At 45.9% G+C, this 129,104-nt stretch overlaps 6 protein-coding genes, 1 long non-coding RNA gene and 1 pseudogene across 24 annotated transcripts in view; 7 read left to right on the forward strand and 1 right to left on the reverse strand.

The window, feature by feature from the left end:
* The window catches only part of PIGM (phosphatidylinositol glycan anchor biosynthesis class M), a 5,018-nt gene extending 2,910 nt beyond the window's left edge, over nucleotides 1-2,108 (forward strand). Inside the window, exon 1 of the mRNA XM_039839987.1 lies at nucleotides 1-2,108. This exon is cut by the window's left edge and continues 2,910 nt beyond it. The gene's annotated coding sequence lies outside the window, so the exon portion shown is untranslated.
* Nucleotides 2,109-7,430: 5,322 nt separating this feature from the next.
* On the forward strand, nucleotides 7,431-7,549 carry LOC120584325 (uncharacterized; annotated as a pseudogene).
* Nucleotides 7,550-35,535: 27,986 nt separating this feature from the next.
* Nucleotides 35,536-41,043, forward strand: FCRL6 (Fc receptor like 6). Its single transcript, XM_039839932.1, has 3 exons — nucleotides 35,536-35,611; nucleotides 40,206-40,484; nucleotides 40,625-41,043. Exons 1-3 carry the CDS (start codon nucleotides 35,536-35,538, stop codon nucleotides 41,041-41,043), a joined length of 774 nt encoding a protein of 257 aa, XP_039695866.1.
* Nucleotides 41,044-52,873: 11,830 nt separating this feature from the next.
* On the forward strand, nucleotides 52,874-55,750 carry SLAMF9 (SLAM family member 9). The gene is made up of 4 exons (XM_039840006.1): nucleotides 52,874-53,186; nucleotides 53,626-53,967; nucleotides 54,758-55,030; nucleotides 55,377-55,750. Exons 1-4 carry the CDS (start codon nucleotides 53,141-53,143, stop codon nucleotides 55,580-55,582), a joined length of 867 nt encoding a protein of 288 aa, XP_039695940.1. The 5' UTR covers nucleotides 52,874-53,140; the 3' UTR covers nucleotides 55,583-55,750.
* A 4,344-nt stretch (nucleotides 55,751-60,094) lies between these two features.
* IGSF9 (immunoglobulin superfamily member 9) lies at nucleotides 60,095-77,882 on the forward strand. Of its 7 annotated transcripts, none has more exons than XM_039839990.1 (22): nucleotides 60,095-60,507; nucleotides 60,773-60,777; nucleotides 62,443-62,693; nucleotides 62,897-63,085; nucleotides 67,760-67,912; nucleotides 68,681-68,835; nucleotides 69,073-69,190; nucleotides 70,616-70,757; nucleotides 70,860-71,005; nucleotides 71,107-71,249; nucleotides 72,510-72,650; nucleotides 73,098-73,214; nucleotides 73,423-73,573; nucleotides 73,743-73,854; nucleotides 74,096-74,271; nucleotides 74,521-74,771; nucleotides 74,971-75,055; nucleotides 75,149-75,328; nucleotides 75,544-75,586; nucleotides 75,912-76,772; nucleotides 77,041-77,168; nucleotides 77,370-77,882. In XM_039839990.1, the coding sequence occupies exons 3-22, from the start codon at nucleotides 62,636-62,638 to the stop codon at nucleotides 77,549-77,551; spliced, it is 3,531 nt and encodes a 1,176-aa protein (XP_039695924.1). In that variant the 5' UTR covers nucleotides 60,095-60,507; nucleotides 60,773-60,777; nucleotides 62,443-62,635; the 3' UTR covers nucleotides 77,552-77,882. The 7 variants fall into 7 exon arrangements, with proteins under 7 accessions (XP_039695924.1, XP_039695926.1, XP_039695925.1 ...); XM_039839989.1 differs by having other exon boundaries at nucleotides 60,097-60,507; nucleotides 62,395-62,693; nucleotides 73,743-73,866; XM_039839988.1 differs by having other exon boundaries at nucleotides 60,097-60,507; nucleotides 73,743-73,866.
* A 1,401-nt stretch (nucleotides 77,883-79,283) lies between these two features.
* TAGLN2 (transgelin 2) lies at nucleotides 79,284-85,893 on the forward strand. Of its 2 annotated transcripts, XM_039840007.1 has the most exons (5): nucleotides 79,285-79,439; nucleotides 84,040-84,247; nucleotides 84,674-84,848; nucleotides 85,115-85,217; nucleotides 85,510-85,893. In XM_039840007.1, exons 2-5 carry the CDS (start codon nucleotides 84,068-84,070, stop codon nucleotides 85,649-85,651), a joined length of 600 nt encoding a protein of 199 aa, XP_039695941.1. In that variant the 5' UTR covers nucleotides 79,285-79,439; nucleotides 84,040-84,067; the 3' UTR covers nucleotides 85,652-85,893. The 2 variants fall into 2 exon arrangements, with proteins under 2 accessions (XP_039695943.1, XP_039695941.1); XM_039840009.1 differs by lacking the exon at nucleotides 85,510-85,893 and having other exon boundaries at nucleotides 79,284-79,439; nucleotides 84,674-84,951; nucleotides 85,115-85,223.
* On the reverse strand, nucleotides 80,364-82,656 carry LOC120584300 (uncharacterized). The gene is made up of 2 exons (XR_005648004.1): nucleotides 81,075-82,656; nucleotides 80,364-80,553 (listed from the first exon to the last, which is right to left on the reverse strand). It is a non-coding gene; the product is annotated as an uncharacterized LOC120584300 (long non-coding RNA).
* A 426-nt stretch (nucleotides 85,894-86,319) lies between the features above and the next one.
* CFAP45 (cilia and flagella associated protein 45) lies at nucleotides 86,320-121,595 on the forward strand. 11 transcript variants are annotated; one of them, XM_039840001.1, is made up of 13 exons: nucleotides 86,320-91,775; nucleotides 93,407-93,575; nucleotides 102,870-102,995; nucleotides 104,886-105,022; nucleotides 106,947-107,091; nucleotides 107,424-107,594; nucleotides 108,764-108,942; nucleotides 110,694-110,823; nucleotides 114,317-114,463; nucleotides 116,858-116,971; nucleotides 117,565-117,758; nucleotides 120,818-121,042; nucleotides 121,395-121,595. In XM_039840001.1, exons 4-13 carry the CDS (start codon nucleotides 105,006-105,008, stop codon nucleotides 121,471-121,473), a joined length of 1,401 nt encoding a protein of 466 aa, XP_039695935.1. In that variant the 5' UTR covers nucleotides 86,320-91,775; nucleotides 93,407-93,575; nucleotides 102,870-102,995; nucleotides 104,886-105,005; the 3' UTR covers nucleotides 121,474-121,595. The 11 variants fall into 11 exon arrangements, with proteins under 11 accessions (XP_039695935.1, XP_039695938.1, XP_039695932.1 ...); XM_039839998.1 differs by lacking the exons at nucleotides 86,320-91,775; nucleotides 93,407-93,575 and adding an exon at nucleotides 97,701-97,767; XM_039839999.1 differs by lacking the exons at nucleotides 86,320-91,775; nucleotides 93,407-93,575 and adding an exon at nucleotides 97,701-97,767 and having other exon boundaries at nucleotides 102,870-102,965.
* The last annotated feature ends 7,509 nt before the right edge of the window (nucleotides 121,596-129,104 follow it).

Below are 129,104 nucleotides of genomic sequence, written 5' to 3' on the forward strand. Positions count from 1 at the left end.
ACATCTAGTCTCATATTCCACATTAGGTTTTATCTTGAGGGCTCTTTGTATATGACTTCACTAATTGCCTTCCAGCCATGGAATTCTTACCTTTTTTTTTTTTCATAATAACGAAAAAATTTTGGGAGCAGAACTGGTGGGGCAAAGGATGGGAAACAGAAGTAGAATTCCAATTTCTCAATATAATTGTCTTTTTGATATTCCCAACTTTTAAAAAATAGTTATAAGTTTATTTACTTATTCATTTACTTATTTTTTTACTTTAACATTTTTTGTTGTGGCTCACTCTTCATACTTGCATTGAAATTGCCAAATAATATTTCATCACATAGATGTTTACCTTGTAAATGCATCATTCTTCCACTCATCATTAAGATTGATTCTAATTTTTAATATTCTAAATAAGATTTAAAAATTTTCCATGTTTTAGATCATTCCCTTAAACATTCTTAAAAGTCAATTGAGTTTTGTTGGGGTCTCTGGAGGGAATTTCAACTCCAGATCCTGCCTTGAAGGAAATTCTCTACCAAAAAACTGCAGGCATTTCTTAAAAGATGCAGAGTATTTTGCAAAAAGTTTAGTAAATTAACTCAAATTATTTTCTTTGGTCTCAAGTTTGTTTGTTTGTTTTTTTTGGTTTTCTAGTTTTATAAAATCTCTTCATTTGCTATTTTTTTTTGTTTATTGGTTCTTTAATCACACCTTAAAATTGTATAGCACTTTGACTTATTTCCTACATAATTCTTTTTGTTCTTATACCACACCTTAAGATCAATATACCCATTTACAGATAAGCATTAATTATTAACATGAGGATTGGTTCTCAAGATAGTCTGTGTTCTAAACAGAGGGGACTACATAACTTACTTTCTTCTGTAGTTGCCTTAAGGTTTTCCAAATGTGGTCCCTAAATATCCCTAAATAAATTCCCTGGATTAGGGCCATTGTAAAGGCTAATATATCCCCTACCTCCACACAAAAGAATCTCTTTCTTAAAACCATAGATTTTAGTTACTGACTTCTTACCATCTGTCTGAATGACTCTGTAAGTGACATAGTTTCAAAAGTTTTGTGGGACTTGAAGTTAACTGACTTATGGCTTAATATAGAATATATTTCCTCAGCTGTTTCTGCACTACCACTCCCACCTCAAACAATCTGTACCATGAGTGGAAAAGGAAAAGATGAAAAATTTCACAGGGGATAGTCCCTAAATGCAACCTCTTTCCCCCCAATACTTTATTATCAACACTTTTAAACATTACCCATCTGCCTTCCATCTAAGTTCATATTTGCTTTGTTTATATTATTTTGTTTATATAATTTTTTTCTGAACCATGGGAAGTTGCACACATCACTGAACTTCACCACAAAATACTTGAGTGTGCATCTCCTAGAAATATTGTCTTAAAAATCTATAATGTTATTGAATACAATTTAACATCCTGTCCATTTTCAAATTCTCCAATTTCGTGTTTAATCTTAAAGAACAGATAGATACTCTTGGATCTTAAAGATACCCTAAAAGATACCATGATAGATAATCCATAATTAAGAAGTTTGGATCTTTTCCTGGTCTTTAAAACAGACAAAAGGGATTTACTTCCCATCAAGTTGAACAAATAATTTTTTTGTGTAAGTCTGCCTCCTAAGAAAACATAGGGTAGTAATCATCCCTAAGAAGTTTTCCAGATAAAAGACTGTATGTGTTTGGATTCCTAATGTCCACCCCCTGCCAAAAAAAACAAAAACAAAAAAACACCTGATTAGCTGATTTTACATCTTGATGATGGTAAGTTCTGGCTTTTCATGATTAACTGATTTGGAGTACCTATTCTGCGTTATGTGGTTTCATGCAATTTTCACAGCACCACCTTAGAGATGGTATTCACCTTCTACATTTTATAGATGAACAAAGAAGCTCAAAGATTAAATGACTTACTGATAAGTGACAGAGCTAGAATTTGAAGTGAGTTTCCCTGACTAAATGTCATACCCTTTCCACTGTATTATGTTTTGGATTTTTCCAAAGTGTCCAGACCCTACAGATGAAGATTGCTATTGGAATATAAATGGAATTCAACACTAATAAATGTTTTGCCAACCAATATGTTCCTCCTAATCTTTTAGATAGGCAGTTCTCTTGCAGTTGTGCAAACGTTTCTTTCATTCCCAAACTTTCTCTTCAGTAATTCCAGAACTTCGATAACCGGCTCCCACATCGAAACTCTCACTAAATTGTATAATTTCTTTGTTGCTGCTTCCATAGCCTGGTCTAAGAAGTTGATTTGCTAAACCACACGGTAGCCCAACTATTTGTAAATCAAACTATAGAAATATTGTGGCCATTTTAGTATGTAAATGATCATTGCTAAATTTCTCCTGCTGTCAGTGTACATTTTGCAGTGTGTATCTATGCAGGTCAAATTCATGATTTAGACTGATAGCATAGCATGAGAGCTCTGATTCAGATAGCTTAGGTTCAAACCCCAGTGTGTGACTTTAGGCAAGATTCTTTTTAACTAGATAAATTAGTTTTCATTCTATGAAATAGGGATGATAATATAATCCTCATAGAATTGTTCGTAAGGGTTAAGTGAGTTAATATACCCAAAGAGCTTATGTTGGTACAGAGCAAGCTATTCCGCATCGCCTGCCCAGCTTTTAACATCTGTACACAAGTCATTAAAGCAGGAACTCCTTTTGGAGTTTAGACTTAACTTAAACCTTTCCCCACAAGTCTAATGGATATAGGAAAAGAACCTGGATTTATACTAAATAATTGTTTTAACTATAAACTCTTTCTTCTAATCTTGATCTGGTTCTTTGAAAAGATAGCAGTTTTATATGTAAATATATGTACAGATTTTTCAAATGTCTAGTTCCAGCCTGACAACTTTATATTTGTGTATTCCTGTCATACATTAGCTAACTCTAAACAGTGCAGATTTGGTTCATGACCCTAAATTACATAGCACTTCTCTCCATTGTATTGAGGGGTCATTCAAGGGTTTGTGCTCTGTCAAAGGAAGTACATGCCTACTGCCTGGGTCAGAATTCTCAGAGTAGTACAATCATATATTCAGCACTGAGAACCAGGAGAACCATTCATTTAGTCTAAGCAAGCATTCATGTTCATTATTCTGAACAAAATCCAGACTAAATGAAAATATTTCTAGCTGCCCAGACCCTTTGCTAATTGTTATGACTTGTATAAAAAAAGGAAATGACACTAATAGTGACTTTAAAAATAATTTAGAGTATGAATATTTGAAGCTCAGTTTATGAATATTTGAAGCTCATTTCATTCCATAAGGAAATTTCCAACTTTCTCTGCTTTCCAGTCTTTCAGCAATTATAGATCCAGGACCTGTGCCAGTCTTATAATAGTTGAGTAAGACAAGATCTGTGTTCTTGAGGAGTTAACAATAAAGACAGAAACGTACCTTATTAATGAAATGCTACATGATATAATAAATGATATGATGGCACAACCATTCTGTGATTTATAAAATGGAGAAGTAGAGGATAATACTGTTCCTAGTTTACAGATTAGAAAGTTGAAGCTCAGAAATGCTTGCTTAGACTAAATGAAGCTCAGAAATAAGTGACTTTCCAAGGCCAAACACTTCGTTAATAGCAAGACTAGGTCTAATTCTGTATTTTGCAAGTCCTTAACTCCATATGATGGCAGGTGATTACAGTGAAAAAGTTCACTTATTTACCAAGTGTCATTTATTTAGGAAACTACCTAGCAAAAGGTTGTGTCTTCTAAGTGCCAGGCATTGTTCTAGGCATTGTGGATACAGCTGTGAGTGTGGCACTTTTTCCTCATGGAGCTTACCTTTTCATGGGAGACAAAGGATCAGCAAGTACATGATTGTGATGATTGTCATAAAGAAAAAGTAGGGCAAGCTATGGAAGAAGCAAGTGATGGCAGTGAAGAGAGGAGTAGGTGGTGTTTTAGATAAAGTACTAAGAGAAGGCATCTTGAGGTGACATTTGAACAGAGACCTGAAGTGAAGACATGACATTCATGCAACTATCTGGGGAAAGAATATATCTTGCTGAATGAGTAGCAGTGTAGACACTCTGAGATGGAAATGAGTTAGGCATATTTAAAGTCCAGCAAGAAGGTGAATATAACTGATTGGCGTGAACAAGGAGCAAACAATGTAATTTGCAGTATCCAGTAGAACAACATGAATGCTAGTTGAAAAATACAATCTACATTAGCATTTTTAGTGGCCTATAATACAGTAACTGGGTTCTACCTATTTTTTCCTAACATTTGAGCACAAGTTAATTTGTAAGGAAGATGAAACATATTTAAATAGCTTATATCAGAGCAGGGCCACAAAGTACTTTCATACATTGTTTTGAGATGTGAGGATTTTAAAAAATGCCATTTTACAGATGAGAACCCTAAGGCTCCAAATATATGCAGTTTGCCTAAGAGACAGGACCAGAATCCAGATCTTCAGGAGCCTAACTTACTACTCCTTTCTCTGTACTCCCCTTATTTAAATATGGTGAGAAGACTACCCAGTGGACCCTAGAAGGCAAGAAATTCAGGAAAAAATTGTTCACCAGATCATTTATTCATTCATTTAGTAAACACTTATTAAGAGCCTACTTTGTGCCAGGCACTCTGCTAGGCTGGGAGGATAAGGATAATTATGACAATAGTCCTAGTTTCAAGGAACTTACAATACCTAATAGAGGATACAAATAGAAAGATGATAACTCAATGTGACAATGGCTAGAGTAAAGTACATATGAAGTAGTTGGGAGCACTTCACTAATCCATCAGTTGGACAAGGCTAGCACAGACCTAAGTACACGCTAGTGTTAATTAAACAAGGAAGCCGTTAGACCGAGGTGGTTCTAATGCCTTAGCAGTCTATGTAAGCAAACCAAAACTAAGCCCGTAAATGCCTCAAGATTAAGAAATTAAAACCTGAGAACAACCCAAACATCAACAGCCAAGGTAACTTTCCCAAATAACACAACAGATTAAGCTACAGCCAATCAAATAATTTCCCTGCTTTGCTTCTGCCTTCTCTCTATGCAAGTCTTTCCCTTAGCTCCTGTCAGTGAAGCACTCCTGGATACTTCTAGTTTGACTTCCTCAATTCAAATCAATTTTTGCTCAAACAAACTCTTAAAAAATTTAATATGCCTCACTAGGTACTGAAAATTTTGTTATCTTACCTGTTTTTCTTTAATACTAGTTAAGTTTGGGGTGTGGGGGGCTATTCTTTGAAACTCCCTTGCTGAAAAATCACTTAGTGATTAATTATACTTTTGCTAATCCTTAGCTCACAAGACCTTTTATGAACTGGCTCCACATCTCAAGCTTCATCTTCCACCTCACCCCACTCTACAGTTATACCAAATTATACCACCTCTTTGCCTTTGCATCTGCTGTTCCTTTGGCTAAAACATTCTTCTCATTCCCTCATCTCTCTGACTAGCTCCTGTTCAGTTTAAGAATGACCTTCACAAAACATTCTCTGATTCAGTACCTCTATTATATAGCGCAGATCACATTGTACTGTGTATCCCATTTGTGCGTCTTGCCATCTAGACTGTGAGCTCCCTAAATACAGTGATTATTTCTTATTCAATGATGATATTTTCCTGGGGCTTTCCCAGAAGCAAGCAAGGCCAGACAGGAGTAACAATGTCATTGAGCTGCTGGATGTGCCCCATACTCTCCTAGGTTCGTTGAACTGAGTTGTACTTGAATCAGTCAAGTGAGAGCTGGAGATGGTGGGCTCCTTTGCATGGTTAATGGTGGCGGCTATGAAAAGAACAGGACCAGTTTCTGGGTGCCTGTCATTTCTAAATGCCATCAGTATCCACCAAATTTTCTAAGCTAGAATCTTATAATCACTTCCTATTCCTTCTTCTTCACTGGCTACATTCCTCCCCATCTAATCAGTCACTAAATCCTGTCAGTTCTGCCTTTTAATGTCCGTGGAGCTGACTGGCATCTTGCCATTGTCATTGCAAAGTCTGCAGTTCAGGCCCTCATTATCTGGATTGAATAGCTTCTGACAGGTTGGTTGTCTTGTTTCCTGTCTCTCTCGCCCTTCATTCCACCTCTCATTTATTTTCCCCACTGCTGCCAGAGCATGCTTTCTAAAGCAGATCTGATCCTGTCACCATCCTGATAAAAGCATCCTCGAAGTTTCCGTGACCTGCAAGAAAAAGTCCAAATTTCTTCCTTCCTCCGTCTTGCACTGATTTCTCCTATTCAGCTCACCCTAGACCACTGGATAACAGTTTCCCGAAATTACCAGACTATTAAGCTTTTGCTCATGCTGTTTCTCTGTCTAGTGTGCTTCTGTTTTTCAGATGAGCTGCTACTAATTTTTCAAGACCCAACTCACAGGACCCTTTCTCTATCAGAAGGCATGCAAGGTGAATTTCTGGAAAGAGGTTAACTTTTAAAAAAATTAAAGAAAAATAGGGCCAGAATTGTGTAAGATTTGGTAAATAACCTTTAGTAATGCATTTTGTCTATTATAGTTGTTTGTCTCTTTCTCTCAGAGTCAGGTAGCTCCTGGAGAACTAGAATTGTTTTTGTGTTTATATCCTTAGCATTCAACATAAATACTCAATAAATATATGTTAAATAAAGCTGGAATGGGGAAGGAACAAATGTTTACTGAGCACTTATTGTGAACTTATATGCTTTTCACACATTTCATTTCACTTCATTCTCAAAACAACTTTTTGAGATAAATATTATTTGCTGACAAAAAACAGACTCAGATAAATAGTATTTTTCAAGGTCATAAGCTTATAGGGATGGAGCTAGAGTTGGAAGCTAAATCTGGCTGACTCTGAACCCTTCCTCTAGAATGATTCTCAGCCAGGAGCAATTTTGCCCCCCACTCCGGGGACATTTTTGGTTGTCACAACTGGGAGATGTTATTGGCATCTAGTGGATGGAGGCCAGGAGTGCTGCTAAACATTTTCCAATGCACAGGAAAGCCACCTACAACAAAGACTTTTCTGGCCCCAAATGCCATAGGATCAAGATTGAGAAACCCTGCTCTAGACCATGCTGACTCTATTGAAAAGTAAATAATCAAACAAAATAAATGAATCCACCTGGAAGCCAAATGGACTAAAGTAAAGCCTTAGGGCCTTGGGGCCAGTCTTGAACCACTGGCACTGGGAGGAAAAAGAGACTTTTTCGTGCAGTCTCTGACCTGCCGCCAATCTTATGATTCTCTCACTACGGCATCCACTCTTTCTTCTTTCCATCTTCTCTTCTCCACTTATCTTTTTCCTCAGCAGACTATTTTAGCTTGGAGAAGGCAATTCAAGATGTGATTCCATAGTGTAGCAGTCAGCATGTCTGCTTTACATGCAGAAGATCCTGAGTTTGCTCCCCAGTGGGGCCACAGTCCATGGTCTACGACCATGCCACCCTGAACAAGCCCGACCCCGTCTGATCTCTGAAGCTACGCAGGGTCAGGCCTGGTTAGTACTTGAATGGGAGACCACATAGGAAGGCCAGGTGCTATAGGCAAAAAAAAAAAAGGCAACCCAGAAAACTCCAATGTTTTCAGACCTCTTTTCTAAATTAGAAGATAGAGTTAGTATATTAGAAGCTGCAGGTTTCAAAACTGACAAGATCTCTAGAACCTGGGAACTTGGCCAATTATATCACCTTCTGAAATTGACAACAAAAAATATGGATGAGATTAATCACTGTGATAATCTTCCCAGGAAATAACCCACCTAAAAAATTCTTGATAAGTGTGCTGCTGTTAAGACTTGGCTGTCTCCTAATTTCAGCCAGGGTCCATGAAGGGAAGCATTTAAAATGTAACCTGTGTGAAATAAACCATAATCTAGATTGTTTTTAAATATATCTCCTGAGGAAGTGTTCTAAATGACTCCTAAGTGTAACTATCTGTAATTGTTAAGGAAGCTTGGCTTTTTAAATTTTTCTCAGCCTAATAAACTCTAAGAGGGATGAACTGGGTTTATTTTATCAGTATCTCTGGCATCAGAGGTGTGGATGAATCATCATTAGAGAAGGGTGAGAATTAATGGAAGTGTGTGTATAGTGGTGGAGGGAAGTCATAGAAATACTATTCCTAATGAAGTGATTCTTAATCAAGAATCCAAGAACTTTTGTCGTATGCAAAATTGTGTGTGTGTGTGTGTGTGTGTGTGTGTGTGTGAAATTTTTTTTATGGAAATGTCTCAGCCTTCATCAAAGGGGTCCCTGATCTCTAAAAAGTGAGGCCCATTGCCCTGCTGATGAAACATAGTTAATGGGGACAATGAAATAGAGAAGACTACTCAGGAAAGGCAAGGGAAGTAGTTTCTTCTAGAAAAGAGAGGTTTCCCTTTCAGAGTTAGATTTACTGATGTGCATGCATGAGGCTCCTTCATGTGCATGTAGCAGCATGCAGTGGAGAGATGAGCTGTGAGCAAACATCAAGGGAGAGTAGAATCTAGCCTCACAGGTGCTGGAGAAAAGGCACAACGGATGATGAGAGGATCTGGAGTGTGCGTGTATATGTGTATGTGCTCACATGCGTGCACACATATGCATGTGTGTGTGAAGAGAGAGGATGAATATTAAATTGTTCTACATATACCAACATTAGTGCTGATTTTGGATTCCACAGATGCCTTGAGGTAGCCGATAGTCACCAGTATAAGAAGGATTCTGTGAGACTGAGTTGTAGGAAGCAAACTAGGTAATTAAGATGGAATCCTTCATTGTTTTAGTCAAGATCATTTCAATTGTTAGTTACAGAAACCAACATTAGCTAAAGGACTTAGTTAAAAAATACTAGGCATTTCATAATCCAAGGGAAGAACCCGAACAAGGAAGTCTGGGAATGCAAGAAATTGGGCATTTTGAGGACTTGCACACAAGGCGACCAGCTTCAGTTACCTGCAGTCTCTGGATATTGATGTCTAGGCTCTAAATTCCCAAGAGAGAAGTTTGCTGTTGAGACTCATCCTAGAGAAGAGGAAACCACGAGCCAAGGAACCACCTTAGTTGCTGTTGACAGCAATTGTGATCATTCTTGGTTGGGTGTAGGTGTCACATCTTAAAAAGAGTGGGAGATGAATACCTGTCTTCTGATTGCCAATTTCACACTGCGTACCTTCAATACACATTCTGAATTCCTTACTGTTTTAAAAACTAGTTAATGTGGATGGGGTGAGAGTGGCATGGAGGTACTTTCAGGCAAAGGAAACAAAAAGTGCAGTGGCCCTGAGGTAGGAAAACTGGGGATCCCAGAACTACAAGGAAGGCCCTTGTGGCTTGAGAACAAGTTGCAGAGAGTGAGGAGCAGAGGAAGGACATTCATAGACCTGTAGACTATACAAGGTGAAAAGGTCAGGGTTTTTTCCTATGTTCAAGAGAAAGTCACTGGAGGGCTCTAGGCACATATAAATTAAATTTAAACAATCACTCTGGCCACTCAATGTGGAATGGGTTCTGGAAAAAGCAAGTAGGAAGTTATTGCAATAATCTAGATGAGGGATGATGGTGTCTTAAATCAGGTGGTAGTACTAGAGAAGGGGGTGGATTTGGCACGTATTTTTGTGTTTTGGAGAGAGAATTGACAGAACTTGCATGGGCAGCTAGGAGGACAGTAATGCCCTTTACTGAACCGTGAAGACTGAGGGAAGGAGTATATTTAGGGAGGAAGACAGAATTTGGAACAGACCTGTCAAGTCTGAGATGTTACCGGGGCAGCCGAATATTCTTCTGGGAGTCAGTCACCAAATTACAGATGTTACTTAAAAGAAGCCCGGGTGCTCCCACAGTAGGAGCTGGGCAGCAATGGGCAAAAGAAACAGGGAGTGGTCAATTAGGTCAGAGAGTGCCTTTTTGTTTTTAAAGCATGGGTTCTTAATTTGTAGGTTCTACATGTACCACTTTGTTAATTTGGACACTTGCATTATTGTTTATGAATACACTCTCAGATTCATCTAGTAAATGCCACACTGTTCACAGCTCCACTCTTTTCCTTGCCTATACCATTGGCAAATTTTTTCTAGCTTCTCTTTCTGTGTGTTGTAGGGGCTGGCAGGACTTTACTGTTAACTGGGCCTGGAAGGAAGGCCAAGTCTGCCAATAAATCTCTCTCTGGGCCTGTAAATATTTGTATAAGGTCCATTAACTGTATTAAGTTGCTGTGGATAAATCAGGTACATAAGCAACTCTAATAAACTACACGCAGAAAATCCACTTTGTGGCTTATTTGCAATAAACTTTTATTTTTTCAGAATGTTAAATTAAAGCCTGCTAAAGCTCTCTTCTAGCATTTTGTATTTCTGGGGTGGCTGTCTTTACCATCATTTAGCATATGACTTTATTTTAAAATCCAAGGCTGCTGATTATACATAGTATATATATTTATACACAGAGAAAGCAAACTAAGCCATATGAACTATATTTAGGACCCTAGATTTCTTTATTTTAAAATTAAAAATAAAATATTCCTCCTTGTTATCTAAATAATACATTCATGATAGAAAAACAAAACCACAGTGGTAAAAAACGAAATTTGGAACACAATAATCATAACTCCACAATCCAGAGGTAACCACTTGGGGTGTATCCTTTCTCATCTCTGTATATACTGTGTAGTTTGAAGTTACACGAATTTAAAAATAAAATAACCAATATCACCATAAAAAATGAATTAATTAAAAAATATAAGTAAAGAAAAAATATTTTTTAAATAAATAAAAATAAAATAAACTTAATTTTATTTAAGTTTTAATTTAAAATAAATTAAAAATAAATGCTAAAAAACACTTAATAATGTATTGTGAATATCTTTCAATAATAATAAATATTTTTCAAGACTTCTTCAGACTAGTAACTGCCAAGTATTTCACAGTATGAGTGTATTAATTTAGCTATTTTTCAATCAGTGTTTGCATTGTTTTGTTTTTGTTTTATATGGTCTGTTATTATATCAGTAATGACACCCTTGCAACTATATCCTTGTATATAGTCTTATTTCTTTAAACTAAAGTTCCAGAAATAAGAAGCTCAGTCAAAAGATTCTGGCAAATTGTTCTACAAGTTGTATTCATGTAAACTTCTACCAACATAAATGCCTTTGTCAACACTGGACCTCAAAAGTAATTTTAAAAAATCTTTGTCAAGTCAATAGGGAAAAATAGCATTGCATTATTGGTTTAATTTCTATTTGTCTGGTTACTAGTAAGATTGAATATTTACCATATATTCATTGGCCACTGGGATTTCTCATTTTGTGACTTGTTTTTCCAGATCTTGTGCTTGATTTTTTCTGGAGGTGCTTGTTTTTGATTTGTAAGACCAGTCTCTATATAAGGGATATTGATCATATGTGTTTTAAATATTTTTCCTACTCTGCCACTGGCCTTTTATGATTTCTGTATTTGTTGTTATTCTTAGAAAGCATTCCCTAGCTCAACTATATATATATATATATATACACACACACATATATGTATATATGTATATATATACATATATACATATATATATACATATACACACATATATACACATATATATGTATATGTATATTTTAAATGCTTGTTTAGTTTCATTTTTTAATTTTAAATCTTTGCTCTGTGGTCTTTATTTTGTGTGACATAAGAAATAGAAATTTAATTTTGTTTCAAATAGCTAATCAAAAATTAATCAGTTTTTGGCCCATTTCACATTTCCCCCCATTATATTTGCAGATTAGTTATATAGAAAAGCACTGATCAAAGATGCACACTGGAGGCCCATGGTCATGTCTAGCCTATGGATAATTTAGTTTAGATAATTTTGAATTATCAGTAATCTACATATAAAAATCAGGAAGTTTTATACAAAAATCTTGTTTTACAAATCCTCTTGACAAATCAGAATATCTAGCAACTCTGGGTTCACTTGCCTATGGAAAAAAATGTGTAGAAGCTGGGAAGCTATAAAGCTGTTGCTTCCTGTAGTCACAGAATGTTCCTGCCAGTCTGATCCATTAATTTTTCTTGTCCTCCTGAAAGTATTTAAAATTGTGACCACTACTCTTAAGTTTTGTATATTAATTTTATAACTGGACACATTACAAGAAATCTCTAATTAATACTTTTTTCAGTTAATTTTCTTCATTTTTCAAGTAATTATATTATTATGCAAAAATTTTAATTTTATATTTTATTCCAGTATGTATACTTTCATTTTTTCTCACTTTATTACACTTGCCCAAAACTTCCTAATAATTTTGTATGACAGTCATGATAGCTGACCTCTTTGTATTACACCAGATTTTAATGGGAATGCCCCTGGTGTTTGACTTCTAAGTATGAAGTAAACATTTTTTCATTCTTGCAAAGAGGTATGCTTTTATAGTTCACTGATGTTTTAATTTGTAATAATATCAGTAACGTGTTGAATTTGATCAAATGACTCTTCAGCACCTACTGATATCCTGGGACTTTTCTCTGAATCTAATACATTATAATAGGAGATTTTCTAATGTCAAATCACATGTGTATTTTTATTATAAACTCTAACAATACTTAACAATACCTAATAAGTCCTAATAATGCACCTTTTAGTGTAATTTCCTATTTTTAAAGAATTAGGAATTTGCATCTATTTTCATAAATGAGATTAATTCATTAATCTTCTCTTTCTTTCTATTTTTGGTGTTTTGTTGTTTTTTTCTTCATATCCTGACCATGCTTAATTTTTTATACTGCATTAACTGGTACATTCTGTAAATCTTTAAAAAGTTACTTTTTTGTTCATATATTTTATTTTTTGATTGAGAATTATTTTTTATAATTTTATGTGAAAATCATATATACAGAATAGTGTATAACATGTATTTTATGATAATTTTAATAAATTGTTTAGTAAAATAACATATTTTTATAACAGTTTTAAACAATTGTATAAACAGAATAGCGTATAACATGTACAATTTAAAGGATAATAATAATAATAAAACAAACACCTACGTAATCACCACTGGCCTGAGAAATAGAAACTCACCAAAACCAAGACGTTGTTTTCAAGAGCATCCCTCTACTTCTTCCCCAGATAAAACCACCATCTTGATTTCTGAGTTAATGTACCTTCGCTTTTACTTATACTTTAACCTACTTGGCAGATATTCTTAAACAACACATTGTTTAGTTTGGTTGTATTTGGTCTTTCCATATATAGAGTCACACTGTATTTTTATAATACTCTTTTGTCCAATACTATGAGTGTGTGATTCATCCGCACTAAAGTGTGTAGCAGCAGCATACTCATCTTCACTGTCATATCATTTTCCATTACAAAAATGTATCACCTGTTCTGCTAGTGAATGACATTTTTGCATTTAAGTTTGCAAAGAAATCTGTGATTTCTCAGTATAAATAGCCTGTTGGTTTTGTTTTCTACATGGATGGCTATCGGGCTTTTTTCTTTATTTTTGACATTCAATCATTGCTAGAATATAGCCAGATGAAACTTTTTTTTTTTTTTTTGAATTTGCCTGGCGCTCCTCATATTGGTCCCATTATTTTTATATCTGGTATTTTTCTCCATGTTCTCTTTACAGAGGAGAATCGTGCTTGTCCAGCATAGTAAATGATAGTGTTGTGGCGCGAATGATTCTGAGACCCACGGAGCCAATTGAGATGAATTATGAGCCTTTATTAGCCGGCCGGTGACCGACTCTCTACCACGCAGGGTTAGAGGAGATCAGCCCCGAGCTTCCAGAGGAGGAAGCTTATAAAGCCTCCTACTACATCCTTGAATAAGCAGATTACAAGAAGCAGAAGTTAGTCATTAACGTTTTGTACAAAGATAAATGTATCCGGGGAACTCTCAGATCAAACAGGGCCTAGTAGACAGTTTTATTATTTTTACCTTGGAATGTTACACTTCTCCTGGGGCTGGCGCCTGGAGATATCACCTCCCTGTGACTGAGTTACTGTTTGCACCTGGAGATACTGCCTCCCTGAAACTGGAGAATTTCCACTTTTATAATAGATGTTTTTTTAGAGGTGATATGTCCCTCTTGAAGTCTTTCAGTCTCAGCCTAGGAAACAATTTATATTTTCTAGACTTTAATCACCTTAGAAATCTCTTGGTGTGTGAAGGGTAAGAAGAGAGGTGGCCAATGTGTGCAGGCAGTTTCACCTCTGCTTGAAGGGCTCCCTTTGTGATTGTTGTGGCAGCTGAAGCCCGCAGGGCAGCCGCACCCCTCCAACCACCATTGCAGCCCTTACCAAGAGCAAATCTCACAGCACTTCTGCTCCATTCTCATGCTTTCTATGCTATGAATGAGCCTTGGGCATGCCATCGGCCACCTGTCCCTCCTTGAGATCTCCAGCACCTGTCCCCTTCTCAAGGCAGTGAACAAGTTCAAATTTGGCACCACCCTTTACAAAATGATAGTCCTATGAGGCTCAGTCTTCTCTGGTCCATGTTACAATGAGGCATGAAGTATTTGTCCTCTTCTGACGTAGAAATCATTTCCTCCGGGAATTACAAAGAGAGAATTTTAAATGCATTGACTCAGATGATTGTCTGGACTGGAAACATTACCTATTTCATGTGTATTGACTTTCAAATAGAAAAGTGGGACTTTCAAATAGAAAAGTGGGCATTTGTGAGGTCTCTCAGAGCCTGGTGCAGAGGGCAGAGATTGATAGACATCTTCTGTTTTCCAATCCACACCTTGAGAAAATTGTAGCCCATTCAACAGGTTACAAGGGAAACTGCCTGAAGGCTGCCTGGAATTTATAGTCAGAGTTAGGGGAGGGTAGGGAAGGTGGTCTTAAAGTTCTCAGATATTTGAAAAGGAAACTTCATCTCCAGCCAAGATCTGGAAACTACACATATTATGATCAACAGTTTCTTGGATAGAGAAAGAGTAAAGTAAAATAACTCTTTGATTCTTTTATGCCTGTTGTTGTCTTGAAACTCTCATCTCTTTGCCTTTAACATCATCCAAGTGGGCCCAGTGTGAGAAGGATGAGATAATCTTCTTTTAGTTAATCTAAAAGAGGGTTAAATTACATTAATCTTATCAAATTTGTTTATACAGGATGCTAAGATAGAGAGACAGGCCAAAACGACTTGACTCTCTCTTTTTCAATTTCCTTTTTCTTATCGAACACAGTGCTAAGCAATATTCAGGCATAGCCCATGCCACTTCTGGCCCTGTACAAAAGGTGAAATTCTTCCAGTGTCCAAATAATCCCAGAGCACAGAGCTGGGCACAGGTGGTGCCCACAGCAAAGCCTCAATGAATAATCCGTGGGCTATGGGAGAGGGTGGAGCTGATCTAATCCTCTTTTATAATTTTCCCCAGGACAGAAAGTCTGGATCAGAGGTGTCAGCCAATTGTAATTTCCTTAGTTATTTAATGACTGACTCTGTGCCTCAGTTTCCTCTCCTATAACATGCTGATAAAAATAGAATGTACTTTTTAGGGATGTTGTGAGGATTAAATGAGTTAGTGCTCTTAGAACAGTTTCTGGGTCAGAATAAGCACTAATCAGTACTAATTATTCATGATGTTATTACCTGATTTGGATCACTGAAGAGTAAATTTTTCCCTAATCTTTAATAGAAGTGTTTAAAAAATCAAACAACTTGGGGGAGGGGCAACAGAGATTAACTGCTAAATGGATATGGAGTTTTATTTTAGGGTAATGAAATGTTTTGGAACTAGACAGAAGTGGCGGCTATACAACATTTTAAATATAGTAAATGTTGACTTGTTCACTCTAAAATGTTAGTTTTATGTTGAGCAAAATTCACTTCACTAAAAAGATAAATAAAAAAATCAAAAAATAAAACAACTTGATTTCTAAATAAAGATAAATTTTTAATGGGAAATTGAAGCTATCTTCCACGTCTTCCCTTGTTGCAGATATATAGCTTGTTTTCTAGATTGGAACACACAGAACCTTATATACTTTGCTTAAGAACAATAGATAATATTCATAAAGTCTCGTAACCTGATTCACTTCTTGTGAGAAAGAACACTATTACATAGTGATGACAGTGAATCTCAACTCCATCATGGGTTCTTCCTGAGAGACTCTTGAAGCACTTATTTTATAGCAAAGAGGCCTTCCAGCAACATTAACTATAAAAAGAATTCTCTCTCCCATTGACTTACTTGTATTATAAAATCAGGGATGATCACATGGAAAAATATTTCAGTCGATTTGACAAAAATGCTTAGTTAAGGCAGGAGTAATGATGCGCTTGTTTCATTCCACAATCAAATTGTAAGTTCTCTAAAGAGAAAGGGGCTGGGATTCCTATTTCATAGCTCATAAAGAGTTAGTACAGTGCATGAAGGTTCTCCTTTCTTCACATCCTTGCCAGCACTTGTTATTTGTTGATTTATTGATAGTAGCTCGTATACTGCTGGTGGGATTGTAAATTGGTGCAGCCACTATGGAAAAAAGTATGGAGATTCCTCAAAAAATTAAAAATTAAAGATAGAATTACCATATGATCCAGCAATCTCTCTTCTGGATATTTAATCCAAGGAAAACAAAACCACCAATTCGAAAAGATATATGCAACCCTGAAATGTTCATTGCAGCTGTCGGTGCCTAGCTGATCAAGAAGGGAAGAATGCACAAAAGGCTGACATGAAAGTGAAACGGCAGGCACCAACTTTAGTGTGGGGAGCACACTTCTGTTGGGGGGGGGAGCACGGTACTGCACACACTTCTGCTCCCCTTCTTGTACTCCCCTTCTGCTCTCCGTGGGACCGCATGGCTCCACACATATCAGAGTATGATAGTGGCATTCAGCCACACATGCGTGATACAATAAACTGAAGCATGTTTACATATTTTATGTGCAGGCACCCTACTACACTAATGTAACATTCTAAATCCAGAGTCCTAGTCCTAGCCGTGAGCCTGGATCACAGCCAGTCCTGGGACCAGCCAGGCCTGGGTCCCACAGCAGCATTATTTTTAATAGCCAAGATATGAAGGAAAACTTGGCTATTTTTAATTGCCAAGATATGTCCATCAATAGGTGAATGGATAAGGAAGAGGTAGTACATATATAATGGAATATTACTCAGCCATAAAAAGAATGAAATCTTGCCATCTGCAACAACAAGGATGGACCTAGAAGATATGACACTGAGTGAAATAAGTCAGACAGAGAAAGACAAATACCATATAATTTCACTTATATGTGGAATCTAAAAAAAACCCAAATGAATAAACAAGATATCACAAAACAGAAACGGACTGATAGATATAGAGAACTAATTGATGGTTGCCAAAGGGGTGGGATTGGGGTTGGGTATGAAAAAAGAAGAGTTAGTGCAGGATCTTCAAATGTGGAGGCACAGTGAATGCTGACATTTTTGTAGAAACAAAAATTTTGGAAAATTTTAAAACAAGCTGTGGAATTCTTTTTGAAAACAATATTATTTTAAAAATTAATACATGAAGAGATAAAAAGAGAAATGCATAGTTTACAGGGGAAGAGAGGAGCCTCACTCTCCTGGCTCTGCCTCTCTGGCATGGCTCTGAGAGTGCCTTCAGTGCTTTGGGGTACAATGATAAAGCCTCTGAGACCACGTGGCCCAGATCTTCTATGACTCAAGATGAAGCTCCTACAGCTAGGACGCCGAGTGAGTTGACTTCAGCTAATGATGGCAAAGACAGGACGAGAACTCAGGATTTTAACTGTACTGAGAGATTCCAAGATTTTTCTTCTGCTTTTTCTGTATAACAGGAATTTCTTCTATTTTGATTTACACTGCAAGATTAGAATTTAGCCTCAACCAGCTTCTTTTATTTCCTATAAAAAGAAATTGGCTATAATACCAATATTTACCCAGTAGATGTCACTAGTCAGCCTGAATTGCTCCTAAATTTTTAAATTCTGGGTCTGCAGACCCCTGGGAATCCCTGGACCAAATGGAGGAAGAGAGGGAGGGACAAGAGAGCTATGAGAATTTTAAAAACTGTGTTTTAATCATGATGAAAAAATTTAAAAAAAGTTATTTGATCAGCTATCATGGTAAAACTCTTAGTTGAGATACATTTTTATAGGAAAAAAACGGTGTTTCTCGAACTGAATTCCCAGGTTGAAAAGTAGTGGGGCTTGTGGAGCCCCACCTTCTCTGGTTAAAGAGCATGGAATTCAAAGGCAGACAGAAGTGAGTCTGGCTCTGTGGTTAACTGTGTGATCTTGAGTACGTTACTTAACGTCTTCTAGCCTGGATTTCTTCACCTGCCACATAACGACACTGATTATATGGTGTTGTGAGGATGAAATGAGGAGATATATGAAAACACAAAGATTAACTGTCATTATTAGCTACTATTATTTCACTCGATGAAAGTGTTTTTGTAGCTAATATCGTTTGAAAACTGCTGATTATTCCATGCTCTCATCTCGAAGATATGGGAACTGAGACTTAAGAGGCTAAGTGATTTGGTTCTTTGATTAAGTTTCTCAGTTTCATAACACAATATAATTACTAATGTAAAACAAGACACGTTCATGCTAATCTTTTCCAGGTGTGTCCCTCTCCACTTGAGGATGCTTGGTATGTCACCATTTAAATTTATGAAACTGATAAAGTACAAAACAATTCTTCACCTAATGATTTAACATGCTAAATTAATTTTGTTTATTTAAAGTTTTTAATTTTATCTTTATTTGTTCTGTTTACAAAAGTAATCCAGAACAAATTTGTTAACTTTCAACAAATGACATGCTTAAGTAGTGATTCCAATGATGAAAACATCCTTTAATAAATAAATGTAAATGATTTCATAACTTCTCAGCCACAGATTTAATGCTTTAATTGATTAATTGAGTAGGCAAATGTTTTGGTTGGGAACTATCACATTTGTTGTCAGTGAGCTGCCAAGAGGAAACATTAGTAAAATGGGGATTCATGGATCAGTGGTCTTCCGAGGTAGGTTGTTTTGAAAATTAACTGGAATAATTCAGTGATATGGGTCTCTCCTTCCTCATTTGTAATGTAAATTTAGTTTTACCTTTCAATGAAAATCCACCTATACACTACCACTTAACTTCTGTTTTCCTGAATTCCTAAAGTTTCCAAATAGTTATTTTTAAGGAAATGTAATTTTATTGTGATAAAATCCCATTGCTCTAATATCCAGAGCCAGAGAAATCCCTTGATCATAGAACCAACAGTTCAAAGACTGGTTTGATTAGACTCATGATGTTTGGCTATTTTGAGGGTTGTCCGTGGTGATCAGGGTAAGACAGAGAGCACATTAGGATCACTGGCTTTGGTCCCTTAAAAAAAAAGTGACTCGGGCTTCTCTGCTGCCGCTGCCATTCCCGACAGAGGGCACAGGTGGTCGCGCCCAGGTAAAAAGGCTGGTCTCATACCTGTGCATCAAAGGGTTCAGTGACACCAGCCAACTTAACCGGTGTTAAGAGAGTCAGTGTCTAGGTGCCATGACACTTGGGGCTCATGAAAATATTTTAATTTCTTCTGAAATCAAAACAAAAAATGAATATAAGAATGAGTCCAGCTTAGAGTACATTTGTCTTTATACTAATGATCATGAATATAATTAAACTTTTTATTTTTTTATGGCAGAAAGGGCCCATAAAGGCCAAAGTGCCTAGGGCCCATGAAAGATAATGTAACTCTGAGTTCTATTTCTAAATTCTAAGTCCTAAATTTACATAAGGGGAGAGGGAGGAAGAGGATGCCTGCCTTGACAGCAAACATCAGCCTGGAGCTGGGAGGCCATTGGGTGAAGGAGTTTGGGTTCTTCTGTGCTGGGGCTGGCTATACAGGATGTGGACGGAGTGTGTAGACTACTCTAAATGACAGAACTGGTGGTACAGACTGTCCTAACCTCACTGCCTGGAGCAACTAGCCTCTCACTTGTCTCCAAAATATTCATAAATGTATCATTTTACTCCCCTTGCTGTGGCCTACAGAATGTCTTCCAGTCTGTGCACAGTCACAGGTCTGGACTGATAAACACAGGGTGGGCTGCTGGACACTTCGTCTCACCCAGGCCTCGGGGACCATACATCAGGCAAGCTAGTAGCTTGTGTCCTCTTTTCCTTCCTCAGGAGGTTACCCCTGGAGGTGCTCAGAGATGTCCTTGCAGGTATCTCCACCCGGGCGGGCATCAGGGAATACAGAAGACCACTCCTGGGGAAACAGCAGGCCCTGTTGGTTATCTCTGAGGAACTCTTCCCGCAGGTGAGAGGGGAAGATTTGCTTCCAGCCTGTGGCTTTTCTCTTCAGACAGTGACACTGTGGTCTGATGCCCAGGACCCTACTGCCTGGCCTCCTGGGGGTGGCTCCTGTATCCTCTGGGCAACAGATCCACACCCCGGGGCCTTTGATGGCTTTCTTCCAGGAGCAGGGGAGAGTGGAGCTGAGGCGAGTTCAGAGAAGCTTGCCTGCAGCTGGGGGATTGACCACTAGGAGACACTGAGGGTCACCAGTGGCCCCTCCCAGCCTGGAAAACACTAGGACTCCTGTGGCAGGGCTAACTGGCTCCCTCCATCCTGTCAGGGTCTGAGGATCAGGTAAGGGTTTTGGTTATTTGCTGCTGGGATGCCTCACACCCCGAGGGCACCAAGGCCGGTCTTACCCTCTGGCCTCCCGTTGATCCCTTCACTGGGCTGACTGAAGCAAGGGAAGGTGTCCCTATCTTCATTGATGGTTTCATCTTTTAGCCTTTATGGAGCCAGGCCTGGGGACATAGGTGAGTGATATATGGTTCCTGATGGAGGAAAAAAAAAATGGCATAGATGATAAAGGCTCTGTTCATCCCTCTGGTGACCAAATCAAAGTTGTGACAAAAACAAGGAACAAGCAGCAAGGAAAAATCACCTGAGATCTAGATGAACAAGCCATACAAGTAGGGAGAAATCACCCTGAAATGATAGAAGATAGGACAGGGTGAGGACGTGGACTGCCCGGTCTCCAGTGGCTTAGATAGAGGCTGTGGCAGCAGCAGATGCCTCTTGAAGGGGCCATGTCTATGAGCGGACTTTCACAGTGACAGACCTGCTCCCTCTGAGCACCAGTGCCCATTTGGCTGTGTGCAGGGGGCACCAGGGATTTACAGGGAGACATTGTCAGAGTGAGGGCCGAGGCAAGACTTGCTCTGTGCAGAAGTGCGGTGGAATCCACTGTTCCCTATCAAGCCCTCCTCGCTACCAGTGTGCAGGACACAGCGCCGCCATAGCCGAGACATCATCAAACTGGATAATGGAGGTCGCTTCACCCAGAGGATTCCCTGAAACCCCACCTCCCCCACCTCACGGCCCCACACAAGCCACATTCAGGTGTATCCTCAGTGAGTCAGGTGCTCCTTGCTGAGCAGCGCCTAGACTCACACTGGAGGCAGCTGGCCTAGGTTTCTGGTGTGGTCTTTTGAGGCAACTATAAGCACAGCATCTGTGGATTGCTTGCTGAATCTTAACAAGTGGCCCTGGAGGGGTAGAGGCTTGGGCTAAATTTGGCCTGCAGCTGAACCCCTCTCAGGACTGTGCCACTGGACACCTACTTCACAAATCCACACTAACAAGATGGAGAAACTGAGGAACTTTGCTTAGTACATAGAAACAGACATAAAAAGGCAGCCAAAATGAGAAGACAAAGAAGTAGAAACCATACGAGAGAACAGAACAGAGATCCCGATATGATGGAGTCAAGTAATCTGACAGAAGCAGAGTTCAAAACACTGGTTATAAAGATTCTCAATAATCTTTTGGGAAGTGTAGACAAATTCAGTGATAACTTCAACAAAGAGATAAAATATAAAATGAAAATGGAAATTATAAAAGGGAACCAGTCTGAAATTAGAACACATTATCTGAGATGAGAAGTATATTAAATGGAATAAACAAAGGAATAAACAAAGTGAATAAAGAAAATCATCAAATGCCCTATCTAGAGGACAGGAAAGCCAAGGACATTCAATCAGAATGGCAAGAGATAAGATGCCAAGATTATAAAAATAATTTAAGGAGCATATGGGACACTGTTGAGGGTTTAAATATCTGTCTGATTGGCGTAACTGAAAAAAATCAAGAGTCGAAGAGCTGTTTGAAGAAATAATGATGAAAAACTTCCCTAACTTGGTGAGGGAAATGGACATAAAACCCCAGGAAGCTCAGAGAATCCTCAAAATCAGAGATCTAAAGAGGCCCACACCAAGACACATCATAATTAAAATGCCAAAGTTAAATACAAAGAAAGAATATTAAAAGCAGCAAGAGATAAACAGAGAGTTACCTATAAGGGAACACCCATACGACTGGCAGCTGATTACTCAGAAGAAACTATGCAAGACAGAAGGATTTGGCAAAAAATATTCGAAATGATGAAGACCCAGGATCTACAACCAAGAATACTTTATCTAACAAAGCTATCATTTAGAGTTGAAGCACAGATAAAGAGCTTCCCAGAAAAAAATAAGATAAAGAAATTCATCAACACCAAGCCAGTATTACAGGAAATGTCAGAGGGACTTTTTTAAGAAGAAAGAACATGTATCAAAAAGAGGAATAGTGAGTTTGGAGAAACATGGAGGAGTGAGAGATGTCTCTAGATATCTCCCCTTGAAGCAACAATAAGCTGAACATCTAAAACTCAACAAAAAACACCCAAACTGCACACCAGCACATCTGAGTGTGAGATCTGCGTATAAGAACTACCACAATTCAGAATACCAAGTGTCGGGGGGTGGACTGGGAGAAATAAAGAAGTTGCCTCTTGCAGTTGCTGGAGCTCCTTGTAGGAGTAGGGGGAGGGGAAAAGCTGTGGCAAATCCCTGAACAGCCTTGTCTGGGAGTGCTGTGAGCTCCACGTGGCTGGCAGCAGGGCCCAGTCAGCAGGGCAGAAAGCAGAGAAGTGGACGGCAGAGAAACAACAGTTAATTTTTACCAGCTGCGGTTGCAAAACTGAGGCTGAGCTGCAGCCCCCAACTCTCAATGCAAAGGGACCCTCCCCCCATACCCTCCGAGACCGATCACTGCGGAGCCCAGGGGAATCTGAGCAAACACTACCAAAACTGTCGCTAACACTGACAGGGACTGAGACTGAGGGTAGCGAGTGTGGTTAAATATCTACAAGAAAATAAAAAGGCATTATTAAGACTTTATATAAAGCAGGGATCCAAGAGACTTAGACGCCATCTAATGGAAACCAAAAGAAAAATGCATTCTTTGCAACAGGCTAAAGAGAGACCTTTATATAATAAATCTTTCTGGAAAAGAAGCAGAATACACTTCCATAATGCCAGGCAGAGAAATAGTCCATTAAACACCACGAACAACCAAAGTGACAAGGCATCTCAGAAAGAAAGAGAAAAATTTCTAGAAAATAAGCTTATAGACATAGAAATATATATCCTAAATGACAGAGAATTCAGGATAGTACTTTTGAAAAAACTCAGTGAGTTCCAAAATGAGTCATATCGACAATTTCAGAAACTGAAAAAACAACTAGATGAGCAGAGCGAGAATATTGAAATCCTCCAAAAGAACAGAAAAGATCTTCTGGAGATTAAAAAAAAAAAAATCACACTGCAAGAGTTGAAAAATGAAATAGCAAGATTGGGAAATAGAGTCAACCACATAGAAGAAAGGATTGGTGATATCGAAGACAGAAATCTAGAAATAAATCAGAAGGAAGAAGAGAAAAACTGAAGAATGAAAAATAATGAAAGAGAAATACAAGAACTGGATGATACCATCAAGAGAGGAAACATAACAATAATGGGCATTATCAAAGGTGAGGAAAAGGAGCAGGGACTAGAAAGCATTTTCAGACAAATAGTGGATGAGAATTTCCCAAATCTAAGGAATGAGCTGGAGCTTGGAAATCAAGAAGTCGACAGAACACCCAATTATCTTAACCCAAAAAAGCCTTAACCAAGACATATTGTATTAAAATTATCAAAAATCAATGACAAAGAATTCTCAGGGAAGCTAGGGAGAAGAAAACAGTAAATTATAAAGGAAAATTTATTAGATTATCCTCGGACTTCTCAGCACAAACCTTACAAGCCAGAAAAGAATGGAATAAAATATTCAACATATTAAGTGAAAGGAGCTACCAGCCTAGAATAATGTTTCCAGCTAAGCTCTCCTTTAGATATGAAGGAGAAATTAAGACCTTTCCAGACATACAAAAATTGAGGGAATTCTCCACTACAAGGCCTGCACTACAGAAAATGCTGAAAGGGGTCTACTCACCTAAAACAAAATGACAAAAAAAAAAAAAATTAGGAGTAAGGTGACTATTAGGCAAAGAGAAGCAGAGGAGTGCAACCCTTACTAAGAACAGGGCATTATAAGCTTAAACAATAAGAGGAGAATTGCTATAGCAAGATAGTAATGAACGTTCAGCAGACATAGGGACCTATTGAGACAATGACTGAAAAGAGGAGGATTCAAAGATCCAAATTCTCAAAGGGGAGTGGAGATAAGGCATGTGCAGGAGAAAATGGGTGACTTTATATACATAACTATCCTTTACATATTCATAATGGTAACCACACACCAAAGATTCAGAACTGAAGTATATAACATAAAACAAGAAGAACCAGAATGAAAAGCCACAAAAGCCAACCAAAATAAAGAAAACAGAAACACAAGGACAAGGAAGCAATGGAAACACTGACCTACCAGAAAGCAAAAGATAATATGACTATAAGAAGACATCATATTTCAATAATTACCCTAAATGTAAATGGACTGAACCCACCAATAAAAAGGCACACAGTTGCAGAATGGATCAAAAAACAAAATCTAAACATATGCTGCCCCTAGGAGACACATCTCTGCTCCAAAGACAAATATAGACTCAAAGTGAAAGGGTGGAAAATGATATTTCCAGCAAATGGCATTCAGAGAAAAGTGGAGTAGTGGTACTAATATCGGACAAAATAGACTTCGAAATAAAAAATGTGAAGAAAGATACTGAGGGATACTTCATAATGATAAAGGGAGTCATGCATCAAGAAGACATAACATTTATTAATATCTACGCGCCCAATCAGGGAGCCCCAAAATATGTAAAGCAATTACTAACAGAACTAAAGGGAGAAACAGACCAAAATGCTATCATAGTAGGAGACCTAAATACTCCACTGTCAGATATGGACAGATCATCCAAACAGAAAATCAATAAGGAAATAACATCCTTAAATGATACATTAGACCAACTGGACATAATTGACATTTACAGAGACTTTTGTGCCAAAACAGCTGCTTATACATTCTTCTCTAGTGCACATGGAACATTCTCAAGGATTGACCATATACTGGGACACAGAGATAACCTCAAAAAATAGAAGAGGGTTGAAATCATACCAACCATATTCTCTGATCATAATGCTTTGAAACTAGAGATCAACTGCAAAAAGAAAGCAGGGAGAACCACGAACATGGAGATTAAACAACATGCTACTGAAGAATAACTGGTCAGAGAAGAAATAAAAAGAGAGATCAAGAGATACATAGAAATGAATGATAATGATAGTACAACATATCAAAACTTTTGGGACATGGAAAAAGGGGTCATAAGAGGAAAGTTCATATCATTACCGGCCTATTTCCAAAAACAAGAATGAGCCCAAATAAACAACCTAACGTTTCATCTTAAAAAACTAGCAAAGGAAGAACAAATGAAGCCTAAAGTCAGCAGAAGAAAAGAAATAATCAAAATTAGAGCAGAAATAAATGAAATGAAAACAACAACAACAACAACAACAACAAAACAATAAAAAAGTAAAGGCAACAAAGAGGTGGTTCTTTGAGAAGGTTAATAAAATTGACAGATCTCTGGCTAGACCCACTAAAGAAAAAAGAGAAAGGACACAAATACACAAAATCAGGGGTGAAAGAAGGGAAATTAAGGCAGACACTGCAGAAATACAAAGGATCATACAAGAATACTATGAAAAGTATATAACACCAAATTCAATAACCTAGAAGAAGTGGACCAGTACTTAGAAAAATACAATCTTCCTAGACTGAATCAAGAAAAACTGGAAAATCTAAATAGACTGATCAGCAGTATGAAAATTGAAACAATCATCAAAAACCTACCCAAAAGTAAAAGTCCAGAACCAGATGGCTTCACCAGTGAATTCTACCAAACATTCAAAGAAGATGTAATACCTATTCTCCTCAAACTCTTCCAAAAAATCGAAGAGGAGGCAATACTTCTTAACTCATTTTATGAGGTCAATATTACTTTGATACCAAAACCTGGTAAAGATAACACACAAAAAAGAAAACTACAGACTAATATATCTCATGAACACAGATGCAAAAATCCTAAATAAGATACTAGTAAACCAAATACAGCAGCATATTTAAAAGATTATACACCAAGATCAAGTGAGCTTCATCCCAGGGGCACAGGGATGGTTCAACATATGGAAATCAATTAATGTGATACACCACATAAACAAATTAAAAATTGAGAATCATATAATCATATCAATAGATGCAGAAAAAGCCTTCGACAAGATACAGTACCCATTTATGATCAAAACACTTAATAAAATTGATATAGAAGGGAAATACCTTAACATAATAAAGGCCATATATGACAAACCCTCATCCAACATTATACTTAATGGTGGAAACTAAAAACCTTCCCTCTGTGATCAGGAACAAGGCAAAGCTGTCCACTATCACCACTGTTATTCAATATAACATTGGAGGTCCTAGCCAGTGCAATTAGGCAAGAGAAAGATATAAAAGGCATCCAAATAGGAAAGGAAGAAGTCAAACTGTCACTATTTGCAGATGACATAATTCTCTACATAGAAAACCCTAAAGACTCCATAAGAACACTGCTAGAAACAATAAGCAACTTCAGTAAAGTTTCTGGATACAAAATCAACATTCAAAAATCCATAGCATTCCTATACTCTAATAATAAAGTGTGAGAAAAAGAAGTGGAAAAAATAATTCCTTTTACAATTGCAACAAAAAGAATAAAATACCTTGGAATAAATTTAATTAAACATGTGAAGGACCTATATAATGAAAACTATAAGACCCTATTAAAAGAAATCGAAGAAGATACAAAGAAATGGAAAGATATTCCGTACTCTTGGATTAGAAGAACCAACATAGTTAAAATGACCTTATTACCAAAAGCATTATACAGATCTAATACAATCTCCATCAAAATCCCATCTGCATTTTTTAAAGAAATAGAACAAAAAATCATCAGACTTCTAATGAAGTACAAAAGACTCCGAATCGCCAAAGCCATCCTGAGAAAAAAGAATGAGGCTAGAAGCATCACTCTGCATGACTTCAAATTATACTACAAAGTGACAATAATCAAATTGGCATGATATTGGCAGAAATACAGACACACAGACCAGTGGAACAGAACTGACAGTCCAGAAGAAGACCCATGTTTATACTGGCAAATAATTTTTGACAAAAAGCCAAAAACATACAGTGGTGAAAGGCAAGCCACTTCAATAAATGGTTCTGGAAAGTCACATGCAAGAGAATGAAACTGGACACCAAAGTTAACTCAAAATAGATTAAGGATATAAGACCCGAAACAATAAATTGCATAAAAGAAAACACAGGAACTAAACTCAAGGACCTTGGACTTAAAGAAGATATTATGAATTTGACCTCAAAGATGAGGGAAGTAAGAGCAAAAATAAATGAATGAAACGACATCAAACTAAAAAACTTCTGCAAAGCAAAAGAAACCATCAACAAGGTAAAGAGACAACCATTTGAATGGGAAAATTTATTTGCAAGCAACGCCTCCGATAAGGGCCTAATATCCAAAATATACAAAGAACTCATATGACTCAATAACAACAACCACAAAAAATAACAATCCAATCAAAAAAATGGGCAGAGGATCTGAACAGACACTTCTCCCTAGAGGACATACAAATGGTCAACAAATAAATGAAAAGGTGTTCAACATCGCTAGCTATTAGGGAAATGCAAATCAAAACCACAATGAGATACCATCTCACACCTGTTAGAATAACCATTATCGACAGGACAAGTAATAACAAGTGTTGGAAAGGATGTAGAGAAAAAAGAACCCTCATACACTGCTGGTGGGACTGCAAATTGGTACAGCCACTGTAGCAAACAGTATGGTGGTTCCTTAAAAAACTAAGAATTGATCTATCATATGATCCAGCAATCTCTCTACTAGATATTTACCCCAAAGACTTGAAAATTCATATCCCAAAATATATTTGCAGACTGAAATTTATAGCAGCATCATTCATGGTGGTCAGGACATGGAAGCAACCAAAGTGTCCTACAATAGGTGATTGGCTAAAGAAGCTGTGGTACATATATACAATGGAATATTACTCAGCCATAAGAAGAGATGAAGTATTGCTATTTGCGACGACATGGATGGACCTCGAGATAATCATGCTAAGCAAAATAAGCCATACAGAAAAAGTTGAAAATCACATGATTTCACTTATATGTGCAATATAAACCTAAAAGCAACAAACGAACAGGACAAACAAACAGAGATTCATGTACATGGACTATAGACTAGTGGTTACTAGAGGGTGGGGGGGGGGAGGAGGGAGGTAGATGAGGTAAAAGGGGTCAAATATGTGGTGACAAAAATAAATCTAACTGTGGGAGGTGAACCCACAATGCAATATATATATGCCTTACTGTTAAATTGTACACCTGAAACTTACTGGATTTCATTAACCAATGTCACCATAAAAAAAAAAAAATTAAAAAAAAAAAGCCAGTGATAGAGCATCTTCTGTCTGATTCTGCTTCCTTCTTCTTCTGTCATCACCTGACATTCTTCCGATGCTGACTTCTGAATCCTTTTTGTAAGAATACTAGTGATTACATTAGGCCCATCTGGATAACCCAGGATAATTTCTCCATCTCAAAATCCTTAATTTAATTACATCTCCAAAGTCTCTTTTGCTATATAATGTAATATTCACAGGTTCTGAGATTAGAGTGTGGACATCTTGTGGGGACAGTATTCAGCTTACACAGTGGGTGACTTTATTTTCACAATCACGTAAGGAAAATGCTGAGCTGAGACCATGGTTTTTCCACTTTCTCTTCTCACTGTCTCACTCCTGGAAGAGAACATTTTTTTTTTTTGCTCCATCTGAGGTGCTGGTTGCTGCTGGGAGAAGTGTGGTATCCCTGTGGTAGCTCCTCCTGGTTTCTCTGTCCTTCCTCTGCCCTGGTCTCTTGCTTCTGTGAATGACTCTGCTGGGGTTCACATGTGTCTCTTCCTCTCAGGAAGCTGGAGATTTGTGAGGAGCCATTATTCTTGCTTTTTGCTTCTCATTTTGTGAAAGAATGTCCAGAACCACTGACCAGAGGAAGTACCTCTGATCTCTTAGAAGGGACCTGAAAGGTTATCTAACCCGCCACCCACTCCTGCCCTACCACTACCCTGCTCCACTGTGTTAAGCCAACATTGACTTTCAATCAGAGCTTGACCTCTGAAGTCAGTATTTTCCTTCCTTACAATGATCTTACAAGTGAATTTATTAAAATCCTCTAATTGCAGGTAATAAAAACTGAGTTGAATGAACTTGTGGAAAAAAAAAAAAGATAGCCAGAAAACTCTCTTAGAGAGATCATATCTCTTGCTTTTCTTGGCAACCTGAGGACTCCTTCCCTAGGAAAGGGAGACATTTCCTGTCTACCTCTGACTTCCATATTCAGTGGTTGTGATACTTCAGTCCATGGCTCCTCAAATATACACCTGCCATCTGTAGCTCACTCCACCTAAGGGATGAAGAATCACAGACCTGTGATGGCACGTGGGGAGGGGGGCAGATGCTTGGAAGGAGGGGAAGTCAGTAAGTGAAAAGCCTGGCCAGAGTGCTAATGACTGACCATGACATTGGGATATGAACTGGAACTTTAATGTTGTTATATTTAATTCGCGTGTGTGCGTGTGCACGCATATGTACACATGCAGATATCCTTAACAGCACACAAAGTTTGCTGTTATGTGATAGAAATCGTGCTGGTGATGAAGATACAGAGATGACTTCATGTCTGTCTTAAAGTTTCCTCTAAGAGACAAAAGATTTAGAAAGTTTGATAACTGCCATAAGAGATGTTAGTACTGGGGATAGAAGTAGCACAAAAAGTGCTTGGTTCTGTTCAAGTTTTACAGAGAAGTAGACATTCAAAGCAAGTCTTAACAGAAATTCAAAAACCACTAGGAAAGTGTGTGTGTGTGTGTGTGTGTGTGTGTGTGTGTGTGTGTGTGTGTGTGTTTGGGGTGGTGGGGGCTGCTGGGCAATGGAGAAGGGTGTTACAGGAGAAAGAAATGATAGGGCCACAGACCTTGATATGATGTAATAGCACTGGGGTTTAGAGAAGTACAGATAGTTCTGCATGGTTATCAGGAGGGAATGGGAGTAAAGGGGGTGATGAGAATCACAGCCCAGCTCAGGCTGAATCAGAAGAGACTTTAAGCCTTTTAATTTTATCTTGTAAGAGATCAGACATCTTGGAAAGGATAAAAGCAAAAGTGTGACAAGATTTGAATTTGAGAAAGATTCCAGCAGGGTGGAGGATGGATCAAGGGCAGGGAGGCTAGGGACAGTGAGATCAGATAAGAGAAGCAGAGACCAAGACAAAGCTGACATGTAAGAGTCAATGAGGAAACATTGTATTTGTGATGGATAAAGAAGAGGAGCAGGAGTAGGCTGGGAGAGCCTTCAGACCTTACGTAATATAGGTGTGACACCTGAGAAAGAAGAGCGGGAGTGAGAAAGGGATGGGTAGGAGGAGCCTCTGACCACAAAACAGCTCTGAGAAATCTCAGTCAGGCTGATGCCCATTAGCAATGTTCCATGTCAGGCACAAATGGCCTGTCTCTAGTACGCCCTGTGCTAGTCACTGGCTGGGAGCCATCTAGGGATGTGGCCTCAGTGTGAACACTACACATCTAGAGATGCAGCGGCTAAAGCCTGTCAGCCAATTAGGCTCCTTACATAGTCTCCCAGCCAGCACGGAGATAACTATAGCAGTCCAGTAAGAACTGGAGAATGGAAAAGAGACACGAAAGAGGAGTTATCTTATTAGGACCCCTAGTCTGGGCAGGCTGCTTTCAGCCAGCCTCCTGGAAGGGCTGAAGCTGTTCTCCCTATGGGTGTGGTTGCGGCCTCCTCCCCTTTTCGAGTGGGGCTGGAAGTCTTCCTTCATTCTTGAGCACACCACAGTCTTAGTTAGATCGAGCTGCCATAACCAATACCAGAGACTGAGGACTTAAACAATAGACACTTATTTTCTCATGATTCCGGAGGCTGGAAGTCCAAGATCAAGGATTAATTTCTTCTGAGGCCTCTCTTTGTTTTTAGATGACCACCTTCCTGCTTTGTCCTCACAGGATCTTCCCCTCTGTGTGTCTGTATCCTAATATCTTCTTATACGGACACCAGTCACATTGGATTAGGACCCACTTGATGACTTCATTTTAACTTAATTACCTCTTTAAAGATCCCATCACCAAATACAGTCACATTCTGAGGTACCAGGGTTAGGACTTCAACATATAGATTTGGGAGACACAGTTCAGCCCACGATAATATAAGGAGTCTATTGGATAGTTATCTTGCCTCCGATTGTGCTGGGGCCATTTTACTAGAGTTTTTCCATTTTTCTTTCTATTCCTCAGGACTTTTCTACATGTTCAGTTTCTGTCCAGTTTCTGGTTTTCTGGTTTTCTTTTCCATACTCTTTTCATACTCTTGATCAGCTTCTGCTTTTAATTTTATTCTTTCCACCTACTCAAGGGTCCTGTCCTATCAATTATTAAGCACCTCCCATTCCTCCCCTGTTCACCAATGTGCTCCAGGAAAAGATTTCACCAAAATGGAGACAAGCAATATACCAGTTGCAGAGTTCAAAATACTGGTTATAAGGATGCTCAAGGAACTTATGAGAAGAGTAGATGAACTCAGTGAGAACTTTAACTAAGAGATAAAAAACAAAAATGAAGAGAAATTATAAAAGGGAACAAGTCGGAAATGAAGAATAAAATATCTGAGATGAAGAGAATATTAGGAGGAATCAACAGAGTTGAGGAAGCAGAGGATTGAATCACTGATATAGAGGATGGAGTAGTGAAGGACACTCGATCAGAATGGCGACAAGAAAAAAGAATCCAAAATAATGAAGATAATATAAGGAGTCTATGGAATATTATCAAATGTAACAACATTCGTATTATAGGGGTACCAGAAGGAGAAGAAGAGCAAAAAGTTGAGAACCTACTTGAAGAAATAATGATGGAAAACTTCCCTAACTTGGTGAGGGAAATAGACATATAACCCCAGGAAGCTCAGAGAGTTCCCCCACCAAAAAAAAGCAGGAGGCTCACACCATGAGACATTATAATTAAAATGCCAAGGGTTAAATACAAAGAGAGAATCTTAAAAGCAGCAAGAGAAAAGCCATTAGTTAAATACAAGAGAGCTCCCATAAGACTGGCAGCTGATTTCCCAAAAGAAACTTTACAGAACGGAAGGATTTTGGCACAAAATATTCAAAGTGATGAAAATCCAGAATCTACGACCAAGATTACTTTATCCAGCAAAGCTATCACTTAGAGTCAAAAGACAGATAATGAGCTTCCCAGACAAGAAAAAGCTACAGGAGTTCATCATCACCAAGCCAGTATTACAGGAAATGTTGGAGCGACTTCTTTAAGAAGAAAAAATATGTAGCAAAAATATGAATAAAGAATGGCAATACTACATATCTATTAACGAGTACTTCAAATGGAAAAAGAATTAAGTGCTCCAATTGATAGAGAGGGTGGCTGAATGGGTAAGAAAACAAGACCCTTACATAGGCTGCCTACAAGAGACTCACTTCAGATTAAAAGACACTCACAGACAAAAAGTAAGGGAATGGGAAAAGATATTGCATAATGGACCAAGAGGGTAGTGTGCTGAGTGGAGTGAGTCAGATAGAGGAAGACAAATGCCATATGATCATGTGTATATGCGGAATCTAAAGAACAAAATAAATAAACAGAAACAAACTCATAGATACAAAGAACATTTTGTGGGTTACCAGATGGGAGGTGGGTTGAGGGAGTGGGCGAATAAGGGGGAAGGGATTAAGAAGTACAAATTTGTAGTTACAAATAGTCATTGAGATAGAAAGTATAGCATAAAGAATATAGCCAATAATATTGTAATAACTATGTATGTTGTTAGAGGGGCACTAGATTTATTGGGGTGATCACTTTGTGAGTTATATAGATGTCTGATCACTATGTTGTACACCTGAAACTAATATAGTATTGTATACCAACTATAACTGAAAAATATTTTTTAAAAATTTCTTTCGAACTTACTGTCGCTCCTCACCTTTCTCTTCCTATTACATACTAACTGAGATGTCATGCTCTTCTTTTCTGTTTTCTGATCATCTGGTTTATTTTCTGTGCAGTTATATTATTTTATGTACATGTATAAAATATATAGATTTGTTATTAAGCATAAATATGTTTATGCTGGACAGATTGTTTTCTAGCTTGGTTTTTCACTTAATAAATGTCCTTGAGATATTTTTATATCAATATGCAGATCTATCATACTTTAATTCATGCTAGTGAGTTGGAGGTTGGTGGAGACATCAGTGTTCTTTCCCCGAAGAGCTGTAACATCAGGTCACAGGCCAGGTTGTTGGTGAGCAGGGCCATCACCCCAGAATGGCAGCTAATCTGGGGGAATGTCAAGTGAGAAAACCTACCTGGCTGGGAGGAAGCCTGCTGGGAAATGTCTTGGTTTTGTCTGGATATGAACATATATATTATAGGCTGAATTGTGCCCACTCACCCCAAATTTATATATTGAAATCTTAACCCCTAGCACCTCAGAATGTGACTATATTGAATATGGGATCTTTAAAGAGGTAATTACATTAAAATGGGGTCATTAGAGTGGGTCTTAATCCAATATGACTGGTGTTCTTATAAGACAAGGAAATTTGGACACAGACACGTACAGAAGGAAGACACAGGAAGAAGACGGCCATCTACAAGCCAGAGAGAGACCTGGAATAGATCCTTTCCTCATGGCCCTCAGAGGAACCAGCTCAGCTGACATCTTCATCATGTACTTCTAGTCTCTAGAACTGTGAGAAAAAGAGAACCTGTTGTTTAAGCCCCCAATCTGTGGTACTTGGTTACAGCAGCCTTAGAAAATGAGCACACTATTGTAGTAGGTAGGTTCTTTCAGATTGCAAGAAAAAGAGATAGTCTCAGGCTTAGAAGACTTGAGTGATGAGGATTTATTTTAAGGATACAAGAACAAGTAAGGGAACTGTTCCAACTATCTGGCAGCCAGGCCTCACAGAAGAGGAGTTACTTGACAGTGACCCTGGTTGCCCAGGCAGTGGTGGTCCCCTTGAAGTGGGTGTCTACACCAGGTGTAGCTGCTTTAGTTCTTCAGCTTCACTTTCTCTTCTGTCTTTACTTCTTCTACTTCTGTTTCTGTCCTTCTGAATTCACTGCTCTTTTACTGTTTGTTTTATATTCAAAACTTCCCAGGAGAGAATCTAACTGGGAGGCTCTCCTGTAAATCTTTTGGTCTAGCAGTCCTCAATCCTTGGTCCAGTCAGCTGTGTCCAAGGTAGCAGGGTCATAAAACTGAAGGAATGGCAAATTTTGCTGGAGTATCAAGGCAAAACTTATTTCTTCTGAAGGAGCCACCTGGTAGGCATTTATAATATCCAAAATGTCTCTCCAAGTCCATGTTTTCCAGCATGGCCTTGAGAGAGGATGTATTAGTCTGCCATAGCTGCCATAACAAAATACCACAGACTGGGTGGCTTAAACAACAGACATCTATTTTCTTATAGTTCTGGAGGCTAGGAGTCTAAGATCAAGGTGGTGGCAGAGCTGGTTTCCACTGAGCCTTCCCTCTTTGACTTGTAGAAGGCTACCTTCTTGCTTCTTCTTCACAGGGTTTTCTGTGCACAAACACCCCATACTGTCCTAATCTCCTCTACTTATAAGGACACCAGTCATACTGGATTAGGGCCCACCCAACAGCCTCATTTTAACTTAATTACCACTTTACTTGTCCTGTCTCCAAATACAGTCACATTCTGAGGTACTGGGATTCAGAGTTCAATGTATGAATTGGAGGAGAGGGCACAACTCAGCTCATAACTGAGGATAAGCATTATCCTGCCTCTACTAACTCTGTTATACACCAAGAGGCCCTAGTCCTTTGGCGTATGTGTTGGTGCTCCTTCCTGTGATTCTTGCTTCTGCCATCTGACAAGGAAAAGGAAAATCAGATGGGTTCAAGAGACACAGATACAGAGTGATGGAGGAAGACATGAGAAGAGTTGGAGAGTGACAAATGGACGTATTAAAATAGGGCTGAGCTCTCAAATAAGGCTCATCTGAGGGTTAGAACATAATCCTCAGGAGTCTCTACTGTCCATCAAGGAGGAAGCAGGCAGACACTTGGGCAATGCTGTTGGCTACCTTCCTACTGCTCATCACCTTCGAGAGGGAACAAAAGTGGCCATGGGGTGAAAGACAGGAGGGTAAGAGATACCATAGCTGCTGGAGGGAGTTAGGAATATGGTAAAAGGGGAGAGGCTGGGAAGAGTGGCCAAAGGAAGAAGAACACTGAGCCAGCTGGGAAGGCAAGTCTTTCTAAGAGTAAAACCAAGTACTCAGCTCATTGTAGGAAGATGTCTGTGCTCCAGAAGCCCATCTAGAAGTGTGTCTAGGAAAAACTGCTCTAGTGGGCGGTTGTGGATGAGCTCTCAGCAACAGAAGAAATGGGAAACAACAGAAGACATACGCTGCTGATTATCCCTAAATTTCCTTTGCCTTGGCCTTGCTCAGAGGGTCCCAATCTTCTCTCTCACACTATTTTCCACTGACCTTCCACTCTTACTTTATGTTTCATCCAGACTCGACTATCTGATGTTTCCTAAAATATCCTGTGATTTCCTAACTCTGTAACTTTCTTTATGCCACTTCTCTCATATGCAATTTATTTCACTTATAACTGTCTACAAATCCCTTCTCAATGCCAGATGAGCCCTCCAACTGAGTGGGCTATCTCCCTTCTTTGAACTGTCCTGGTACTCTGATTTTTTGCTTTGCATCTCCATAAATATTTTTACTGCGTAACTAGACTGCCTGGGAATAACAACTGCTGTATGCAATTTTGTGTCCCCGGTTTCACCTAGCACAGTGCCTTACATATAGTAGCACAGAGCTTTGTTGAGTTGAATTAAAGTGGAAAAATATTGCCTTATATTATTTTCTCTAGGTCATTCGTGGTAGAGTCCTAGGAGAGTCCCTTGCAGTCTTAAAAATACTTTTTGGCTGCCACACTTTGATTCTTAACTCCTGCCCTTTGAAGCTTAGATTGCATGCTTAAGCTTGCATTTACCAAAATGAGCTCATAGCTTCATCTAAGGCTGCTTTACCCAAAGAGATTTACATTTTTTTCTGAACATTTACAAATATCTTAGAACAGTTTCTAAACAGAAATATGCTATGGGTTCCTCTTCTCTTCCTAGCAGTATTTGCATATTAAAAGAAGAACTTGAAGGTAATAACAACTAAAAAGAAATCAGTAGAATTTCATGTAAGGAGCTGGGGATGGGTCCTAGAGAGACGTGATCAGGAGGGGCTTCTCAAAGTATACTGCCTATGTAGCCTTCTACTTCTGGTTCGTACCAATATTACAACTTCCCCCTACCCACACCAGGTTTGCAAGATATTCTACTAATGGCCATGCTAAGTGAGCCTCAGACTCGAGAAACTGAACATGACCAAATGGAAGTTAAAAGGAAATAATACCAACAACACTGATGAGACACATTTAATCACGTACAGAGTTCATGTAGCTCTTGATGATAAATAAGCATAAACTAAACCCCTATCACTCAAAACCAGAAGCAATCTGTATTTTCACATAAATGAAGTATTTTCTGGGGGTGGCTCAGGGAAAAAGATGGTGTGGAATGGAGAAGCCCCTTCCTGTAAGAAGAGAGAGCCAGCTACTGCTCAATTATATTTTTGGAAGAAAATATTTTCTTCTTTAATAGTAACAAAATTCAGAGTCATCAGATTGATCACGGAACAAGGATCTCCTGATGCAGAGGCCAATTGGATCACATAAACCTGAAGTTCTCTCTGCTCTTGAGGTTCACCTTCTTTGGGGGCTCTCCTTGATTGCCGCTGCTGATGTCCATCATGCTGAGCTTTGGGGGCCTCCTTATCTCCTTCAACATGCAGTTAAAAGAGGTTGAAATCTTTAGACAAGACTTTATACTAAAGACTGGAGAAAGCAAAAGGGAATCTGTCTTATAAGATACAGTTGAGACATCTTTAGCTGCCTCTCTTCTTAGTTACTGGCTTCTCTGAATGCTAGCCTAGTATCTGTCAACAGATGACTATAATTGTCCATTTACCTCCTTCATGTTAGAGCCAGGCTCTTGAGAGATTAGGAGTCCTTCCGACCTACTGAGATCCTCCTCTTCGAACTTGGTATCCTGTATGAAGATCCACTTTTCCCTTAATAATTGACACCAAAGTCAAGTTTCCTTTACAAAATCCCCCACTCCCACCCCTGCTCTCCTCCTGCCTGCTTCTTCTTAGAGGACAAGGTGGTTGTTGTTTAAGTCCCATCTGGCCTCCTTTCCTTGTTCTTCTTGAAGCAGAGAGGACAGGGAATTGAGAGAGGTATGCCTTGGGAGACTCTAAAACCAGGATGGCCAGATGCTGCACAGAAAATTTCCAGGTGGATCTGGGGAAGTGGGGGTGGGCTGGCACTTTCTAAATTTGTGTAGGAAGAGGGAGTAAGGGAGCTTACCCTCGTGTATCCACAATCCCCACTTTTAACTACACTATCTGTCAAGAAGTCCTTATATGGAATGTAATTCCCATCACTTTGCTTGATTGCAGATCCTGTGATGGAAAGTTTAGTGCCTCTTTCATTCCATGTTCCTATTGTTCCTGTGTGTATGTCTGTGTTCATGTCCCATTTTGACCACTCAGGCTGTTGGGAACTATCTGTCTGAGGGGACAGTTGTCGACGGCTAAGGTCACTATAGCCCTTGACTCTAATCAGTCAGTAAGGCTAGCTTCGCTCTACTAAGCTCAGGTTTTTGTGCCCATCTTTGCGGTGGTTTATTTCAGATCTGAAGATAAGAGAGGTCTCTGGGTCTCTTCCCTCCTTTGAATGGCCTTGAACTTCCCCGTTCTCCTCAGGGCTCATTGACAAAACATCTGTGTTCGGACGCATTCTGCTTTGCCTTCTCAGCCATTTCTCTCATTCATTCCAGGCCTTTCCACCAACTGAAGTCCTGGCTCTGCCAGCAGTAGCTGAAGGATGCTGTGACTGGCTCTACTGGGAGCTTATCATTCAGAGACCCAGTGAACCATTTCATAACTGGAGAGAGAGAAAACAATGCCAAAACCAACTTCCAACTGAAAATCCTTCTTTTTTTCCTCTGAGTTAAGGTGGCATCTGCTAACCTCACATGTCTTCCAATACTACCTGAGACCTTGGCATGTAACTCCAAAGACATAGGCTCAGCCACAATTTCTGTCTCTCTTATTTTCTGCCATCAAGAAAATTCAAGCCATTCTTGGTTGTCAATCTTCTCACCTACTCATCCTCCTCTGCTTGAGCTAGTTTCCTGGACTCTCAATGCCAGAGTCTATTCCTTACCTTTGATTTCACTGCGCACTGAGGCATTATTTCTTACTTAGACCTTCAGTTGCCAGAAATAATTCCATACTCAGGTAATTTAGAGGAGTTTATTAAAGGATGTATGGGGGAATAAAGAAAGTTAGAATCTTTTTTAAATTTTATTATTAGTTTCAAGTATACAGTACATTGGTTAGACATTTATATAGTTTATAAAACGATTTCCCTAATGGCTCTTTCTCTCCTCTGGCTCTCCACCTAGCTATTACATTATGCTAATTGCATCCCCTATGCCATGCTCTCCTATTCCATCTATCAACTACTAATTTATACTTCTATAACCCTTCACCCTTTTCTCCCAGCCCCCAAACCCCATACCCTCTGGCCATCACCAAAGTGTCCACTATATTTGTGAGCTTGTTTTTGATTAGTTTATTCTTTTTGTTCCTTAGATTCCTTATACAGGTGAAATCACATATTTATCTTTGTCTGACTTATTTCACTCAGTATAATAACCTCTAGGTCTATACATGTTATTGCAAATGGTAGGATTTTATTTTTTTTAATGGCTGAATAATATTCAATTGTATGTATGAACCATAACTTCTTTATCCATTTGTCTGTTAATAGGGTAGACTCTTTTATTTTATCTAGCTTTTTTTATTGAAAAATACATGAGAACATGGTAAAAATGTTAGATTTTTTAAAAGAACAAAGGAGCACATTGTGAAAACTATTTATTTCCAATCCTAGCCCATGAGTTAAACAGTCTATATTTAAAAAATTTTAGATGTATGTATATACATGTGTGTGAATAGGTACATGTACATCTTTTACACTCAAATGAAGGTGCACTGTTCACATGGTTCCATGTGTTGCCTTAAATTTTCTTTCACTAATGCTTTATCTTGGGGCTAATTCCATATAGGTACTTATGAACCTACCTCTTTCTTTCTCTTGGCTACACTATATTTTCTTATATGGTTAGACCATAATTATTTAACCAGTTCTTCATTAACATTTAGTTGTTTTCAGTCTTTTGTCATTATAAAGAATATATATAGAGTCTTATAGATGCGATTTTCTCAGCATCACTCATGCCCCGCTGGAGATGGAGACTGGCATGGGGCAGTGATGGAGTTTGGGCCTGGGAGAGACTCTAAGGAAGGAGGGAGAAGAAAATCAGCTGAGGTTTCCCCATCCCTGATTCTCACAGGGCAAGAGGAGCCCTGAATCAGCCCTGCTGCTCACCCCTCCTTGAGGCCCTGGGCCGGACCCTCTCCTCTGGGGATGAGATGGCCTCTAACGCTCTCTGGCTCTGGCCTTCTGGGAATCCAGTGGCTGGGACTGTGTGGGTAGGATGAGAGGCTAGGTCCTGGGGGATAATGACAGTGTCTCCCTCAGCCTTCTGGGGCCTCACTGTCCAGGATATCCCTCCTGAACCCTAGACCTGCCTCTCCCAGAGTTGTTCCTGCCTCCTGTGCTGAGTGTCGTCCCCTCTTCCAAGCCCTGTGAGGGGAGCCCGCTGACCCTGAGATGCCAGATGAAGCTGCATCCTCAGAAGCCTGCCTCGCGGTTCCTCTTCTCCTTCCACAAGGAGGGCCACGCCCTGCAGGACAGGGGGCTCCACCCAGGGTTCTCCATCTCAGTAGCTGGGGAGGGAGACTCTGGGCTTTACTGGTGTGAGGCGGTCCCTGAGGGTGGCAGGGTCCAGAAACAGAGCCCCCAGCTGGAGATCAGGTGTGGGGTAAGTGGGGGAGGGAAGGGAGGTCTGAGCATCAGGCAGTGGGTCCCTCTGGGAGTATGGGGAGGGGTCCTTAAGGGAAAAGGAGCCAAGAGCCTGGGTGCTCCAGCTGACTTCTGACCCCGGGTGCTGCCCTAGCTCCTGTGTCCCATCCTCTGCTGATCGTGAGCCCCAGGCCCACCAGGCTCGCTGTGCGGAACATAGTGGAGCTCCTCTGTGAGGCCCAGAGGGGCTCCCCTCCCATCCTGTACTCATTCTACCTCAAAGAGAAGATCCTGGGGAACTGCTTGGTCCCCCATGGTGGAGCCACCTCCTTCCTCTTCCTGGTGACACCGGAGCAGGATGCTGGGAACTACTCTTGTGAAGCTGAGAACAGGGTCTCCAGAGAGAAAACTCAGCACAAGACACTCTCCCTGAATGGTACATCTTGTTCCCCAATTGGCTCAGAGTCCCACACACTGGCCAGGGTCAGACTTCCCTCTTCCCTGTACCTCCCACCACTCAGCACAGAGCATGGGAGCTTGGAAGAGGTAGATGTGTATGTGGAGAGAGAATAATCTCAAGTCACATGCAAATAAGCAGTTAGATGAGCCCCTTCTTATAATCATAATTACTGGACCCTCTAGAGAACCACTTTTCTGGGGTCTCACTAAATCTGAGCCATCTGGATTTTGGCCTGAGACACAGGCAACTTTTCTCTTGCAGACAGGCCATAAGGTTGTGTGTCATAGACTGAATGTTGTGTCCTCCCACCATCAAATTCATATGTTGAGCCCTACCCCTTAATGTGATGGTATTTGGAGGTAGGGTCTTTGAAAAGTAATTAGGGTTAGATGAGGTCATGAAAGTTGTTCTCTAGAACAAGATTAGTCCCCTTATAAGAAGAGATACCAGAGAGCTCCATAGACCATGCTCCTTCTCTAGGCTTGAAAAAGAAAAGGTTACATGGGCACACATGGAGTTGGCAGATGCCTACAAGCCAAGAGAAGAGGCGTCAGGACTAAATCTACCTTGCTGGTATTTGGTCTCCAACTTAGCCTCCAGAACTATGAAAAAATAAATTTCTATTGTTTAAGTCACCCAATCTGTGTTCATTATGGCAGTCGAAGCTAATTCCAGCATGTGTTAGAGAAATTGCTGGGAAGGGGAGAGCCCAACAGAGGTGCACACAGGGACATAAACAGAGAAAGCCTAGAGCTGGAGCGTTGTGTGCAGGTGCACTGGGGAGACCCGCAGGAAGCCCTGCATCCTTACCTTGGTTCCCATTTCTCACCAGGATCTGCAGGCACCCTCTCCTCAGCTGGCTGCATTTCCTTCTCCCCTAGTTGCTGGGGTAGGCCATCACATCATCTGTATACCTCTCTGCAGAGGGGCCTCTGCAACCTCATAGACAGGAGGTATTTTGGGAACCATAGGTGGCCTCTTCCCAGGACTCGTTGAGGTGCCAAGGGAGAAACGGCAGCTGTTTTGCTCAGGTGCTACCTGAAGACTTGTGAGAGTGGCTCTTAGGCTGTAGACCTTGGGTGCCAGCTATGACCTCGACTCAGCATCTGTCCCAAATGGTTCTGCAAAGCTGCCAGGACTCCCACTTCCTACCACACACATGACCATCTTAATCTGCTCAGCCTAGGAATCCCTTACCTAATAATAGGAGAAGGTGGAATGAGTCCAAATCTGTCTCAACCTCGGCAGCATCTCCATGCCTTCCCTGATCTCAGAGGCACACGAGATTTCTCTCCTCCCCTTGCTCAGGTCTTCTCTTCCAACTCAGGGACCATGAGCAGCACAGCCAACTAACAGGGGGCTCAGTGGTGGAGTCCCCCCACCTGATTTCTCCCCCTGTGGCATTATCATCAATGAGGAGCAATAGTCAGGAGCCTGGTCAGTCTGGACTGATTCAATTCGACTGATTGGTTCATTCCTTCTTTCCTTCTTCTCATCTTGTTAGAAAGATAAATTTAACATATTGTGTAGTGAAAAATTAACTTTACCCAAAGAGAGGTCTGGCCTTTGGCTTCTGGGAGGTGATCCCCAGGACTTTGGAATGTCACGTCTGATAGGAGTGTCTTTGCTTTGGAAGCTTGGCCACAAGTCTAACAATGTGATTTATGATAAGGACTTTGGGCCATACAGTATCTTTTCTGCCTCCAGAAGGACTGAAGACTAAAAGTATCAGCCCAACCTTTGGAAGGGCTGGAGACTAAAGGTCATTCGTGCAGGCTATATGTAATCAAATGCCAATAAAAACTGGGCCAAAGCTTGGGTGAGCTTTTCTGTATGTATTTTCACACATTGATGCCAGGAATGTAACACTGACCTAGGATTCCACAGGGAGAGGATGTGTTTGTACTTTTCCTGGGCTGATTCACTCTCCCTGTAGCTCATTTTAATCTGTATCCTTTCCCTGTGATAAACCATAGCTGTAAATATGAAAACTTTCAGTGTGTTGTGTGAGTCCTTCTACCAAGTTATTGAAACTAAGGGTGGTTTGGGGAACACCTGGAACTTGGAATTGGTGTCAGTAGTGAGGGTGGTCTTGTGGAGACTGTATTCTTTCTAACTGTAAGCGTGGCCAAACTCTTCCAGGTGTCTTACCGAATGCATACAATGTGGCAGGATGAGACACCAATCAGTTAGGAAAATGAGATCTGAAGAAGACAGGATAGGAAGATAAGCTGGAGCAGGGAACAAGGTCAGTATCCAAAATACATGTTTAGCGTTCTCTCCTGGCTATGGGAGGACTACACATGCTGCTCTCTGTTTGACAGCAGCAACTCTGAGGGCAGTGAGGTCTGTGATGGCATCATAGGACTGCTCAGGGAAACAGCCACTGGGAGGCATTTTTTCTCAAGAGGTCACTGTGTGATGCTTGGGAACAGTTTCTTTAGCTACATCTTTTCCAAAGCCCCATTGAATATTTCTACTTTGTAACTCCCACATGGGATCTAGGCATCACAGCAAAGGACTTTGGTAAGGCAAATCTGCACAGTCCTTATGATGTGGCCTGGGTTTCAGCTCTCTGAGTGTCTGGCTTAACTGGGGCTAATGATTCCCCAGTGGGGGCAAACTTCCCACCCCAGCTTTGGGGACTGTTGCCAGATCAAGCCTTAGTTATTTATTGGAGCATATAGTAGTATTCTCTTGTGTTTTTAAGGGTAAAAAAAAATCAGTAATAAACACTGTTTTAAAGGATTTTTGAGCAGAGTAGGGGACAGGTTTTTTAAGGGAAGTTTTTCCCACAGGAAATCTTTTTATAGGCCCAATATGTAAATAGAAGAAATTCCAGCCTTTCTGTTGGAAATGGGAGTAGAAGTCCTGAAATTCTACCTGCTTCTACTGGTTCAATTCTTTGCCATCTGCAACCCCTGAGGAGGGGAGCTCCACAGAACCCTTAGGGCTCCAAGGATTCATCATGGAGTTTAAGCTGAGAGGGACTGAACCCTCTAGCTTCTTCCAGAAAAGTCCATTTTTATCCGTTTCACATATTGGGTTTCCTATAATATTTCCTTTGAGGAAAGGGCTGTGTGGATATTCTTGAAAATTCAGAAACCATTGTTCTAATGGAAGGACTCAACTGCAGAACCTTTAACTAATATCTCATCAGGTGAGCTTGTGAAAAGTACCCAGTTAGGAACTATACCCCTTGCCCCTCATCCAGCCCCTCCCAATGCAGTGATTCACAGCCAGTCAAACTGCCTAACCCTTGTGCCAGGAATGGTTAATCCTAGGGAAGTTCTCCTTTCCACCCTTTCTCCTCCTGCCCACAGAGTGGTTGTGGTAGCTACTCCTAGATCTTCGACTTCCTCTTCTGTCCCTCCATTTCCTCTTCTAGTATACTGCAGGATCCCCCAAGGACTTCCCCACTCCTTAGCCATTTCCATAGATGGGAGAAAAATGTCTCTATTGTTGGTGATCTGTCACCAGGCTCCTCTCTTCTCAGAGAGGGAACACCTCTCAGTTCCAGGAGATCCTGTCCCACCATCCCATGGCTGAAACTACAAGTCACCTTCAATGCTCTAAGGTCAGGACTCCAGACAGCTCCTCGCCCCCTGGGAAGAAAGATTTTACCCAGAGAACAAAGTGACATCATGTATGTCACAAAAACTTTATAAGTAATAACCTTATTGGGGAACTTGACAGGGAGAAGAGTCTTCCCCGGTGAGAACATTTAGTATCTTATGATGGAATAGCTGCAGCTGTGATCAAGAAAAATATTGTGCGTGTGTATGTGTATGTGATGGCAGGGGATTAGTTAGTTGTGGAAAAGAAGAAAATTAAATTTCCTTCTGAGTCTCAAAGTATGAAGTCAATACTTAGTGGATCTGAGATGAAATCTGCAAATTATCCCCAAAGAAACAAATGACCAAACAAATGTAACTACCTTATTAGAAAAACAAGATGGAGTGATGTGGACTCATTTCAAGTAGAGTCACAGAAGTAAATTCTGACAGTGCCATCTGAGTTCTGCCTGGGGACTCTGTCAGCCATACCATGGTATCTTGGCAGCCTGGCAGGAAGTGTGTACTATACGGGTTGTCACCAATTAATTTTTTTTAAATTTATTTTTTAATTAAAAAAAATTTAAAACGTTTTATTTTGAGATAATTTTAGATTTATAGAATTACAGAGTTTCTGTATACCCTTCACCCAGCTTCCACGAATATTAGCACTTTATATAAGCATGGTCCCTTGAACCATGTGGTTGAATCATAGATCATCTGTCCTCTAACACTGTGCTCTGCCAGCAGCCTTCCACTGATAACTCCGCATTCTGACTGTGTGCCAAGAGGAGCCATCAGGGCAATGCACCTGTGACTGGAGAATTTGATCTGAATGCCCTCGAGGAAGTGGACTTCATTCCTCCATTTCTCTCTATTCCTTCTTCCTGCTCTGTCTTCTCTCACAGCACTTGATTACTTGCTGTTACATATTTGTTTATTTGGTGTATATTGTTCTCTCCCCCGAAGCCCCGCTCTAACTGTAATGGAAACTCGATGTGTTTCTGTTCACTGCTGCATCTACATCTGGAACAGTGCCTGGCACTTAATTGGAGCTGCATAAATATTTGTAGGATGAACGGCTAATTTTACATATCAATTGATGAGGCTCTAATAAAATCAGGCTGCATCCCAGATCCTGATCAACTCTGGGACATTGATGAACTGGAGTTTTGAGCCTGTACTGTGGAGAGCTGGAGCCTGATCAGTGCTGAATTTGCTAAGAAAAATATCACTCTGTGCAGACTTATCTGGGTGGCCAGCTGGCTTTCCTCAGGTCACTCCCTTCTGTTCCCTTTGGACTCTCTTTGGGGGCCACCAGTCTCAAATACAAATAAATAACAACAAATGAATGCAAATACAAATTAATAATGACACCGACAATAATAACATTTGCTGAGGGTTTTCTATGTGCTGGGACATTACCTATTACATTTCAAATGAGTTTAATCAATAAAGTCCTGCCAGCAAGACACTGGAAGACCTGGGTTTTGGCCTTAGCTCTGCCATTAAACTGTGTGGTCTTGGAGAAGTTCCTACACCACCTGGACCTCCGGGTTTTATTTCTTGTGTTTTTAATTTGTAAAATAAGGGATTGGAAGAGATCAGTTGATTCTAAACTTTGTTTGTTTGATCAACAGAACTGTTTTCAATATCCACATCTATCAAGGGATAAAAGCTGACATCTCAGATAAGAAGGTCCTGGCCTTGTACCTGCTCCCCTGACCCCCAGTCCAGGAGACAGCTCTTTGAACTCCAAAAAGGTCTCCCAGGAGGACAGATGTAAAGCCCCAGAGCTCTTCTCAGGCTCTAGGAAGCGCAGCCCAAGAAGGCAGCAGTTCCACAGCTCCACTCAGGGAGAAATAGACCTTTTGTGCTTGGAGACAAAGGCATTGCTGGCTGGGGAACTTCCTCTGCTTCAGCGAAACAGAGAAGCAGGCAGTGTGGCATTCTCAAACGTTAGAGTATAAGTAGAATCTCTTGATAAGCAGGTGGACTTGCAAACTTCTCCCTGCATCCCGATTCCCTGGGTCTGGAGCAGGGTCAGGGAATCAGCATTGTAACCAGTCCTTCATGTGATTTTGATGCAGATAGCACAAAATTTGCATTTTGAGAATAAACAAGGAAGAAGCAGAGAACTTACTATTGCAGGACAGGTCAAATTTCCCTGAGTGGCAGAGCGACCAAGCCCTGCACCGAGAGAAGAAGAGGGTCTTTTGGTAGAGAGTGTAGAAAGAATTCAACATATATGCCAAAGTTAGAGTCAAAAGGAACGTTTATTAGAAAAAAGGGGTAACACTCTGCAGATAAGGTAAGAGCTCCTCTCAGAGGCAGAGAGTGAGAGGGACAGTGAGAGAGAATAAGGAGTACTGAGAGAATGACAGTGAGAGGGACTGAAAGAGAGACTGAGAAGGAGTAAGTTTATATATCATTCTTTAGTTCCCATTTCCTTTGATATACAGTGAGGAAGGAGAATGTAGCCTGAAAGGCCTGCGGGCAGTTCCCGCCTTTAATCCATAGGTTCTCCATGGTTTTAGCCGTAGGGAATGACTGATTTTATTTGTGTAGGGCGCCACTTAAAGACTCTGTTGTTCCTATTTCCCCTTCACAGGTGTGAGGAATGGGCTGTTAGCAATCCCGGCAGAAGTCTTCCTTTGTTCTTAGCCTGGCTGCAGAGCTGATCAAAATATTGCACTCTCTGAATGTAGCTTGATTTAACATTTTTAATTCTCTTGCCCTCTCCCTAAGTTAATATAACCTGGCAAGTCAATCTCAAGAAAGAAGAGCAGACAAATTGTACTTACCAGAGAAGTTGAGGAAAGGGTGTGTGTGTGTGTGTGTGTGTGTGTGTGTGTGTGTCTTTAAAAACCAATCTGGGATCTGTGATGTGTGATGTCAGAGAGACAAGGAAGGAATCATTATAATCCTCCAGATCTTCAGGGCAATTTGTTGACCAGAAAAGCTACCGGTGGCCTTGAACTCTTAAGGCTTAGCTGTCTCACCATGAGGACTAATAAGAAATCTTATTATTCCTTTAATAAGATTTTCTCCTGTTCTAGGGTAACCATATAATTTATCCCACAAACTAAGACATTTTCTAAAAGTCAAAGGGGACACTATTAATAATTAGGCCAGGACAACAGGCTTAAAACAGGATTGTCCCTAGAAACCTGGACGGAGTCATCTTATCTGTTTCAAACTTTGTCCATTCTCCTGAAATATCTGTTTCTGACACATACACCCTTAGCAGATAACTTTGCCTCTACTTTAGAGAGAAAATTGAAACCACCAGACAGGATTACCCTTAACTTTTTGGCACATACAAATCTGTTTGAGTCTCTGACCACCTTTTCTTACTATAATGAAGGGCCATCTTACAATCTAAACCAGTTCTTCCTCCTGGGCTCTGAATCTCTCAGGTCTTGCTCCATCCATCATCTCCGTTCTTCCCTGCGCCTTCAACTCCACGCCCTACTTGCTTCTCTTCTCAACATTTAAATGTGTCCAAATCTCTCCTATCTTAAAAAAATCAACAGCACTGAGACTTTCCCTCTATTCATGTTCTCCTTTCACCTCCACCCTATATTTCTCCTGCCCATGAAAGGTTTACTTCTTTTTTATGGTTATTTTTTTTAAAGTAAACTTCTTGAGAGAGTGTGACATAAACTCTAGGCTCTGGTGAGCTGGTTCCAGTGCATCTTTGCAGCCTCCTCTCATCTTCTCTCCATTTCATTGTCTTGGCCCTACCTGGTGGGATTCTGTCTGTGCCTCCATGTGCTCTGCTCTGTCCCACCTCGGGGATTCTGTACTGGCTGGTCTGTCTGCAAGGGACACTCCTTTCTCCTCTGTTTTATAATGGCTCCTTTGTTTACTTCAAGAATTTACAGACTGTTTCAATTCTCTCCAGCCACCTTCATGGTTCAGCTGAATAATCTCTTTTAACCTTGACACTTAGAAAAGAAAAAAAGGCAAATGATGTGTCAGGTGCACAGCAGATCCTGTGATTAGACTAGAAGATGACTTATTTGGAACTTACCTGCTAATGGCTCTTCCAGGAACATGGCTCAGCCGTGTGGCTCTGAATCTTTCCAGACCCAAAGAGAAACTGGGGGGAAAGTTTGATCAAAGTTTCGACCTTTGTTATCACCCCATCTTCTCCATCAGAGCAGGACCAGTTTTATGTTGGCCCCTCTTTCCTAAGGCTGTTCTATCAGAAGAATTGGGGTGAAAGGCTTATTTCTCATTGACTATTTGATCCTAAAGATGGAGGCAGAAGAGAGAGGGAGTCTAAATTTTATTGGCTCAACTACTTTTCATGTATAATAGTCTCTTATTCTACATTCCACCCAAAGAGGGCCTTTGACGAGAACTTGGGAGGAGGAACTCTTTTTGGGAGATGACCCAGGAAACCTGAAATAATGAGGAACATGAGACGTTGAAGGGAGAAAAGGAGTAGAGGGTATATTAATGGCTGGTTTCCACTGTAGGCAGCCGGGGCTCCATCCCTCTGAAGAATCATGGAGAATAAGCCTCAGAATTGTCCCGTGAAAGGCAGGGAGGCTGGGACATCTAGCCACCAACTCAGCACTTCCTTGGCAGGGGTCACCCCCGTAATCTGCACTATCCCCCCACTTCTCCACTGTACTGAACCTGGGCTGAGGACATTCCACTGCTTCAGAGAAAGTCCTGAAGCAGAATAACAGAGATGTAAACTTTGGGGTTCAGGGGCACAATCATGAAACGGTCCACCAGAGCAATGCAGAGATCAGCTGGGTCAAAGGCTGTGGTAAGGGAACCCTAAGTGTATGCTACAAGCCAGATGTCAGCTGCAACTCTCCTCACTGTGGTTACACTAAAGTGTCTATGTGACAGGTATCAGGAGGTCAAAGGCAGTAAGAGGAGACTTCCCTTTGTGAAATTCACAATGGTAATGAAGAAGAACCTATGTCACCACTCTTGGAACCCCTTCATTCAACCATGGTTAGAGAGTTGGGAGAGGGAGATTGGAAAGAGATTTCTTTGGAAGTAGAGTAAGTCCTCACTTAATATCGTTGATAGGTTTAGAGACTAAGCAAAACCGTGTATAACGAAACCAGTTTTACTACAGTCTAATTGATGTAAATAAGACTTAAGTTTTTATTTTCACCAACATGTTTATGAAACAACTTTGAACAAAACATCATTATTTAAAGACCTGCTATAACTGTTACTTTATTGTGATTTCTCATTTCCTCCCCCAAAGGATAGATGATGTTTTATCTCTGACCAGAAGACAGGTGAGGGGGACTTCAAGGAAAGGACTTGAAGAACTTCAAAATATGTGCCCTGCTGTTGAGGATCTGTGGAAACGGGAGCCTAAAACTGGCCTGGGAGAGCTAAAAACCATTGCAGACTGAGATCTGACTCCTGTGAGACAGCTGGGAGTGCGGTGTGGTGTTGTAGATTTTGGAATCCGTCAGGGTGAGAAATGTTGGGCAACTGGTGGCCACCCATGAGACAACCTGCTTGGTTGGCCTGGGTGCTATACAGTGGGGACAGCCGGAGGGGAGAGGAGAGACGAGATGTATGGCCAAGGTGTCCAGGGTTTGAGGAAGGAGTTTCAAAGGACCACCCAGAATAGAGATACATTCACCCTGAGTGAAGGGTAGAAGAGAGGGAACCAGTGGAATCTCTTAAGAACCCATACAACTGTCCTTCAAGGGAAAAGAGTTCATCTTAACCATCAGCCAGACCTGCAGAGAGCAAAACCATTCAGCCAGATAAGAACAATTTCATCACCTCACCCTGTCCGCCTACCCTCCTGGACAAGGGGACAGGAGTTGGGGGAGGTGATTTGAGGGATGTGGTTAGGATTAGGGTTAGGGTTAGGGGTGGAGGAGCAAGCTGATAGCAAAGAGGAGCTTCCTCCTCTTCTCCCATTGTAGGCTTCTGCAAGAAACAGACCCACACTGGGACAAGTTTGATTCTAATTCAAGTTTGGAATTTTGTATATTACATAGCACAGAAAGTTCTCATTTCTGAACTGAGACCAGAAACCAAGGCCAGAGTTCTTACCTGGGGCAGGGAAGACTATTTCACTGAGTAAGATTAATGAGGCAGTAAGAAGCAGAAATGGGGTTACATTGTGATCACAATCTATGAGCTAGAATGAAAATCAGATTTTCAGAGCACTTGAAAATTGTGCCCTGAAAAGTACTTTGTCCACACTAGACTGGGAGGGCTTAGTGAGGATGGGGGCAGGGGGCTGAAATTACTTTTCTCAAAAGACATAATTCACTGTTTCTGGAGATGGGGTTAATTAATCTGAACAGTTACCTTTTGGCTGACCAGCACATTCACTGTGGCAGCAATGAAGGTGCCCCTGGACCTCCTTTCAAGAGAGAACTTCAGGAGGTGCAGTTAGTTAACTGACAGCCTCCAGCTGCAGGGCCTGCAGGGCCCAGGCAGTGACCATGCGCAGTGAGGGTGCTGGCTCTAAGCTTCAGACCTTCCTGCTGAGGGAGCAGAGACTGCTCTGCATTGTGGTTCTAGGCTCTCCTTGCTCAATTCTGCTTCCTTCCCCTTTTATATTTTATAGACATAACCCTTCCTCTTTCATTCTTAACTCCAACATCTGCTTCTCAGAGAACCTAACTGATATACTCACCCTTGAAACTCTGAACATTATGCACGTGACTTTTTTTTTTCCCCTTTGCTTTAATTTTATTATTTTTTTAAAGGGAAGATTACATAAAAAGTATTCATACTCAGGCTGAGACCTGACCTACGTTTTCAAAAACCCCAGTCCCCAAGGTTCGATGTTCATAAGTTGAACTTTAACAACTACCTACAACTACTTCATTATCTTCTTCACTTAGAAGATTCTACTCATCCTTGAAATCTCAGCATAAATATCATTTCTCCCTGAAAGCTTTTCCCCAACCCTCTTGGCTTGAACTTTGCTAAACCCCCTTGTTATAGGCTCCCCAATTTTTCCTTTGGTAGGACTCATCAGACATGTAGTTGACAGTTCATGGTCAGCTGTGAACCTATGATCTCCATGAAGTCATGATCTAAAATTCTTGGTCCCCCAGCACTTAGGACAGTGTCTGAGCCATAGAAGCTTCTCAATAAATAATTTGATTGAGTGCTGAATTTGCTAACCTAAAGGTGTCAGATGTTGGCATGAGACCAGAACTGGGTATTTCTGCCTCCTCTATGCCCTTAGTTTTGAGACACCACTCTTGCTTCCTCATTGCAGTACAGACTCATAGAATTGAGTATTAGAAGAAACTTAAAAATTATCTAGTTTGAGTATCCCTCTGCCTGACGGTGAGGCAAAGGTGTAATGGCCACTGTAACAAGAAGGTATTGAGAGACAAGGCAGGCAACTCCATAGACTATAAAACAGAATTTATTATAGGGTAATTTACTTACAGGAATGTAGGGTTGGAGAAGACAGATAACCCAGCACTTCTGTGCGAATTATTCTCCACTAACAGACTCCTATTACAGTACTTTTTAAATAGTGTAACTCAGGTACAAATGATTGACAAGACCAAGAAGGCAGTAGTAGCACCAGGGACCGTACCTCTTGATGATCTTGTGACAGATGATTGTTTATTATCAATGCAATCACCTGGTTGATATTTATCTCAGTTGTCATCTCATTCTGGCCATTATTAACAAAAATATTTATGACTACATTTTAAAGAACATAGATAATCATCAACTAGAAAGCTTTGATATGCTTGCTAAGGACAATAAGGTTGGTCAAAGGTCCAGCATGAAAACTTCAGGATACAAAGATGGAGTTGGTTTTGTTCACATCTATTTCTATATGCAATCCAATGCCAGAGATGTTGCAAAATATTCAAGCAAGTGATTTTCCAGTCTTAGTTTGAATAGCAGGGCCAGAAACTACTTCCCAAAGTCACCCAGTGTGTCCTGGACAGCTCTGACCATCAGAAAGATTTTTGATTCCCTGCACTTACATTCGATCTCATTTCCTATAGTTTTGATCTAGATCATATCCTCACAAAATGATTTAAAGTCTTTCCATAATATTAACAACCTCGATCAGCTCTCCAGTCCAAACTGCTTTTTTAAGAGGGTCAATTTTTTTCTTCCTCTAAATAAGTCTCTCAATTGGGAACATAACTGGCTTGAAATAGAAAAACTTAATTCACTCATCCATTCCAAAAATACCAGTTGACTGCTGCAAGCATCTAGTATGGGAACCAGAAATGGTGGGGCATACGAGATGTCCCCAAAATGGAGTCTTTCTATGGAGATAAAGATGTTTATAAGATCAAATGATCAAACAACACAGGCACTTTCAAAGGCTGGATAAGGAGTGTTCTAAGAGTTCAAGGGAGGCGATATGCCTGGGAGGTCTGGGAACACAGAGGGTGAGGATTCTAGGAAGATTTCACTTAGGAAATGGGATCTGAGCTGAGTTGCTGAACAGGAAACATGAATCATTGGGTAAACCATCTTGACAATGAGGCTCAGAGAGAGAATTCTTCCTAAGAAGGATGGGGAGGGGCTTCGTGAGGACAGAGGAAGTTAGAGGGCTGGAGATAGGGTGAGAATTATTTCCCTCTCCTCAGTCATTGAATCTTGTAGCCTCCTGACAGTTTATCTTCTTCACAGTCTGGAGCTCAGGGCTGCTGCCATGGGGGCCCTTCCATGGCTGCTCCTCCTCTTGCTGCTTCGGGAAGGTGAGAGAGACTGCAGCTCTGGGACAGAAGTGTATCCTTCCCACTCTGTTCTGTTCTGCTGGGCCTTGGGCTAGCAAGGCACCTCCTGTGGGGCTGAATGCTTTAGCTCTTCTGGAGTGAAGAGGAATAGGGTATGGCTTCAGGGCAGAACCAAGAGATGAGGAAACTTGGAGATATGAGAAGAAGAACAGCTCCAAGATGGCAAAAAGAGAAGGTAAAATTTGGAGGGCGAGGGCACAGATGGAAGCCAACCCCTGGTAGGGGCTCAAGTCAGGTGCAGCAGAAAGCTAAAGCTAGAAGAGGCAGCTGTAGGACAAGATTGAGTGTGGGGCCATAGAAGCTACTCAACTGAGATTGAGACCAAGGCCCTGCTGCCAGGCTCAGCAGCCCAGAGACACTAGCTGGGCTGTTTGCATCTCTTTTCTTCCTTTACCTGCAGTCAAAGGGGATTCTGGAGATGGTGTGGATTTCAAAGAAGTGGTTGCAGTACTTCAGGAGTCCATCAGCCTTCCCCTGGAAATACCATCCTCTGAAGAGGTTGAGGACATCATTTGGTCTTCCCACATAATGCTTGCCATTGTGGTGCCAGGGAAAGAGGGACATCCAGCTACTATCACGGTGACCAACTCTCACTACCAGGGTCGAGTGAGCTTCCTGGATCCCAGTTACTCCCTGCACATCAGCAATCTGAGCTGGGAGGACTCAGGGCCTTATCAAGCTCAAGTTAACCTGAGGACATCCCTAATCTCCACCACACAGCATTACAATCTACATATCTACCGTGAGTTTACTTTAGGAACCACAAATCTGCTTCCTCTGGCTTTCTTGAGCTTCCCATGCAAAGGAGGAGGGGTGTCAGAGTTGGGTTATGGTTTGAGGGGCTGGGACTGAAAGGCAGATTGTCTCCAGTGTGCCTGACCCCAGCATCTAGGCTGCCACCACAGGTGAAGTAACCTAGAACAGCAAGGCCCTGGGCATGGAGGTTGTTCCTGTGGAGGTGCCCAACACAGAGAAAGTGAGTTCAGAGGCTTTGTCTGTAGACATCTAGGAGACCTTCCTCTCCCAGTGAGATTTTGCATCCTGGGGTGAATGTCACCTCCATTCTGGAGCCTTTTATCCTCCTGTGTGACTTGAGGGCTGTTAATCAGTGTCTCCCCTTTACTTGAACCCAAGTTTCTTCTTAGCGCCTGTGACATTGACTGGAATTCTGCCTTGAATCTTGCAGAGACACTGATTAAACTATAAATGTTGCCAGGAGGGTGACAATATGTTCTGAGATCAAGGAGGCAGAATGAAGTTTGGAGGAAAGTGGGGTGCTAGAGAAAGAGAGAGAAGGCAAGGAATAAAGAGGAGGTAGAAGATGCCATAGATAGCTCTGTCTGCCTTAGCAGCTGCCTGGGGAACTCTGGAAGCACAGGTTGTATGGTGGCTAGGTTTCGTTAGTTTTGCTTATTTGTTGTTTGGATGGAGGGGCTCACAGAGGACAGCGCCTGTACCCCAATGTTGAGGAACTTAGCATAACAGACCCGACCCCTGATTACCTCGGGGCTTTGTGTTCCTCCTTCATCCAGGACGGCTGTCGGAACCACGCATCACTGTGAACTCTGAGATCTCTGAGGAAGGTTCCTGTAATATGTCCCTGACATGCTCTGTAGAGAAGGCAGGCCTGGATGTGACCTACAGCTGGATGTCCCAGGAGGATAGCCATGACACAGCACATGAAGGCTCTGTCCTCCACACATTCTGGAGGCCTGGGGACAATGCCCTCTCCTACACTTGCAGGGCCAGCAATCCCATCAGCAACATCAGTTCCCGTCTCATCCCCGTTGGGACCTTCTGTGCAGGTACCAGGAATCCAGACAGCTCTGAGCTACAGCAGGCCCTTAAGACCACCACCTCCCTCCCTCAGTTCTTTTGAAGAGAGTACATGGAATCAAGAACCTAACTCCCTCCCATAGAGACTTCACCTTTGGATTGAGGAGGGAGCTCCCAACTTCCAAAGTCTCTTTTATTCTCTCACTTAGCTTGAGATTGCTCCCCAGATCTCAGTCCCTGGGCTTCCAGAGACACCTGCAAAGGAATATCAACTGACTGTGAACTTGAGACACAACTGTGGGATTTGGGGTAGGTATCATCCGGACCTCGCCCCTCCTGCTGGTGAGCCCCCTCTCCTTTTTTCTTCTGTCCCAGATCCTGGCTACCCTTTGGAGAAGGCCTCAGATTCCTTCTGCCTCCTGACCAAGGTATTGTTCCTTCTCCTGCTCCTGATAACTCTGGCTGTGGGGCTGTGGCTCATCCAAGGCCAGACAAGATGCAAGACGCCAAGGATGAAGAAACTCAGGAGAAACAGAATGAGGCTGAGAAAAAAAGGGAAGCCTGGCCTGGTCCTGGCCTGACTACCCCTGTGGGGGGGTCCCTGTCCTGACCACTGTATCTTTCCAGAGCCCAAGGAATCCTCCCTCTCTTCCCCATGCTCTACTTTTCCTGGGGCTGACGGTGGGTATCCAAAGGGCCGTACTCTCACAGCGAAGATTGTCTGGCAGTAAAATTGAATTAAGTGACCACCATTCTGGAGGAGCTGGGTGACTCTGGCCAACCTGTGTTCCTGCCTTTGCTTCTACTCCAGGTTTCCCCTTCTAAGGCCCCATGCTTTCCCATGCCTGCCTTTAGGGGTGGAAGTGAGTCTTCACAATGTGGTGTTAGTGTGTTATTATTTACTATCTATCTCCTTCCCCACCAACACGTAAAACATTTTACACTTTAAATAAGAAAAGCGAGAGATTTCTTCTAATCTAATTAAATCCGTGACTCCTCAATGAGAGCATTGCAGGAACTGAGAGCCCTACGTGGGTGTATTGTTCCTGCTAAGATTCTTCTGCTCTCACAGCTCTATTTCCACCCTGGCAGAGGAGTTCACTTAACTACCCCCATGCAACCCACCCCCATCTAGAAGCTGTGCTGCCTGGGAGACAGGAAACCACTAGTGCAGTTCTACTCTGGGTCTGAGTGAGCCCCGGACCTTTCAGTCATCTCTTTGATGCCAGGGGCTCTGGGTCTCTGGTGCCTACCACAGAGGGGTGATAACTCAGCTGAATCAATAGCTAAGGTCTGGACCCTTGACCTCTGTTTGTGGTTGGTGTTACTGTCTTGTCGGTCCTTGCTCTGTAGATTTCCATGTCTCAGACCTCTCTGGACTCTTGTCCTCGTTAATGCCCACCCCTTACACACTACCCGCCTTGGGCAAAGGCCCTTAAGTTTTTGTTCTTGCTCTTTCCCTAGCCCAGTGACCAGCCTGAATTCCTCACCCAGGCCTGATTTGCCACTGCCCAAGACTTGACCATCCTCCCCTAATCAGATCTTGTGCAGTTGCCATGGGCCGGGGGCATTGGGGAGAGGCTTGGAAAACACCCAAGCAACTGGACACGTGTAGGTAGTGAGTGAATTGGAGTGGATGGTGTAGGATTCGGTAGGGACAGCACTGGGTTAGCTCTCAGGAAACCTGGGCTCTGCTCTACCACTCATCTCTAGCTTGAAACGCTTTGTTTAGGAAACATCCACTGGGGCACAGTCCCTTTCCACAAGGAACACATACCTCGAAGGAGAGACAGGCATCAATACCGCTGATTGGAGCTCTTACAGAGACATGGCTATGAGAGTACCATGGCTCTCACAGAAGCAGGAGGAGCTGGGGAGCCTGGGGAGTTTTAGAAGAGGAGACTGAGGGGTCGGGAGACAGCCGTGTGACAGAAGCCATACTTGAATTTCCCTGGACCTTGTGTTACCCTCTCTGTGAGAAGAAGGATGCTGACCTCCAAAATGTCTTCCAAGAGAAGGGATATTAGACTGTGAAGGGGCTGTGGGATGCATTGGGGAATTGGGGAGATCAAGGACACTGCTTTTAGGAAAACAGAACATGTGGGTCTAAGCAGTGGGAGCCAAGAGCCAGGCGTCCCTGGCTGGAAAGGAATCAGGGCCAGGAGGTAAGCAGGGATTTCCTTTCTAGGTTTATGTGCAGGAGAGGAAGCCCATTGGGGCTTGGGAAGGAGGTAGTGAGGGTGAGTAACTAGTCCCCAAATTGCTCCTGACTGGCAACATCCATTCTATTCTGGGCAGGCCTGAGCCCTGGTCCTGCTGGGAGGCCTGAGGCAGTCGCTGCCTCTTCTTCTGGCCTGAGTAGTTCCACCTTCAAAAAGGCCTGAGTTCTAGGGCCAAGCCTGCAGCCCCTATTTCCTTTACCTCCTTAATATCTTTCTGAAGACTGGAAAAATCAACCGGAATTTATCCTGCATACACAGGGGCAGCTTGTTCCTAATACAGCTGAGTCAGGCATGCAGAAAGTAATAAAGGAGTGAATGGTCCCTGTACAGCTGGCCCAGGGCTTGCCCTGGAATTTGGCAAAGTCCCCTCTTCTCCCATGCAGCCTCTGAACAGAGAAAGGCTGAGGCCCCCAAATAACCCAGGGCACCTGGAATAGGAAGGCTGAGACCCTAAAGAAGGTGGAATACAAACTCAGAGAGGCCCAGGCTTCTTCCTCTGAAGGAAGCCAGGATAATAATCACCAGATAGCACTGCAGTTTGTAAAGTTTGCTCATCCTTTGAAACAGGTGAAAGCAACCTGAGAGAAGGAGGGTAACATTTAAGCACCTACTAAGTGTCAGGCACTGAGCTAGCTTGGAAGAGGAAGAAAAGACACTGTCTTCCCTCAAGGAACTTTGTAAGATCTGTAAAGATATAATAAGTATAGTGAGGTGTGACAAAGGCTGTAAGCGAAGGTGAGGGTGTGGTGGACTGGATGTCCTGGAGGGAAGAGGTAAATATAATTTGACACACGATTAGCAGGAAGTCCAGGGAAGGGAGAAAAAGGACATCCTAGCCAGACAGCAGTTAAGGGGAAAGACACTGATATGTGAAAGAGCACAGTGAAATCTAGGGACTGCAAAGCCAGGCACTGTGTGTGATAGATAAGGGGGTGGGTGAGAAATGAGTCTGGAGAGGTGGGCAGGACTCCTCTGAGAGACTAAGGGCTGTAGGGGAATTCAGTGATGAGCTAGACAGGCTCCACATGCTCATGGAATGGGCTCATGGGGACAGAAGACAGACACACCAACAGTTAAATGACAGTCTAGGAGAAATCATACTTGTCTTCTCATCAGGTGACAGGACCAGTGGTCATGGGCATGTAGTCAACAAAGTTGCTGGAATTGACAACCTTTTCTGACCTTCTTGTCAACAAGTTGAAAACATGTGGGCTGCCTGATACTTTGGTTAGGCAGAATTCTAGCTGGTTAGATGAACTTCCCCAGAGAGTAATGGCTATGGGTTGAGGACAACCAAGGAAAATTTTTAGTTTGAAGCCTCAGGGGCTTTTTTTTTTTCTTTCACTTTTTATATATCACATGGTGAGGGAACAAATTATAGCACTAGGTTACTTTTCTTACCAACAAGCCAACAAGATACACCTGAATCACAGCAAAATGACCATAATAAAACTCACAAATAAGCTTCCAGAAAAAATGACTGTATCATACACTTTTAAATATTGAAATCATTTAAATCCCAAATTTACAAAAATTTATTTTAATGTTCAAGTGAGATTAGCTTATCCTCAAGAAAACACTGGAGACAGCAGAAGTGAAACCTTTGGACCAGAAGTGTTTCCACGGTGAAGGAGGTAGCTCTTTTCCCGCTGGTTGGTGCAAAGAGATAAAAGATGCTTCAACCATCTTTCCTAGGCACTCTGCCTCGCCTTACTTTCATGTGTGTCCACTAACATGTTTTCATTACAGTCTCATCGCTGTTAGTTCAGTTTGTTTCATTGTAGAGTATTGCTGAAAGCTGCCACTTTGGGAGAATCTGCTGGAGGGATGGTGGGAGAGACCATGACACTGCTCCTGCCTCCCCTTCTCCTCCTGTTCCCCCTCCACATTTCCATCTCAGGCACCCAGAAGTTTACACCAGGCAGAACTTTCCAGCAATTAGAGTTCTTAAAATTGGAATGGTGGTGGGTGGTGAACTTCCTGGCCCAGGATGTGGTCAGATGGGGCTGGCTGGTCACCTGCAGGAAGCAAGGACACTGGTGTGAACAGTGGTCTCTCCTGACGTTAAGGCCACGATTTCATGAATCAGATGCCTGGTGCAATCAGTTTGAGTCAAAGGAGTTCATACTGGGGTGATATCAATGTGCTTTCAGGGAAGGCTTCCTGAAGGAAAGCATAACTGCTTAAGCCTGGTGGTGAAGGTGACTAAGCTGCATCCATCTGTGAGGCAGCACCAAACTAAGGAAGAAGAAAGCTCAGAAGGGCAGAGGTGCAAGAAATCCTTGTGCCTGAGGTTGAAGTCTCCAAGGGGGTGGGTTACTGAAGTCGGGGCTGGGTCTGAATCAGGCTCTACCATGTCCTAGATGGAAAGGCTTGGACAAGTTACTTCACCTTGTTCGTTGAGCCTTGGTTTTCTCATTAATCACCTGGAGCCATACCTACTTCACAGGGTTTCTCTGTACGTCATATAAGAGTTACAAAGCATGGAGTCCAGGTTATGGCACCTGCAGGGGTTCAGTAAGTGATAATTTATTTCATTCCTCTTCTTTCAACCACCAGTGTCAAGATGTTTCTCATTTCTCCCCTCTGGGCCTGTTTCTCTGGGAGGTTGGTGCTGGGTGCTGCGGCCGGTGCTGCGGCGGGAGCTGACTTGGCAACCTCAGCTGGGGCGCAGCCTTCCCCTCCGCATACTGCGGGAGGCGCCTGGGCAGGATGTGGGAGCTCGCCAGTGCAGACAGGTATTTCCAGTCTGGCCAGAGAAGAAATGGGCGGAGGTGGGGCTGGGGATTGGGGAGGAGATTAGAGGAGGCGCTGAGTGGATCCTCTAGGAGGAGGGCGGGGAGTTCTGCTCCCTGCCGAGTGCTCCTTCCCCACGCTCAGATTTCAACACTAGCTGCTGCCTCTGTGGGTTAGGGGAGGGGAGGGAGTCGAAGGGAGCGCACGCCAGAAGGAGGGCGTGCACGGAGCTAGCGCAGGGCTGGCTCCTGAGACCCCTGGAGCAAGGGCTCTGAACCGCTGGCCTTCCGGATTTTCCGCGCCTGGTCGCACCGCTCTCCACCAGGGGGCAACCTGCCCACGTGCCGCCGAATCCTGCTCCGCGGAAACTGCAAGTCCCAGGCCGCCCGGGGGTCGCGCCCGCCCCCTCGCCCTCTGCTGCTCCCATTGGCCACCGCAGGCGGGGATTGGCGGTCTCCAGGGCGACGGGAGGCGCTTGGGGCACCGAGGCGGGAGGCGGATCCGCCTCCTATTGTGTCGCTGGAGGAGTGGAACCGTGCGGCGTGCAGGTAGGGGGCGTGGGAGATGGAATGGGGGTGCCAGCAGGGGGATGGAGAACAGTGTGGAGGTCAGGAGGACAGGAGAAAGCGGGGACTTTGGGAGAGGAGTGGAATTCTCTGGGGCGCAGAACTAAGGGAGTTCTGGGAAGTGAAGTGGAATTCTTGGCGGGTGGGGGTTCTCCTGGAACTGGAGGAGTTCTGGAGGTAATACGTGTTTATGGGGGTGCCGGTTCTTGGTGGATTCCAATAGCAAGGAGGAGTTCCAGGGGTCCAGAGAAGGTGAGGGAGAAAGGGATTTGGGGGTGGGGCACTAGAAATGTATTGTGGGCTGAGGTAGAATTCTAGGGAGGGAAATTCCAGGGAGGAGTGGATGGGAGAAGTGGATGCGTTGGGTGGGTGGGGATTGTGGAGGAGACAGGAAGGGAGTTCCTTGAGGCGCAGAGGACCTGATGCAGTTCTGGTGCGCAAAATTGGAATTTGAGGGGGGCAGTGAGAAGTAGAGATAACTATAATGAGGGTACTGGGAGAATGAAGGGGTGCTGGGTGGGAGACCAGACAGGTGAGGACGTGCGGGGAGCAGAGGAGTTGGATGGATTTTAGGGAAAGCAGAAGCATTCTGGGGAGACCCAGAGCCAGGCGGAACTGGAGGATCCTATACACTTGGAAAAAGATTTGTTGGGGAAGTATGGGAGAGCTGACAAGGGGCAATGGGGAGCAAGGGCAATATTTATGAAGTTGTCAGGAGTTAGACACACAGGGCCATTAAATAGAGGCAGAAGTCGGTCTGAGAGACCTGGGGATGTTTTATAGCCAGTACCAAACTGTGAGGCCAAGAGTGGGGTGGAGGCCCAGAGCAGAGTCCACTCGGATTTGCCAGGCCTGAGGTAGCACCCCTACCCCACCCCCAGCCCAGTGTGCAGGCTCAAGGAGCTCTGGGGCTGGGCTGTCAAGGGTTCCTACCCTCCATCACTTTGTACACCTGATAGACTCATGGCTTCTTTGGCTTTTCATGGACCATACCCCTAGGGTTGGGGAGGAGAGAGCAGGGAAACCCTAGGCTCAGAGAATATTGGAGGGGAGTGAGTGGGAGGAATTGGGCTGAGGCATTGAGTTAGGTGTCCTGTGGAGGGAGGCTGCCTTGAAGCATCACGAAGAGGAAGTGGCATCAGCCACCAGTCCCCGAATCTACCCAGACCTGGGCAGTGCTGCCTGGGCCCCCATACTAGCCAGTGGGGGAGCAGCTCCTCCTCTCCCAAGCACCTGACTAACTGCTAAAGCATCTTTGAGAGGCTGAGTGGAGAAGTAGGTACTGGTCCCCAGCTTCCAGGTTCATGGAGGCTAGGGGAACAGGGCAAGGAATTGTGTGGGGGTCCCCTGGGGACTTCTTTCTGGAGGTTGTAATCAAAGCTTTGCCCTTGACTGGCTCTCTACCCCCGAGCGAGACTGTCGGAGTCTCAGGGTCCTTATTTGTCACTCTGGGGATCGAGACGATAATACTAGTTCTGCCTTCTATCTGCTACCTCGTTATTAGTATCAGGACTAAGGAAAGAGAAGGAAGAGGAGTCTGAGCTGTGGGAGCTCTTCATCTTCCATACTTCTCTAAATATTTTTTCTGAGCGTATAGGAACCCTCAGTTCCCTCCTGCCTCAGTTTTCCAAGAATCTTAGTAACCTGAGTTTCCCCAGAATTCCCGTGCTTCTCCTAAGATCTGGCCCCAGCATGTCTTCACCCAACTAGTCTCCACGCCAGCACTCCCTCATTCATCCAGTGTCCCTATCCCAACCCAAGCCTTATTCCCCAGGGGTGGGGTGTCAAGATTTCAAACGTATTGCTTCCTTTCCTTTCTCTTCCTTTGCTCTCTTCCTGGCCTTTCTCTAACTGTGAGGTTTCTCTTAGTTTCCGATGTTGGCCAACTCTGCATGTTGCCTTGCATTTGGCATTTAGATCTGGCGGAGCTCCAGAGAACAGCTTCATCAGGTGTTACGTGAGCCAAGCTCTAACTGTCCAGAAGAGTGGGAGCTGCAGCCTGTTACCTGATCAGAAGGATTAATTGGGCTTGCTGGGCTGCGGACTTCCCCAGGCCCCTCCACCTGGGCCCCTGTGGATAGCGGGGGCCGGGTGAGCAGGCAGCTGGGCTATGGTTTGGTGCCTTGGTCTGGCCATCCTCAGCCTGTTCATCGGCCAGGGGGCTGACGGTGAGCTGAACTCAAGAACTCCCATTTAGTCTTGGGGTGGGGGCAATTCCCAGGGGTTCTCTTTGAGCATGTTTGGGTTCTGGAGAAGTTGAGGGTTCCCTCAATTAGAGTCCTAGGGAGCCCCCTGGGCCACTGATGGGACCTCCACTCCCAGCCCTGACCTGGGCTCCTGCTGTCTATCCCTCATGCCACCCATCCTGCAGGTCGAAGGAAGCCTGAAGTGGTATCAGTGGTGGGCCGGGCTGGGGAGAGTGCAGTGCTGGGCTGTGACCTGCTGCCCCCGGCTGGCCGACCCCCGTTGCACGTCATTGAGTGGCTGCGTTTTGGGTTCCTGCTTCCCATCTTCATCCAGTTTGGCCTTTATTCTCCCCGAGTGGACCCTGACTACGTGGGTAAGACTTAGCTGCAGGTCAGAGGGATCGCCAGCGAAGGTGGGCTGGGATGGGGTTGTCTCCTTAACTGCCCTGCCCTGACCTCACCTCCACCTTCACTGCTTCAACTCTGCTTAACAAGCGTGGCTGTGCTCCCGAGCTGCGTTTTAGAATTCCACGTGGTCTGGAAATCCTGCAGCCCTGTTTCAAGTATCCAACCTACTTCTCTAATCGCTTTTCTAGATCTCATCACGAAGCTTCCCAGACTCCATTCTGATCTTCCTTGGTCTCCCCATGTGGCCCTGTCCTTGTCCCTGGCTCTGCAGTCAACTCCTTCCCTTGCCCTCCCCCTCTTCCACTGTCTTCAATGCTAGTTTGGGCATTCTAGGCCTTGGGCCTGGGCTGATGGGGCAGCAGGGTGGGTGGATCTACAACTCGTCTGCTTCTCCAGTGGGGACTCAGCCTGATTCTGAGTACAGAAGAGCGTGTGCACAGAGAGGTGGGCTGGGGAGGGCCATGTTCCCAAGAGATCAGTGAATGGAAGGAGCTGGGCTGGGTTCCTTCTGTATGGTCTTAAAATAGTGTATAGGCCTTCCTGGGCCCCAGCTGGCTCCCTCAAAAGGCTCAGCTTTCTCCTAATCCTGGCTGGAGCCTTAAGCTGAGCTGTTTAGTGCAGGTCTCAGAGGGCAGTGTGTGGGAGGGCCAAAGGAGCCAAAGGATGGGTCCTTTAGGAGCGAAGGAGGGGAAGCCCAGGAACGACCACCTGGGAGGCCTTTGATGGCAGAAGGGGGGCTTTCTCTCTCCCCTTTTTAGTTTGAATCCTGGAGAAGCCCTGGGATTGGCTGAGGCAGGTGCAGCCGAAGGGAAGAGTTTATTTTCAAACCGGGGGCAGTTGTTGGCAGACAGCCTGGTGGGAGAGTATGTGTCTACACAAGCCCCACGAGACTTGATGAAAGAGAGCCCCAGTTAGGACTAAGTGGAGCAAATATGGCCATGCCCACCATTCCCCCTCTCCGCCTCCGCCTGCCTGCTGGGTGGGAGGGGTGAAGGCTGACTGGAAAGGCTGGGCAGATGCAGAAGATGTCTATGTAAGGACCAGGCAGGGGGCAGGGGAGGAGAGGAAGGAGAAGGGCTTTTCCTGGGATTCTACCAGTAAAGTGTGCAACTCCTCCCCTTCTCTTTGCCCCGCCTTGAGATCTGGTCAACAACTTTGCTACCTGTGGGATTTCTTTGTGTCTGCCAGGGCCATGGGCAATAACCTCTGGGGCTTTCTTCCTCCTCTTACCCTTTGTGCCCACCCTGCCCCCAGTCTGGAGCTCCTAGTTGGGCCAGGGCTAGTCTGCAGGGTCAGGGCCTTGGGGGAGCCCCCCACCCCACCCATTAACTCTTTACTGCCTCTCAGCCTTTGTATAGGGGGCTCTGAACTGCAGTTGCTAGGTAACGGGAGGTGGAGGTTGCTAAGGACAATGCTATCCTGTCATAAACCCTCTGGGCAAGTAAAGGATCAGTGGCCTGGGAACTGTGTATGAAGCTGGTGCCTAGAATTGGGAGGAACCATGAAAGTGGCTGTTTGGAGCTTTAGGGACTGTACTGAAGGGAAAAGCCTCCAACCTTTGAGGATTCTAGAGTCCATCTGGCAGAGGAGACTAGATTTATAGTCAAGTATAAAAGCAGTAAAAAGCAGTATAAAGCCAGCTAGGACTAAATGCTAGGATTAAGTTAGCCACTGTGTGTGAAGTGCCAGCATGGAGCCTGCAGAGAGCTTGTATGGTGTAAAACATGACCAGGCGTCCAGAGGAAAGAGAGACATGCCTTATTCTGCTCCAGCTTTCCTGGGGTGGGTCTTAGACAACTCCTTCTAATCAATGGGTTTGGCTTTTGATCTTTGACTTTTGTGCTATATTTCTTGGGAGTTTCAAGATGCCCCATAGAGCAGAAAGGACATGAGTTTTCTCTCAGGACAGTTATCTCATTCTCCTTTAGAATGCCCCTGCTGCCTCTAGTCATCGCCCCTTACTGCTTTTTATCCTTCAAAACCCTCTGCATGGTCACAGCTTCCTGGAGGCCTTCTGTACTCTTGCTTCATGGTCTTTTGGAACCGTGAAGTTAGCACCATTTCTTGAACTGTGTGTATGTAAACTTGCACATGAACGCAAGTGTGGGTTCCCTGCCTTTGAGAGCTGGGATGCGCTGGGATACTTCTCCTGCTTCCTTTATAATCTCTGCATGCCAGAAGGTCTCTAGTCTATCAGGCTCTTTTCCCCTGTGGTTGGAGACTGAGTCTCCAGGAGATGGGCCCAGGACTCAGGAGGACTCAGGACTGCCTGCCTTGGCCATCTTCTTGTTCTTTTCATTAACTCTTTACTGCCTTCCAGTGTGGAAGGGACCTCTCAGCCTTCTGAGAGGGGACTCTGAACTGCAGTTGCTAGGCAGTGGAGGTGGATGTTGCTAAGGTCAGTGCTGTTCTGTTATAAAGGCAAGTCCATATCTCAGAAAAGTTAGGACGTGCAGTATGCCATACTGGATGTTTTGGTCAACACACATTTGGAACTGTTACCCACTGGTTACCAACACCCCCGAGTAAGAACATACTGAATGTGCTCAGTGCTGAGTACCTTGAACATAACGTGATCCTAACAGCAGTGTGCAATGGAAAGTATGTCCATCTGGAGACAGGAGGCCTGGCCTTGTCACTTACTAACCATGAGAGTTTTTGGAAAGAAGCTTAACATCAGTTCCTTTCTCTCTAATGGAATTCTTAAGAGGATTAAATACATTCACAGTGCCTAATATTGCATGGCCCGTATTCAACCTCAGCCTCCCTCCCCTCTTCTGCCTTCTTTGTAGAGCTCAAAGATCACTACAATGAAAAATTACACATAGTAGTTAAGGGAGGTTGCAGCTTGTGGTCTGCTCTGCGGGGTTCCATGGCTGAGCAGGCAGATTAAGGTCATTGAGGAATCCTGCTGCTGGGTGGAAGGGTATGAGTGTGTTAAATATTTACCTGCAAGGTCTCGGCTTATCTCCTAGGTGGGGATTTAAACACCTAGCCCTTTAATCAGTTCCACCCTTCCTAGAGAATCCACAGCCCTGAACCTCATTCTTGGGAGAAAAACATCCCTGCCTACTATCACAAAGCCAGCTTCCACTTGATCATTCTCTTCTTCCTGGATGGCATTAGATTGAGATTATAGTTCAGAAAGATCACCTTAGGTAGAATGGAAGCAGATTGGAGAGGATGAGTGCACTAACAACTTTAGAATTTCCAAGATTAGAAAGGACTAATTTGGAGCACAGTCTGCTTGGTTGGAGTGGCCTTTTAGTGCTATATTTGTTTTACATGACCCAAAGATTCAGAAGTGTCATTCAACCACATAAAAAGTTAAGATGGGGTGGGCCGCTGATGACTGTTGGGAGCTAGGCAGGAGGGAGAAAGCCCCTTAGTAGGCAGTGGGAGTACCACAGGTGAGAGATACCCAGGACTAAACTAAGGTGAAAATGGTAGAGAAGGAACAAATATTAGAAGGTAGAATTTGAAATATTTACTGAACAAATAGAGGGGGAAGTAATGGAGAAAGGAATAGGTGATGCCAGGTGTCTGGAAGGGTGACTTGGTGTATGCTGGTGCTATTCACTGATACAGGACGAAGAAAGGGAGATAGTGTGTTACTATCCACTATAGTGTGTAAAGGGGATAGGGGATAAGGCCAGGATTGAACACAAGTTGCCGATTTCAAATCTTGAGCTCATTCATTTGTTCAACAGCCTTTATTTTAGCACCTGCTGATGCCAGGCACCATGCTACCTGCCTGTCCTACATGATCTCCCCTCCACCCCACCCACATTTCCCTTCTCACTTTACAGAGGAGACTGCAGTTGAGAGAGGTTAATAACTTGCCCAGAGGACTGCACAGCAGAGCTGCTGTTCTCACTAGGTTGTACTGCTAGGGACCCATGAAGCCATTTGGGGTGCATGGCTGAGGTGCTGAGGGATCTGGGGGTACCCTCAGTCAGTCTGGTGGTATGGTGCAGACGTTGAGGGTGGGAGTGTAGTGTCTGCCTGTGCTGGGCTATGTGGCTTTGTGGAGCTTTGTGTGGTCAGCCAGCTGGGGCCTGGGTGCCCTGGGGCATGAAGGGATGAGGTGAGGAGGCTGCTGACCTTGCTGTCTGGCTGGGCTGGACTCTGGCCACCCTAAGGGGCTTAGGCCACCAATAATAGCCCTGAGGGATTACGGGCTTTGCTAGGCGAGGTATGAGCAGAGGTATGAGTCCCTGCTCGGGCCCCAAACGCTACTGAGGCTTCCTTCCGGGGACAGAGCCCATGGGACCCATACCTCCTCGCCCTGTGAAAAGCCCAGGGATGGGCAGGTCCTATAAGAACCCAGAGGAAACTAAGCATTGGCTCTTCAACCTGCTTCCCCCAACAGTCCTGGGAGCTGCAGCTCAGCGGAGGGTCTTCTACCTGCTTTGTCTAGACTGGGTCCCAGCTGCTGGAAGGCAGGAGTGATCAGAGGGGCTGAGGGAGGGATCCGCCCTCAATAACCCAACACCCTCTGTGCTTCTCTGGACGCCTCTCTATCAGGGTAACATGGAGAGACTGGGTCTGTTCTTGACCTCTGAGAATGACAAGTGTGACCAGAGGTTTGGGGCTCCTATGGGTCCATGAAGCATCCTGATTCTGGGCTCCTCCTCCAGGGCGAGTCAGGCTGCAGAAGGGGGCATCTCTTCAGATTGAAGGGCTCCGAGCAGAAGACCAGGGCTGGTACGAGTGCCGGGTGCTCCTGCTGGACCAGCACAGCCCCGAAGATGATTCTGCTAATGGCTCCTGGGTGCACCTCACAGTCAATTGTATGAAGCTGGGAGCAGGCAGTGGAGAAGGGGGGGTGCAGGATGATGGGACCTCTGGCTGGTGAGGGAGGGGAGGATGGCAGTTCCGATGCCCCACCCTTGCTGACGCCCTTGTTTGCTTGCTCATTGTTTGCATTTTTCCTCTCCTGCCCCCGCTTCTGCTCTTTTCTTTCTTCAAATCTAAATCCAATTGACCTTCTAGGCTCTGTGTTAGGAACTTCCCTTCTCTTCTCTCCTGACCCCTTGGCCAGGAGAGAGTAACAGTAGTGGGTAAGGGGACTTTGGGCCTTGAGTGAAACAGATCAAATATATATAGCATTTTGTTTTTTCAAACATTTTTTAACCCTCATGAATCCTCTCTCAACCATGAAGAAGGAAGGAGGTCATAATTCCCATTTCCTAGATGGGCTAGGGCACTGGGAGACTAGGTCATGCCACTTATTAGAGGCTGAATAGAGTCTAGAGCCAGGCCTTTTGACTCCCACAACAGTGCTCTTCCAGAGGTTTATCTAGCTCTCCTCCGGCTCTGAGCACCCAGCCTGTGCTCGGCCTGGGTTGCCAACTCTGCAGGCCAGTTGGGGGGTGGGCTGGTGCAATTCTCACTTGGCCCTGGGTGCAGCAGGCAGAGTGCCCCTGGGCTGGGGGTTCTGTGAAGTTGGGTGAGCTGGTGGGCGGAGGGCTGCAGCCCTGATCTGTCTCCCTGTCCTCAGACGCTGCTTTTTGGGCTGATAGTTACTCTGGCAGCTCCTGAAGCCCCTCTCTTCACAGCGCCCCCTCAATTCCTGGAGACACCTCCCCAGGTGCTGGAAGTTCAGGAACTGGAGCCTTTGACCTTGCGTTGTGTGGCCCGTGGTAGCCCTCAGCCTCATGTGACTTGGAAGCTCCAAGGACAGGACATTGGCCAGGGCCAGGGCCAGATGCAGGTAAGTCCTGGTGCTGGGCAGGGTGAGCCATATAGTGTGAGGGTCAGGAGCAGTCCTGGGAGCAGAGCTAAAGGGCGGCAAAGGCGGGTTGGGAGACAGGCCAGGGGCGGGGCTCTAACTTGGCTTCCTGAGCCTGTGGTGCTGCTTCCCTCTGCAGGCCATCCTCAGAAGTGCAGGGTCAGGCCTGCTGGTGGGATAGGTGACCCCTGGGGCCTTCCTCACGGATTCTTACTCTAGGTGCAGAACGGGACACTGTGGATCCAGCAGGTGGAGCGAAGCAGCTCTGGGATCTACACCTGCCAGGCCTCCAGCACTGAGGGCAGTGCTATCCACACGACCCAGCTGCTGGTGCTAGGTGCTCTTTGAGAGGGGGGAGGCTTGGAACCGGGACTCCTAGTGTGAGGACTGGCCTGTGGCTGGGGGTACACATAGCAGGAATTGGGAGGAGACTTGTGCCTGAGGGCAGGGGCTTTGGAGAGTGAGGAAGCCCCTAACAGGTGCCGGCTATTCCTCTGAAAACAGCATCTTAAATTTGAAAAGGGCCAATAACAGGTAGATATTTAGTGCTCAGCAGTGTGGTATAGTGGGAAGGGCATGGGTGCTACTGTTAGGCCATGAGCTCTGTGACCCGTTGACCCCCATTTTCCCCATCTATATAAAGAGGTTCATATCTACTTCTCAGGACTGTGGCAAGAATTTAATCAGATTTAGCTTAGCACAGGGATCAGGACATTGTAATTCCTGGCCAAGACTTTCCCTTTAGAAGAGAAGCTGAGAAATAGAAGACCTGACTCTGCCTTCATAGAGCTTCTCATCCACGTGGGGAAGTCAGCCCAGTTAGGAAGTGTGGTTCCCCGTGGTTCTGTGGGAAGGGCAGTGCTAGATAATGATTAAGAACAAAGTCTCTGGTGTTGGGAAGGCCTGACTGAATCTCACCTTCCCTGACGACCTTGGGCGAGTCACCTCACAACCTCTCTGCCTCTGCCTTCATTTCTTCATCTATGAAGTGGAGATGGCAATTCCTACCACAAAGGCTCCGATGTGGGTTAAGTGAGATGGTGCAGTGCAGTGCCTGGCAGAGCTCCTGGCCTGCCTATTACTGCCTACTCGTGTGGTAGGAGCCCAGAGCAGGGAGAGAGCAGTGCAGTGCTGGAAGTTAAAGCAGAGGCTCTGTGGCTCAGCTAGGCTCTCCGGAAGAGCATTCCAGGTTGGGGGTTCCAAGAGCAAAGGCCTGGAGACAGGAGTGAGCCTAGCATGGGACACAGTGAGCTGCCCGCACTGATCTGACAGAATTATTTGTAAGAGTTGGCATATGAAAATGGTTGTCCAGGCAGGGAGGGTTTGGATCACGAGGGCTGGGTCAAGAAGTTGGAGCTTCATGTGGCAGAAGACAGCAGCTGTTGTGGATTCTTGAGCAGAAGTGTTCTGTGGCCAAAGAATGAATGGCCACTCAATGCACGAATGGTCATCAGAGTGGCAGAGATGGGGGAGCCTGGGTTCAGGGATCAATGCAGCATCTGGGGATAAGGTAGTGGGTACCTGGAGTTGGGGAGGAGACAGAGGTGATGTAAGGTGTGACGTGAGAGATATAAAGGGTGAATGAGTGGAGAGTAAGAACTGATCTCTCTACTCAACACACACACACAAAGTGTTTCTAGGTAGGGGAAACTGGGCAAATGGGGTTCCAAAGAGGAGGTCCAGGGAGAATCGTAGAAGTGAATTCAGACTTCTGAGATGACCGTGGGCTGAGGCCCCTCCCTCCTATTGTCACTCCCAACAGGACCCCCAGTCATCGTGGTGTCCCCCAAGAACAGCACGGTCAATGCCTCCCGGGATGTTTCCTTGGCCTGCCAGGCTGAGGCGTACCCTGCTAATCTCACTTATAGCTGGTTCCAGGACAGCGTCAATGTCTTCCACATTAGGTGGGGCTCTGGAGTGTGGGTGTGGGGGACTGGTGGGAAGTCTTTGAGGAGCCCCTTGGCTGAGCAAGGCCTGGACCCCTCCCCACACATGCCATATTGCAGGCGCCTTCAGTCACGGGTGCGGATTTCGGTGGATGGGAGCCTGTGGTTGCAGGCTGCCCAGCCTGATGATGCGGGCTGCTATACCTGTGTGCCCAGCAACGGCCTCCTACACCCGCCTTCGGCCTCTGCCTACCTCACTGTGCTCTGTAAGCCTGACCCCAGCTCCCCTCACAGCCTGCTCCCCTCCCCTGGACTGGGCCAAGCTCCTCCTGCACTACCTGCACTACTTCCCACTGTTTTTTCCCAGACCCAGCCCAGGTGACAGCAATGCCTCCTGAGACACCCCTGCCCATAGGCATGCAAGGGGTGATCAGGTGCCCAGTTCGTGCCAACCCCCCACTGCTCTTTGTCATCTGGACCAAGGATGGGCAGGCCCTACAGCTGGACAAGGTACAGGCTTGGGGCAAGGGAAGGAATGTCTCAGCTTGGTTTTAGTCTAGTCAGGACAGCTGGGGCAGAGTTAGCTCAGTTTGATTCAATTCAGTAACTAGAACATAGACTTACTACTGGGTGCTGTGTGGGGTATTGCACGGGAAGCTTGAGCAAAGAGACATCCATGCAAAAGGAGAGCACAGCCTAGGAGGGGGAAGGACAGTAACAGAGACTCTCTGCTGGAAGGCTCGGGATGGTGAAAGCACCTTCCAATTAGGACTGGTCAAAGAGAGGTCAGCTATAGCTTCTGGGACTTTGGTGATGGGCTCAGAGTGTTTGTGTTTATGACATAATGAATTGTCTAGCTTGATGGGAGTACTGTGCAGATGTGAATGGTGCAGAGGAAGCTGGAAAGACAGGTTGGGGCTCAAAGGAAGAACTCCGAATGACAAGTAAATATTACCTCATTCTGAGGTGATTGGTATCTTTCGTTTGTTTGCAAAGACTATAAATTCCTTGTGGGCTAGTATTGCATGCTTTAATCCTAGTGTCCCCATGGTTCCTGCAGTAATAGTACTCCGTAAATTTTTGTTGAATGTTAGAAAAAAAGTCTAAAGGCATTTGGAGGCCCTGAAGTTGTTTGAACTATGGTGTGATAGTATCAGAGCTGTGAGCAGTTGAGTTTGTCAGATGGAATGGAATGGAGGAGGAGAGAGTGGACATAGGGAGAAGAGTTCAGGGGCTGTTGAAATGGTCCAGGTGAGAGGTTATGTAGTCCAAGTTAGGGAGGAGGATGTGAAGATGGATGGGCTTTCCAGAAGGTCAGAGCTGATGAGTGTGTAGGTGGGAGAGTGAGGAAGGGTAAGGAGTCAGATGTTACCGAGGACAGTGGGGCCTTTAACATGGAAATAGGGAAGTTAGGAAAAGAAACTGATTTGGGGTGGAAGATGCTGAATTTTGTCCTGGAGTGCTGGGAAGACAAATAGATATGGTCCCACCAGGCAGGGAGCCCACACACAGCTCAACCGCAAGGGGCGCTATTCACGCTGTATTCTCTGTGAGTGGTGCCTTCTGGAGTTATGCAGTCCTAGCCATCACACCCACTGGGAGTGGTCCCTTTTTGGGAAAGGGAGATGGAGGACTGGACTGCAGAGAGATCAGGCCTAGAGGTGGAGTTGTGGGCTTCTGTACCATCTTTTCCCTGGTATGGCTTCTCTCTGTCTTGGCCTGGCCTCTGCTGAGTTTCTTTCTCTTGTCATCATCTCCTTTTACCCCCAGTTCCCCGGCTGGTCCCAGGGCTCAGAAGGCTCACTGGTCATTGCCTTGGGGAATGAGGATGCTCTGGGAGAATACTCCTGCACCCCCTACAACAGTCTTGGCACTGCAGGGCCCTCCCCGGTGACCCGTGTGCTGCTCAAGGTGAGGCTCAGGGTGGGCCTGCAGCAGTGGGCCAGGTGGCTAAAGATGCGCCCATGTGGACACCAGGCTGGCAGAGCGGGGTGGGGAGGGGCTTCCAAGTCTGTGCGTCTCACAGTGCACAGCAGCAGCTGTCGGGCACCATCCCAGAGTTTTCTGCAGAGATAGTGAGAGATAGGTGGGACATCAGTCACACAGCACATCCCCAGAGTCTGATACCCTGCCCGACCCCATCTCACTACCCTTGACCCCGCCACCTCCCTTTCTGGAAGTGTTCTGTAGAGAGGCCTCCCACCCCCACAGTCTTTCTCTGTCCCACCAGGGAACCGATCTACGAAGCTAGAGAGATAGGGAGAGATGAGACGGAGATGTGGTGTGAGAGGGAGCCCCAGAGAGGGGACAGCAAGCAGTATGAGAGCGGCCCCTCCCAAAGCCATTTCTGGCCTGCAGGCCCCCCCAGCTTTTTTAGAACGGCCCCAGGAAGAGTATTTCCAGGAAGTAGGGCGGGAGCTCCTCATCCCCTGCTCTGCCCAAGGAGACCCTCCGCCTACTGTCTCTTGGGCCAAGGTAAGGCTCCTGAGCCCGCTCTGCCTGTCCTCTGCCCACTCTGCCCGCTCCTTTCTGTGCTCTTGGCCATTCGTTGAAGGAGGATGTTGAAATGGGAGGGTTGTCAGAAGCAGGGTGGGAAGGAAGCTGAAGTTGCCTGGAGAGATAAGTGGCACCCTTGGTGAGGGGTGGCTGCGTGTGTCCTCAGGGCTGACCAGTGGTTCTGTAGGTGGGCCGGGGGCTGAAGGGCCAGGCCCAGGTGGACAGCAACAGTAGCCTCATCCTGCGACCCTTGACCAAGGAGGCCCATGGGCGCTGGGAGTGTACCGCCAGCAATGCTGTGGCCCAAGTGGCCACCTCCACGAAGGTCTACGTGCTGGGTTAGTGGCTGCAGAGCCGGCTGGGGGCTGTAGGAAACCATGTGGGACAGGAGACGGGGAATCATTTCTGGAGGCCCAGTTGGGGATGGGAGGACCCCTGGGCTCCCCTTAGCTCTTTGCCTTTCCTCATGGCCCTAACCATTGTCCCTCCTTCTGTCCCTTCACCCAGGCACCAGCCCCCACATTGTCACCAATGTGTCTGTGGTGTCTGTTCCCGAGGGTGCCAATGTCTCCTGGGAGCCTGGCTTTGATGGTGGCTATCTGCAGAGATTCAGCATCTGGTATACCCCATTGTGCGTGACCTGCCCTTCCACCTCTCTCCTCCCCACCCTGCTTCTCTCCGGCCCTTTGCCCTTTCTCCTACCCCTCCATTTCAGCCCTGCTCCAACTCTGCTGCCTGATTTCCAGAGAATCTTAAGTGATCCTGGGTGGTTGAGGGGAGGAGAACGGTTAGCTCTCCAGACTCCAAGCTTCTTGTGCTTCCTAGTTCTTCAGGTGCCCCCATTTCCTCATGTCTTCCAGGGCAAAGGGTCCTGACCGAGCCCATCATGATTGGGTGTCCCTGGCGGTGCCTGTGGGGGCTGCTCACCTCCTTGTGCCAGGGCTGCAGCCCCACACCCAGTACCAGTTCAGCGTCCTAGCCCAGAACAAGCTGGGGAGTGGGCCCTTCAGTGAGATCGTCCTGTCTGCCCCTGAAGGTGAGAGACCTCTCACCCCAGAGCAACAGACAAGGATGGGGAAGGGCTGGCAGGGAAAGCCCGGATATGGGGGGACCTAGGTGGGAGAGGGCAGAGGTGATGGGCAGGTTGGACCCAGAGGGGTTTGTGGAGGATGATCCAGGCTTGTTTTTCGGGGCTCTGGGAGAATGGTTGGGCACCAGGGGTTGTGGAAGGCCAAGGGAGGTGGAGAAGGGCACTATTGCTACCATGCCTGTCTGTCCCAATCAGGGCTTCCTACCACACCAGCTGCCCCCAGGCTTCCCCTGACAGCAATGCCACCTCCGCTGTCCTCTCCCCGAGGTCTGGTGGCAGTGAGGACACCCCGGGGGATACTCCTGCACTGGGATCCCCCAGAACTGGTCCCTAAGAGACTGGATGGCTACATCCTGGAGGGCCGACAAGGCTCCCAGAATTGGGAGGTGCTGGACCGGACAGTGGCAGGCACGGAAATGCAGCTGCTGGTGCCGGGCCTCATTAAGGTTAGCATGGGAGGTGGGCACAGGGGTCCTTCTGCGGCTTTCCAGGCCCTCGCTCCATGCACCAAACCTGATCTTTTCACCCAGATTTGACCGTTTCCCTGGCTTCCCACTTTACCCTTAGTTCCCAGCTGTAGTGTGCATGGGGCTGGGGTGGTCGGTCAGGCCCAGCCCTGATCTTCCTTGACCCTTCCATCCCCAGGATGTTCTCTACGAGTTCCGCCTTGTGGCCTTGGCTGGTGGCTATGTCAGCGATCCCAGCAACACAGCCAATGTCTCCACTTCTGGTGAGAACCTGGCAGGAGGGCTGACACTAGGGCCTAGGGGCTCTAAGCCTACTGACTCTGGACACCCATCCTCCCTTGTGGCCCCTTTCGCAGGCCTGGAGGTCTACCCATCACGCACCCAGCTGCCAGGTCTCTTGCCACAGCCTGTGCTGGCTGGCCTGCTGGGTGGGCTCTGCTTCCTTGGGGTGGCTGTCCTTGTGAGCATTCTGGCTGCTTGTATCACCAACCGGCGCAGGGCTGCCCGCCGCCGCCGCCGCAAGCACCTCCACCAAGGTAGGGCTGACCCCCAGCAGTACCTCCTACCTGGAGGAAAGCCCTCCCTTCTTCTGAGCCAGGGGCCCTCCCTTACTTGGTCTTGCACTCAGCCTTGCCTACACTAGTCCCAGCCAAATGGAGCTGGGTACCTGCTGTTGGGTGAGGGTCTGTGCCTGTGGCCCTGGAAGGCCCTGGGTTTGCCTGTGTCACCTCTTGTTCTCCTGCCCTTACAGATCCACCTCTTCTCTTCTCTCCGCCCCGGTTGTCAGCTCTACTGTAAGTCCCTCCACCTCCTGGGCTTCCTTCTGCCTTCCCACAGTACACCCCATTATTTGCTTCCTTTTCTGCACCTCAGAGTGGGAGGTGTGGGAGGTTTGGGAGGTGGAACAGAAGTGAGAGAGAGGTAAGGATGGACATGCAGAGCCTCAGCCTGGGGTAGTCCAGCATTGCCTGTGCCTCCCTTTGCCTCTCCATGTGGGTTTTTTTTTGTTTGCTCTCCTAGCTCTGCTCTGTTGTATACCAAACCTATCCAGGCCTGACGCTGGTTCCTGGGAGGGGGACTGGCCCCAACCACAGACCCTGATCTCTTTTCCTTCCACAGTTCTGCCCCAGGCTCAGGCAGTCCTGACAGTGTGGCCAAGCTGAAGCTCCAGGCTTCCCCAGTCCCCAGCGTGCGCCAGAGTCTGCTCTGTGGGGACCCCCCGGGATCCCCAGGCTCCCCTCTGGATCCTCTACCTAGCCGGGGGCCCTTGCCCCTAGAGCCCATTTGCCGGGGACCAGATGGGCGCTTTGTGATGGGACCCAACATGGCGACCCCCCAAGAAAAGTCAGGTCCTGAGTGGGCCGAACCTCAGACCCTAGCCTGGCGTCAGGCCAGGTCCTATGACTGCAGCAGCAGCAGCCCCAGTGGGCAGCCCCAGCCCCTCTGCATTTCAGACATCAGCCCTGTGGGGCCCCCTCCTGCAGCCCCAGCCAGTCCCCTGCCACATCCAGGACCCCTGCTCCAGTACCTGAGCCTGCCCTTCTTCCGAGAGATGAATGTGGATGGGGACTGGCCCCCTTTTGAGGAGCCCCGTCCTGCTCCACTCCCAGATTACGTGGACACCCAGCCTTGCCCCACTTCATCTCTCCTTCATTCTCTGGACTCTTCCCCTGGATCTCCCAGGGCAGTGCTTCCTGGGGCCATGGTCAGGGCTGGGGCTGCCCCAGAGCCTCCGTATACAGCACTGGCTGACTGGACGCTGAGGGAGCGGCTGCTGCCAAGCATTCTCCCTGCTGCCCCTCGGGGCAGCCTCACCAGCCAGAGCAGTGGGCGGGGCAGTGCCTCATTCTTGCGGCCCCCCTCCACGGCCCCCTCTGCAGGAGGCAGCTACCTCAGCCCTGCTCCAGGAGATACCAGCAGCTGGGCCAGTGGCCCTGAGAGATGGCCCCGAAGGGAGCATGTGGTGACAGTCAGCAAGAGGTGAGGGCAGTCCTTGGCTATCCCTGCCCTGCCCCCAGTGCTGCCCTGTGTCTTAGATTTTCTTTTCACCCCTCTCTTGATACCCTCTGCCTTCTCTGCTTCACTCCCACCCTGGGACTAAAGGACCTTGTTCTTTAGAAGCTTTGGCTGAGGTCCAGGAATCCTTAGAGAAAACCTGTGGCCCTACCTGAATTTGGAGAGCCTTAGTTCAGGCTTTTCTGGCCACTCTCTTCCTCTACCCACCCCATGCGTTTGTCCCTTTTAACAGGAGAAACACATCTGTGGATGAAAACTATGAATGGGACTCAGAATTCCCTGGGGACATGGAATTGCTGGAGACTTTGCACCTGGGCTTGGCTGGCCCTCGATCCCGACTTGAAGCTGAGCCAGAGCTAGGTGTGTGAGCCCTCCACACCTGCCCTCGCTGTCCCACGTTCCCTCACAGCCCGATGACCCAGTTTGTTCCCTGTCATCCTTGCGCTCCAAGCTCTCTCCTCTTGCTCCCTTGCCTCATCTGCACTGCAGGCCCTGGGGCGCTTCATGGTGCCAGTGAACCGCAGGACTTTGTTCTCACATTGTTCTGCCCTCATCTTGCAGGTGAAAAGACTCCAGAGGAGGGCTGCCTCCTGAGCACTGCTCACGCTCCTGGCCCTGAGGCCCGCTGTGCTGCCCTTCGGGAGGAATTCCTGGCCTTCCGCCGCCGCCGAGATGCCACTAGAGCCCGGCTACCAGCCTGTCGACAGCCAGTACCCCATCCTGAACAGGCCACTCTGCTGTGAACTTTGTAATGTGAGGCAGGGCGAGGGTGAAAGCACACAAACCCTGCAAAGGAGGCTCCAACAAGACCTAGCTCTGGCCTGGGAAACTGCCCCTGCCCCTTTCGGCCCAGGCACAGACCCTGGTGGTGGGCTTGGGTAGGCATGGTGTGGGATGTCTGTGCTGAGCCCCTAGAGTCTGGGGACTGGAACAGGGATCCTAGGTCTGCTGGTGTATGAGTGTGTGTGTGTGTGTGTGTGTGTGTGTGTGTGTGTGTGTGTGTGTGGTGGCGGTGGTGGTGGTGGTGGTGGTGTGGGTGAGGTTTTTTTACAGGTGAATAAAGTCTGGCAAATGTTTCTGTGTCATCTGGCTTTGAATCTCTGAGGGAGGTGGGAAAATTCTGAACCCTTAAAAATGAGGGGCCTCTTCCTGAATGAATAGAGGTACATTCAACATCCATTCAAAAAGCATTTATTGTCTATTGAAATGAGCTACTAAAGACCAGACATTGAGCTAGATGCTGAAAAAATACAAAGTTAAGGAAGTCACGCCTTTGCCCTTAGGGAATTCTTTCTAGTCTGTGAGGCAGACAAAGAAATGGTTACAATGTGATGTGATAAGTTCTGTGATAAAGTGATATGCTGGTTACTGTGGTAACAAGAAAGAGCCAACACAGTGAGTGCTTATGCTATGTACTGGGACAAATGCTTCATGTAGGGGATCCTTGAGTCCTCAGAGTGGGAACAATGACAGCTAACAGCCAAGCACTCCTGAGGTGCTTGGCACTGCTCTGAGAGCCTTGGGTGTATCAGTTAATTCTCTACAACTAAGATGAGTAGTACTATTAGACTAAGGAACTAACATATCTAGTGTTTTAGTAATTTTCCAAAAGTCACAGTGGGCGAGGTGTAGAGCAAATGAGAGTCAGTCAAGGGAGGGAAAGCACCCCGGGGAGAGGCACAGCCTGTGTGAAGGCACAGACCCCTACAAACTTTGGCTGCTTTGGGAATCACTGGCACTGGAATTTAGGGCCAGGTTGAATCCGGGAAGAGAATGGAAAGGTGAGAGGACAAGTCGTTGATTTCCTTGAAACCCAGGTGAAATGGGCTTCTACCCTACGTGAAGAACTGCACTGATGAGTGTAAGCAGGGACTCCAGCCTAGGTTGACTGCTCAGCTAAAGCTGAAAGGCGGGGCGTATGCTTCAACCCCCAAACTATGTTCTCTTCCGCCCTCAGAGACAAGAATTGCCAGCCTCCTCCACTGGGGCCGCCTCTTCTGAGCCCTCCAGGTTTAAGGAGAGATGCCAAAAAATACATAGGAGGAGATGAAGGGGAGAGTAGTCGGGTCCCAACCCTGGGCTCCAGTAATGACCACACCCCTGGGCACAGGGGAGATGAATGACCTCACTACTGTTTTCTTGCCTAGGCTTGAAGTAGGTGCGGGTGCTGTCCCTGCCTGCAAGCCCCAGTCCAGTCACACCCTAGTTATTTGCGGGGAGGGATTTTCCTGTGCCTCCGTTTACCTAACCACCCTTTTCAAACCAAGCAGCTTCTAACCACGTAAGCTAACCTTGAGTCTTGAGCTAACCTAGGCAAAAAGTTTCCCACTGGAGCACAAGTCTATGGGTTCTGGGGTGGAGTAGAGGTCGTCCCGGGAGGAGACCACCGCCACTCCCGGGTGGAATTCCCAGCTCCCCAGATCCTTTAACCCAGTCTCTCTCGTCCACGCCCCTCTCTTCTAAGCATGGCCCTCGGCTTGCGCTACGGCGCCTTTAAACCTTGGCGGCTCTCGCCCCGCCCTCGGTCCACCCCGTCCGAGGCGGGAGCGGCTGAAAACCTCCAGCCCGGCCCGAGCGCACCACTTGCCTTGCAGCCCCGCCAGGAGTTCGCGCTCTCTGCACTACCCTACGGTGAGCAGTGGGGAGTGGGGGAAGGGGGATCTGTAGAAAGCGAGAAGACCGGCTGGCGACCTGCAACACAGCTTGGGAACCCAGGGCTGCGGGGCAAGGGTCCGATGACGGCTCCGCCTCACGCTGTCAGGTCCTGTCCCAGGCCCTGACCTGCATTGCTGGGTGGTGAGGTCAGACCATGTTGCTGGTGCACAGACGGGGCGTCCGCCCGGAGCAGGGAGGGGCTCTGGGACTGCGACCCACCCGTCGGCTCCAACCCCGGGTTCTCGCTGGGGTGCGTTAGGACAGCGTCGAGCATTGGCTGGTTGGCTCCGAGCGACTGCGCGTCTGGTGTCCCAGGGCCACCCTGGGCCAGTTCGGAGCGTCCCTGAGCTTCCTGGTTTCAGGAACACGTGCGGGCGGCTGCCTGACCCTTGCGCCCCAAGGCCATCCTTTCTGTTACTCCTGCCGGCTCATTTCCTGAGGACTCATGGTCAAGGGCTGAGGCTCAGGGGCTCAGATCCCACGGTAGCCTCGCCTTCCTGGGTTCGGGCGGGGAGTTGAAGCTGCAGTCTACTCCAGGAGAGTCCCCTAGCGCAGATCTCTGGGGGCTGCATCCCTGACTGCGCCCGGGTACCCTGCCTGTGTGAGGTGATGGTGGGAGGGATGGCCGATTTCCAGGCCCTCCTGCCCCTAGGCTAGCCGAGGTCTCCACCCCGTGCCCCCAGCTGCTGGGAAAGCCGGTGGTGGCCGCAGGCAGGCGGCGGGCTGCCCAGACCACTGCGTCACCCCAGCGGCAGGCAGTGTGACTCATTAGGCAGTAACGGCACAGGGTGTGGCCGGGGTTGGGGGGGGGCGGTGCGGACCTACGGGACCGGAAGCGGCCTGCCGCCTTCCCGCACTGCAAACCTCCTGGAGCCCACACCAGGGACTTTCTGGGGGGAATTGGTATCCATGAGCAGAAGGCAGCTGCTGGAAGTGAGGATGGACTGCTGTGGAAGTCTGGTGCCGGAGGAGACCTGGATGGGCTCTCCCTAGTTGTGTGTCAGACTCCAGAGCACCAGGCAGAGGGACAGCTCCCCAGCTTCAACCCCGCTCTCAGTTCCGTCTCTTAATTCACAGAGATGACCTAAAACTGCAGAAGAGGCCAAGGTATGGTAAGGCCAGCAGGGCCCTACCATTCCAGAACCAACAAGTAGTTTTTGTCCAGCTGCAACCTTCTCATTCTCCTGTCTCAGTGCCTATTCTGCCCCCTGGGGTTTGGCCTCTAATCCTTTCTTCGCCCCATCCAGGTCTTCCAACAGGATTTTCAGGTATGGGGCTCTAGCTCAGAATATATCTTCTGTTCCCAGGGTATTTATTTCTTCTGAACCATTTCCATCAGTCTACTTCTCTGTCCTCAAACTCAGAACTTCCCATCTCCAAATGCTCTCTGTACTGTCCATAGCTGCCTCCTTGGGGATCGGCTTGTACCTGGCTATCCCTGAGAACTGCTGTGAGGGGCCACTTTCTCAAGGACCCACCTCTGCCCAAGTGCTTGGAAGCTCCTCATCACGCCTCTGAGTTGAGCGCATGCTTCTGTCTAGTGCCCCCACCCTACCCCTTGCCTGTGTTTGGTACACAGAAGCCATGGCAACGTCCCCCATCTCACCCTACCTCCTGCAGGCCTTGTGGCTTCCTGTTTATGTAGGTTCAGCTTTCTCTCTTGCTCATTGACATGGTGGTGAGGGGGCTGTCCCAATCGTAGGTCTCCCACCAACCTTCTGCCTGCTCCATGTGGTACTTTGCGTTGGGGACAGGTACCCCATTTTGCCCTCTTAAAATAGTCTTAGTCCCATTTCTGGAGCTGGGAAGTTCACCTGTGTTATCTGCACAATTAATGGAGAGTACCTTTCTTTTCCCAATTAAACCCCCAGCCAGGAATGCTCAAAATGCTCCCACCCCCACCCCAGTCTGCTTTTTCCTTGGCATTGGTCTGAGGAGTGAGGTAAACTTCCAGCCCAGAGTCTGGGTGGGGCCTTTTGTTGCCCCTCCCCCTTTCCCAGCTATTGTACCCTTGTGGGTGGGGGTATGGAGCAGTTCCCACAGCTGTAGGCAGCTCTCCAGTTTAGGTTACTCACGGCCAACCCACCCCACAAGTCGTTCAGCTGTTGTCTTCCCTCTGGATCCTCTGCCCTGGGCATCTCCCCCACAGCTTCTCCTCATCCCAGCAGGCAACTGCTTGTCTTCCCTTTCTTTGAGGGAGGGCAGGAGTAGGTCCTGTGGGTGTCACTAGGGTAGGCCACTCCCGCTTCAGCAGCCCTAGCCCATCAGCGGTCGCCTGCCCAAGGGGGTGGGAGGAGAACTGTCTGCCACAGGCTGTGCCTGGCTGGGCTCTCTCCTTCCTGGAGTTCTGCCCCTTCCCAGAGCTCCGCCCTATGGCTCTGGCACCCCAGGGCAACAGCCTCAGAGTGGAGCCTGGACACTGCAGCTGGAGGCTGTTAGACTGCCAGCTGTGTACTGGCGCCAGAGTAGGGGAGGGGTCCTCAGCATCCACCCTGAGTCCAGAGGTTGGCCTGAGAGGCTGCCCGTCAGGGGCACTGGAAGGGTCCAGCTTCAGGCCTGCTCACCTTTCCTAACCCTGATGCTGGGTTAATCATTCTCCTGCCCTTTCTTTCTCTGGGCCACTGTCATCCCTGGGCCTCGGGCCACTTGGCTCCATAGAGACGCAGCCCTGAGGCCCAGGTGGCCATAAGTGAAGCTGTTCTCAGAGAGAGGTCTGGACATTGGGCTGGGAAAGGGATGTTTACTGAGAAAAGGCGGTGGCCCTGAGCCCCCTCCCCTTTCTCCCAAGCCTCCAGCTCTGCCCCTGTGTGACGGGGGTCACAGGTTATAGACTGAGTGGTGGCTGAGCAGTTGGGGCTGGCCTGGGGGGAATCTTGTCCTCCTCTCTCCACAGGCTTTAGCTACTCAACTGCCTGCCCTCCCCTAGCTGAGTGTGTGTGGCTGATGGTGTGGGTCAAGGCCCAGACCCACATTTATCTGGCCCGGCTTCCAGGCTGGGGGAAGGGGGACGGTTGCTCTTAATGAGGTTTAAAAATAACTGATTTGTGGGGAGGATCTTTGCCGGAAATGTGCTGCTGGATGAGCTGGAGTGGAAAGGAGCAGCCATGCTGGAGTGTGGGGGTGGGGACTGGCCTGAGACAGGCCCTCGGGCTGAGAGATGTGAGGGGGTTGGGACAGCTGCTTCCCCTGTGCCCTGGTGCCTTGTGCTGTTGCCGAGCCCCAAGGGCCATTGAAGGAGTGGCAAGATTGTTTAACCTGGGGTGCACGGGAGAAAGGGAGCCAGAGTGACTTCATCCCTTAAATCTGACTCTGCCCTGGACTAGGCGTGGGGAGAAGCAGCTCCCTTGCCTCTCCTTGAGCACAGGTGCCTCTCCTGGGGGATCCTCTTTTATGAGCAACCGGACAGCTAGCTCTATTTCAGAGCAGAAAGTTGCCCATTCAGGAAGGGGCTCCCACTTGGCATTGGTGGCATTTGGGGTCTTACTTGATAGACCTCTGGGTGTGGGACCTAAGCAATGAGGTGGTGGGTGGGGATACGCTGCCTGCTAAGTGCTGCCAACTCATGCCAGCTGTCAGGAAACCACCCAGTACTTCCTGAGGTCCTCAAACTAAGTTAAAGAAAAACCTTTTTATGTACTTCCCCATCCCTCCCTCTTTTCCCAGGTTTCCCTAAAAATACCACTCAGGGCTCCTGTATTTGTTCCTATTTCTGCTGTAATAAATTACTACAAACTTAGTGACTTAAAGCAATATACATTTAATATCTTACAGTTCTAGGGACCCCAACAAAGGTCTCAAGGTGTGGGTAGGGCTACATGCCTCCTGGGGAGTTTAGGGGAGAATCCATTTCCTTGCTTTTTCTAGCTTCTAGAGCCCGTACTATTCTTCAAATTCCTACAACAGATAGTCTGACTAAGCAGTTTAATACTTGTCGTGTACAGCCCTTATCCTTTCATTGTTCTCACTTCATCTTTCTGATGGCACTCTGAGGCAACTTTAAGACAAAGGGCTTCTATCTCTTCTACAATCCCTAGCAGAAATAGTGGGTGCTCAGTTAACCTAGTGGCTGATTGAGGGTTGATCCAGCCAGTCCTCTAGCTCCTCCCATAGTCTTCCCAAACTGATCCATATTCTTCCTAGTTTCCCAAAATCATTCTCCTTACTGGGCTGAAAAAAGGAGGGGGTGGGGTTAGAATGACCAGTTGCCTTTCCTAAATCTGACCACCTTAAATGAGGGGCTGAACCCCCAATCTTGGCCTCATATATCTTATATTCTGGTGGGTTTTCTAATTCACTCTAGTAATGGAACCATTCAAATGCAATCTAGTGGGAAACCTCAATAATAAACAGACCATCATAGGGGTGGGAGAGCCCAGAGGTGGCCTGTGTGGCCAGAGTGCTGAACTGTGCTATTCTAGCCCATGTCCAGGGGTAAAGGTGAGCCTTTCCCTCATTTGGCAACTGTTCTCACCTCTGGGGCCTACCCTGGGGATGTGGGATATATCCCTGCAGGCAAAACCCCCAACCCACAGGCTACAGAGTGCTGACCACAGGCCTGGGTGTGTCCCCTTCCTAGTTCCCCACAGCCACCACCACCCTTCAGAATGGCCAACAGGGGACCTGCTTATGGTCTGAGTCGGGAGGTGCAGCAGAAGATTGAGAAGCAGTATGATGCAGACCTGGAGCAGATCCTGATCCAGTGGATTACAGCCCAGTGCCGCAAGGATGTGGGCCGGCCCCAGCCTGGGCGTGAGAACTTCCAGAACTGGCTCAAGGATGGCACGGTGAGAGCTGGGCCCCTCCTACTGGAAGTGCCGGAAAGCGGGGCTAGGTCTGGAGGACTGGGGATTGTTTCATCTGAAGAACTGAGGGCACACCTGTCCCAACTTCTGGAGCCTGGAGAGGACCCATGCTTTTCTGAAGGGGGAAGGTGAATGGGCCTCCCTATAGTGGAAGGCTCTAGGTGACACATGGAATGCTCTAAGGAAGGAACTGTTCGTGGATGTACTCTAGTCACTGCTATTAGAATATCCAGGTTTTTCACTCTGGGCTCAGAGGCAGCGGCTAGGCAGGAAGAGCCTGAGGCTATGCCAGGTGTGTTCAGGTAGGAGAGGAACCTCCGTGGTTCACTGTCTCTGGCTCTGAGGGTGATGCATTCTGGTCTGTGGTAGGCGTGGCCTCACCTCTGCATACCTGCTGTCCTTACTCAGGTGCTGTGTGAGCTCATTAATGGACTATACCCTGAGGGGCAGGCCCCAGTGAAGAAGATCCAGGCCTCCACCATGGCCTTCAAGCAGATGGAGCAGATCTCTCAGTTCCTGCAAGCAGCTGAGCGCTATGGCATCAACACCACAGACATCTTCCAGACTGTGGACCTGTGGGAAGGTTGGCCAGGACCAGGGTGCTGTCATCCAGAAGACCAGAGACTGGGCCAGGCCAAATTGACTAGGGAGAAGGGGCAGGTTTATGGTACCCTGAGACCAAAGGGGTGTGTGTGTATGTGTGTGTTATGGAGGAGCTGTGTATGGAGAAAGATGGGGATAAAGAGTAAAAGAATTTGGAAGCTGGCCTGCTGACTTAGGATAGAGGTGGAACCCTGGTGTCAGGACCCCAACTCTGTTGAGGACAACACACCCCTTTCTCCTTCCCAGGAAAGAACATGGCCTGTGTGCAGCGGACACTGATGAACCTGGGTGGGCTGGCAGTGGCCCGGGACGATGGGCTTTTCTCTGGGGATCCCAACTGGTTTCCTAAGTAAGTATTGCAGGGGCTACCCAGTCACCCTGTCCCTCCCTGTCCCTAGGAAATGACTAATCCACTTTAGCAGCTAGCCCTTTACAGAGCACCTTCACGTTCCTCCTCTCACTTAATCTTCCTGCATGGTACTGTCCCTTTCGAGAGATGAGGAGGTGGCTTCCAAGCGCTCAGGGCTCTCAAGAACAGCTGGTGCCAGCACTAGAGCCACAGCAAAGCCTGTGCTCTTTCCAGGGAAGATGTTACTAGGGCAGCCTCAACCTCTCCTAACCAATGCTCTCTCTCCACCCAGGAAGTCCAAGGAGAACCCTCGGAACTTCTCGGACAACCAGCTGCAAGAGGGCAAGAACGTGATTGGGCTGCAGATGGGCACCAATCGTGGGGCATCTCAGGCGGGCATGACCGGCTATGGGATGCCACGCCAGATCCTCTGATCCATCTCCAGCCCTTGCATCTACTCTCCCGTGGATGGTTAATATATATATATAGATAGATAGATATGCATATCCATCTACATATATATATTAGCAGTGACATTCCCCAAGAGCTCCCTGAGCTTTCAACCTCCCCCCTGCTAGGGTGAGGGCCTGGCCTGGCCTATCTCCTCTGGGGGTGCCCAATGGTAGCCTCTCCCCATGTGCTTACTAATACATTCCCTTCTCCAAACCCACAAAAACTGGACCAACTGGCCTCTTTTCTCCTGGGACCAAAATTTAGGGCCTCTTCCTTCCCCCACCCCATACCTCTTCTTCTCTGATCTCTGTGCCCTCAATCCATTCCTTGGCTGGGGGTTGGCAATGCTACCTTTGGACCTTCCTTCCACAAACATGCCTCACCCACAGCTGTGGCTACAGGGACTTAATTTATAAGGAGGGGCCAGTAGCGGCTGCCGCCCCTGCCGCAGCTGGACTGGGTTCACCACACATTGGAGGCAGCCTGCCCGGGCAGAGGCCCTCTTGGCTTCTCATTTTCCATTCCCCTCTCTGTGGCTAAGGGGTGCGGTGAGGGGACAGGGGATGGCGGGGAGCTGCCCACTCTGGGCTGGGGCTCGAAGAATCTGAGTTTACTGATTTCAATAAAGAATCTTTGTTTTTTTTGATGGACTCTGGCTATGTCTGAGGCCACTGAGCTTACTGTTGGGGAGGAAGGAATATGGGGATATGCAGTGACTAGTACAGGAGAAGAGAACTTTGAGATGACAAGTTGCAATCCTCAGCCCCATCTTTGATTCCCTTTTCCATCTTTCTCTTTTGTTTTAGGTCATGGTAGGTTGGGATTGAGAAGGGACAGGCCTTCACAGTTACCCCTGGTCTGGGAGCCATAGTGCAGGAAATGTGGGCAACGTCCACAGGAAGTGGGGCCCTCACCTACCCAGGGAATTTGGCAGTCCTCCCCGGTGCTCCTGGCTGGGTCCTCCCCACACCCAACCATAATAGCTTCTCAGCCATTGAAAGAGGATGGGGCTGGCTGTTGGCATAGCCCTGAGTCCTGGCAAGTCTCTTTTGGGGGTGGCCCCTCAGACAGCCTTGGGGCAAGGCGGTCACACCAGCTTGGGCCCCGAGGCAGGGGTTCAGTGGTGAGGAAGACCTGGAAAGCAGGGGGACGAGCACAGAGTTGATGTTGGTGACTACAGGGAGAAAGCCTTGTTGACTGATCTCATGAACTTGTGAGTTGCCTGTTGGGAGAACCTAGTAGCAAGATTCCCTTCTAGATGTGGGGAGGGGGAAGCCTTGGACCAAGATAATCAGTTTTGGGGTCAGGTCATCTCAAGCTCCTAACCCTCAACCAGGCATGAATGTTCTACCCGTAATTTCCACCCCCTCGCAATGCAGGGTTGATAACCAGTGAGCTTTCCATTCCTTTCCCCACCACTCCCCTGTCCTGCTGTGGCTTCCTCTGCCAAGAAGCCCTACTATGTTGCCAGGCCGCTGCCAAGGCTGTGAAGGAGGGGTCGGTCCAGTGCCTCGGCCTGATCTGACACCACGCCCATGGGAGATAGTATTTGCTTGCCGGCTCCCTCAGGTTAGGCCCTCCCTCCATCCTTTTATCTCCCATTCTGGAAGGCTTTGTGGAATGCCACTCAAGGAGAGTGATGTCATTGCAGAGAAAACATTGAACTCACTGATATTTATACTAAAAAAGCAAAACATTTGCACCTTTCCTTGATTTAACTATTTCTAGGTACAAATTATTGGCCACATACCTCACAACTTCCAGAGACACACAGCAAGTTACAGAGTCAAGACAGAACCACTGCCTTCTCCCAGTAGATTCCCACAATAGTCCATGAGGTGGGCATTGCTGTGTTTCGCCATTTTGTTCCCAGATGAGCACACTGGTCACATAAGGAGTAAGTGGAAGGACAGAGAATTGAGCCTGGGTCAACCTGGCTGTGAGCCTGGTTAAGCCTGTGCTATTTCAGGCTCAGCAAGAAGAGGGGCTGCAGAGGGAGATGGGGACCAAAGGTGGTGGTGGAGTGGTGGATGTTTCTCGTCTGAAAACTAAAGATAATTATGCCTTCCTTGTGGGGCTGCTGTGAGGATTTTGTGAGATATATGCTGAAAGCACTTTGCATAGTCCCCATCTCATAGCAAGTGCTGAAGAAATGGGAGCGTGGAGAGAACAGGTAGAGTTTGTGTGGACACTGATGGCAGAGAGGTGGTGCCCAGCCATGCCACTGTCCTGTTGAACATGGTCAGAGACAGTTCAGGTAGCCCCATCTCTATTTCCTGGAATAATTCACTCTTCAAAGCAAATGTCACCTGGATTTGAGAGGTACTTAGCCAGAGCGCTTGCCTCCCTTCTGGTTGCAACCCACAGCTACCAGCAAGTCCTACGAGGACTCTCCACTTCTGCCCTTAACCCGTCTTGCTTCAGGGTCAGGTCCTTCCCTCTGGAAATGGCCTGCACTGACACGTCAACATTTTGTTTTCTGTTTGCTTTTTAGTATTTTGTCCCATCTGAGGTTTCATCCCTGATTTGCCCTTTCTCATCTCTCCCGGCATTCTCTCAGGGTCTGGGGCCCAGAATGGGGTCAGGAGGGAGAGTGTGTCTGTATAGAACCTCATTCTCCATGGCTCTCTAACTGCACATGCAGGCCTGTCTGTCCCTGCTGTCTGTAACAGTGTCCTTTCAGATCTCACTATAGCTTGCTCCTTTACCTCCTTCAGATCTTTGTTCAAATATCGCCTTCCAAAGTGAAGCTTTCCTTGGCCGCGCTATTTAAAATTGCACTCTCCACCCTCAGCCTGCACCACATCCTCTTTCCCTGCTTTCTTCTGTCACCACTTGATAACCAATATATTTTACTTATTTATGTTCTGTTTCCACCCACAGTATGTATTCTGTAAGGGCAGGATTGAGTTGGTTTTGTTGATGTAGAGTAGTGCCTGACATATTGCAAGTGATGAATAAATATTTGTCGAATGAATGAATGAACGAATGAATATCACACAACTCTCATGTTCCTGAATCCCCTGGGCTGGCTGGGCAGTGTGTCACCAGCCCAGGGTCTCAGCAACCCACTTACCATTGACTTTGTCTGTCAGTTTCCAATGCTTTTCCACTATTCATTTCCGAAAGGGAAAAACTCAAGAAGCCAGTGCTCTTGGAGATACGGCCAGACGAATGGAGGTTGGGAAGTGGATGGAGAGGAAGGTGTTGCTCTGGGCAAACTGAAGGTGCATTGAGGGGGAAAATGGGAGGAGGGCAAAAGGAAAAGAGAGGAGTCAACTTTGGTTCATTTATTCCTTGCCTTCAGCCTTGAAGTGGAAAATCACTGTGGAGGCGGAGAGAAAGTAGGCTTGGCCTTTCATGGCCAATGGAAAAGAGAGTTGGAGGAGAGGAAGGTGGGTGAGGGAGAAGCGGAAGGCTTCAGACACTCTATTTAGTTTGGCTCATCTGTGGGGAAAAAGCATAGGTCTGTGCAGGCATGTGAGTGTGCGTCTAGGTGTGTAGGACTAGGGCTCAGGGGGTGCAGGTGGAAGAGAGAGTCTATGACTGTGGAGGCTGTCTGTGAGCATGTGTTTACTGAGGACTGGGGATTATGGGTGCAGAAAGGTGTGTGTCCTGTGTGTAGGTGGGTGAATAAGCATCTGTGTGCTTGCACATGGCTCTGTGGAGAACAATATGTCCCATTCCTGCCTCTACAGCTGAGGGAGGACTTTGAGAGCGTGGCAAACAGCCCAAGGAGTAGTGGAACTGGGAAAGGGCTGGGCGATAGGGCTCCAGGGAGGGAACAGTAAAGGGTCTGGGGTCAAATCTGTGGAAGAGTAGGCTAAAGAATAAATTAGTAATTGTCTCTTCACAAAGAAATGAATTTTGTCCCAGTGGTTATGGAGGTAGACAAAAATAAAATGCACTGAAGTTATATCCAGAGAAATTTAGGTTAGACAATGAAAAATGATCTTCTTGACTTGGAAGGCTATTAGCCTCTGGAATGTCTTAAAAATCAGGAGGAAGGTCTTCAGTAATAGGGCCAGTCCCATCTTCTTGAAGTGGAAAATGGGCAATTCTGCCTGGGAATCCTCATACACACTCATTTCTTCATTTACATATTTGTCCATCCAACATTGGTTTTCTATCCTGTCAGACCTTATGAAGGATACAAAGATTATTAATCCATGGTCTCTTTGCTTAAAGAGTGCACAGTCCTGTAGGGATGAAACATGGATAGCAGCCATGATAACTCAGGAAGCCCGTGATGCGCACCTCCAGAGAAATGCAAATGGGCTCTTCTGGAGGACCACTCGCCAACCTCTCAGTCCTGGGTCATTTCCAGAGTAAAGTCTGGTGGTGATGTCATGGCAAGCTGAGGCCACTATTTCAGGGATCCTCTCCCCTGATCTGCCCAGGGGAGTGGGGCTGCAGGTTAGGGGGGATCCTCTGGAAAAAGGAGCTGTCACCTGCTCTGTGGTCAGAGGTCAAGTTTCAGTGGGGGTCTATATGTTTCTTGCCTGGAGTGGTGAGGACCAGGGATTGTGTAGGGACAGATCAACATCACAGAGGTGAGATTGGGGGTGTCAGAGAAACATCTCAGACACCAGGGCTGTCACACCATTTCACTCACTGTTGGAGGGATTTGAATTTTGAATTGTGTTTCCATTCAAGAAACATGGCTCAATGTGGGGCTGAACCATGATGATGATGATGATGGTGTTCGTTACCACTTTTCTGCTAGTCATTGTACTAAGAGCCTTACCTGTATTTTTAATTTCATTAGAAGGCAATGCATCCCTGGGTGCTAGGGTATATAGCAGTCAACAAGGCAAATATAGTCTGTCTTCCTGCAAGGAGCTAGAGGAGTAAAGAGCCAATTATGACATAATGTGATACAGGTTGTGATAAGGGGATAATAGGTGCTGAGAACCCACAGGAGGGGCCTTAACACCGGAGGGGTGTCAGTGAAGATTTCTGGAAGATGGTGATGTCTGAACTGAGGATTTAAGGATACTTAGAAGCATGAAAGAGAGGCCAGTGGTGATGAGGAGAGTGTTCTAGGTACACAAGTGGCAAGTGCAGAGGCTGAAGACGAGAACGTGTGGCACTGGACTATAGGATGTATGTGTCAGAGGTGTGCAGGGTAGGATGCTGAGAAATACAATGGAAAAGGGGAGTCAGGACCAGATCATCCAAGGAGCTTCAAAGTCAAATTGTGAACATTTCGTTAAGGGCACGGGGAGGCACTGAAAGATTTTAAGCAAGGGAACAAAGAGATTAGAGTTGTGCTCTATTTAGAAAGTTTCCTTAGGCCGCAGAGTAGAGAACGGCCTAGGGTTGGGAAAGACTACTGAGACAGGCAGCCTTGAGGAGGATACTGCAGTAGTTAAGGCTGAAGTGAGAGTGGCCTGGGTTAAGGAAGGGCCAGTGGGGGCGAAAAGAAGAGGATGAATTTCAAAATTGTTTAATTCTCTCTGGTTGACTGTACAGAGAGAAGGGGAAGAGAGACAGGCTTCTGGCTTTGTCGACTAAGCAAATGGTGTTGTCTGTCGCTGAAATAGGAAATCCAGGAGAAGGGGCTTGAGACCACCACAAGATATTATTCTCTCCCATTTTACAGATGAAGGAACTGAGGCTAAGAGAGCAGAAGTCTCTTGCAGAACCTGGCTAGTGGCTGCTCTGAGATTTAAACTTGTGACAAAACAAGTCCAAGCTAATTGTTTGCTCCATCATGAGGCTTCTCTGTGAGGTGGCTGACCCTGGGGAAGGGTTTGGCTAGCGGCCAGTCTGAACTGTGGTTATTCTATGGGTGGAGGCCAGGGCCACAGTGAGGAAGGGAGAGGTCAGGCCTGGGAAGAGGTGCAGGAAGTTCAGCTTTGCAGCAGCCACCCCTCCAAGGCAAACAAAGATATGGCCACTTCAGAAGGAACTGATGGAGAAACCCTGAGGCCCAGTCCCTGGTTCCTGCAACTTAAGCTTTCCCTCCTCAAGGCTCCCTGACCTTTCCAGAACCCCCTGACAGCCCAGCTACCATCACAACCACCAGGAGACTATCTGAGAGCAGCACTTTCAAGGCGGTTCCATAGGAAATTCCAGGGAGCCTTGTCACCTCTTGAGAAGGTTTTAGTATTTTTATATCCTTTGGAGAGAAGGAAGAAACTGAAACTTGGAGACTTTATGTGCCAGACCTAAGGTTCTTGAGAGCAGAAAGTGTACCATATGTGTATCTTCATAGGGCTCATGGTTCTCAGCACAGTAGTACCTGGCCTAGAAGGAGCTCAGTCAAAGGTCGTGGCTTTGAATTGGTTCTGCATATACCGGAATCCAGGTGTCTGGACTCTGGTCACTCATTGGAAGTTGAAAAGACCTAAAGTCAAGCACCTGTGTGAATGGGGCTAGCTGTAGATTCCAGCAGACCTGGGTGGTTGGGATACCCCGGGCACTGTCCTGTATCTTCCTCAACCCTGACACGAGTCTCAATTTTGTGAAACATATTCTGTTCTCTAAGTGATGTTCCCAGACTGGCGGCACTGAGATCACTGGGGTGCGGGATAGAAATGCAGATTGAGTTAGTCCTACTAGGCTGAGAGTCTGGTGGAGGCTGTGGGGATGATGACTTGAGTTTGTATTTTAAACTGGCTTTCCTTGTAATTCTTAGGCACTGTCCTAGGAGATTTGGAGAGAAGTTTTCCAACACGAAAACTGAGGGCCTTGGCCTAATGCCTTGAATGGGAGTTGTCCCTACCCCCTACCCGCTACCCTTGCACTGTTTGGTGACTGTGGCTGGGTTGCCAGGGGAACCAGGCTGTGTAACTTCCTGGCTTTGGCAGTTTACCCCTCCTTAGCCTTATCTCAGCATCCGCCACCCAGTCCAGGGCCTGTGCTGGTCACGTAGGCAGGGAAACTGGTGACAGGCAAGTGGAGGAGTGTCCACGGCACCAGGGCAATGCCGGCTCAAGCACCTGAGGCAGGCAAGAGGGCGGGGTGATGTTTTGAAAGAGGTCAGAGAGGGAGGCCGCAGATTATTTAATGTCTTTCCCCTCTGCCTGGGGGATATCTATCTTCCCAGTAGAAATGCCGCCAGGTAGGGGATGAGGTTTGGGGAGAGGTGAAGGGGTGGTGGTGGGGGGTGTGACCAGAAAAGGAGCTCTCTCTGTCAGTTCTCTGGAGAGTCAGCTCCTCATTCATTGCCCCATGCTTTGGGTGGGAGTTGCTGCTATCAGAAGGTGATACTGCCCTTCTGGCATGTGTCCTCTGCTCTTTCCTTTCCTCTTTACTCTGCATCCAGGGTCTCCAGCCCCAGGCACCCCCAGTAGTCTCCACTTCTGCTCCCACCCTAACCATCTCCCAGCCCTCCCCCACTTCCCTGCCCTGACCCCTAGTGCCATTCCACTCACTTTGTCACTGATGCTCACAATCTTTCTCCTTGGTCTAGAATTTCTTCTTGTTCCTCAAACTCTCTCCATGCTCCTGTCCTGTGCCTCGTCTCTTAGGCTGTAGCTGGAAGGCCCTACAACTTTTAAGAATGAGAAAGAGTTTTGAAGAAAGAAGGAAGGCAGCAAATACTTTGAGTAAAATAATTTATGCATTTAAGTATTTATTTATGTTTTAAGCAGTCCTTTGTTTTAAAAAGACTTGAAGGCAGTTCCTAGAGTTCAAGTGTTCCAGAAAGAATGATTAGTGAAATAGCTTGTCGGGCACCCTTGCAACTGAGGATTTACAGTCTGATTCCTGTCGTGTTTATACTACAGTGAGGACAAAGACTCCCCTCACCGCCACCCAATATCTCCCTGCTCTGGAGAAAGGAAAAGAGAAGAAAACCACAAGGCACTGTGCAAATTGATTGTCGAGCCTCGTCTCTTCACGGAGCCTCTCTTTTGGGTTGTCATCCCATCTCGCAGATAAGGAAACAAGGCCCAGGTGGCTACCCAGGTTGCCCAAGTTTTTCAGCTATAGGTAGCTGAGCCAGTGTTCAGACCCTGCTGGTCTGGCTCCAGAATCAGTCACTGCTTTCCTTTCTCACTGTGTTGCTCCAGGGAGAACCGCTCATGGGGGACCTTTTTCCAGGCTGTTCTAGATGGAATTGTTGACTGTGAACCAGCCTAGAAGAAATAATAATTTACTGAGAACTGAGTGGGCATCCCAGAATTCCCTTCACTACTAAAATGGGAGCAGATGCTGCCAGGGCAAAGGAGGCAGGTCCAGAGGGAGGGAGTAGGCCTCAACCTCAGAGAACTCCCGGGATGTGTATAGCAAGGAGTTCGGAGAAAACATGAACAAAACAGACTATTATGAACAAAGAACTTCATGCACTTAACACAAAGACTTCTGTAGAAATGTGGCAGCCTCATCTCTTTTGCTCATTCTACACATGTAGCTCTGCTACCCTCATGCTACACCCAGCCTCAGCATCTCTGATCCCTGTGCTCAGGAGGGCAAGTTCCCAAATGCATTTAAAGGAGAGAAAGAGTGATTGAGGAGAGCCAGGACTCAGTCTTTCTTCTCACTCATCTTGGTCAGGATACATCCTCATTTTAACCAAATGGCTCCTTTGGGTCTTGTCTCCTAGGCTCCTCATGTTTAAATGTGCCTATTCATCACGGAGTCAAAATTCTTCTCTCTCTCTCACCTCAACCAGTGTTGGGGGCACCTCAGGAGGCCAATAAAGTGGGACTTGCCTGACCGGTCCTGGGAAGGTTCCAAGGCTGGTTTGGGTGAGGGGGAACGTGGGACCCAGCCCAGCCTGGGGTTGATGGGTTCTGCTTCCAGTTCCTCTCCCGGCTCTGATTTCCTGGCCCTTGCCAGCAATTCCGAGACTTCTTGGGGAGTGGCGACCTACTAGAAAGGGTCAGGCAGCTGGAGGTGGGGTTAGGGTTGGGCTAAGGGCTAAGAATCAGGACTTGCCCTCTTCTCCAGGTTCGTAACCCTTCCTTCATTATTCTCACCTGTGGGGCAGTGAAAACGCTGAAAATGGGGACAGAGCAGAGGAGAATGAAATGAGAGCTTGGGGATGGAGTAGAAGAAAGACCTCAAAGATGCCAGCAAGTAGAAATGAGAAGAAGAAAAGAAAGGGCTCAGGGGGAGAAGGTGGAAGAGGGCAGTGAGGGCAGGAACGGGCACCCGTTCCAGCCCCACTGGATATGGCTACGCTTTTGTGCCAAGTTTTGCTGAGAAAGGAAAAGCTACCGTCCTACTTATCAGGGGTGGAACTGAGTTTTGTGAGAGGTGAAGCTTATACAATTTTGGAAGCCCCGCTTAAGAAAAACAATATAAAATTATTAATATGAAATTAATTATAGAAGTAAACATTTATTTAGAATAATAAATCACAAATTATAAAAACTTAAACATCTAACAAGTACTATAAATATCATAATATCTAGAAGAGTAGCATAGATTTGTATGAATCTGCTGCTTGAAACAACTTTCAAGTAATTCACTCTTACCTTTTTTGGCTGCTTATTCTTTGTCTTCCTAAATGACAATGATTTTAAAATATTACTTTTTATAGAGAAAATAGAAAAATAACTCAGTCTTTCTTCTGGCATGGATTGATCAACACATTTATTTTTGTGATAGATTAGAATGTTTCTTTCATTGCACAGTTTATTGTTGGTAAAATCGTATCAATTTTTATGATGTCGAATTTGGGAACATTTGCGCTAAATTTCTTATGTAAGTTGTAGGATTTCAAGACATTGTTCAGTAATTAGTCTTAAATGTTCTTTCCCTTGATGGCACTCATTAACCAGATTGTCACAAGTCCTCATTTTAGTGCACTCTCCATCAATGTCAATGTTTTATGTCGAATCAAGAATTTAATATTTTCTTAATGTGTTCATATGATTTTCTTCTCTGAGTTAATTAGATTATCAAACAATCCAAGTGCCTGTTTATTATATTTAAAACTTGTCTATTCTTTTTGCTGAATTACCCGTTTTGGTATAATCTTAAAATTTTTGTTACAATTTGCTTCTCGGTTTCAAAACAATTTCTACTGATTTCATGATTCGTTTTCATCACTTTTGTTTCATAAACCCATTAATTTTTTAAACTGAAATCATAATTGACATAACATTATATTATTTCAACATAATGATTTGATATTTGTATATATCACAAAATGATTACCAACCCCAATAAATCTAGTTAACATCCATCACCATATGTAGTTATAATTTTTTTCCTTGTGGTGAGAACTTTTAAGATCTCTCTTAGTAACTTTCAAATATACAATACAATATCATTAACTACAATCACCTTGCTGTATATTACATCCTCAGGACTTATGTTGTAAATGAAAGTTTGTACTTTTTGATCACCTTCACCTATTTTGCCTCCTCTCCCAGCCCCCCCACAATCACCAGTTTGTTCTCTATATGTGAGTTCATTTTGTTTATTTTTTAGATTCCACATATGAGATCATAGTATTTGTCTATCTCTGTCTGATTTATTTTATTTAGCATAATGACCTTGAGGTCCATCCATGTTGGGCTACAGAGAAGAGGGGGTCATGACACCAAGGGAAAGGAAGGGTGCCAGGGACAGAAAAGCCCTTCCTTTACTCCCAAGTCCCGAGGGTTGTGCTCCCCCTCTTCAGGCCTGCCCCTGTATAGTAGCTACTCTGGCCTCTTCTCTCTCTGATCCCACCTTCAACACTTTGTGCTCTCTCACCTCCAATCTCGTCCTTTTGAGGATCCCAAAGGAGATAAGGCTGGGAAGTCTGGAAAAGGAATGAAAAGATCCCTGGAGTGAGTCCTTTTTAAAGCAGGTGGAGGTTACCCCATCTTCCTTCCTCCATTCCCCTGGGGCTTGTAAACAGCTCTCAGTGCCCCTAGCTCTGCAGCCAGTCCTCCTTCAGCCCGGAGTATGCCACAGGGCACACTGATTGGCTTTGAAACACAAAAGTCAAGCTGGAGTAAGCTTCAGAAAGTTCACCTATGAAGGTTTGGAGAGAGGTTTAGGAGTGGGAAAGCACCACTTCTTTTTGGCATAAGAGTTTAGCCAATCAACACTGGAGTGAAAAATGTCCTTGGTCAGGTGGGAAAGCTTTGGTAAGAGTTGGGGCCAGTCGGCTGTGGGGTTCAGTTCAATTTTCTCTCTGCAGACTGGGAAGTTATAAGGGCTAAACCAAATTGGGAAAAATCATAAAACTCCTAAAAGCTCCTTGAGAACAGTACATACAAACTGGGAAGCATTATGGACATGGTTCCATGGTGTAGCAGTGGGCACGGCTGCTTTACATGCAGAGAGTCCTGGGTTTGTGCCCCAGTGCAGCCACAGTCCATGGTCTACGGCCATGCCACCCTGAACAAGCAGAGATGTCTGATTTGGGAAGCTAAGCAGGGTAGAATCTCGTTAGTACTTAGATAGGAGACCACCTAGGAAGACTAGATGCTGTAGGTGTAAATAATAATAATAAATAAACAAATAAAAACAAACTGGGAAGCATTAAATTGTAGGCTCCCTAAAGAGGCTATTAAACTCTACCATTCTGAGATAGAGGTCTGAGGCCCACGTTTTAAGTGACTGTTCCTAAAACTACATACACATCCTCATGGCTGGAAGTTCTTTCTTTGGGTCTACCCAGACTCTCCTGTTTTGAAACTTGTTTCTTCTGATCCTGCTTGCTTCCCTGCAGACTAAACCCTCATCAGAGTTTGGCTTGGCACCTCACTCGGGCAACGGTAACCATAGTAACTTAAGTGGGGTGTCTAGGGAAAACCGGGACCCTGGGCCTGGCTCTTCAAAGGGCTGCAGCAGTTAAACGCCCCTGCCTTCGCCCCCTCTAGTCCCTTCAGGGTTCCGGTCTTGACCCAAGAGTTCAGCCAAAGCCAAAGCCGAAGCCGGGAGAGGGGCGCACCAGAGAGGACCAGTCTTTCAGAGACCCGGCTCCCGCTCCAGCGTCTGCCCGAGTGGTCAGAACAGGGGGTTCGGGTTCCTGTGGCCACCAGCAAGCCGCCTCCGACAGCCCCAGCAGAGGGCAGAGGCGGGGCAGAGGGTGGGGCCTAGGCCGCGGAACACGGGCTCTCGGTTGCTATGGCAACACGTCAACACCCAGCGCCTCCCTGGCGGTGCGGGCGGCGGAGGCAGTGGAGGCGCGGCTGAGATGGTGAGGTCCCGGGTGGTGGAGGAGGACCTTAGGTGGCGTCTCAAGGGGTCCTGAATGAGGTCGGATTTCTGAGCCAGGAAAGTGGGGAGCTGGGAGAGGGCAGAAGTTCGGTCAGGGTCTGGATGTCAGGAAGGCCCAGGAGTGGGGCAGACACCCCACTAGAAGACGCAGGGGAAGTCCTAAGGAACTTCCTCCTCCAAAAGAAGAATTAAGGGCGAGGTCGATAGGGATTGAAAGCATGGAGTGGTGCTGAGCCTGGAAGTTGGGGAGAAAGGGATGTCTCAGCCTTTTCCCCTTCTATCAGGCTGGGGCCAACATGGGCTGGGGACTGTAGGATGTGATGGGGAAAAAACCACTGGTGAGGAGGCCAGATACCAGGTTATAGATACTTGTTCTGCCACGAACTAGCAGAGTGACAACAAATAAATCACATAATATTCTTGAGCCTCAGTTTTCTTTTCTGTTGTTGGGGCTTGGGTCACTCTGTACTTACTCAGCAAACATTTGTAAATGATTCAATGAAGAGGGTACCAGGTTTGATAGTCCCTGGAGAGGGATTGGGACTGATCTGTCCAGCTTGGGGTCCCTGAGATTGCAAGCGTCAGGAGGGCTGGGAGGCATAGTACAGGGGACCTATGGACCCCAGTGAGGAGTGTGTTGGTTCCTGAGGGATAATGGAGAGGGGCAGAGGATAGATGTTGGAGCCTTGGGTTATTGGAAATAACCTTAGAATTTCTGGGAGCACACCAGAAGGCAAAGGTGGCACCTTGGGTGCACTGGTGGACATACTTATTGCCCAGAGGTGACACTGCTTTTCTGGGCCTCAATGGTTCAAATGCAGTCTCCCCAAGTAGAGATTTCAGAAGAGCTTTGTTAATTATAAACAAGTCTCCAGAAAAGAGCTGTTTTCCTCTTCTGAAGACTCCCTGTGGTGTTGCAATGGAGTCCCTTTCATTTAGGCACTTATTATGCATATTGTTCCAAGCTCTCCTCAGTGCCTTTCAGGTTCAGTGGTATACATCTGTCTGTGAGGGCCTAGCATCACACCTGGCATCTAAGGGCATACAGTAAGTGTTAGTTCTTTTTTTCTCCATTTTTAAAACTTTCATATTTCTAAGCCAAATTAATCAGTGAGTTGCACCTGGACTAGACTTGTGGGCTTCTCTGCACCCAGATCAGGGATTCCCTGTCCAAGGGCCACTCAGGGCAGAGGTTTGGCCTGCTGACTGAGCACTTCTGAAATCTCATGGACAGGACTGGGCATAAAGGCACCTTTGAGAAGCAGCGGGTCAAGTTAGTGATCTCTGCTCTTCTGGAAGACCAGGTGTGTGCAAGTGAGTGTGTGTACATGTGTGAGTGTGTGTGTGTGTGTGTCTGTGTATTGTATGGTGCTACTTACTAGCTTTTTAGAGTGTTTGGGGGAGTGGGGAGAGTTGGTGGTTGGGGGAGATTCACAATTATGCAGACCTCTAGGACTCTTAAAAACAAGGAATAACTATATCCTCAGGAAGGAGGGATGGACTTCAGTACTGACTAAGATGTCTTCAGATGGCATCCCACAGAAGGCCATCCTGGTTCCATGTGAGGAAAGAGGTGAACTGAGTGGATTACTTAGTGAAAGACAAGGCACCTGCTGCCTTGGCATCCCCACCTCAGTAACCAAAGCCTACAGTAAAAGGAAGCAGAATCAGGTCAAGAGCTTGAAGCCTGAATTTGCTAGCTTGCAGGGAACCTGTATGCAAAAGAGGAACTAGATCCAGGGTGGAGAGAACATCCAGAAAAGGACATGCCTTCATCTTTATTCAGTTAACAGATGTTACAGTTCCATCTGAACATCCTGGGTCCCGGGACAGAAAATGCTGCAGTTTTTAAAGGACTGGACTCTCCTGTGTTCAGAGTTGGGGCTTCAGGCCCACTGCTAGGTTTTGTTTTCAAATAGAAATAGTTTTTTGTTGTTGTTGTTGTTGTTAATAAAGAGTTACCTACTCATTGCAGAAAATTATTTAATATAAGGAACATCTTAAGATGATACCACTCACCTGAAATTAAACATTTTTGTCAACATTCTTTTAGTAACATATTCTGGGAGTGTACCCTCATACAAACATTTTTATAGGGATACTTACATTTTTTAAAATAATCTGGTTTTGTTAAAACAATATGTTATGTTATCCTATGTCAGTGACTAAGTCAAAATCATCATCGGATTGACCAGCTAATCTAACTGTACTGGAGTTTCTCCCAGAACTCTGAGCAGTAGCCAAATTTTTGTGCTCCTGGGGTGGGCACAAAACGGGAAAGGGAGTTGGCTATGTCTCCAAGATGAAAATATTAAAGCAGGGCTGGCATCTTTATCTGTCCCTAATCATCATCTTCTCTAATCCCTCTTGCCTTCTCAGTTATTAATACTAGATTTTTTTTTGTTTTTTGTTTTTTTTTAATCAGGCTCTCTTCTTTTTCTTCAAGAGCTGCCTGCCCCCCATGCCCCACCCACCAAGGACTAGACAGGCTTCCTTCTAGACACTGTTCAGCTTCTTGGGGATGTTCATTTGGTCAGGCAAGAGATAAAACCAACTCTTAACCTCTTGACAGAACCTCTCTGCTACTGCCTTTGGCCCAGAGGGATCTAACTTTTCATTTCTGCTTGGTTCTTAATTTTTTTCCTAGCATTTTTACACATTGACCTCTCTAATCCTTCTTGTTAGTCTTGGCAAGATGGTTATTCTAACCCTGGTGGATGGCTGGTGGCTTCAAAGTCAGCATTCCCCATTGAGGTTTTCTCAGCCACCCAACCCCAGAGCTTAGTGCTTTTCTCTGCCCTGCCCAGTGTGGCTACTTTTCTGTGGTCATCTGTTTTCCTTCCTTTGTTCTGACTTCAAGGTGCAGGCAGTCGAGTATCTCTTGGATAATTTCCTCCTGACCTGGGTACCAAGGGTGTAGGAAAGAAGTGGTCTGGTGTCAGCCTTGAGGAACCCACAGTCTGATGGACACCTGAGCACATGGGGAAATCCTGCAGGAACCCTTGAAAAGAAACGGGAAAGCAAATGCAAAACAATAATAATGCTTTCCATCTGTACTCCAGCCCTTTCACATACATTATTTTCCACAGTGCAGGCTATACGTGATACAGAAAATGTGGAGTGGTGGAGTGATCTGGACTCGGGCAGGCGTATTCCAGAAAGGCTTCCATCTAATCTGGTCTGTAGCTCTTAAGAAGTTGTCTTGCTTGGTTTCATTCATTAATTCACCATCAAATGCCTACTGAGCTCCTATAATGTGTCAAGACCTCATCTTTTTCCTTAGTTATGTACAGAGCTCATACCACCCCTCATGATCCAGTTCCTTCCACCTTCTCCAGTTATTCCCGGTGCTTACCCTCAGTCCCACCTATCGCAGTTTCTATTCATTTCCTCTTCTATTTTTGGTGTAAAGGGGAGCAGTTGCTAACCACTCACCATGAGTCTGTTATTAGGCATTCTTGGGGCTGCTATGTTTGCCTTTTAATAAATCCGAGCTTTTCTGCTTTGCTCTATTGGGTCTGACTGAGGCTGTGAAGGGTGGTTCCCTCCATAAGCCTGTTGCTGGCTGTGCCAGGCAGTGAGGGACAGGGCACACAGTAGTCAGTGGTCCTTGTATGGAACAGAGCCAGCTGGAGAATAATTGCTCAATTTAGTGTGAAACCTAATACAGGTGGAACAGGTGCTGCTCATGGCAGATGACAGAGAGCTTTCGAAACACACTGTCCAGTGTTTAGTGACTTGGCATTCACAGTGCATTTCTCTGTCTATCCTGTCCCCTTGACAGCTGCTGATTTCCAGGCTTGGGAGACCCAATGTATGTAGCCCATTCCCCCAGGACATCCCGGCTTAGAGAACTGTAGGAGTTGTGGGCTCCTGCAAAGTGAGAATTGTATTAAGCCTGAGGCTGTCCTGTAGTCTTCACAGAAATCGTCTTCTGGAGGCAGACTTCTCCTCTGGGGACTGAGCTGAAGCTGGATGAGCTTTGAGAATGAGGTTGTGTTAATCAGTGTTCCTGGTTATAAGCAGCAGAGTCAGAACTCAGTTCTGAGAGCTGAAAGCTCATGGACTTTACACCATGGCTGGGAAACTAGGCTTGGCAAATGGGAACAAAGGGAGGAGTTGCAGCCAGAACAAAGGCCAAAATCACAACCCAGCACTGGTCTGTTGAGGACCTTAATGCTGGCAGCTTTGGCTATGGAGTGCTGCTACTGGTGTCCTTATCACTGGGTATGGCTGTGACTGCTGAATTTGCCAGAAAGAATTTCCTCGTTCTTCTTGCATCGCTAGTTTCCTGTTCCTTGTCAGGCTTGGGCGATCTGATTGGTTTGCTCAGGCTTGGAGGGCAAATATCTGGTGTCTTTAGCTTTGATGGTCAGAAATGAGCCTTATCTTCCTCAACTCATTAGATGGAACTCTCCAAACATAGAAAGGCACTGGATGGTTAAAACTGATTGGTGCACACTACAGGGGTCCCAGGAGTGAAAGCCATATGGTGGATGCTATGCACTGGTTTGTCTGATTGTAGCTGGCAATTAGTCATGATTATTAGGCACCAACCCTGTGCCAAGCTTTTCTATCTTTAATGTCCTGTGGTCCCCACTGTAACCTTGTAAGATTGTGGAGATGTGAAGGAGGTCAAATAGTACTGCCATTTATGAAGGGGGCTTGGAACTTAGGCTAGGAAGACTGGAGGTAAAGAAAACATTATACACTTCTGGGTAGATAAGTCCAAGTCACCTCACAAGAATGTCCTTGTGGGAAATTGGGACTGGGCCAACAATGAGGTCATCCTCCCTCCTCATTTCTTTCTTCCATTCTTCCATATGGCATGATGACTTGGCCTTCTTCAACTCAGAGACTACAGAAATGCTCCTCGCTGAGCTAGTGTGCCTGGTGCCTACCCAGAGAACCCTCTGCTTCTGTGGAGGTGTCCCTTACATTTCAGGTTTACTCAGGTGCTTTCCCTCAGTGCTTTTCGGCATGTACTCCGACCCACTGTGGCATGGGCGGGCGAAGTGTTTACCTTGCTAAGGGTGCAGATGGCACTCAGCACTCATGGCTCAATCTTTCTGCTTCTTGCAGCCGTTAAGCACAACTGGCGTCCTGAGCTCCTCTTCTACCACTTCCAACAGGTCGAGAAATAGGACTCGCTATCGGACCAAAGCTGTAAGCTCTGAGGTAGACGAGAGCCTCTTCGGAGGTATCAAGGTAACCCTCACCTAGTCCCTACAGGTAGCTGTCACCTGGAGGCAGTGACCTGGACTAGTGTTGCTTAGGACAAAGCTAGCATGGAACACATCACCCCCTCTCCCAGATAACTCTGTGACGAAGACAGAGGGGAATTCTGAAAACCAGCTGTAGAGCTCTGATATTTAGTGGGGCCCATGTAAACAGGACACCTGGCTTCCTCTACCCACACAAGCCTCACGTCTATACAGCATTGAAAATCTGTTGTAATGCCAGAGGAGAGGCTTGGCTGCAGAGAGCTTGATAGTTACTCAGTGAACACTCCATGATGAAAACATTCGAGGGCCACTGGACTAAACTTGCAGACTCAGAGCGACATATTTACTCCTCTGTCCAAGAACAACATCAAACACAAAGTCATCTTCCTTTCCTAGGTGCTCAACTAATACAACTTCTTAGCTATGGGAAATGGGCAGGTCTTTATTTGCAAATGTCCTGACTAAGAGGTCGACAACTCCTTTAGTCTAAGAAGGAGAGCTGGAGAGTTACTTGGAATAATCTTAGTACATGTTGAGTTAAGTAGGTGAAAGGGAAGAGAGGCAAGGCTAGAAAGAGAATGAGACATGGAGAGAAGGGCAGTGAGAGAGAGATTAAGAAAGAAAAGAGAAAGGGAAGAAACATACCCGTGGAGGCACGGATACTGGTGTGAATACCACGGGCAGTGGGTGGGTTGGGGAGAGAAGATGTGATATCTATTCCTGCTCCCCACTGTCCTCATTGTGAGTCAAAGGGACTTTCCAGAGAGTTCAAGACAGGCATCTTTCTGTATTTAGAAGACCCCCACCCCCCCGCCCGCCACTCTGCGGCAGTTTTACTATTGACAGGGGAAAGAATGAAAGGAATGTCACTTTTAGTCAAAGCAAAGATAGACTGGGAAATGGCTGATTCTCCAGGAATAGCAAAAGGAGCAGTTAGAAAAATGCCTGCTCCTGGTCCTTTTTCTTTGGCCTTACTGCTGGGTGAGAGTCCAGGAACTCTCTCAACCAACAGTAGGGGGCAGAAGGAGCCTGTGGCATGACTGACTTGTGCCTACTTGGAAGCAGAGATGGGCACCAGGTGGCAGCAGCACTCTGGGACCTCTGCAAAGTGAAGTTCTCAGGACAAGAGGGACCTCCACTCAGGATCACAGTTACTGCTTTAATGACAAGTGAAATTCTCTTGTGTTCAAAAATTTTCTGAAATGTTTTATTTTCTTTTTATCTAACTCATGGTCAGAAAATTTTGAAAAAAAAAAGATATACATAATTCATATTCTTGCTGAATTCTAACTTCCTGACTTTCTCACCATATTAGATTTAAGGGCAGGTCTCTACCAGGCTGTTTAGCCATTTCTAACTCCCTCCAAATGGGCTTTTGGGGGCGGGGATCAAAGTAAATCAATCATTACAAAAGATGAAAAGATGTGAATATCAGATTGGATGAGTCTGCAACAAATTATATTGCTTCAGGCCAACAGTGTGGTCCAAGAGAGAATTATTCCTTCTTCCATAAGTCATAGAGGGAAGAGAATGTAGGGACCTACAATTTTCATTCCTGTTAGGAATGGACACACACTAGCAACCCCCACTTCCCATCTGTCCAGGGGTATCTGCACAAGTTATATAGAGGCCTTGTTCTCAGAAGAGCTGGTCATTACAGGATACATCTGGCTAAGTTCAAGTGCAGAGCACCACACTGCTTTTGCAGTGCCATGGCTAATCTGGGTGATCCTGCAGCCTGGGTCTCAGCCAGCCTCCCCTGCCATTGCATGGGGTTGAAGCCCCAGGAGAGGGGAATTCTATACTTGAAGTTAGGACTGACCAGCAGGAAGTGGGGTGGCCAGCTTCTAAGCTGTCCTTGCTGAACCCATAGCCCCTGGCCCAGATCGACAGCCCCATCGTGCTGCTCCGAGATAAGCATGCCATTCAGAAAACTTTCGCTACTCTGGGCTGGGACCACAAGCCAGAGACCATTCAGCTTATCACCCGAGACATGGTTCGGCAACTCATGTGAGTATCCAGGGCTCACACCCTGCCCTCTTGTCTCAGCCTGAACTTCCGCTGAGGGCCTGTGCAGGAAGATGTAGAAACTCACTTGGTTTCACTGTCAGTCAAGTCCCTACTTTTTTCCTACTCATTTCCCTTGTTTGTTTCATGTTCTCCTTCCTTTTTCTTCATCTTGGCACCTCTGTTTCTCCCCGTCTTGTATCTATTATTTCCATTACCCTTGGTTTCCAGCTCCTTTCTCTTCCCTCTCTTCTGGCTGCTGTGGGACCTAAGGAGCTGGTAGAGGGGAGATGCTTAGTTGGCCCTCCCCGAGCCCCTATTACTACCTTGGTAAAGGGACTGGCCCACATGAGTAACTTCCTTTTGACTGCATCAAGAATCTGAAGCAAAGGGAAACTGACCAGATGCCTAATTAGCCCCCTGTCTTCCCAGACTCCAAAGCCAGAAGAGGAAATTCTTACAGGCTCTCATGTTCTTTTGGGATTAGCTCAACATGCCTTCCCCACCAGAGCTGCCCCCTTGCTTGGTCCCTTTTGTGGAGTTTAGGTCTCATTCAGCAATATGAAATGAGCCCAAACTGTTACTTGTTGATTTAGCCCTTGTGCTAGTGCTTTATTCTCTGAAACTATTCTTCCTACTCTGGCCCCACCCGCTAAAAAAGCTTAAATTTCTAGAAAACGCTGCCTGTATCATGAGCTGGGGAGGCACAGCTAGGACACAGCCTCAGGAGCACCATCTTGTCAGTCCTGGCATCAAATAGCCAGACATGGTCAGCAACCCTGTGGCCACTAGTGGGGCCAGAGAAGTGGTTCCTTCTTGGAAGGGTCTAGTGCTGAGAACACATTGGAGATGAAGTTGCTGGTTCCTTGTCAGGGCTGCTGAAAGCCCATGAGATGCTGTCTCAGATTCGGATCATTCTTGGGTATTCCAGATTCCAGGCTGTTTTGGGTCATGCTACTCAGTGAACCATGAGATCTTGGCTAAGCCCTAAATCCACTCACTCGTTTGCTCTACCTCCTGGTCCTCCCCCCACACTAGTTTTATTAGATGAGTTTTCACTTCCTGCCTCAGACGTCTGCGTCTCATTGTCATGTGCCTGTTAAATGGCCTCACCCAGAAGCAGCTTTATTCCCACCCCCTGCTTCTCCCGCCTCCATCTTTAATGTGTGTCATTTGTTTGTAATCATTATAATTACCTATTGGTTTGTTGAATAGTTGAGTGGCTAGAAAGGAGAGGTCTATAGACATGTCTCCAACTGTTGTTGATCAGACATTTTAATTAATATTTAGGGTTCAAAGCTTCTCTTTGGGCTGGATGGGCAGGGTGTTTAGGTTTCTGACTAGCATCCATTTCAACCTGTCTGGCGTCCCCTTGCCCTTTTTATGTCATCTTTGAGGAATAATCTATTTTTAAAGCTTAATTTGACAGCTTTGAGTTCTCATTCTGTGCCCAGCACTGGGCCAAAGACTAGGCCACCATGTGGTTAAGACAGATACCACGTCCTGAAGGAATTTGTAATCCAGCAAGGAAACAGGCCATGCCCAGCTGGCTGTAACACGGACAGTGAGAGCAGAACATGGTGGGCTCAGAGCAGGAGGTGGTCAGTTGGGCCTGGTGGCGGGGATTGGCATTTGTGTATGCCGAGAGGAAGGCCATGAATGGCTCTACAGAGAAGGAAACATGTAAGCTGGGCCTTTTAGAAAAAGTTCTTAAAATGTCCCTTTATAGTCTGTGATGCTGCTTCACCCTCCCCTGGACATCTTCTCCCCATTAGACCCACAATGCAGTTGGCAATCTTTCCTACACTAGCCATGTTCATGCTGGACGGTTGGCAATGATAAGGGGAGCGAGGAGAGCAGAGATGCCTGTGGAAGTGAGAGCTTTCCCTTACTTCCTTTCCCTAACTTTGTTCACTTCTTGTGTCAGCGTTCCCACCAAGGATCCGTCCGGGAAATCCCTTATCATGAGCCCCGAGGAGTTTGAGCGGATCAAATGGGCATCTCGTGTGCTGACCAGAGAAGAACTCGAGGCCAGGGAGAAGGCCTTCAGAAAGGAGAAGGAAGCCATTGTGGTAGCTAAGCCCCCAAGCCCTGGTCTCAACAGGTGGGGGGCAGAAGAGAGATGTTCTGGGAAGAGGCCAGCTTCTCACAAGACTTAGAGCTCTAGTTAGGGGACCCTGGAACAAGGCTTGGATGGAGACATGCTATAGAATGAAGACCAGTTGTGGAAGTAACTGGGAGCAAGGGGAGGGGTGAGGATGAAGCCAGGCTGAGAAACTTCTGGGTTCTGATAACATGATGGAGTGAAGCAAAAATCATATCGGGTCACCTGTGGTAGCCAGGCTAGTGCCCAGGACACAGCACAGGGAACAATCACACACTGATTTAGATTGGTCTCCTGTAGGATGCAGTGACCACACGCAAGAAGATCATGAAACAGAAGGAAATGGTTTGGAGGAACAACAAGAAGCTCAATGACCTAGAGGAAGTGGCCAAGGAGAGAGCCCAGAACCTTCTGCAGAGAGCCAACAAGCTGCGGATGGAGCAGGAGGAGGAGCTCAAGGACATGAGCAAGGTGGGGGCTCTGCATTTCTTCCCTCCTCTTATTCACACTCTGGACAACATGGGCTCCAGCTGGAGGTGGGTCAAGTGGGGGTGGGGCAAGTGAGGGATTGGCTGGGGGCAGGGGAAGGGAGGTGGGGGAGAGCTGCATCTGTCGCGTGGTTGCTGTGAGTAGAGGGAGGACCAGCTTTGCTTAGTGCTAGCTGTGTGACCTTCAGCAAGTCACTTGCCCTCCCTGAGCCTCACTTTCTTTATTTGTAAAGTGAGGGTGGTAAAACTACTTGGCAGAATTATTGGCAGGATTAAATAAGCTAAAATATGGGAGAGGCTTTGCAAACTGTGGATTGATAAATAAATAAATGGGAGCTATTACTTTTATTTTTATTCCACTAGTTCACTTCTGGCCACAGAGGGTGGTACAGGCAATAGGGTTCTTTCTGAAGTGCTTTAGCTGAGAGCATAAAGACCAGAGGCTCATTTGAATTCTATTTTGTTCCTCATTTGCATGTGGTTCACTTCCCAACCAAATGAAAAATGCTGACTCCCCAACCCCTTCATCTACGATTTCTGTCTCTCAGGTAAATCTTCTGGACTTATACCTCCTTTTATTTTCCAAAGCTTTTACTTCATGGTTCTTATTGATGGCGCTTGGTTATCACCCACTTCTGTGTCATATTGGGCTCTTCTGGCTTAAAAGATCTAGTGTCTTGGCCTCTGCAAAAGTGTTTTAGTTTCCCTGAGAAGTGGAACAGGGATCTTAACTGGGGTCTGTGGGTCCCTAAGGGGAACCACAAGCCTCTGAAATTTCACGGAGATTTTGTGTGTCCATATGTAAGTGAGTTTTATGGAGAGGAAGGCCCATAGCTTTTATCATATTCCTAAAGAGTGACCCATGACCCCCTAACACTAAGACTCAGTACCCTGAAAAATGCTACTCTGGGCCTCTACTTGCACAGACTAGCACTTGGCAGGAGCTGGTAAGTGCTAGGTTCTTATTAAGGGGAAGGAAAAATATAAGAATGTTCTTGCTTTTCTGGGCTTGTGAGCAGCTATGTGCATTTCCAACACACTGGTACTACTCTGCTCCCATTTCTCCCCCCTCCAGCTTCCAGACCTCCATGGTGCATCCCTCCCTAATCTCACCCCCAGACCTTGTGCCACAATTTCATCTTCACTCCCCAGATCATCCTCAATGCCAAGTGCCATGCCATTCGGGATGCCCAAATCCTGGAGAAGCAGTTGATCCAAAAAGAACTGGATGCAGAAGAGAAGCGGTTGGATCAGATGATGGAGGTAGAAAGGCAGAAATCCATTCAAAGGCAGGAGGAACTGGACAGGAAGAGGAGGGAGGAAAGAATTCGGTAAAGAGGTGGTTTTCACATCCCCTTTCTGTCATTTTCATGTATCTTTAGGTCTATGTAGTCTTTCACTGAGGGATGAGATGAGAAATGACCATTATCATCATCTGTTATTATCTCAAAACCTTTATGAAGTGATTCATAGAACCACAGAACTTCCTAAAGCTTATTTCCAAGATCATAACAGGTGCTTCACAATCTGGCCTCAATTCAGCCTCATTTCTCACCATTTCTTGCCAACTACTCTATGCTTCCCTCCATTCCCCAACATGCTAAGTGTTGTCACAAGTTCATGACTTTTTGTTGTTCACGCTGCTTTGAATACCTTTCTCTTTCCTTTCCTTTGGAAAACACTGTTTCTTCCTTTAGTATGTAATTTTGCTGTCACCTCCCTTGAGAAACCCCCCAAACTTCCCTAGGCAGGGTTGGTGGCTCTGTCTTCTGTGTCTCATCACTGCGTTTATACCTACACACCACTTCTTGCATTGTGGCTCTCTGACCCTCACTAGACTGTGTGCTCTCAGAAGGCAGGGTCCCTGTTTCATTACTTTCTTTAGCTCCTGGGCCTAGCAGAGTGTTTGGTCCCGTAGTAAGTTCTTAACACATTAGAATGAATAATTTAGTTTTCTTTGTTTTGCAGAAAAGTACAAGACCCAGAGCATGTAAGTTATAGAGTAATAGTGTCCTATATTTAGAACACTAACCATATAATACAAGAATTACCTCTATAAAATAGTATTAGTACCACATTGAATGGCAGTTCTCTCTCTCCATCTGTAATCAGTTCTCTTGTACCATTCATCTCTGGAAATCTAGTAGACTATAGCAGGCTGCCAATAAAAGTTTAATGCCTAAAAATGGCTCTTCATCTTCTGTGTAAACATCTCCAGTTGAGGAAAAACCTTTGACTCATTAGGCAGCTCTAATGATTTGAGTTGGTCCTTGGACTGAGTTCCAACTTGCTTCCATGTAACTCTTACTCATTACTCCTGTTTATTTCATCTGGAGTCATGAAGCCATTCAGGTGCTCTATCTGAACATGAATGTATTCTTTCTCCTAGATTCTGAACCTAATCTGTGTCTTTCATTTTCCTAGCCTTTATTTATATATCCCAGGGTCTAGGTGCTTCCTAGTTTATTTATATCCCAAAACACATAGAGAGCCATGGGCAACACTGATTGTAGAATCTGGTTCCTCAGACTCAGCCTTGTCTACAAGCAGCTGACAATATCAAAATGTGAGATAAGATGTAAGAAAGACAGTTAGAAAATTAGGCATGGAAAGTTGCAGGGGGTGACAAGGTACATGGGGTGATAGCAGAGGCATTGGAAGAAGGATAAGTCGTGGGCTTTTGAACTCTCAAAGCTCTGTGAAGCCAGCATGGGAAGCTCGTTCCCTGTGATTACTCTGGGAAGGCTTGCGGGGTGGTAGGATTTCAAAAGTTCTTTACACACTAAAAGGGAGAAGAAGAAGGTGCATTATAATGTGGGGTGTACTCTTGGGAAACATATGAACAAAGGGAATATCAAGAAGGGTGAGACCTGGAACCAGGAGCTCGGAAGAGAGAGGTCTGACCCCTTGCAACACTCTGGGGGAAATACTTTGGTCTGGGTTCAGGAAGCATAGCAATGTTCAGGGCACTTCTCAAGTTGTTCCTGTCACACTTCCTATCGTGGGAGTTATTTGGGTGGAGGTTGGAACACAGAGACATGGACCCTCAATTTCTAAGACACTGTGGCCTTGTTCTCTCCAGAGGAAGACGGCACATTGTGCAGCAGATGGAAAAGAACCAGGAGGAGCGATCATTGCTTGCAGAGCAGCGGGAGCAGGAGAAGGAGCATCTGCTGGAGTACATGGAGCAGCTCCAAGAGGAGGATCTCAGGGTAACAGGGCTGTATAGATATGCCAACTTCCACCAGCACCAGCAACAAAAGCTTACAAAAATTGAGGGTTACCGGGTGTGGACTAATTTTCTGTCAGGTACATGCCCATTTCACAACATCATCACCATCAACTTTTTATTGCCATATTAAACATTTATTTGCCGTGCTGTGGATAGAGACCGTACCTGCCTCCCTGTGACCTGGAGTCCAAGACTGAGATGTCCATGTGAATGGACACATAAAGGAAATATGTGGTTGTGTGCTTTATACAAATAAGTAGAGGAATGTTTTATAGTCTTCCCTCAGTTATCTAGGGACACTGCACACTTTGTAGAAGAACAGTAGCAGTGTCTTAGTTCCAGGCTCCCTGCTGTTATCTCCTTCAGCATACACAGCATCCCGATGTCGTTAATTGTGTTGAGGAGCCAAACCTTCTTTCCTGTTAGCCTAAATAAAATTAGTAGGCATATCCATTGCAGAAGAAATGATGACATACTGGCCCAAACTAAGTAGATTTAAAATAAAATCCTATTCTATTTGCCTTATCTGGTTTGTTGCAATATACAAAGGCACAGTCAGAGACATGGCAAGCATTTGGAGCATTTATTCTTTTTTCCCCTTCTATTTTTTACTTTTGAAAAATTTTTATACACGGACAAATGAAAAGAATTGTACCACACCCATCAATGTTTCACTGATTTAATGATTGTTAATCTGCCTTGGTTGCATATTTTGTTATTGTTAAACTGTTTAAAAGTAAGTTGTAGATGTCTCGACACTTCGCTACTAAATGCTTCAGTCTACATCTCTGAAGAACAAAGACACTCTCTTATGTGTCAACAATACCATCATGCATCCCCATCAAAAAATCAAATCCAATGATTCTATATCATTTAATATTTAATCCACATTCAAATTTTCCCAGTTGTTCCCAAAATGTATTTCAGTTGTTTTCTTTTTTCTGAACCAAGATAACTCACTTAAGTCTCTAGTCCGTTTTTATCTAGAAGAGTTCGTTCGTTTGTTCGTTCCTTCGTTCCTTCATTCTTTCGTTCCTTCATTTTTATAAAATGAATATTTTGAAGGATCCAGGTCAGTTGACTTGAAGAATTTTCCACATTCTGCTTTGTTGGTTATTTCCTCATGGTGCCATTTAACTTCTGGAACATGTATGCTTTTACTTCTCTCCTCCTCCCACATGTTCATGGATGATTGAATTGTCATCTTCCGGTGCATTTGATGGTGGTGAGTTTCGGGGGGCCCCTGAATGGTCTCACAGTTGGCCTTATAATTATGAAGGCTTCTCAGAGCACCTGAGGTGTGGGAGGAAGATCACCGGTATGGTTATGGAACATGAGGGGACATGTAGCCTCAAGTTCTGTTTTGAGAAGGGGACCAACAGGGTCAAGAACACAGAGAGACCTGGCTGAGTTCCTGGCTCAGGAGAGAGAGGGAAAGGGCCAGGAAGGAGAAGCATGGCACAAACATGCAGGGAACGGGGTGAGAAATGAAGGCTGGAAAATTCTAGATTGTGGGGAGTTGGAATTGGTGAGCTCACTGAGAAAATTCCAAGTGTTGTTGAGCCAATACCATTACACTGATGTTGTGTCATTGTCATTTTTCTGTCCTTCTACTTGAAGGTAGAAACCAGTGTACCCCCAGCTTACACTTGCCTTATCAGCTCAGGGTGGTGCCAGGGCAGCTTTCCCCACCTTGCTAGCAGGGTGGGGAAGTGTGAGGGGAGTTCATCTGGGGTTGCTTTGGAATGGCTTCAAAGATGGGAAATGGGGACAGTCCTTTGGTTGCTTGGAAATGAAATGAACCAACAAAAACAACAAATTAAAAACAAAATAGGCAAAGAAGTAAGTAAATGAATACATGATTGTATATATGTCATAGATCAGAGGTCAGCGGCTTTTTTAGCTTTAGGGTCAATGGGATTATATAATGCCTGGGGTACCAATGGCAGGCCTGAAACTGGGGGAGGAAGGTATAAGGAGGGTGAAGAAGGTAAAAAGGAAAGGAAGAAAAGGATTAGGGGAAAAAGGAGTGTGAGAGCTGGAGTAGCAAAAGGGGAAAAGTCGATTGTGCAAGGAGGTGGGTAGGTGAGAATGAGGGAAAGCCAGTAGCCATGACTCAGGTGCTACATGGACCTGGCTAGAGGTAGGCAGTGCTGTGCTGATCTGGTTCAGAAGACTTCCTGGAGGAAGGGCCCTGAAGTGGGCAGTGGGCCAGGCTGGGGGAGAGCCAGAAGAATTGCCTTGGATGAGTCAGGGCAGAAACTGGACTGAGGAGGAGCTGGAAGGCCAGGGAGGGGTTTAATCTTTGAAAAAATGGAAAGAGCTTGCAGGTGGGGTGAGTTGATGAGTAAAAGAGTTTGAAGCAAGGAGTCCAAGTTTGCTTGGAGGGTATAGGTATAGGTATAGCTGCACAAAATTCCAGCACCCTTCTGCTATGGGGCCTGAGAATGCGCTTGGTCTCAGAAGTGGTCTGATCACCAGGTGCTTCCAAAGACTCATGGCTGGGAAAGGCAGAGGCTCTTTCCTTAGAAGGGATCTTTTAATTCAGGGTCACATTGCTCATTGTGTTTCTCTGTGTTTAAGATTTGTTTTTTCTCGTTCTTATACTCCACTAGCTTTGGTCCCTACTTCCCTTCCTCATTTAGCAATAGTTCATTGAGTATTTTCTGTTTTCCTCTCATTGGGCAACATGTTGGGAAAGAGAGGCAATGTGACACATGGTCCCTGTCCTCTATGACAGAATGAACACACAAGAAATCCATGGGATCTACAAGGCAGTGTATAATTAAATCCCATGAGATGCGACACCATCTTAAGTGCAGAGATTCAGCAGTGAAGAGAAAATCGAAACTTGGGGCATTCAAGATTTCCCTAGAAGGTTGGAAATTTAATTTAGACACACCAGGTTTCGAACTTCTGGCTCTGAAGTGTATTAGCTGTATGGTCCTGGGCAAGTCACTTAAACTCTGGGCCTCAGTTTCTTCATCTGCATGAGAGAAGTAACAAGGATTTTTGGATGTATTTAGGGGTTAGATATAGGCTAAGTGCTCAATTAATAGAAAGTACCTAATTAGAGTAATACTTATTATTTAAACCATTACTGTTGTTGACCAAAAGTTTGGGTTTAAATAGGAGAAGGAAATTAAAGACAGGAGGAACATACCATGAACAAAGCTATGGGGATGGGGTTTAACATGACATGTGGGAGACACTGATTAGAATTTCAAGAACCTGTACTTCCTGAGGGTATATATAGATCAACAGTGTCAGGAGATGCCACAAAATCAAACTGGATGAAGACTGCAAAGAAGCTGGAAGAGGTCATCAACGACTCTTGAGAGAGCAGCTTTAACCAAAGATAATAACAGAAACATTTGTCTCCCTGCGTTTATCTGTGTTTCTCTATCATATTATGCTGGTACTTTCTGGTCTTATCCCCTTCTATTCTGAGGCTCTCTTCCTTTTGCTGGCAGGACATGGAACGAAGGCACCAACAAAAACTGAAGATGCAAGCTGAGATTAAGCGCATCAACGACGAGAGCCAGAAACAGAAAGCAGAGCTTCTGGCTCAGGAGAAGCTGGCAGACCAGATGGTGATGGAGTTCACCAAGAAGAAGATGGTAGGGACCTGGTTTCTGATGCCTGGGACTTCTGGCCAGGAATGGAATGTCTGTTATTGGAAGAGGCAGGCTGAGAACTGAAGGAACTGCAAAGCAAAGCAGCCTGCTCTTCATTCTAAATTTCATGTCCTTAGTAGTTCAAGGGCCTGGCTTTTTTTCCTCTTCATCTTGGCCAGTCCACTTGTTCATTAACAGAGAGCAGCCTGCACAGGACACCCAAAGTAAGCATTATTGTCCTCGTTAACACCTTTGATTAGAAGCTGGAATGAGGGTCAGGTGCAGGCAGGGAAGAAAATTGAAACTCTTGGTGAAAGTAAAGTTTTCTGTGAATCCTCATGACTTGGATAATTATATCCCCAGTAATCATGAGTCAGCTTCCCCATAAATTTCTTGTGAAAATTCCTGTATTGGGCATCCTGTACTGGGTTAGTCTTAGAAAATAGAGCCTTCTCCCTATCGTGGAACCCATAAGAACAAATGTACCCTGGAGCAGAGGGCAATGCTTGCAACAGTTACTGGGGGATGCAGCTTAGGAATGTGCAGACTTGTTCTGGGGCAAAATAAGGTGATGGAATGACTGGATCTGTGAACAATGGCGGGCAAAATAAAGCTTTTAAGCATGGTTTAGATGGAATGAACATGGATTTATATGAAAAGGGAAGAAAGGACTCAAGGCAGCAGAAAAGTTACTCAATTCTATGTGTGCTGATCTTGTCTCCCCTCTAGTCTTGAGGTTTCATGACAGAGGGCATATCAGACTTCTCTATAGTAGTGAGTTTTAATGATGGATGAGGGGAAGGTACGGGTATAATTTGAAAAGGTATATGTGATATACCTACACACTCCAGATGCAAACCACAGAAAATGAAGCTCAACAAAGCTTTAGCTTTCTTGTCGAATGCCAGGATATACAGGGAACAGAGTGAGAATGCAAGATGGGGGGCATAGATGGTTTGTGTATAATAGTGATCATACAAGTGGCATTTGTTGAGCGCTTGGTCTGTGCACAGGCTCTATACCAAGTGCTTCACACATATTGTCTCATTTAAATATGACAACCACCTTGTGAACCTAGTCACTGATTGATTCAAAATGTCCTGAATGCTTCAGTGTGTGTCCAGTGTTGGACTAAGCTGAATATACCTGGACTAACACTATGTACATCGTATGGAACTCAGCAGCTACTTCCCTGAATGAGTGAAAGTGGGGATAATCAGCCAGTCATGTGTTGGAGTTGGTGAACAGGTTATCTGGCTGCAGCAGAGCATGATAGGAAATGAGATGGTTAGATGATGCAGAGCCGAGAGCAGTTGTTGGGATTGCTTTGGACCTTTAGCAGAGCTGGGAGCATGGAATTATGAGGAATCAGCATAGATTTCTGAGAAGGAGAGGAAAATGTCTTGTCTTCATACATGGAGAGGACATTGGCAGGAGGAGCTGCAAGAGGCTGATGACTAGCAGAAGGATCAGGCACTTGGGCATGCCCACAGCCCACTGTAAGTATCCGTGTATATCACAAGCCCTTAATGACCTCAAAGTAGTCTCTGTTCTTGCAGCTGGGGCTGCCCCTTTTGAGCTAATTGGCCGCGAAAGCCTCCAGAGTTCTCTGCCCTGCCATCTAGAGAGACCTGCTTGACACATAGCCAGCGTGCACAGCCACAAGCAGGCACCATTCACTGGGCTGCACAGAAGTCTGAGCAGGTAGAATGAGGGCTAAGGAATGTTCTTTATGGGAAGATCACATTCCCATTCAACCTGAGCTATTTTTATTAGTCTTATGACTGCCCCTGAATGGTTGTTGGGAAGCTGGGTTTGGGAAGCTTTTAGAGATATATCTGTTCTTTAAGAGAAGTAGCAAAGGGAGCTGATTTTGATGGTTTACTCTTTCGGTATCTGTTAACCACTGCCCAAAGCATGTTGGTCATTTGCCAAGGACTAATGAGATAACCTCCACCTGTCGCACTTTATAAGACAGGCAGGGAGCCACAGTTGTTACTTCTATAAATTTGGCCCAGTGGCCTTGCAACTTGGGAATTGTGAAGTAGTAGAAGGAGCATGAAGGCTGTGCTCAGGACACCTGTATTCAAATCCTGTTTAGTAGCTGACCAGCTATGCAATCTTGGGCAGGCCCCTCAATCTCTACGAGCATCAGTTTCCTCATCTATATAATAGCTACCTCATGAGATGTGGAGACCCTCTGGGATAATACAGGGGGAAGCATTTTACAAATGCTAATTGTTTTTTTATGTCTACACACTGCTTATCACTCTGCCATACTAGAAGTTCAGAGGTAATAGGGGAGATACTGGACAGACTGGTACAGGTGCTTGGTTTCTCTCTGCAAGGCTGGGGCAATGGGAGCTATTCTACAAGGCCTTTCTTTCTTTTGGACAGGCTCGAGAAGCAGAGTTTGAGGCTGAGCAGGAGAGAATCCGGAGGGAGAAAGAGAAGGAGATCGCCCGCCTGAGGGCCATGCAGGAAAAGGCCCAGGATTACCAGGCAGAACAGGTGCCTATTTAGCCTCTACTTCCCTCCGCCTCTCCCACTCCCTTAACTATTCCTTTGACAGCCTGTAAAATGGCCTCAAAGGTAAAGATTTAGAAGAGAGGATGCCGGTTAGCTAGACTCCAGTCATCTGAGAAAGAAGGGGTGGGCCTGCCACCAGTGCCTATGGCAGCAAGAACTGAGCAGTGCATTATGTGCTTAAGGTTCAAGAGAAAGTTTTAGGCTGCTTCATAAAGAACTTTCAACCTTAACCATTGAAATGTGTCACTAGAGGAAACATGGTATCTCCATCATTAGCAGTTTTTAAAATTAGAAGCAATTATGCAACCATTTGGAGGTGTTTGAGGTATAGGGAAAGCATTGGGATGAGTGGCGTGGAAGGACAAAATGGCCCCTCAGGGTATCTTCTGACCTGAAAGTTCTATGACAGGATTCCATTTCTTTTTTCCTATAATGAGCATGCTGCTAGAGAAATTCTCAAAGCTTCTCAAAGCAGGCTGTGTCGGAGTCTGTGAGGGAGTGTCTTCTCACAGGCACCTGGTCGGTTTGAGGATGTTTTGTTCCCTCACTGGTCTCCCCACCCTCTCCTTTTTCAGGATGCCTTGCGGGCCAAGCGCAACCAGGAGGTTGCAGATAGAGAGTGGCGCAGAAAGGAGAAGGAAAATGCGCAGAAGAAGATGGAAACAGAGGCCAAACTGCGGAAAAGTCGGCTGGAGCAGGTGGCTTTCAAGGAGCACAGTCTGGCCGTCCAGGTGCAACGGGACCGGGATGAGTTCGAGAGGCTCCTTCGGTAGGATGGGCTGGGGACCTTGGCTTTCCTTGTGCTGTGGCAGGGTGTCCGTATTGGGTATAGGAGCTTTCTGGCATGTCCATAGACAGATGCACATCCACCTTGACTGGGTTGGTGGGGTCATTCTAACCAGAGGGGTAGTTGAAATATTTCAGACACTTGAGCCAAGAATTTTATGAGTAGAGAAATGGAGAATAGTGCCTGGATGTGTTGAAGGAATTGTTGGTTATTGGGATTATTTACCCTGGAGCCTTAAAGGTGTACCATGTCCCCCCACAAGCTGGGGATGAAACTGCAGCAGGGAGTTGAGGAAAAATGGAGAGAAGAACTTCAAACACTAATGGTTGTGAGTCATTAGAGCAGGGCTTTAAGGGAGGTCTTTGCCATTCATTTGACAAATATGTACTAAGCACATAAATTCAAGGCTCTGTGCTAGGTGCTTTGGAGATATTAGAGATAAGTAAAACACTGTCCCTGTCCATTCTTGTAGGAAGGAGTTAGAGACTCATTTAGATAGACCTCACCTATATTTGTCCATGTCTCCTGTCTTGCCAGCTCTTTACTCTTTTATTCTCTCTGTTGGCTCAGTGATAATTCCAACACATAAGTGGAAGGTAAGTGTTCATATTTCTCACTATGCCTTTCCCCTTCTCCACCCCTAAAGCAGTCAGTAGTCACAACTGGCCTGGTTTCTATCAGGCACAATCTGCCACTACCCGACCTGGCCCCTGGGGTATTCTTCTGGCTCTCACTGTTCAGGCCTAACTGGGAATGACACCCTTCTTCCTCTGGCTCAGACTCTATAAAATCAGATATTTTTGAAAGGAAGCAAACCAAACAAAATTTGAATTGGCGGGTTGGGATGCAAAATTACTGAACTTATGCTCCGATAAGTAGAGATTGATCGGTATAGCCCAGCTTCCTTGATCTACATGTTCTAGAGCTTCTTCTTGGTATGGCTCGTTAGTCACATGCCAGATCAGAGGCAGTGCAGATCTGTAGGAATCTCTACTTGTCAGAGGCAGGTTCCTGGTCTTTTATTTGACTGTGGACCCCCAGCCTGTCCCTACTGGCTGTGATGCTTTTTGGCTCTGTAGCTTTCCCTGCCTTCAGGGTTATTCCATGGTCTCTGGATACCTGGTGAAGAAGACAGCTTCCTTCTTCCCCAAAGATTCCGCCCCTGGGATCCAGACTGCCTTTCAGATATCTGCCCTCCCCAACCTCTATGCCCTGAACATCTCTATTGCCTTTAGCAGGCAAATGTTAATGGAAATATATTAAAGTTCTACTGCCACTGACCCATTTGTTTCTTCTTTGCTTTGTTTGCCCGATGCATATGTGCTAGCCAGTTATTAAAGCTAGACCAGCCCTTTGGAGAAGTTCGGTTTCACCTGTTGTCCTAGGTTGGCACCTAGACCTAGTGTCTCCAGGGCCATGTGACCCTGTCTTTGAGTGTTAGGAGCACCTCTGCCATAGCCAACATTTCCTACTTCAGAAGCACAGCCTCCTGTATGGCCTGTATATAGACTTCTTTCTTCTGGACAGAGGGGTTCCTTTAACTCTTGGCCTGTTGACTAAGCAGAGATAGTTGACCCACCCTACCCAGTGGTTCTTAAAAATGCATGGGGGCTTTCAAAAAGTATTGATGCCTAGGCTCCACCTCCATAGATTCTGATTTAGCTGGTCTGGGGTGAGGCCCAGGCATCAGTAGTCTTTGAAAGCTCCCAGGAGATTGTAATACAGCCAGGCTCCAAGGTCACTGCTCTAACCCTGTGAAATGGCCAGGCTCTTTCCTATTCAAATTTTCAATTTGAGCCCCACCCCAGGAGCTCTCTAGTGACATATACCGGTCCCCCATTTCCACCTCGTTTCACAAAATGTGAAACAATAGAAAACTGTTCTCTCTATGAAAAAATAATGGCAAGGCCAAAAGAGAATCTTTCTGTTGCTGCAGATGTGTCTGAACAGTGGAGATTTAGTGTCTAAAAACAGAGGGGTAAGAAAGTCAGCAGTTCTCTCCTGGTTAACTGAGAAGGCTCTGTAGTGGGAGTAGGATTTTAGGAGGTGCTTACGTGGTATAAAAGAATTGCTGGGAGTTGAGCTGATACCCCACATATGATGCATCTTGGCAGATGGCTGGAGGGAAATGAGTAAGTGAGGTTTTGCTTTGGGTACTTTTGCTGGGATGTGAGTGGCCCCAGGAGAGTAGAGCAGGTAGAGATCCCTGCCTAAGATGATTTTATGTTTCGTTTTTTTATTATGTTGAGAAAGACATAAGATGATAACTCAAGATGGCCTATGACTGAATTTCCTCTGAGATGTGAATACATTCATTTGAGTTTTGTTGAACCTATCTAGTTTACATTAGCCATTTTCTTCCTGATGTCAGGGTCCATGAAATATTCTTGTGGAAGAGGCTCCTAAGAAGAATTTAGAGGGTTGGAGCAATTAGAGAACTAAGAAATATCAGGCTGTGTTCCTTCCTTCCAGCAACTAAGAAGAGCTAGCATAACAGATTTTACCACTTCCTTTAACTTCTTAAACATCCCTTTGTTGGTTTTGTAATGTCATCATTACTGTTCATGGGAAGGGAGAAAGGGAGGAAGGGAGGGAGAGAAGAAGAGGAAGAAGAAGAGAGAAAGAGACAGAGGGAGAGAGATCTTAGAACAAGTTGGAGAGGAGTTGTGCATTGTTAGAAGAGTAGGAACAATAGCTTCCAGGGGGTGAGACTCGGGGTGCATGACCAGCTACATAATTTGAAGGGCCCAGTGAAAAATGAGATTGTGGGGTCCCTTGTTCAATAATTATTAAGAATTTCAAAAGAGTGATAGCAGAGCACTAAGCCAAGCATGGGGTCCTTCTAAGCTTACTGGTTGGGCGGGAGAGGGGAGCAGGCACAGAGGCAGCCTTTGGGGCTGATCTCAGCCATAGAAAAGGGCTGGAGTGTGGAGGTCCGTGGTCTCTGAAACACATCCATTGGAGGAGGCTCTCCCAATGCCTTTCCTAGGTGGGGGGCCAGTTCAGCCCAGCTCATTGCATAGCCCGTGTCCCTCCTCTAGGGCTCAGAGAGAGCAGATTGAAAAGGAGAGGCTGGAGGAGGAGAAAAAGGCCACAGGGCGCTTACAGCACGCCAACGAGCTCCGGCGCCAGGTGCGTGAGAACCAGCAGAAGCAGGTGCAGGACCGCATCGCCACTTTCGAGGAGGGCCGGCGCCTCAGAGAGGAGGCTCAGAGGCGGCGTGAGCGCATCGAAGACATCAAGAAGAAAAAGATTGAAGAGCTAAGGTGCGATGTCATCCCTTCTTCCAAAGCTCCTCTTCCCTTCCCCAAGGAGATGGCATGGCAGGCTGGAAAGCTGGGATTCAGGGATCGAAGGGGTGTTACTGAGGTGCTCAGGGATGTTGCCCTCCTAAGGGGGCTCCAGCAGAAAGCCCTGGGACTTGGGTCTTCCTGGATCTCTGGAAACTACCTGGCAGGATGCTAGAGTCTTGACAGGAATATGTTTGAAGAATGGATTGTGAGAGTGGGCTTTGGGGGTACAGGGCCCCAGGTTCTGTAAACCCACCCAGAGCCCACTTCCTGCTGTCTCCTCTCTGGTTCCACCCTCACCGTATGCTACCTTCTGTTTGTCTGGCAGAGCCACCGGCCTTCCTGAAAAGTATTGCATCGAAGCTGAGCGCAAAGCTAATATCCTGCCAACCACCTCTGTGAATTGAAGTGCACCTCCGAGCCTCTCAGATTTTTTCAGGGAAACGTTCCACCCAATCTCTGGGTGTCCATGACTGCTGCTAACCTAGATATTTTATAGTTACAGATTAAACCTATTGTACTTCTCCAAGGAACAGGTCAGCTCCCTTGTGTGGGGATGAGGCTACTACAGGGTATTGAATGTGGAGCAAAATAGGGTAAAGGAGACCTAGGTGTGGGTGGTGTGATGCTCAGGGCCTAGCAATGGAAGGATGCTCTCTAAGATCATCTTTCTAAGCCTGGTGGTCCCTTTGTCCTGGTGGCTCATGGCCTTTTTGTGACTTTCTGGGATGCTGTCATCATGTTTGTTTTCAGCATAGCCTTGTCTCTGCCTCCAGTCCATGCCCACCTCAGAGGCATTTCAGGGCTGAGGCCAGGAGCTAGATGCTCTCAGGGAGGGGCTGGGTGAGGGCTGGGCTGGGCCGAACAGGGAAGGAGGCACCTGGCTGCCTAAGGAAGAGCTCTTACTGGGCTCATGCCTGTGTCTCAGACCACATCTGTGAAAGAGGTGGTGTCTGAACCCAGGCTTACTCTCCTGTATCATCCCTGTCCTGCCAGAACCCTTTCAACTCCAGCATCACAACACAGACACCTGCTTGTCCCTCAGCAGGGCATGCTCAGGGTCCTTCTCCTTACCCTTTTGGCCCAGTCCCCTCACCCAAACACGGCTGCCTCATTCACTCAAGTGGCTGGGCTCTCTCCTCAGTTCACCTCACTCTAGCGAGTGGGGCTCCTCAAAGCCACCGTTGTCTGTGTTAGCTTGCTTCACTTTTCCCTAGAATGGTCTATTCATTTGTTCACTCATTCAAATACTTCTTGAGTACCTACTATGTGCTAGGTATGTTCTAGGCACTCAGTGAACACTGCAGACCTGGATTTCATCTTCACAGAAACTTTTATTGTTCCAGTCTGCTCTTGCTTTGTCACCCCCAGTTGCTCCCACCAAATTTCGTGTGCCTTTAAAATAGTCTCAGCCTCTTCGGGAGAGGATCCTGATTATCTAGTTAGCATTGTGGGCCAAAACACTAGCTTCTAGGGATGGAGCCATTGGGTAGTGCTTTCTTCAAGGGTGGCTTCGGCTTTCCCTCCTAATTCTCAGAGTGGGGAAATGATCTCTGTACACCCCTCCAAGCCACTGAATCAGCTCAGGGGTGTCTGGGAAGCTACAAAGGGAGAGTGGTGCTGGGAAAATCTGGGGATGAGAAGGAAGTGTTGTTAGTGCATTGCCTCTGTTGATTTATAGATGTAAGAAACTTGCAGGAAAAAGGTGCCTAAGCTACTGACTTTGTTGTAAGGGTCTCTGATTGGCTTCCCAGCTCCGTTTCTTCTGTCCCTCTGCGACTTCCTGTCCTTGCAATGTCACACTGAGCTGATGTAGCCTGGAAAATCCGGAGGTTGGACTCCACCTTAGAGCATTGAATCAAGTCTGCAGGCAGTGGCCTCCTGAGCACATGTCTCCTGGCTCCTGGCTGGGCTCCATGCTCCACCCACCCACATGTGCCTGTTGCCTGCATCATGCTCCACTGTGGCTTGGAGGCTGTCTCAGAACCTTTGCACCTGCTACAGAAGCAGCTCCAGTTGATCATGATTCATCAAGCTGCCCTGGTGGCTGAGCCAGGCTGTCCCTGACTCAGTGGGATGCTGGGATGTCCTCCAGTACCCCTGAAAGCCTCAGCATCCACATCTATGACTCGGGTGACAGCCGGGCATTAATTGGTCTCAGTAAAAGCACTTTGATTAGGCTCAGATGAAAGGGGCTCAGAGAGTTCAAAGCCAGACAGGGCTTTTGGGGTGAAGAAGGGTGGCAGCTGTTTAGGTGACAGTGGAGGGGAGACGCTGGAGTCTCACACAAGAAGTTTGTGTTTGGAGCCCAGAGTTCTTCACTCTCATCCATTCTGACTGTTCCTTCTGCAGAGTGGGATCCTGGGGGAGAGCTAGGGGGTGAGGAGGGCTCACTCCAGACCAGAGGTCTCCCATCCTAGGCTGCTGCTGAGGTGACCTGCCCCGCATTCCCTCTCCCTCCCATACTCTGAGAGATATACTGGCAAATCACACCATGGTTACCTAGAAGAAGCTCATTTCCAACATCATAAAAATCTGCAGTCCCAGAAAAGGCTAAGTTATTCTTGATTTGACTGGCTTTAAATAGTTTAGACCTTCCTCTGTCTTCACTCCCACCCTCTAAGCTGGAGAAACTGCCTAGAACTAACTGAGCTTTTCTGCGTGGCCCCTGAGAAAAGAATGTCTTTCCCTAGGCTAGTGGGAGTGAGCACCAAATCATAGAATCTCAAAACTGGAAGGAACCCTCTGTTGCTTGAATCTCCTTTGTAATCTCTTACCGAATGGTTGGACATTCTGAGCTTGTATATCCTAAGATTCAGGGTGCTTATTACCTCATAAAGCAACCCAAGCCATCTCAAATCAGCCCCAATGCTCAGAAAATTCTTAATATTGAGTCAATATATATATTCCTATGTATCCACTGTGGAGCCTCAGTTCTTTGGGACCACACTAAACAAGTCTAGGTTCTTTTTGTACAATGCCTCTTCAGATATCTCCTGCCCCAGCGTCTGTACACCTTGACCCCATGTGGGGAAGTGTCCAAAGTTCTGGAAACACTGGGCTCTTCTGAGCATTTTTGGGGGGCAGTCAGAGGGTTGCCAGAGGGAGGAAGATGGGAAAGTGGGGAACCTTCCAGTTTATCCATTGGGCTGGACATGTTGCTGCTGTCCTGCCCTGGCCGAGCTGTGTTGCTTCTGAGCCCTGCCTGCTCTGGCACCACCTTCCCCATATTCCTTCCCTCTCCCAGTGTCCAGGCAACAGGAAACAAACATGGAGAACAGAGGGAAGGCTGGTCAGGACAGGCTTAGTAGGGAAGGCTTTGAAGAAGACACACACACACCCAGCTTAGCTCTACTGCCTGCCAACTTCCACACACCTTCCCTGCCAACTGTCAGGAAGCCAAGGCAGGCCTGGGGCTGCCCTTGGGACTATGGGGGACCAAAGTTCCCCTCTTTGGATATATGTTGGAGGAATCCAGGTGGCAGAATCAAAGGTAAATTTTATTTCTATAAATTCAAGGGTCAGAGTCCTAGTGGACATATGGATTAATCCATCATGAGGTTTCTCTCTCCACCTAAAAACATGCACATGATTCCAGAAGATGGATCTTAGTTGCCTAGTCCATCCTGAAGGCCTGGCTCTGGTTGATTGGGTAGAACATCCTCAGAGATTCAGTTCTCAAGGACTTTCCCTCCGTAGTCCAAAAATAACCCTCAGCTGTCTCTGTTAACTTCACTCTCTTCTATGGTGTCTGGCAGGGCCCTGGTTTATTTCCTAAGAACTGAAGTACTGTTTGGCCACCTCTCTCTACTCTTAATCCTCTCAGCACATCTTTGGATATCTGTCCTTCAGATGTCTGTTTAAACATCCTTTCCACCAAGTCAGGGGCCCTGCTTCGATCACCATAGCTCATCATTCTGGGATGAGAGGTTGGCATCTCTTCCCTTGTCTGTCTTCCCCGCCAGAATGGGTGCTCTAGAAGGACAGATTCTACATTTCATTAATCACTGCTCCTCAGCACCTAGTGCAAGGCCCAGCCCTCTTGCTAAATGGATGAAGGCTCTGCAGGATGTGGTTGATATTGGTGAAGTGAAGATGCCTTTTATCTCTTAATTCTCTTAATTCTTCAGGTCTGTCATCAGGAATTTACATACTCCTTACAAATTCTTTTCTCCATTGTTCCCTTGATAACAGCTCAGTTTATAACATTTAATCAACCACCTTTGCTTTGCTATGGTACTCTGCTGACACAACAGTGGGTAGGCCACTCCTTTCAGTGATGGGGACTGTTTCAATGCCGTTTGCGCTTATAAGTCTGGGCCAGCTCCAGCATATCACTCGATGAGAGGGATAGGGGCATATCCAGGCTCCCTCCTGGCATCCCTTCTTCTCTTGAGGTGGACCAGTAGGAATTACTAAGGCTTAGGAAGCCTAAGTAGGGGATCAGGGAGTCCCTGTGTCTCATGTGTCTGAAACTCTCACCTGCCAGCCCTGATCTGGATCTCAATCCCTAACCACAACCCAGATACTGAAACAGAACTCCACATATGGCTCTCATCTCCCTGTAATTAACTATAACCCTCCCTCAGCTGAACTCAACATTCTCTCATCACACCAGCTCTACCACTTCTAAGCCCCCCATTCTTGTCCAGGCATGGCCTCACCTGGTAGTCCTCCAATTCCAAACCTTCCCTGAGAGCTGGATGGAAAGGCAGCAGCTGCTGTGACTTCTCGGCTTTTCTGTGACTGTACCCTGAGACTTGTACATTCTGTACTGTTTATGACTCCTGCTCCCAGAACCTTCCTCAGAGGCTTCCCCTGCATGGCCATTCCAGGGGTCTGCTGCTCACTCCTGGGAGTTGCAGGGGTGAGCTTCGTGTACATGGGGACTTGGGAGAGGTGTTAAGGAGCCTGCTGATTGTGTGTGTGTGTGTGTGTGTCGGGGAGGCGGGAGGTTTAGAAAGGTATCCTGGTTTGGAATCTAGAAGATGGGAGTTGGGGAAGACTGAGGGCCTATGTGCTCCTAGAGGAACAGCCACTTGGCTGGAGGGGAGATGGGAACATGAACCTTAGCTTAGGGGGTCTGGGGCAGGGTTTGGAGGGAGGTCGGGGCAGATGAGGGCAGAGCCTACAGGGTTGTGTAGAGTTGCTGTAAAGGGCATCTTGGAAGAAGAATAGGTGGGCCAAGTCCTGTCCTTTCCCCAAAATGTTCTGGGGTGGGGCTGCACCTCATCTCAGAAGTAGTCTCTAGGTTTTTCTGGGTTCTTGACCAGCCTTTTTCCTCCTCTGTCTCTGTCCACTGCTTTCTAAGCCTCTGTCTTTGAGTTTCTGTTTTTGTCTTAGAATAGAAGCAAATATAATCCACACTGGGGGTTATGCACAAAAGAAGGGCCATCTTCCCTTGGAGAGCTGTGCACTTCGCAGGGAAAAGCAAGGCGCCCTTTTGGAAATTTGTGTGCTAGGCCCCAGGTCAGAGCCTGCCCCTCTGCCTCCTCTGTCTCTCTCTCTCTCTGAAACTCTGGATGAGCCATTTGGGTGCCACCTGTGTTCCTTTCCTCTGCTTCTTAGTCACTGTCTCTCCCTAGGGGCACAGAGGGAACCCCAGCAGTTTCCTAAATCTGTCCAGATCTTTATGGAACCTGAAAAGGAAGTGAGTGAGGAAATGGGATGTTTGGGGTAGAGACTGGGTGAGGGAAAAGGAGAGGGAGGAGTTGGGGTAGGGGTCCTCTCAGCAGTGGGCCCTCTTACTCTGCTGAAGATGAAGCTCAGAGAGAAACATGGACTTTGGGCTGGTCCCAAAGGGAAGGGGCCGTGGGCTGGATCTATGCTATGAAAACTAAGCTGATACTCATTGCCCTCACTCCACCACTGTCCCCCAAACCCTGCAGGGCTTAGGGCACAACAGGGAAGGCTGACAGCTTCTTTTATGGGCCCTAAATTGCAAGGAGGTGGCAATTAGCCCTCAGTGGGTCAGAGGAAAGCAACAACGTGCCTTGCCTTTTGAGGCTTGGCGGGGCCCCTGTGTGGAGCTCTCAAAAGTGGCTGTTCCTCTAGGAGCACATAGGCCCTCAGTCTTCCTCAACTCCCATCTTCTGGATTCCAAAACCAGGATACCCTCTTCAGTAAAACTGCTTCTGATGGACCCCATCTTCTAGTTCAATTTGATGTCACAGACTCATTTATTATTAATAGCTTCCTGTTTTCTCTCCCCAAATCCTTTTCTGGAAGTTTGATTAGTGGTGAGCTGAGGTCATGTAGCAGAACTTCAGAAGTTACATTTGTCATGGCATTAAATTGCTTCATACCCCTTAGATGGGCTCATCCATATTTGCAACTTTCCCCAAAATCTTGGGTCTCCAATCAACATGTGTCATTGTTACTCTCTCTGAGCACAGGGATAAAAATTCTAGCCAAACTTGGATTTAGCAGATGTAGTCTGAGGTCTTCTGTATCATAAAGAAAGCCTCATTTTTGATTATCATGAATCCTCTTGCCCATATGACTTTAACCCATGTTCTAACGCTAACCATAGTCTAACTCGAATCCCAGCTCATTTCTAATTCAGCGGCAATCCCAATTCTAAATCAATCTCCATCCAGCCTTTGACTGAACTTAACTGCATTCTCAAGTATAGCTGTAAGTGAAACTAAAACCCTATTCCTTATCATTACACAAATCCCAGTCATCAACCCTACCCTTAGTTCTAGCTGTTGTGATAACCCTAATTTCAACCTTAATTCTCATCCCAACCTCAATCATAATTCCAGTTAACCCCAACCTTAACGTCAACCTCAATCCTGCCTTCACCCAAACTCTAACCTTAGCAATCCAGAATCCAGTTAAACTCCAACCTTACACTTCAGTTTAGTGGAACCACGACCTTAATGCCTTTCTTCTCAGTTTCTCTTTTCCTGATCCCACCTGACCCCCCTCCACCCATCACTGACTTTCCATGCTTTTTCCCCATGGGTGGGTCTAGTAACCCATAGGAATACCAAGCCCTTTTCTTGGACTACTCTGAATGAAGAATCAGGATGCCTAAGTGTCCCCTACTTAGGCCCCAGCAGCATCACCTGGGCTGAATGCTCGTTTCTTCAGGCCTCTGTTCCCCATCTATAAAGTGAAGATAATGATCCCTGCTCTCCAGAGTGTACAAGGCAACCCTATAAACCTTAAAAAAAAAAAAAAAAAAAAAAAAGAAATGAGGATATTCCTGTGTACATCTGCATTGGGTCCCCAGAGCACCTATTGTCATTAGAGTCTGAGTACGGAGGGCTTTGGGGAATGCAGAGGTGCATGGACTCCATGTGCTTCCTTGGAGGGGTGGGATCTGGCAGCATCTCTGAGCCCCATAAATCTCTTCAAGACTCTTCCTGCCTGCCTTTCCTGTGCCCTCTGTGGGATGTTGAATGGGGACACTCATGACCTGACCCACCTCCTCTGGAGGGGAGGCCCAAGGCCTGTTCTAGTACTCCCTGGACCAGCCAGCAAGGAATGGCTCTCTGCTTCCTCCCTCTTCTTGCCAAGAGCCTCTCACCTCAGCTCCAACCTGCCCATACCTTGCTGGCTTAATTATCCAGGTTATGAGGGTCCTCAGTCTCCCTTCCTGTGAATAGAAGCAAGGACACCAAATAGTCCCTAAAAGAAGTGCACACAGGGGCTCAGCCCCCCTCAGCAGAGACATGGCACATCCCAGTGAGTGGGTACACACATGCACAGGCACACCCCATTCCCTGACCCTCCTGGTGCTATTCTCCCCAGCACCCCTTACTCATCTATCCTGTCACCCGCACGCCCTCCACACACCCAGGTCCTTCTTCCCTCAGGCCTCACTGAACTGGTTTTAATTCTGTGTGGGAGGTGGGGCTGGATCCCCATAACACCCCCATCTCCCAGAGATCCCCTACACTCAAAGATGACCTTGCATCAGGTATGGTTGGGGGGCACAGCTTTAGAGGGGGTAGCCAGGGGAAGGCCCTGATCCCACACACCCCCCTACCCTCCCTCATTCAGCTCAGGAAATCCAAATCCCTTTGAA

This window comes from Pteropus medius, unplaced genomic scaffold (genome assembly GCF_902729225.1).
Source record: "Pteropus medius unplaced genomic scaffold, Ma_sr-lr_union100, whole genome shotgun sequence".
NCBI classification, from domain to species: Eukaryota; Metazoa; Chordata; class Mammalia; order Chiroptera; family Pteropodidae; genus Pteropus; species Pteropus medius.

Excerpts from the sequence above, each read along its gene's own strand:
- CFAP45 (XM_039839995.1), top strand. The coding sequence starts at position 100,828 with ATGCTTTCCATCTGTACTCCAGCCCTTTCACATACATTATTTTCCACA. Across the intron at positions 107,092-107,423 it reads AGGAGAAGGAAGCCATTGTG|GATGCAGTGACCACACGCAA; the intron begins GTAGCTAAGCCC and ends GGTCTCCTGTAG. Across the intron at positions 114,464-116,857 it reads AGTTCACCAAGAAGAAGATG|GCTCGAGAAGCAGAGTTTGA; the intron begins GTAGGGACCTGG and ends TCTTTTGGACAG.
- FCRL6 (XM_039839932.1), top strand. The coding sequence starts at position 35,536 with ATGCTGTTGGCTACCTTCCTACTGCTCATCACCTTCGAGAGGGAACAA. Across the intron at positions 35,612-40,205 it reads ATGGGGTGAAAGACAGGAGG|AGTTGTTCCTGCCTCCTGTG; the intron begins GTAAGAGATACC and ends TGCCTCTCCCAG. Across the intron at positions 40,485-40,624 it reads CCCCCAGCTGGAGATCAGGT|CTCCTGTGTCCCATCCTCTG; the intron begins GTGGGGTAAGTG and ends GTGCTGCCCTAG.
- TAGLN2 (XM_039840007.1), top strand. The coding sequence starts at position 84,068 with ATGGCCAACAGGGGACCTGCTTATGGTCTGAGTCGGGAGGTGCAGCAG. Across the intron at positions 84,248-84,673 it reads ACTGGCTCAAGGATGGCACG|GTGCTGTGTGAGCTCATTAA; the intron begins GTGAGAGCTGGG and ends GTCCTTACTCAG. Across the intron at positions 85,218-85,509 it reads GATCCCAACTGGTTTCCTAA|GAAGTCCAAGGAGAACCCTC; the intron begins GTAAGTATTGCA and ends CTCTCCACCCAG.
- SLAMF9 (XM_039840006.1), top strand. The coding sequence starts at position 53,141 with ATGGGGGCCCTTCCATGGCTGCTCCTCCTCTTGCTGCTTCGGGAAG. Across the intron at positions 53,187-53,625 it reads CCTCTTGCTGCTTCGGGAAG|TCAAAGGGGATTCTGGAGAT; the intron begins GTGAGAGAGACT and ends CTTTACCTGCAG. Across the intron at positions 53,968-54,757 it reads TTACAATCTACATATCTACC|GACGGCTGTCGGAACCACGC; the intron begins GTGAGTTTACTT and ends TCCTTCATCCAG.
- IGSF9 (XM_039839989.1), top strand. The coding sequence starts at position 62,636 with ATGGTTTGGTGCCTTGGTCTGGCCATCCTCAGCCTGTTCATCGGCCAG. Across the intron at positions 71,250-72,509 it reads AGGCCCTACAGCTGGACAAG|TTCCCCGGCTGGTCCCAGGG; the intron begins GTACAGGCTTGG and ends TTTTACCCCCAG. Across the intron at positions 73,215-73,422 it reads CTACTGTCTCTTGGGCCAAG|GTGGGCCGGGGGCTGAAGGG; the intron begins GTAAGGCTCCTG and ends GTGGTTCTGTAG.